This window comes from Benincasa hispida, chromosome 7 (genome assembly GCF_027475165.1).
Source record: "Benincasa hispida cultivar pf3 chromosome 7, pf3_genome.v1.1, whole genome shotgun sequence".
NCBI lineage: Eukaryota > Viridiplantae > Streptophyta > Magnoliopsida > Cucurbitales > Cucurbitaceae > Benincasa > Benincasa hispida.
The window spans coordinates 58,077,079-58,221,257 of record NC_143484.1 but is presented as its reverse complement, the minus strand read 5'-3'; the positions used below and the strand labels follow the sequence as shown (position 1 = coordinate 58,221,257).

The window sequence follows — 144,179 nt, the reverse complement described above, 5'->3', positions numbered from 1 at the left end:
TCTTGGAAAATTGTTAAACAAACACTTATGGCTTATTCTACTATGACTGTGGAGTTTATGGCATGTTATGAGACATCCAATCATGGAATATGGTTGCGAAATTCTGTCACTGGTCTGCGGATAGTGGTTGGCATAGAAAGACCACTAAAATTATTTTGTGACAATAAGTCGGCAGTGATGTATTCCAACAACAACAGAAGCAATACGAAATCAAAGCATATAGACGTGAAGTTTCTGGTGAGTTCAGAATGGTCAAATTTTGATAGAACACATAGAAACAAACTCTATGGTGGCAGATCCATTGACTAAAGGTTTATCACCTAAAGTTTTTCATGAGCATGTTGCTCACATGGGTATTAGTCACTTTTCTGATTCCATGGTTTAGTGGGAGTTTGTTATTGAGGATGTTCTTTGACCTTATTTTGTTTATTTTCTATATAGAATAAAGTTGATGGTTTATGTTTTATTATCTGAACTCGTTTATCATGCATATAGTTTAGCATAAAGTTTTTGAGAATGATCTCATTAAGAAATTTGGACCAGTTGGAAACAGGCATGATCTAGATCACTTTGCATGTAGTTTCCATACTATCCATCCATACTTAATCTATGTCATTGAATGTATTAGAATTTGTGATCAAGGAAGGTTTAGTTACAAGGGTAGTGACGAAAGCCGCTTGATTCCGTGCTAATACAGGAGATGGACCGGATTGAACTAAAGGGGAATTCCATTATTGAAATAACCTATTTATTTGCGCTTAAGGTTTATGTGATTTAATTATATCAGGTACACAGACATCGCCCAAGTGTGAGATTGTTAGACATATTTAAATAATAATATGTTTAATTAAAGTATAGTATGAGCTATGTATATGGATTAATAATTTGTCACATTGGGTTATTTTATTAGATTAGGCCTTATTATATGATCTAATTAATTAAGGCTCTAGATTCCTAATTGAGTATGGACTTAATGGGTAAAACCCATTCTTAGTTAATTAGGGTTTAATGGGAACCCTAATTGAACTAGTATATAAAGAGACTTTAGAGCTATGGTCCCCAATATACCAAAACAATAAGTACTCGGTCTTTCTTGAATCCCATCTATAGAGATATCCCATTAAGGGCATTCAAAGTTTTGGTTGAGGAAGACCATAGTCATCTATGGTCATCTTGAAGTTATCATTAGTTTCTCAATGGAATCCGATATGTTATTATTCTTGACAATTTGGCATGAATGATCCTAGGGTTTATTTATTCAATATAGATTTAAAGTATTTATGCTAACACAATTTTCTTCTCATTTTTACCTTTAGAAAAAGGTCACTTTGTTGATATATTTTCCTTTTCAAATTCAATATGCATTGTAATTTTTGTGATACCTTCCATCTATACTTTTGGGATATTTATGTATCTACTATCAAAATGAACCAATATAAACATTACTATATTTCACAGTTGCCTTCGCGACAAAAATTGTTCAATTTTACTATTGGTTTCACAAACCAAAAAAATATCTCCACATAATAACCATTAAGGGTGTATTTGATGCGTGATAAAAGTAGAGAGTTGAGTTGAGTTGTAATTATTATCTGGAGAGTTAAATTATTTGGGGAGTTAAATTGTTTGTGTTTGTTTGCAGAGTTGAGTTGAGTTGGTAATTATTGTTTGTATTTGTTGTGCAGAGTTGGGTTGAGTTGAGTTGGGGATCTAATGCAGTTTTTTTTTTAATGAGATTAGTTCTATTTTTTTCTGTTTGTTTTTTTATTTCATTCTTTTATTTTTTATTTTTATGTTTTGCTATTGTTGATTAATTTTCAAATATACACGTATTTTCTCAAATCATTTATGACATAAACTGGACAATCTCAATTTATTTCTCTATTTGTAGAACATGATAGATTATTTTTCACATATTCTTTTCAAAAACTGTAATAATTCTAATTCTCTTCAATCTGTAAAACATACCAACAAAATACATTTCATATTACTACTCAATTAATTGGTATATTGTTTGTTATATGTATATATATTGGATGTATGTATATATATTGAAGGTAATTATCCCAATTACTAATGAATTGGTATATTATATGTATCAATATGAAATCTTGCTAACTTAACATTATTATTTCACATATCATACAGTTTATTTTTATATGATATGGATAGTATATTTGGAATTGAAATTGTACATAAGATAATTACCTTTCATTTGATTATGATGGTGAGAATGTGATGTAGTATAGTAACATTTTTCATAAGATCACAAAAATAATATGAATCGACTGAACATGTGGCCATTTCCAAAAAAATTCACAAAATATATGTTCTTTTCGATAATTATAATATCCATGTCATAATAAAAACATGTCATGACGTATGAAAAAGTTATCATTCTTTTCGACATGACAGTCCATTGTCCATTTGTTGTTATCCAAAAGAACTATAGATAAAATACAGAGGTACTGGTTCAAATATCAGTGGTCAGTTTACATGTTTCTTCCTAGTAGACGGAGGCAGTACCTCTTCCATGCGTATTCTGGTACTGCAAGGAAGCAATCTGTCTTCTGAATGTCTGTGACAATGAGGTCAATAAGGGTGACCTGATCATCCTCATCCAGGCCATCAATGTTGTATATGGCATTTACTACTTCCTTCTAACGCCCGAACTCCAGCTCATACTTCTCCTTCTACCATGATGCAAGTCTACCCATGTGTATGTTATGCATTTCAACAGTCGATCTCATGATTCGATCATTTCAGCTTGGAATGGTGGCCTTTTTCTCTTGCTGCCTCGAGATGACCCGACAGGTACACTCGCTTTACCTGTAGATTTCTCTGCTGGCTTTTCATCTATTCCATCTTGATTTAATGGTGATTCTATCTGGTGAACCTCAGGTGTGTGGCAAAGGTGGCAGGTGTACAGTATTCACAATGGCCTCTACCCCCTTAGTTACCTTTGTCATTATGAGGTGGGTTTTGCACATTTGCCCAATTCTTTTGAATCCCGGCCCCACTAACCAATTAATTACGTTACAACCACTGAACAAACTTGGTTGGCTAACATGGTTCTTCAAACTCTCTGAATGCATTCGTTGCCATCACGATGGGTCCTCACTTGATTGTCTTACTATTTTGTCTTTCCCAAATACAGTGGAGAGGTCATCGTAATGTGGGAATGGCTTGTTCCACATCCCTTTCGCATTAGGATGACTTTGCATTGATACACATACACATTATTAATATTTATATTATAACACTTACCCGTACATTTTTTTTTTCTAGAATCTTACCCGAACCCAAAGATAAAAAATCTTCTTCTCGACCTGGACACATTTGAACTTCTTGTTCCAGCCGAAGATTGACTTAACATCTCTGATACTACATTGTATTGTTTCTTCAGACTCCTCACCTTGCACTTAATGGTGTTCTGATTCAGTATGCACCCGGGCACTTTCTCATGTAGAATTCGCTCCAAGTGTTATAGGTATCCTGGTCGAAACGTCCCATTGTCGGACCTCCAACCAGTCTCCACCAAATATAATAGGGCTTCCACCAACTTAGCATCCTCCACCTTCGACCATACGTGTTTACACCTCTTACCATTACCTGCCATTATGCTGCATGCATACGTTTGTTGAATGAAAAGATGCTATAAATTAAACACATGCACAAACGAAGGATAAACTGTTGAAATTATATGTTTCAATTTAACTTGTTCACACAGAGTCTTGGCATAAAAAATTTTCACAACATACTTGGAATGTTCCATATCAGTAGTAAAAGAAAAGTAAGCAATGAACATTGAATAATCCGGCTCTCTGCCATTGAGTAAACAATTCGACCACCAAGTCATCCCTGAACTTGGTTCATTCCTCCGATGATTCAACAAATCCAATATGATCCCCATCAAGACCAATTGATGCAGAATTCTCCTCATCGGGCACGTCAAGCATTACACCGATTCCCATCTCTCTTGTGATCAAGTTGTGAATAAGGCAACATGTAGTTATTGTTCGATATTAGATTTGTATTTAGTAGAATGATTTTCCCCTAAGAATAGCCCACCTTCCCTTTAGCAATTCAAACACTCGCTTGATAACGTTCCTTGCTGAAGAATGTTTCATGTTGAAAAATTCTCTTGCAGTTTTCGGTGCGATTCCTGCTCCACACCAATCGAAGAGATGGTATCGTTCCTCTCTGTATAACGCCAAGAATCCTTCAGCATTGAGGTATCCAGCATCACATAGGTAATAGTATCCTGTACACGTTTCGAAATGTCATTCCACATGTGTTGTGGCATGTACGCATGTTTAAATAATGTATACAGTTATTATAATACCGTTTGGAACCTTCGATCCGTACGTTGCGAAATCGCATCCCTAAGAACCCTTAAATTGACTGTAGACCCTTCCCACCCTAGCAAAATGAAGACGAACTTCCCATTTTGATCACACACCACAAGAACGTTTGTGGCAACCTCTCCCTTTCTCATCCTATATCGAGGTCGATCGACGACACTAACATTCACTTTAATGTATGTACCGTCTAACGCACCTAGACAATTCTGTTTCTCTCAAGTGATCAGAATGAATTAAAAAAATCTATGTTGCATGCATATTTATGACGTATTCATATATAAAAAATACTGAGTACTTTTTGTACTTGAAACCATTTCCATCTTCCATCGGTGCATGTATTTGTGATCGGTTCTGGTTTTCTCAACAAAACAGTGTGAAATTGTAAGACTTCCCTAAGAAATGTGTTGAAATATCTCGAAACCGTCTCACCGGACCTCGAAAAGTTTTTTGTGTACCATTCGATTCTTGACATCGTGTGCAAGAATGTGTAGGAATATCACAACCATCTCTTCGATGTCCACACATCTTGTTGGTTCCAAACAACCAGTCGACCGTAGCATATTACATAGAATCATAAAGGTACATCTATCCATTCGGGTACTTTCACGACATGCCAAGTCACTCTCATAAATGAGGCAAAAGAAGGTTAACTCCCTAATGCAGTGCCTAGCATATGCCGGTTATCTCTCTACCCTTCAGTAGTTGTTCAATAATGTGGTTAGTGTTATGAACAACTGTATTTGAGAGTGCGAAATAATTCTCATGATCAAAAAAGAGGTCCTCAACAGTATCCATCTTTATAGGGAAAGGGATACACAAGTTGTTCTTGAAAGGGTAAGGTATTTGGCGGATTATGTTTCATGATTAAGAAGGAATAGCAAACGATATCAAGCGTTGGTACTGGGCATATTGGGTTATAATTTAGTTTTATGGTGTTATTTCCCAATGTGCCTATAATAATCTAAAAATACATGTTTTCAAGGGTTTAGTGGGTTTTTTTCCCCTAAGGATAGGATTAAGGGTATTTTAGTTAAGTCTTTTTAAGGGCTTAGTGGGTTCATTATTATTTTTTCTCTTTCTTATTCTTCTTATTTTTTCCCCCTAGATTGGCTTATGAACAATTTGTATCAACTTCTAAAAACATTGTTTTCATACTCCTAGTTCCTAGGACAACAAATATTCACCGAAAGATGTGTTAAAATGATGTATATAGAACAAAATCTGCATTTTCCCATACTTTCAAAACTTGGTGAACCGATTGTATGCATATTGATGTGTAGTTTTTTTTTTAATTCTTATGTCATTGATTAGAAACTATATTTTTCAAAAATACATTGGTTATAATATTAATAACATCGTTTCATTACAATTACATAATTTAAAAAAGAACGTTAATTTTCAATTTTGATTGTGAAACGATAGTAAGACGTACTAAAATTAATCCTGAAACCAGCTTGATAATAACACACAAAAATGTATAGAATAGGTTCTTATTGAAGCTAGAAAAATAAATTGAAATGAACGTATTAGTAGATAAAAAAAATTATATAACAGTACTATTTCACCAATAATTCACCAAAAATTTGAGAAGTATCAGATTAAAAAATATAATGTTGCCAACAATTAATAAAAAAATATTTGAACTAGTATTCCCAAAAAAATGTGACCAACAATTAATAAATAATATATTTCCATAAAAAAAAAAAAGTCCCCAACTTTAGTAAAGAATGGAGATACTCCGAATGTCAAAATAACAAACCTCAAACTAATTAGGAATGATTTGTGCAATTAGTTTGGGCCCTACAAAATAATGATAGTTAGATTAGAAATAAAATAAAATAAATTGAACTAAGGAGTAACGAACAAAACACCAACATACTATATTAGAGAAGACGGTGGAGAAATATGAAAAGTGTGAGAGGGGAAGTCATCTGTAAATAAAAGAGGGAGAAAGAGAGTGGTTGTGGGAGGGAGTTGGGTGTATTTAAGTGCATCTAACCTCATTAATTAAAAAGTGAAATTAATTAAAATGAATGTCAACTCAAGTTTAAATAAAGTAAAGTAGACTATAGTTAGGTGATTTAGTCAGAGTAAATACAAATATGACAAATATGACAGTAGAATGAATTTTCATATAAAATAGTGAGGGTCTCAGATAGAATATAACATAAGATAGATCGGTCCTTGAAAGAAATCTAACAAAAATAATGAACCAAATCATCATATCAAATTTTTATAAAACTAAAAGGTAACCTGAAAACAATTTTAAATGAAATAGTAAAAATTATTTGTGTAATATAACACAAAAAATCTATTAAATTAGCTACCAAATTTGAAATGAAAATCAGATTAGGATGTATAAAGAAAAAATAGATGTAAACAAAGGACAAGATAAATATGAAAACATGAGGGAAGAAATCGAAAAATAGAACAAAAATCCGGAAAAAAAACAGTAGCAAAAAGAAAATGGAAGAAGAAAGAGGGACGACGAAATAAGAGATAAGATGAGGGAAGAAACCAAACCGTAGGAGAAGAGAGAAGATGATGGAAAAAACCGAACAGCGGGGTGTCAGAAGAAGAGAGAAGGAAAAATGGCGTAAAAAAACACCAGAGATTCCTGGAGGATTCCGCGTTGGATGAAAGGAACTGAGAAATTGTTAGCAATAGCAGCCACCACGGGGAAACTTTGGAAAGTGACGTTCCAAAGGTTTGACGATAAAAAAAAAAAAAAAAAAAATCAGATCTGGGGGAGAATTCAAACGGTGAAGAGACAAAGAAATGAAAATATTACTGGTTTTTAGGGTTAGTTTTGAGTGGGTAAAAAAAGTGGTTTTAATAACTCACAGTTCTTCTTTATGGGCTTAACAAACATGGGTAATAAATACCCACCCAACCCAATAACCTATACCCATTTATCAAACACCCCCTAAATATATATCGAGTGTTTATTTAACCCGTAAATATAAATAACTAAAAAACTCAATCCTTTAACAACATTCGCACTATTCAATTTCCCTTTGAAAGCAGTGTTATTCATATCTCTTTAACGCGTTTAATAATCGTAAAAATTCAAAATATACATTTTTGTTGTAAACAGCTGAACTCTCAGTCGACGATCAGGATAACTGCAAACGGTCAGGAAACGACAGTCAGACAAAGAATGGAACTTGCAAAATAAAAGCTCGTTATAGGTTGAGTCGCGGAGCTCGTAGGGTGACACATACAAACACTTTCCGAACGGAGGTCACTCTCAGGATGACACGAAACATCATATGAATCTCACGGTGTGAACTATGTGGAGACGTGGCAGTTGAAATATATTTATCATATATTTGATTTATATTCAAATGACTTCCTCTTATTCACCGGAATCAAGATTTATGCAAATACTTTTCGAATGGAGGTCACTCCAAGGGTAACACGAAGTATCGCTTAAATTTCGATTGTGAACTCTTAGGGACGTGAGAGCTAAAAATAACATATCGTATATGTTATTAATCCTCCACTAAAGTGTTCTAATAACTTTATCATATAAGTTATTAAACTTCCACTGAAGTGTTCTATTATTTGGGTAAATGTATACTTAGGTTCATTTCGGCTAAATAAACTACCCTAAGTCTATGTGGTTTATCCAAGTATAACGCTTCTAAATGGATTTTAAACCTATGATATCTAGGTGATAAACTGATTTATTACCTCACAACGCTCACTATACTTATAAAACCGGATAACAATGCTCAATTATTTGGCCATAATCTCCAGATAGGAGGTGTTCCGTAGACCATCAACTTAAGTACCTCCAGCCTTAGACAAGATTATATACCGGTTGAGTTTGTAACTGTGTTTTACAAGATGCCGACCTATTTTAACTTATTAAAATGGGTGATTAACTTACGTGAGCATGCAACTTATCTTTGTTATGAATTTCAATGTATAATCCAATTTCACAACTTATAAAAATTAGACATGCTCTTACATCCACAACACGCATCAAAGGCATTCAAATTTAATATAACAGTTATATTAAATAACAGAAACCCTAAACATGCATTCTATACATTATAACAGATTATAACATATACATAATGCATGTAACATGCTTCCTAAGGTGGGGTTTTAAATCTAAATGGCATAAAATATGCACAAACATATTTAAATTTAAATACAACATACATCATATGCATAATTGTTTTAAAAAAGTACTGATATGGTTCAACTTTGGCATCCTAAGCAAGCACAATAACTAAATTATTACAAAACTAGTCCAAAACAAGCTTCAAATGGTGTAGAATAGCTCGAACCGGCCCAAACCAGATCCGAACCGCTCGAACAGGACCTCCAAAACATCAAAATGGGTGGAACTTGTCCAAAGATAGTTAAACCAGACCAGATTGAGGCTGAACCAGACCAAAACTGAAGAAAACAAATCGAACCGGCCCTCCTCGCTCAGTCAAACCGGTTCCAAAGACTTGCTCTTCACTCGAAATATTGTTAGAAAACTTGAAATGTCGCTGGAAGCTTGAAAACTCAATTTTCGATGGAAATATCGCTCGAAATTCCATCAAAATCTTGCTCGAACTAGAAATCTCGCTTAAACTCGATTCAAAATCTCGCTCGAAATTCCATCAGAATCTCGTTCAAACTTGAAATCTCGCTTGGACTTTGATCAACATCTCGCTCAAAACAAAATCTCGCTACCTCGATCAAAATCTCACTTGAAATCGCGTTTGAATTATGAGCAGCGTTGCAACGCTCAAGGGCAGCGTTGCAATGTTGCCTGGACAGAAGCTCTCGATCTAGAAATCTGCAGCTCGGTCTTCTTCACTTCTTTCTTCAATTACAACTTAATTTCAACTCTAATGACTCAAAATAAATTATAGATTCTTGAGCACACATATAAGCTCATCAAACAAGAGCCAATTACAAATTTAACTTGGAAATCAAAGAGAAATCTAATGCCAAAGCTGAATTACATCCATATCAGTCCATAAACATGCGATATAAAAAATTCACCCACCAAAACTCAAATAAACGTTATTTGAGTGCTTAAATCACGCTCTGATACCAATTGATGGAATACCAAGCATACAACGAAAGCAAACAAAATCAATAAGTTCTCTAATTATATTTAATTTGAGTTCTAAAGCATGTTATTTTATAAATTCAAAAAAGGGTTTCAAGAATAACATACCTTTGATGATTCCTCCCAAATCCAAGTTGCTCTTCACTCCAAATCAGCTCCAAATCGATAGTGAACCAGAGATCTTTTCTACTATTCTTAGCCTTGAATTTGAGTGGTGGAACTCGAATTTGAGTAAATTTGTGAAGTGAAATTCTGGGTTTTGAGAGGAAGAAGAAGATAAACTAAAAACCGATTTTCCAGCTCCAATCTATCTCTCCTCCTTCGAAATTTAGTGCTTTTAATAACGGAATACATGCAAGCAACATCTCTTCAGCCCAATAGCTAGCAGCTGCTTGAAGATTTAATGAGATTTGTGTGTGATTGTAGGAAGAACACCTCCTACTTGAGGTATTTGTGGGCAAAACCCACATAATCCAACTTTTCCATTTTTTTTAAAAAAAATAAATTAATTCAAAAATTGATTTAATTAATTCATAATTAATCAAATATCAAAATTCTATTTCTTAAATTGAATTTAAAATTAGAAATTAATTAAACATATTTATTTAATTAATTAATTTAATATCAAATATCAAATTAATCACACATTAAATTTCAAACATGAATCTCATTCATGTAATTAATATTTATATCAATATTTAAATATTATAAGCTCTCCAATTTCGTTTAATTTCAATAAATTAAACGTTAAATGATTATATCAAATATAATTTATATAAACCCTAATTTGAATTTGAACTTATCCAAATTCAAACCCTAATTGTAATTTAAACACTTCAAATTGATATCATTCCAAATTCACTCAATTTAATAATTCAAGGTATTCATGTTTTACGAGCGGGTAGAGGGACCTTATGGACCTACAGATCATGAGCTCCAACGATTAAGATTAATTGGCTAAAATTCTTTAGACCAAATTAATTAGTATTCGTTAACTATCAAGCCACGCCACTATAGCTCGATAGTTGCGCTCTCCTCATTGTAGATATATTTGTGTCCACATGATTTAACCATAACTAGTAAGTCGACCCTTCACAGGTTGTTCGTAATAACGGTTGGTTAATATGTTGTTTTACCCCTGATATTACATCTTGTTTCTTAAGTTCCTACTGATCCTCTAATGAACAATTGGTTTATGATCTAATCACTAAACCGGATCCTTTTTAGGGCAGTGAGAGGGTGAGGCCCTTTGTTCAAGACCTGGATTCCGTACTTAAGAGAACAATCTTTCTCCTATCCCCAAATCGGATAGGCGTGAATTCCATCTTGCACCCTATGTCCCCAACTATCTACTTGGTCTTACCCCTGAAATGGGAGGCTTATTGAGCTGGCGTCGAGGATAATCCCAAATAGACACGAGTTCATAGTTAGCTCAAGATTAAGATTCAGTTACCTAGGTCATCTAAGTGAAATAGTCAGTCTTAAAAAGTAAACAACGTTTATACAGTAAGAATGACTTATTTCTTGGTCCGATCTTATGCAAACTCATTACATAAGACACCCTCACTCCTCATGTCAATACATGAATGAATTTGGATAACTTCATTTGTAGTATCTTTACAACAACTTGTAACAACTATAGAGTAGACCGCATCCAATAGTGCTACCAGAATAAGGTACCCAACCTTAATCATGTACTATAGACCATTTTAGCTATTTACTCGAACTTGATTCATCTCTATGTCTCTACATAAAATTCATGTATTCATATAATAACCATGGATCTTAGTTTATTGGATTTAGACTTTTATTAATGCAATTAATAGATTCAATACCTTTATTGAAGAAATGTTGAATAACATCTTTTTTGATAATAGATTATGTTTAGTTTTACAAACTGCAAGTTTTAGGACATAAAACCCAACATGCAAGGAATACTACCACGTTGTTCCCAGGATAAAACAACCCAAAAAAGAAAACCCGATCGGAAATGCACCGTTACCAAACTGGAACACACACCCTTCTGACTGAATGCTCAGAAAATGGAAGTGGGCAAAGAAAAAATAAGCAGAGGAGAGCGAATGGAATAGAAGAAGTGTTGTTCGACAAGACAATGGCAACACGTCCATCAAACCCACATTGGTGGGTCTCTTCACTCCCTCCAAAACATGGGTACCCCTTGAGGACTAAACCCATAATCCAAGATTGAAATACAAAAGGGAGACTTATTTTTCAAAATTTTTCAATGTATGATTATCCAACCAAAGATTGGTTTCCTTTTTGACTTTTTGAAAACAAATAAATTTTCAGCCTAACAATTTTTTATCTCCGATCACTAAAGTATGCATGTTCCTCACTAATCGTTAAGTATAAATCCAAAATATTTATCTCTGGACATTCAATAATAAAAATTTATTTACAAGGCGGCAGTCCCACCAAATAATTTCTCATTGACGCGCTTGCTTCAAGTTTGTGTGTATATATGTGGACTCAGAAAACAAATAAAATGTATTGAAGAAATGGCAGAAAAACAAAAGGGCACAAGAACCACTCATTTCAAATGGTGGAAACAACCCAACAGACCTCACTCAACAACCAAGAGAAAGGTCATTTTAATTTGAAGACGATCAAAGATGCAAAATCAAGCTCTCAATCACAATGGGACCCTTTTTTTCCTTTTCATTTCTCCTCCACTAAAATCCATTCTCAAAATTCCATCTGGATAATTCTTCCCTTAAGTCTCTGTAATACAACAACATCTCCTTCCCCCAAAAGCACTTCTCAATCAAATTTCTCTTCTTCAACCATGTCTCTCGCCCATTGCCTCTTTTCAACTTCCAGAAAAATCACCAAATCTGAATCTTCTTCTTCTTCTTCTTCTTCCTCAAATCCCCACTCTCAAATTCTCAAAAATCGCCCAAATTTATTCTTCCTCCAAAATCATATTCTCAATAAACATTCTTACCTAACTTATAAGCCTCACCAATTCTCTTCTATCTCAAAATTCAAACACCCTTTTGCTGGGATTTCATCTTTTGCTGAAGCAGGGGGAGAGGGGAAGCAAGAAATCATTCAATTTAGTCAAAATCATGAGCAACAGAAAGCTAATGAGGAAGAGGAATTGCCAGGGATAGCTCAGACTTTTCATATATCTTCAAGAACTGCCACTGCTATTATAACTTGTATAGCATTTTCAGCTCTTAGTTTTCCACTTTTTATGAAGTCTTTAGGGCAGGGATTTGCTTTGAAGACAAAGATACTGTCATATGTAACTCTGTTGTTTGGGTTTTATATGGCTTGGAACATTGGAGCCAATGATGTGGCTAATGCTATGGGGACTTCCGTCGGCTCCGGTGCATTGACGCTCCGGCAGGCGGTGGTTATGGCGGCGGTTTTGGAATTCTCAGGGGCTTTACTTATGGGAACTCACGTGACTAGCACAATGCAAAATGGGATTCTTGTTGCGGGTGTGTTCCAAGGAAAGGATATGCTTCACTTTGCTGGATTGCTTTCTTCTTTGGCTGCAGCTGGTTCTTGGTTGCAGGTACTAACATTTTGTAGGCTGTTCCTCCTCTCTCAATGTAATCAAGGGTTAGGAGATGAGAATGAAATCTGATTATCCATAGTTAAATCACTTAAGTTATTCAAAATCACTCTTAAACACGTCTTTAATCATTTAAAATCAATTTAATATTTAATTTTACATTTTTAAATGTAATTCTAATATCATCAAAATTGATTTAGAATGATTAAAAATATGTTTAGAATGATTTTAAAAATAACAAAAGTATTTTAAACTATTTGAAAATCACTCCCAAATATGTCCTAAATTAGCTAATAAAAGCTTTTGAAAAAAAATAACAATTCAAACTCCCTAAACTTTGTGGTTATGAATTTAAATATTAACTTTTGAAAAGGTATCAATTTACATTTTCTATCTCATTCCGTTTGGATAAAAATCGTGTGAGACTTGACCTTACTTTCTCATAAGTGAATCAATTTAGATTTCTTTTGAAAATTGTTCAAGCATCAATTCTAAGAGGCTATTTTATTAAACCGATGTTTGAAGAAGTCAAACACGTGTAAGAATGGAATGCATGGACAATTTTCGCATGTAATATTTATAAAAAATCTAAATTGATTAACTTATAATAGTTTAGAAGTTTAACTTGAAACAATTACATGTTTTACTCTATGTTTTTCAAAGTAAGTTTGAATAAAGGTGCTAATTAACACTCTTACGAAAATTCATGGTTTGAATTGCCAAGAGTGTAAATTGGAATTTCTCAAGTTTTTTTTTCCCAAATATAGTACAATGAGAAATTCAAATCATAGATCTTTGAGCTGCTAATACACACTACATGTCAATTGAGTTAAACTGGATTTGACTATATAAAAGATTTCTTTTTTGGAAATAATATATATAAAAATTTCTTACAGTATACTGAGGGGTTATTTAGAATTGAATTAATGAGTTTTAATGTGTTTGGTATGGCTTTTAAAAAGCATTTTTAATGCTTATTATATAAACATCTTTGGAAGAAAATTAGTTAAGTATTTCCTCCAAAAAAAAAAAAAAAAAAAAAAAAAACCACCAAGTATTTTTTTTATATATGTTTTGATTATGATTTTTTTTTCCCCCTTTGTTTACTTTAAATTAGCCACGAACACTTCTCACGGCTCTTTTTAATTTTATAACCAAATACGGTCACTATTGAAATAAGCACTTTTGTAGCTTTATAATAAGAAATCCAATAATGTAGTTTTCATTCAAGTTAGCCAACATTGTGTTCTAAAGGTAAGTTTTGCATGAATGTGCAATATTGAAAATATTGTTAGCACATCCTACATTTTATGATGTTTGATTATAATAATTTACTTCAAAAAGTATTTTTCTAGGAAGGAACCTTTAAAATTAGTTTCTTCAAAAGCACTCTTGATCATAAAAATTAATTGACTGCATGATGTCAATATGCATAACTATAGGTAGGCAATTATTATGGCTCTATAATTTCTTTTCGTTCAGACATTGTTGGCCAATAGTTCTTGAACTATTTCAATAAAAATAGAGGCATTTGACATTATATCAACATATCTTTGAGAATCAAATTGATTGCGAATATAAAGGTCTCCCTTACAATTCCTATTGACAGTTTTAGGATCTCTTAGATCCCATTTAGTAACCATTTTATTTTTTATTTTTTATTTTTGAAAATTAAGCCTACAAATACCTCTACTACCTCTGAACTTCTTCCTTTCTTGTCTACTTTATCCATGTTTTCAAAACCAAGCCAAAATTTAAAAACTAAAAAAATGTGATTTTTTAAAAAACCTGTTTTTGTTTTTGAAATTTAGCTAAAAATTCATCTATCGTACTTTTTGTGAGAAAATGTGAGAAAATAGGTTTAATTTTCAAAAATAAAAAAGAAAAAACGCAATGATCATGAGGGGGCTTAGTAATACCCCTAATCTTTATCTTAATGAGAGAATTGTTATTCTAAAAGAGAACAATAAAAGAATTAACCAAAAAAATTCTAACTTTACTCGTTCATCATCAATGTTGTAAGATTGCATCATACTATGGCTGGCCCGTCTCGACGACGCATTGTATAGTTGGATCAATGGTTGGATTTGGTCTTGTCTATGGAGGAGCTGGTGCTGTCTTTTGGGGCTCACTGGCAAGAGTTGCTTCTTCATGGGTGATTTCTCCATTAATTGGAGCTCTGGTTTCATTCCTCGTCTACAAGTGCATTCGTAGGGTATGTTCCAGCTCACTGGCATTATGAGTCAGGCAAGCTTCTTGCCTTGATTTTACATTAGATAACCTGCAAGCGTTATTAAAAACTCAAATCCTAAAAAGCACAATTAATTGTAAGCACTTTTCAGTTTGTGTACAGTGCAAAGAACCCAGGACAGGCTGCTGCTGCAGCTGCACCAATACTCGTATTCCTCGGCGTAACTGGAATATCATTTGTATCATTTCCATTAAGTAAGAATCTTAAATGGGCTGCAGTGCAGGCCGTTGCCTTTGGAACAGTAGGTGCATTTCTTGTCGACAAATTAATTCAGGGACAACTTGGCCATCTACTCAACAAAGCTGCTTCGTCATCGAAAAAGACCGATGAAAGTATGATTGAGGGTAAAAACATTGGGTTCCTTGATGATATTGCAGGTCCAAAGGGAACTCAGTTGGAGATAGTTTATGGGGTATTTGGATATATGCAGGTCCTTTCTGCTTGCTTCATGTCATTTGCCCATGGTGGAAATGATGTATCCAATGCAATCGGTCCGTTGGCAGCTGCATTATCCATACTTCATGGCAGCGTCGGTGGGGCAGAGATTGTCATTCCAATTGATGTTCTAGCTTGGGGAGGATTTGGAATCGTAGCCGGGTTGATGATATGGGGCTACAGAGTGATAGCAACCATAGGAAAGAAGATTACAGAACTCACACCAACAAGAGGATTTGCAGCAGAATTTGCTGCTGCTTCTGTGGTTCTAATTGCATCAAAACTTGGTTTGCCAATCTCAGCAACCCATACATTGGTTGGTGCAGTCATGGGTGTAGGCTTTGCAAGAGGACTTAACAGTGTTAGAGCAGAAACTGTAAGAGAGATAGTTCTTTCTTGGGCTGTGACAATTCCTGTTGGTGCTTTCCTTTCAGTTCTCTATACATGGATCTTGACCAAGCTTATGTCATATATTTTATGAGGCATGTATATGAACAACTTCAGATATGCCTCTTGGAACAATTTGTTTACTTGGTTCATTCAACATATCTTCTTCCTTTTCCAAATGGGAATGGCTGTTTATAAATCATCAAGCAAGCGAGTAACTGGTGTGTTGCTTGTTTTTCCTTCGTGATATTTGGGATCCTTGCAGAAAATTTCTGTACTTCTGTAGATTGAACTAAGAGAAATGAATTTTGTGTTATTCTGGCAGTGTAATCATTTTTTCAATATATCAAATAGCTATACTAACACTTAATAGTATTTTTCTGCTGTCAAACAGTAAGAGCATTTGATCAAACTCTTAAAATTTATCTGAAGAAATTGTTTCATGCACCTATAATCTGGGGACAAGCCCAAAGTTTACCTTCCAATAGTATCTCTATTCCAAATTCATGCATGTGGGAGTTCATCCTTCCAAAATTTCAAAATCCACCTTGACGATCCTTTACTTTGAAAGCATCTAGGGTTCCTCGAACAATGACATCTCACACCAGGTAAATCCTTAATCCTTCCCCATCTTACTAAGACTATAAAATGTTATTGTAAATTATGGCCAATACCATGTAAATGAGCAGTGATTTCAAATCTTGAGGTTAAGCATATCTTGGCAACTTTACGTAAGGCAGAGTTTGGTTTTTGGGGGTAATAGTGAAGAAATTGATAGATAAGTCACCCTTACTACCACATAACAGAACCATACGTGAGATTTTCACCTCATACGGCTCCTCATTCAGTTTATTGTCCAACCGTACAGGTTTAGCCTTGGAAGCTCCTCCACTTGCAGAAGGAATTCACAACATTTGACCTTGCAAGTTATGTTTGCACATCCTTGTGCTCATGTCATACTCCCAAAGGCCTGAAAACATCTGACGTTCCAGTTTCTTTAGTCTTCCATTAATCCAGTTGTTGTGGAGAACAAAACAGCCCTTCTTCCTGCAGACTGTTTTGATATTTTTCTTTTTCCAAAGTTCTTGGTATGCACCATTAGGGAAGAGATTTCTATCCAGAAAATGAACGGTTAAATCTGTTTCAGGTTCCAAGCATTCATTACTACCCACACGATTAATACCTCCCTCCCCACAAAGGGTATCATAGAAGCTTGGCTGCTCTGATTGTCCTGAAGTTGCTGCATGTTTCACCACCTTCTCCATGGCAGCTATTGTTGATTCATCCGAACGAGCAAAATAAAAACCAGAGTTTAAGCGTCTAGGTAAGTTAATTGGTCCTGCATAAACAAATCAAACCAGAAAGTGAGGAAAATAATTGGATAACTTACTTAGAACAAATACTAGTTTTTAATATTCTTTGTGTACTTCATCAATAGTAGAAAAGAGCATCTAGGATAGAAATGAAAACCTGTTTTCTTGTATTCATCAGATTGTGCTACAAGAACACCAGAACCAAAACTGTAAAGAAAGGGAAGAGGATTCATAAACCAATATACATCAACGTCGCTAAGAAGTACGTTGTAACCCAGCTTTAATATCCTTAAAACCATTCTGGACTTCACTTTTGTCACTCTTTGAAAGCACTCTGTTCCAAAGTGACAGTCATTGAAACTGATATTGGTTGGAGGCAATGGATCTCTGTACACAGGCAAGCCCTAGCATAAACATTGAACTATTGAATGTCCAAAAGTAAAATAAATCTAATAAAAACCATAAGAGAGAAGCCTAAAGAACACAAAGAACAAAGAGGCAAAAGAACCTGCAAGACTGAGAATTCATAGGTATCTGAGTCAAGAGCACAAACTAAATAATTGGGGATCTGTAGGTGGCGCAATCTGCAAACCCAACTCATTAACATGTCCTTGTAACTATAACCTGCAATTGCCAGCACAATTGTCTTATTCTTGTCTGCAATTAGGGGAAGGAGAAGCTCTAAGGAAAATGGAAGCTCTAAAGTTGTCGAAGACGATATCCCATTTGTCACTGAGCAATCATGTGGTTTCTCCAGTGATTGAAAACCATGGTCACAAGTTATAGGTTTCTTCTTCCTCCCAAAATGCAATGGTTGATTCAGTGTGTTTTCAGTCGTGTTGATCAGAATATATTGCCCATTACACTTGACAAGTTTCATTAGATTAGAATGTTTAGCTTGGGGATGAAATGAAGATCCATATAGTGAACCAAGAAGGTAATTTCCAAAATATTCCCAACTTCTTGTCGAGTTTGAATGTTCATTTCTTCCATTGGATGATTGGTCAGGATCTTGGAGATAGAAACTACTGATGGTCCAACTGGCATCAAACACAAACCTGAATTCAGATGCCATAGCTTCATTGATGACCCAATGGTTATGGATCCCTCTTCCATATAAGAAGGGTGGAAGAACTCCACTGTGCAACGGACTGTCCCAGTTGTTCCACGCTAATAGTTCTTTCCCTCCACAGTGACTCCATTGCCAATGTTCATTGAGCAACTCCTGAAACCAAAAGAAAACCAGAATGTAAGGGTGGCTGCTCATTATATATTATCAACTTTTAATGCACTATTGTCTCGATCCAAAAAATCTGTTAGAAAAATGCTACTTATGACATGTTTGGGAGTGATTTTGAAATGCTTAAAATCACTTTTGTCATTTTTAAAAGCACTCGAAAAATATTTTTAATCATTCACAATCACTTAATAGCATGAAAAGTGCTACATTCAAACGAGTAAAATAAACATTGAATTGATTTTGGGTGGGTGTGTTCCGAAGTGATTTTAAATATGATAAAAGTGATTTAAACTATTTCAAAATCACGGTCGAAGCAAGCATAGCTCAACTGACATGCGAGTGTGTTAGTTACCACCAGGTCTATGGTTAGACCCCTACTGCGAATTGTATCGAGAAAAAAAAAATTAAATCACTTCCAAACATGTACTTTAGTACCTTCAGCATTCTTGTCAATTGTTGATCCTCCATTGAGAAATAACTGTTGGACTCATTGAAGTAGAATGGTATGTACGAAATGTTTCGCGATGAAGCAACCAGCAGCCAATCACGGTCAAGTTTGTAAGCGTAATTCAAAGTGGAAATAAAATCAGGAAGAAGAATAGTTTCAGGATCAATAAAGGCAAAGATGTCTGATGCAAATGACTGAGATCTCACCATCATTGAATGGAAATATGGGGTTCCAAGAAATCTAGACAAATAAAACAAGTAGAAAAATGAACATAAGCAAACTTCCAAATACATCTGAAATTTTCAGTACCTAGTTACTACTATGTTCAAAATAACAATTTCACTTACGTAAAATCAATGTCGCTATCAATATAAACCCTCGAACTAAAAGAACTTGCAGAAGAAACAATGGAAGGGTCTTGGCTAAACAGAATAACTTTAATTTGAGGGGACAGAGCAAGCCATGAACGAATAGCTAAGCTCTGCCGAACTCCAATATTACCAGTAAAAGCGCGAGGCGCAGAGAAAATTGAAACTGAAGGATTGAATGAATCGCCAAAGGCTCTGGACCGAAGCGTGGGCTTCACGAAACGATCCTTGAAGGAAGGCAAACATTGAGTAGCATATAACGAGAGAGCAATCAATAGCAATCCGGAAAGCCAGATTGAGCAAAGTCCTGCTTCAATTGCCTGTTGAGAAACAGAAACGAAACATCAAGAGAGAAAGAAAACAAAATTGAACGGAACAAAATGGAATCGGAAAGGCGAAGAACCTTCATGATGAGCTGCTATGTTGGTGTATGAAGGTCAGCCATGGATACAGAGAGGTAAAAGATTTTGCTTATCCATTGCCGGTGAGACTTTAACTGAAAGAATGGAGTGCAAAAGTAACAAACGCACCACACTTCCATTTGCGGCGGCGTCAGCAACGGTGCACGCCACCGCACCGGCCATGTGAAGGTTGTCGTTATCTGAACGCAATAATAGTTTAATGTCCACTGAGAAGGCTTCGTTCTTTCCTATGAATGTGAATTTGATATCGAAATTCAATAGAACCATTTTCAGCATTCTGCGTTTTTCAGTCCCGTAATTAATGAAGCTATGAGCTATTTAACGTAAAAACAGAAAAAGAAGAGAGAGAATCATTCTAACTTCAATCATTTATAAATCTTTTTCTCTCAATTACAACAACGTCCGATTTAAAGTCGTAATAATTCTCCTTCCTTACTAATTTCTCCGATAGATATTTGTTGTTACAGTTACACCTAGTAATCTTACACTAATCTCAACAACTATTTCAGCGAAAGAAAAATGATCATAAAAATTGAAAAAGAAGCTGAAATAATTAACTAAACAAACAAACAAATTTTGGTTAATGATTGGAAGATTGTTGTTCAACTCCTCCACTTTTATTGTACTAAAAAACAAACACCAATTTTACTTATGTTTTTCAGATTTTTACATAAGTAATAGACAAGTCAGTATATTTAATACTTGAATGCTCAATATATACTTCGTAATGTTAAGATGTATCGTTAAGATATCCCTCTTGTTCGAACTCACATTTATGATAGTGTACTCTAAATTTTCTTTTTTTAAAAAAAATGCAAATTAAAATAAAAAAACCTAAATCACTGAGCTATTCAGTCCACCTTGATTTATCGAGTTAAGGTCGAGTACGCACTAAATAAAATACATGTTAAGTTGATTGTTTGAACAATCTCTAAAATTTGATATATCAGAATAACGAAAGTTAATATTAAAATGAGTTCATTTCTTTTACCTTTATCTATATATATATTAAACAAAAACAACTCAAACCAACAAAGTTCATAATTTAAAACTTTACTAAATGCTAATGCCACTGAAAATTAGACACCAGATTGAGGAGAAGCAGCAGACTATATCCATTGAAGTCCATCCTATGCCCATGGAAAAGTTTCGATTTGGGGTATGTGAATCTAGGATGGGCGACACCCATCGTTTTGAACCAACATAGCCTTCTTATGAACGATGAGCATCGTCCATCGTTTTGCTCTTCTTTGGGTAAAGCAACTCAGAAGATGTAAAACACAGGCAGATGGTGGGAGATGTAAAACACATGCAGGTGGTGGGGGCTATTGGGATTTAAGAACTCAAATACATACACAAAAATTTCAAACCTTGAGTTAAATTTCTTTTTCCCATCATACACTTTTGGCAGCCCATTCCTAACTAAGGTCAAACCATTAAAAAAAATCAAAACACCTTCTGAGGTTTTCCCTTCAAATCCACGATCGTCATACACCGAAGGAAACGTACCTATGAGTAACCAATATCTCTATATTAAAGCAGCAGCAGCTCCTAGATCAGTATGTAGTATTGCCAGTTCGAAGTTCAAACAGACTGCATCAATCCTTCACGTGCATGGCCCTCAAGAGTATCACAACCACCTAGTGAAGCCATTGAAACAGACTTTCATTGAATTCGACCTCTTCCAATTCCGATAAAATCTGCAGCTTATGAATCTTGTTCGAGTGGCTCGGATTCAGGTATTGAAATCAAGATTGAGACTCCAAACCAATATAATTAGTTAGGATTCTCTTAGCCATTTGACAATCATCTGCGCCGTCTTGCAGGAGACCTAGATCTTGACCTCCTTGCCCTGAATGATATGTATAGTTAGACATAAAGAAGTGGTAACAAAGAATCTGAAGCATCCATTGGAGCAGCTTACTGTTATGAGGATGAGTGTGCATATGTCCTTTAGATCACATACACAAACTTAATCTATGAGACATTGCGGCATACCTGGTGGTTTCAAGAGAAGAGAAGGGAGAATGCCTGCGCTGAGAGTGCTTGCTATGTGGTGACCGCGATACTTGTCTAGAAATGAAAGCATCCATTATACTGATTTGGTGAGTTAAACATGCAAAAGCTTAGAAGATAGATGCTCAGCCTTGTGCAGTGTGAAACTTAACAAGAAACTATTTGTTAGCATAGACCACAAAAGATAACCTCAATCTTTATGTGAAGAGACGAGCATGAATTGTATAATCCCAAGAAAAGAAACCGAGTACTAATTCACAGAATTCCTTTCAACTCCTGCAGTAAATGATAAACTTGAAAACAGGGCAGCGATGATGCCCATATCTTCCAATTTCCAAGAGATGTATTTGATTAACTGCTTATAGGGCCGTGAACATCTTCACTTTTGATCATAATGACCAAATAACCAAGCATACGGAATTAATATTCGTTTTTGTACTCCAATAGAAAGAACAGAAAATAACAGTCAAACCTCCCTGGAATGTCAAAGATGCAAAAGTGAATTTGAGATTTAGGATTACAATACCTTCTCTTAGACCTGATTGGAGATGGGGATTTGTCACGTTTTCTTGAACTCACCTTCCTGCCGAAAGGAACAACGAATGAAATTCCATATAACCTTTTCAAAAGGGGAAAGGAATAGAAACATCTATAAGAAATACCTTTTAGAAACATCTGAGTCATCACTTGAATTATGATCAACTACCTTGTCTTTATTTCGGTCTCTACTGCTCTTGTGCCTACTTGAGTCATTTGAAATTTTCTGTCTCGTTCTGCCTTCCTCATCCTTTGCATGGTCCCTTTTTCTGTCAGTGCCATCTTTAGTGCTAGACCTGAGAAGCTTGTCTTCTCTCCTTTCCTCCTTTGAGTTGTGATGCGTAGACCTGTGTCTAGAGTCAAAATCCTTACCTTTCTCGCCAGACTTAACACCTCGGTCCTTCAATTTTTCCTTTTGGGTATTCTGATCTTCTATCTCTTCCTTCCTCAGGTGCCTATGATCTTGCTTCCGACGAATCTCATCTGCTTTTTCATTTGTTCTAGTTTTTACCTCCCCTTCATCCTTAACACCGTCTTTCAATGAAGAACCCCTCATACTCTCCTGCTTACCACTTTTATGAGGTTTTATTTTAGTTTCCCCATCTGGAGAATCTTTAGATCCTTTTTTACCACTCACATTCTTCCCATGCTGGTCAGTTACCATGCCTAAAATATCCTTTGTCCCAGAGGCAGTTCCATCACCAAATTTTTTTTCATTATCTTTACCTTTGTAGCTTGGATTCAATGAATGTTCTTGACCCATTTCTTTATCCACCCAATTACCATTCAACTTATTTGAGCATGTGCTTTTACTCGTTTCATTAACTGAGCTGGTTGAACCATCATTGGTTTCACTTATTGCATGATTTCCACCGTGCTCTATAACATTTCCTTGAGTGCTAGCATTCCTAATTGCATCCTGCATCTCTCTTAAATTTCTTTTGGGACTTGATGGCTCCATATTGACCTTTATATTGGAACCTTGCACATTTAAACTCTGACTTTCACCATCTCTATCATCATTTTTTTCATCATCAGAGGCATAATTTCCAAGCCCAAGTACATCTCCAGGTGAGCTGGAATTTGACTTTTCACTAGTATCATCATCATCAGGTTCCTGAATTTTGACTGGAATCAAAATCTTGGCAGAAGCTTTGGGTGTTGAGACTGGCAAGGTAGATGAAGAGACATTCTGATTTGGCTTGGCTGAATGGAAAAAGGAGGGAAGAAAAAAAAAAGCAACGTGAGAGAGATAGAGGAGAAAAGCAGAAATTCGAAGGCACTCTTCTTTTTTTTTTTTTTTTTTTTTTGGGGGGGGGGGGGGGGTGGAGGGGGGGGAGGAGGTAGCACCTTCTACAGCAAGATCGTTTTCATCCAGAACTTTCGTAGCAATCTCATCAAACAGTTCGTCAGTAACCTGTGTAGAAATCATACAAACATGCATACGTATAAACATATTACGTCCGAGAAATTTTTTATAGCAATTTCTTAAGTCAACTAAGCTGCAGAATAAGTTTCAATGCAGACATATATACTCACACACATTTGGTAAGAGCAATTAATTAAACGAAGGTACGGCAGACACAGAATCCTCTCATCAAATAGTAATATGAAACAAATCACAACTGAAGCAAAAGAGATGCCCAAAGTTCTAAATTTCCCGTGCTTAAACCAACAATTCCCCCCCCCCCCCCCCTCCCAAAAAAAAAAAAAAAAAAAAAAAGACAAAACAAAACAAAAAAAAAAACCAACTTAGCTATGGGATGACAACCAAATGAAAAAATCAACGTACATCAACTCCAGAAAGTAATCTTAGCTTCCTTGCAAATCCACAAAATAGAAGCATGACTTCAAAATCCATACAACAAAGAGAGCATCTAGATAGAGATGGACACATGTGGATACTCCGATCCCCATGGCAAATGTCATAACCCAAAACCAAATTCCAAAGAAATTGGTCGGCAGAAGGGAGTTTAATATCACAAAGTCCCTTCTACAACCAGACTCTGTGATTACATGAAATGGTAATATGTGGGGAAAAGAAATTTGATAATGGTTATTGATTTTTCGAAAACATGTAGGTCAGATTTAGCAACAAAACCTTCAAAAGAACTTCAGTCAGCACACGCTTAATTTCTTGATTTATTGCTGCCGTTCTTGCTCCTTCCACAAAATCCTGCATAGCACAAAAGAAGAACTCCACAATCAAAAGAGAATACAGAGGAAGTCTCATCTGGATAAAATAAAGTGCTCATTCTAAGCCACAAAATAGTGCATCGTGGAGCTAATATTGTTCCAAAAACAAAATATTATATAGAACCTCATCATCTTCTTCTTCAGTTGACCTAGATGAATCGATACTTTTACTATCAGTTTGATCACCCTTCGCAAAAGACTTGTCAACGCCTTGATCCTCCATGAGTTCAGCATCCTCCTTAGGATGGTCAACAGAACTTGTGATCACTGCTTTCTTGATTTCCTCTCTAAGCCAATTTGGCACGGAAGCCTAAATTTACAGGATCAGTTAACGAGCAGTTTATCATATTTCCAATATCAGGTCATGTGGCTGTTTACCTTTTTTGGACGTTCAGACATATTGGACATGCCATATGCATCACCAGATAAGACTGTGGGAGGAAGTGCAGCTCCAGGAAATGGAGAAGCAGCAGGAGGAACTGCAGGGGTCATGCCAGAACCAGCAAACCTTCCAAATGGGGGCGGTGTGTGCCCAGGAACAGAAGAAGGAACAGCTACTGAAGGATCAAGCTGCATATTTATAACAATTTTCAGGAATTTATCTTGATGACTTAAAACAAATATATATATATATATATATATATATATAACAAACCAAGACCTGTGTTCCTGAAGCCAAAGTAGGAGGAATTGGTGGATAAACCATGCCAGGAGCAATAGAAGACCATGAATTTAAGGAAGGCATAGGGACACCAGAATCAAATCCTCTAGTGGATCCACCTGAATCATTGCGAGCAAAGCCAGCGTGCGCTCTTAGACCATGGTCATGACTGAACCTAGGAGCAAAATCTAAAGGCTGATCTGCAAGATTCGTTACAGGACCAACTGGCCCTGGCTCATTGCCATATGCATAGGGCGGAGGATTAGGTGGTTGGAAATGCTGCGGTCCATCATGAACTGATGAATTTTGCAGAGGTAGTGATTTGAAAGACTGTACATTTTGATCTATAGTATCTTCTTTCCCTGCCATTAGGTATTTGAGATAAAATTAAACAATTGAGAGGAAACAACAGTAGCACCAAGCAATAAAGAGAGGTAAGTCAAAATGAATAGTAGGACTCCTAGGATTTAAAACGTGGGAACAAATCTCTGCTTCAAATAAGCTTTTGCCCAGGAGATTCAAAAGTTCGTGTAAGGGTACAATTGGCGACTTAACTCTCAACATGATTATGATTCTGAAAAAGTTAATCACATTCTTGATGGTAGCAAAAAGCTGAATATAAAACACAATTTTCACCTAAGATTATTTGTCAAACACTTATCAGAGAACCCTAATGATAAGCCTCAGTACTTCATTCAAAGACCAGTTGTTCTAAGTCTTAGAATCTAGACTGGACACTGATTAAACTAGAACAAAGTATCGACAAAGATGATCGTTCTACCATTTTTTTCCTTTTTGTGAGCGCATGCAGAGTGAGGAATGGGGGATGGGGCAGGGAGGGTTATTTCATCCTATTTTCCCAAGTTGGATCTTATTAGCCTGTAGAGAATAGAGATTATAACTTCCATTACTTAGAAAAAGATAGATTAAACTATAAGAAAGGCCGCCTTGGAGTAATTAGCAGAACATAACAACAGCAATCCAGCTCCCTATAAGCGCTAAAGCGCCCATTGCCCAGAGAGCTCCCCACCCAACCTTATGCAGAAAATTATATTGACAAGCCAGTATGCAATTATTATTATAACACCAACGATAATAACATAAGAACAACAACAATACAATGATAAAAGTAATACAATTCATAGTGATAGATGCCCACAGAGAATCAATGATAGCAAACAATTACTATTAAAAGCACCCAAAAGAATCTCCATTCTGCAAGAATAGTCACCCATCAAAGAGTTTTTTCTTTTCCCTAAAAGGAAAGAGAGTTGTTGGGGGGCAGAGCACAATATTAATGATACTGATACAAAAAAGATTTCTGTTTCATTACTAAATGGGTTTGAAAGCAGGATTCTTCAGGAATAACTACACTCATACACAAGTGAATCATTACCTGTAACAGAATAATTACTAGAAGGTACCTCCTGCTGATGAACCGATGGACTTGAAGATAACTTTCCTTGACGATGTAAAGCAGCGCTCATGTTGCCTCCATAACTAACATCACCAACAGCGTATGTTGGACGCCCATCTGAAGGATAAGAAGATTGTTCCCTGCTAACAGTAACAGGTGTGGAGTCCAAGTGATGAGTTGCTGGTGGCCGGGCAACAGATGTGGCTGAAGCTGGAAACTGGTCATAGATTGTAGGTGGAAGAGGTTGATGAGACATATCTGGATGATTTGAATTAATTGGCTGTGAATACTGATCATGATAATAGTTCTGTTCTTCAAGTCTTCCTGTAGGTGCAAACTGAGATTGCTGACTCTCCATTGCAGTCTTCGCATCTGCCCATGCCCTAGCTCTGGCGGCCCAATCTTCTTCATTGCTTTGGGCTGTTATTAAAATTTTTAAAAGAAAGTGCACAGAAGCCAGTAAACTGAAGGAACACTACGATTTCAAAGGAACAAAATGAAATCCTAAAATTTGGAGCATAATAATAATAATAAATTCATAAAAGAATGAGACTCAACAACACAATAACACAACTATAATATGAAAGTGGAGAAACTGTTTCTCGTAATGATGCAGATAGTATAAATTACGAGCCTTGACTATCTTTCATGCTATACAGATAAATCAAGATCATAAAATATAAGCTATTCTTTTTATAAGCATTTGAAGAACATCCAGAATAGCATCTATACTTCGTTAGGTGGCAGGTAAATTCTTGCAAACTGAAGCTACTCCAGGTAGAATCTGACAGGAGAAATTAATAAAGATATCAAGTAACAAACCTCGATATTCCCAGCCTTGGTGCGGAGCCCAATTCGGATTGTTCCATTCCTACAATAATCAATAGATTGTAAAGAAATGACTTGCATGGTCAAATATAACCTACAGAAAGTACATTGATGCGGCTCAAACAATCACTCATTTCCTCCACCAACTTACGCCATTACATTCTCACAAGTCAAGAAAACAGTCAGGGAAGTCAGAAATTTCAGAGTTAGCAATCATTTAATTAACGAAATTCGCCAGAATCACCTGCGAATAAGGCTGCGGAACCTGAGAATGAGGAGGAAGGTGCTGATACATAAGAGGGCGAGGAGGCGGGAAGGGGTTGTGGTGCATAGGTTGCGAAGCATAAGGATGAGGAGGTGGAGGATAAGCACCAGGAGGAGGAGGAGGAGGAGGCGGAGCATGGTCGGAGTGAGGCGGCGGCGGTCCCCACTGCGACGGAGGCGGAGGAGGAGTCGGGGATGCAGAGTATTGAAATTGGTTGGGGAACCATGGACCCTGGGGAGGAACTGGAGGCCTCAAGGGTGGTTGGTGGTGGTAGGGATCGGCGGTGGCAGAGGAGGAGGAGGAGGAGGGTGGCGGCGGAGGAGGTGGAGGAGGCCCGGGGAAATGGTGAGTCTGATGATAAGAATCCATCGGTGTAGATAATTGAGGGGTTGTTCTTGGAATAGGGAGAAGGGCTGAGGGTTGAAGCTCGGAGTTACAACATCATTACTACGCCCAGCGAGGAAAGGGGAATTTTCTGAGGAAAGGGAAGGGACAGCCCGAGAAGTCCAGTGTGAATTGCATCGAGTTGTCACCGTTACGTCGCCGTTAGAATTGGGATTCCCTGCCGTCGGTGGTGGGGGCTAAAAGGACAACAACGACTTCGACTTTCTTTCTTCTACAAACTGGGCCTAACCTTCTAAAGCCCACATTAATATTTACGAGCGTTTTTCTTTGTATGTATGTTTCAATAATAACAGTGCATATCAGTTGAGATTCATTTGACTTAAATCTATAGCTTTGAACATATACTTTTTGTTCTTTGTTTTTTTTTTTTTTTAATTTTTTAGGGATTAGTCAGGCCTGTGTTGAGTTCTAAAATATTGAGTTAATATATATGTGGAGTTAAAAAAGTATATGTTTGATGTGTATACTTTTTATGTTTGAAGTTAGAAAATTATGTTTAAAGTGCAGAGTTGAATTATTAATTAAAGGTATTTTATCTGATTTTTTGTAATATAAAAAAGTATGATTTTCTAATGGTTATTTTTGTTTGTTTAACTTTTCAATTGCAAGTATGTTTTCTCATTTTTTTCAATACTCAATTGAGATGTCAACTTAAAACTTTTACGTATATTTTACAATTTTTTACATATAACCATTGTACTTGAGGTAGACACTATTGTTTCATACAAACAATAAAATTAGTACAATATACTTTCACATTAATGGGATGTATGAATGTAATATGTACAAAAAAATAGGTCAAAAAAGGTTTAAGACTTTTTATGGCATCTTATGTCAAATTGTAGGTTAGGAGTGATCGTCGAAGCATTTTGTTCACAGTGAATCGACTACTATCGCCGATGGTGGTTTGTTGCGGAGTTGGCATCGGAGATAGTTGCCATAGTTGGGCCATCAAAGGTGGTTGTTGGAGCATATCATCATCCACGATGATTACCGCCAAAGTTGGTCATTAAGAGAGGCTAGCAAGTGGAGTTATTGGAAATATTGGAAGGATGAAGAGAGAAAAGGGAAAATATAGAATTTTTCGATAAATGTGTAAACTTTAATAATGAATATTTAAGATGTTGGTGAAACTGAGTTATTTAACACCGACTTATGAAGTTGACGGGCTAAACATTAAGTTTAACTCAACTCAACCCAATTCAAATCAACATCCCAAACACCCCCTAAAGTTTTAGGAAATCTTAGCAATCTAAGAGGAAAAAAATTATAGTAAAAATGTGGTGATCTTTTGTCATATTTGGTAAAGGTTCAAACCGCTAAACCTTTTGAACAAAAACATATGTATTAACTGATTAAATCAATTTCAAAGGAAAAAAACTAGTTATGTAAATTAGAACTCTAAAGATTTAGACGATAATATATGTATTGACCAATTAAGTTCGTAACCTGGCAACTCATCAAGTTTGTTAAAGATTAAACTATCCAAAAAGTTATAATGCTTTAGACATTCACCATTCTCAAATCGAAATAATTGTTTGGAAAGAATCAATCAACCCAATAGGCAAAACAACCCACAACCTATCTCTCAAAAGTTTCTATCCTGTCAACAATATATGTGGGGAGGGAAGCGCGTGGTTAAAGAAAAACTAGCCATTATATGACCACCTAGAATTATATTTTTAATAGTTAACAAAAAACCTAAATAGAATTTAAGTAAGAATTTATAGCATCAATCAATTGGACAGCAATAATTACGAAAACACTGTACAAAAAAACGATACACGCATACAAATATTGAGATTCTGTCTTAAAACATTGAATATTTCATACAAATCGAGTGTATCATGGGCTTTTGAATTGCTATAATTGCTATTGTGATAGGTATACTACGCTTCTTTCCCTTTTACAAATCTAGTGTCTAAGAATGTTGAGTGGGTCAGCGGTTGAAAATATGCTTCACCCATGCACACTGAATATAGCTAAATTGGAAATTAATGGGCAGTCTCATGCAACTGCATCAGCCTGTTTTCTAGTCAATCTTGCATACAAACCATCCTTTAGGAGAAGCTCCTTGTGAGTGCCCATCTGTGATATAATAATAATCAATAAGACAATTTTGTCCACAGCTTAAAGATTTTAAGCTCAATGTCAATATGTTGGAGCAACAGGCGTATTCAGATAAAAGAGAAATATTGGGCCATAATGAGTTAAGCTAAATTCCAAAAACAAAAACAAAATTTTAAATATATATGTATATATATGTACGTATGTATACAATTTTCACAATATAACTTTGAATTTTGAAAATAGTATTAACAAACTCATAGGTGGAAATAGTGTTTATAAGTTTAACGTTCAAAAATCGCCTACAAAATAAGCGTGCTAAAATGTTCAAAAAGTTGGATGAATATTATAAAAAAAAATTAAACAAAATAGAGAGCAGAACAACCTCAACTATGTGACCCCCATCCATAACCACTATCCGGTCAGCCGCTTGAATAGTTGAAAGTCTGTTAAAGTAATGAAAATTCGAACTTTCAGTTGAAGTATTGATAAAATTAAATTTACCTTAACCTATCAACTTAAGCTTTTAGGTTAATCTGTCATTTAACGCTCTCAGCCTGCAAGAAACATGTGCAATAGAGGACATAGTAGAGGGCTTACCTGTGCGCAATAATTAAGACAGTTCTTTTCATCTTCGAGTCATTTCTCACAGCACGAACGACACCCTGAATAATGTTAAAAGCAACATGTAAGCAATCCCTCATGTTTCTCTTTTCCCATATGCACGTCTCTAAAAGTTATAAGAGAAGGCAGAAAAATTGCAAGAACATTCTCGAAAGGTGAAGAAAGGTGATAAACTCCACAATAGCTATCAGGTGACAGCTGCAGTGAATTGAGCAAGCAACAGAAGGAAGAAAGGCACATGTAGGCAGAGGAAAGAAAAAAAGAATAACCAACAAACTAAAGGGAAATAATACAATGAATAGCATGTCTTCAAACAGAGTAGAGATCTTTTTTTCCCGAAGCAACAGAAATATAGAATCCTGTTAAATATTCTCTACCCATTATCGTCTTTATTTTACAAGTACGGTTGCACAATCCTTCCCTTTTTTGTGTGCTTGTAAGTTGTAACACAATTGTTTGAACTCCATGAGTATATGGTAATATAGCCAAGCTGTAACCTATATATAAAGCTTTTCAACCTCAATTTGATTATTTAAGGTTCCATCTGATAACGATTTTGTTTTAATTTTCTGTTTTTGAAATTTATGTTTGTTTCCTCCCTATTTTTCAATTATGGATTTCACATTTGTTGAATTGAATTCTTAGTCGAATTCTAGAAACAAAAACAAGTTTTTGAAAATTAAAACATTAGTAGAAAGTAGATAACATAACATAGAAGTATGTAGTGCTTATAAGCTTAATTTTCAAAACTCTAAAACAAAAAATCAAATAGTTCTCAAATGAAGCCCAAGTCTTCTTAGTCTATTTCTTTCCTCTCACACATATCACGTTCTTTATCTCTGTTCCCTTTTTCCCACTTCTCTGGGAGAGGGCATCAAGAGCTTTGTGTAAGTAGTTACCTTCACATTGTGTTCACTCTCTGCGTCCAGTGCGCTAGTGGCCTCATCAAGAATCAAAAGAGTTGGATCCCTAAGAATAGCTCGTGCAATGGCTATCCTCTGCTTTTGTCCCCCACTAAGCAAATCATCATCAACAAGCGTTTTATAACCATTGGGCAGCGATAGGATAAAGTCATGAGCATAAGCTTGCTTGGCTGCCCATTCAACATCCTCTTGTCCTACGTCTCTGCTACATCCATACTTAATGTTTGAACTGACATCCATGCGGAAAAGTTTAGGTTCCTGTCCAAAACTATCACGTCAAAGGAGAAATATTAAACAACACTGAACTTCAGACTAATTGGGAAGTAATTAACGTACCTGCCCTACATATCCGATTTTTTCTCTCCACCATACAATGTCCAACTCTTTAAGAGGGTAACCGTCAATTAAAATCTGCAAATACGAAAAACTACACAAAAATGAGAAAAGTCATAAGGGCATGGGCATGCAAAAGATATTTATGCATAAGTTTTGTGGATTCCAATCTAATAATATGACAAATAATGAGAGGGAAGCAGGAGGATCATGGAACCCTTTGCCAATCCTCTTTTGAACAACTAATAGCAATTACTCTTGTGGGTGATATAACTCTTAGCTATTGGAAAAGAACTTTTTTTTTTCTTTGATACGTTAACTAAAATCTTTTATTCTAAACCAACACAAATTGCAGCAAGAAAAAACAAATTATAGTTGCATTTATATCACTACAAGGGGGTGTAAAAGCTAAACACATTACCTGCCCATTTGTTGGCTCATAAAGTCGGAGTAAAAGATTTACCAAAGTGCTTTTGCCACTGCCACTAAGACCAACCTTAAAAAAGGAGGTAATAAATAGCATCAACTTATTAGTCAACAGAGAACCCATTATCAGTCGGTAAAAGAGAGGGAAAATACTTACTATTGCTACGACTTCATTTGGATGCACTGAGAGGCTTACATGTTGCAGTACAGAGACCTATTGAAGTGTTTGTATCAACAATCGTCTTGAGAGTAGGCAAGAAAAGCATCCAAAGTTCGAATGATGATGATGATAAAATTAATAATGTGATACAGCCAGCTTCAGCAAAATAAATTAATAAGAAATCATCATGATATGTGGAAGCTAATCATCTGAATTTTACCTAGCAGAAAGTTTTAAGCATGCAGATCGATGTTGGAATGCAGAGTAACTCACAATAAGTCTGTTGCGGAAAGGAGAGAAGAAAGTAAAGTAGCTGATATAAATTATAATGCTGCTTATAGGCCAACTTAATCAAGTAATATCTTCCAGTATAGGCTACACCTATATTGGCATGCTCCTCCTACTGCTAGAAATGTCATCTTGGAAACTGGAAGGCATAGTCAAGTCCAGGTATAATATATATTAAGGTAATATTGAACCTTATAGGTTTAAGCATTATAACACAAGTCACAAGAAACACTTCTAAGGATCAAACACTCTTAACAAAAGAATCTTCATGAGCAACTAGATGACACTATGAATTATTGTTGATATTACCCTTAAATTAGTAAATTACTGATGAAGACAAGCTATATTTGATCTCAGCCAAAAGGCTGAGAAATGTACATATTGCTTATTCTTTCACAAGAGGAATAAAAGTGAGACCAGATTTTTCAGTCAATATAAGGTGTATCATGATACATAAGAAATAAGAAATATAATACCAAGCTATTATATTTTTAAGAATCCGGAAAATGAGCAAAAACATTGTATTCTGTTGTAGAGCGCTGTAGATTACAACAAAAAATCAGTGTGTTGAAAGAAATGGTTGATAGATGTTACAACTAAAAAGAAATTTACCATTGGCCTTGAAGGATAACTGAAAGAAACATTAAAAAACTCAATGCGTCCTGACAGTTTCTGCAACTTTGTTCCTGTCAGTGTCAATAATACAAATTCCACATAAGATTTCAAGTAACCAAGTTCTTTATGCTTTCTTTATAAATGAATAGCTCAAAAAACCTTCAGTGATTTACGCCATGAAGATAATTAGTTCAAGTTAATAAATGACTCCTCACTTTGGAGTGCTTTATATGTTGAAATCATAGAAGGAAAAGAAAAAAAAGCAGGGAAAAGGAAAAAACCCAAAGCAAGGGCATAAGCAGCATTGCCATAGCCATAAAATAATATTTTGTAAAACTAATTTTAAAAATCTGAAGAAGCAACTGCATCATGAAATATTTTGCACAAACAAATGGAAGTAATTTGAGGCAGAACAATATTTTGAACATTGGTGTGAAAGAATATTTATGGTGCCTCGGTCAATCAAAAGTTGCTCGAGGGGTTTTCCATCTTGAACTAACTTAAGTCCAAAACTAAGACTTCAAAACAGAAAAAGATCTAGTCAAAACACATTTGTAGTGCCTGTCCTATACTGATCAAATGGTCTCATCGTGAAACTTTTCCCACATCTAGTCAACTAAACTCATATGTGCCTAGGTGTATATATGTATTAGCCTCGCATCTAAGTTCGAAAAGTTATAACAACATTATGATTTCGCATGCTTTAGAGGTTTTTGCATGTGCCAGACCCATCTGATGCACATGTCAGGGGAGAAAACAGTCATGAAACAGATTAACTTCATCAAATGAATATTGATGACCTTAACATCTCCATCACAGTTCAGTAAGTAGCTTGCCTTGTGATACAAATTGGTCGCTAGGCAAGAGATCCATCAACTGAAAAACCTTTTCACTTGCCCCAACAGATTGCATCAAGGAGGATAAATTGTCCCCCACCCACCATGTTGAATAAATTAACCATTCGCTATACAATATAAACTTTGTAAGTTGTTCAGCTGTTATACGACCAGATAGAATAAATGTTCCTCCTAATAGCACAGCAATGACCTAGAAACAGAAAATATGCAATGTAAAAAAACAAGCAAACAAATAATAATAATAATGTGTGTGTGTGAGTGGGTGGGGGTGGGGGATGTTGGGGCAGGTTTACACCATCTCCTATTGAGTATTAATAAGCAAAAACATTATATCTAGATTTCAAGTTCACTATAAGTGCTATTAATAGTCCAAACATGTTTTTTTTTCTCTTTTCTCACTTTGTATTAATTTTAAGAAAAATTGGATGCACAGAAAGGTATAGTTTGGGAATACATAGATCCTTCAACCATTGCGTTGGGTTTTGAAAAATGCAATATTATATATATATAGGATAATTATTTTAAATGGTAAAACTGCTAAACATATTTTCAAGTATAGCAAAATGTCACTGTCTATCAATGGTAGAACGTGATAGACATCTAATAGTGGCCGATAGACCACGATAAACATCTATCAAATACAGGTAGATGTCTATCATAGTCTATCACTGATAGACAGTGACATTTTGCTATATTTATAAATAAGTTGGTTCATTTTCTTTTATTTGAAAATAGCCCATGCCATAGCATTGGTATTAAGAATCCCACGTTGGAAACTTAGGGAGACCTTACAATCACTATAAGATACATGTGTTACTTCTCTCATTAACAATTGGTTTTGAGATGACTTCCATATTTATCTAATATGGTATCAAAACTCATAAAGCCCAATTGAGTATTCAAAATAAAAATAATAATAAAAAAATCTAACTCAAGAATGGTGAACCTGAGACACCATCTTGAGAGGGCGATGGGGAGATCTCACAATTTTTATTAAGATATATGGGTTAAATCTTTCATTGTCAATTGGTTTTGAGATGGAACCCATATTAATCTGATAATGGGAGCTCATTACTTAGTGGCTGTAATTCTTGTTAGTATGCTGTCTTGTCATTTTAACACCATGTTTCTATGTTCATTCTAATGGGGCTATTTTATAATAAAAGATTCTGATAAGAACAGAACCAAAATGTTAACCATATTGAAATAAGAAAGAAACTGCAAAATGAGAAAGAAATCCAAGAGCCTTCCCTTACTCTCCAAGTTCCGTGTATATACCTTTGGTATATTTACCAAATCCTTCCCTACCTCCCAAATCTCCTAACCTCCTTACCCTAACAAACTCGAGGGGAACATTTCACCCAAATTATTTGAGGCTAGATTGTGCAGTTCCTATGCCTTGACAATTACACAAGACAGCCTTATTAGCATCAGATTTCACACAAACCACTCGAAAATTGCAAAAGCCACATGAGTCAGAACTGCCTTGCAGAAATTCATCAAGCCCAAGTCATATAGAGAACCATCAACCAGACATGTTCCCGTTCCTACCACCAGTGGCTATCGAACCATCACTAATAACCAGCCACCATTCAGCGCAATTCATACCTTTTCATACATTTGTATGGGTTTGGACATTTTTAACCCGGCCCTTCCAACTTGGGTTTTTCAACATTTGGTTTTACATATCTCCCTCCAACCAGCTTCAATTTGACACCATCAACTCAAGGAAACATCCCCGCACTTCACCTCCAATGCTTGCTCCGCTACCAAAACACTCTTCATTGCCACCAACGAATGACACATTTCCAATTTATAGTTTATACCAACCCCCAAATCTGTGCTCGAGAACAAGTGCTCTAATACCCATTTTATGGGAACCAAGTTGATATTTATACTACAATGGGGGGGGAGGGGGGGGGGGGGGGCAACAAACTGGAAAAATGTAAGCTCCTTCCTAATCTCCAAATTCCAAGTTATCTGGAATCTTTATCCAGTACTTATAACATACTTCTGACTGAAACATATACATAACTATATATACAAATTATTACGTAGTCCAATGTTTATTAGAAAAGAAATTGAACATGAACGAATTGTAATGTAGCTAACTGAAAAGACATAAAAAAGTTGGAAATTAAAGGAAAAAGAAAAGGGAATATTCATTTTGCAATTGTACAAAGAAAAACAACACAAGAGCAGAACCTGAGTTGTGTGGTAAAGAAAATTGAAGCTAAAATTCCAAAGGCCATATCCTGCACTCTGTCTTAAGCTCACATCAGCTAATCTTTCCAACCACATCTCATACCTAGGCATTAAGAAATAGGCATTTATCAGTTTGAAAAACTAAACACTATTTGATTTATTATGATTAATACATATTTAAAAAGAACCTATATTTACTGAAACGTTGATAAATCAAAATAAGATGGGACTTGTAACACTAGTCTACCTTCCAAGTTCCTCCTTCTCGGTCCCATAAACACGAACTGTTCTGATCAAAGACAATGTTTCTTGTGCAACCTATGTGAAAATTAGAATCTCTTTCAAAATTCGGAACAAAACATCACCAAATATGTAAAAGAAAAATCTACCGTACATCATTGGAAGAAGCAGTGACATCTTGGACAATCTTTGCTGCCTTCTTCTGATATCTATGATGACGGACATGGATCGTAATGTTACTTATAACAAATTGCTAACAAAATCACTCAAACATAAGCATAACCGAATGAAGACAAGAAGGTTAACAAACATGAATGTCAATCTATAACATCTCCGATACAAAAAGTGTCTATTGCAGTAAAATGGTACTTTTTTGGTTATTTCACCAGTCTGCCTATTACTCTGATTAATTGATAGGGTTCTCTATGCTAAAAAAAGGATGTAGAATAAGATCATGAAACAAGCCAGACTCCAGATTGAATGATATTGCCTGACAATATTCTAACTTTGAGTAAACTTAATTTACTTAGAAAAATGAAAAATAAAAAAAGTAAACTTAATTTACATAGCTAAAACATTGTGGTATGCTTAAAATTCAGAACAAAAGGGATGTTTTGACGGGGAAGGACAAATGATTAGGGTGTCTGGACATCATTCTTACCGGCCATACACTAGCATAATTGCTCCTAAAGTGGAGCATATGATCAGTGTGCATAAACCAAGAGGCTTTGACAAAAGAAGCAAATAGATCAAAGCACCACCCCCCTAGGAAAAAGAGAAAAGTATCAGATTAAGAATCGATCATCTTGCAAGGCATCAGTTATCGTTACACAAAAGAAAACCTGAAGAATGTTGCGTAATATCAAATTAAGATCATTTCCAATGACTCTCGACACTTGCTGGCAATCAGCACCAAGCCTACTTGTGAGATCACCAACAGTTTCATTGTCAAAAAATGATATGTCCTACAAGAAAAAGTAACACCAAATAAATTACATTGAGAGAGAGAGAGAGAGAGAGATTTGAAGCAACTTGATGAATTCCACCAGTTGGAAAAGAAAGTTATAGGAGTTGGCTTCTCAATTATTCAGAACCTGTAGAAGAAGAGCAGAATAAAGTGTTTCTCTTGTTCTTTTGACCTGCAGTTTATGAGAGACATCCAGTCATTGTGAAAGTCACACCATATATATTCAACAAGAGGTATAGAAAAATAATAAATTTTTACCCGCCTGGCATCTGAACGTTCGCTTTGGGTCTAAAGCAAATAATAAGTAATTCACATATCATGAGGTCTGTTTTATAGCATGTCATCCTATGGAAGAATCCTTAGAAGGTATAACAGGATATCTTGATAATGTATAAAATGAAAGTGGAACCATCATCCTTTTTTTTCTTTTATTGGAAACAACCACTTTCATCGAGAAAAAAAATGAAAGAATACCATGGTATACAAAAACACAAGCCCACAAAAAGAAGTCCAAACTAAAGAAAGAGGCTTCAACTATAAAAGATAGTGTTTATCAATAGCTACAAAAGGCCTTCGAAATCGAAGCCCAAAAGGAAGCATGGAATCTAAAGAGGGACTATACATCAAAAGGGTCCCTCTCCACACCTTCAAACGCTCTATTGTTATGCTCACCCCAAAAATTTGACAAAATAGCACACACCCCAAAACTCTCATCCATTAAGAAATGTTCTATGCTGTAGAGACACTGACAGGTTTAAACATAGTTCTTTGCCTGGAAAATTATGAGATGAAACTCACCAGGATCATGTTGGCAACTCCAAAACAGTAACCTCGAACACCACTGAAATTCAAAAGGATAAAGAATTAGGTCAATGCATGAGCATTTCTGTTGCAGTATTCCCTAAAAATTGTCACCTTGCAACAAATGGGGAAAAAATTGAAGCTTAAAATAAAATTTTTAATTTGCCAATGACCAACAATGAGAATAAATTACACATTAGGGAAGTTTAGTTCCAAAATTATTAGCATAGAGTTAGCTTTAAAGCTAGAGAAGGGATCTTTGGCCATACAAGATTTTGACCTGCATATTCCTGAAGTGACACACAATAACATCAAGAGTTGCACATTCCTGCGAAATACTGAAATTTTGCCACTCTCAGCAGAAAATATCGTTGCTGTTAAGAAGTGCGGTATGGATATCTCTGAAAGCTGAAAGATAAATTTTCAAGAGTCAGAAAACATTACAAAAGCAACTAGAGAGTAAATCACGTCGATTCCCTAAAATTCCATTACAGTACCTTTCATTCCACCTACATAACTATAAGCGTTTAAACATTTCAACCACAAAGTAATTTATCATCAGTTTAAACCATTTCAAAACTCATGATCAGATGCTAAAACTCGGACTCTCAACTAATGCCACGAAACACAACATACAAAGTTCAACTGGAGAGAGAGAGAGAGAGGAAGGGAGAGAGATAGAGAGAGAGGGAGGGAGATACCGCCGCAATAACCAAAACAGAAAATGCGGAGTAGATGATCCAACGGTCTCTAGCAACGAGGTCCCACATCCTTCCAAGAGCCCGCGTCACAGTCACTGGCTGAACCGAAATTCTGACTTCAGCTTCATCGGATAAGCTCCACCAGCTTCCACCAGGCAAAATCGAACGTAGATGGCCAAGCAATGCCCGAAGCTTATCTACAATATCAAACTCAGCTTCGCCATGGCCTTCTTCTCGCTCTTCCGAAGAACTCGGGACCGAGATTCCATATCCATTAATGGCCGACTTCGGAGGAGGTAAGAGGAATCTACAATTGATTGAGAAATGATTCCACCGCAGAACCTTATTGTTGGTGAAAGGAAATCCTCGAGAGCGAATTTTATCTACATGTAGCTGGCGAGAAAGCAAAAGATTGGGACGAGGAACTTGTGTATTGCAAATGAACGAAGACATGAATGGAAAATCAATGGCTCTGGATTCAATCAATTAGGAGCTCAGAATTGTTATCTGAAGATTCATGAAGGACAAGAAGAAGAAGAAAAAAGCCGCTGCCCTGTTACAGCAGAAAGACCAAAAAGCTCACTCCTCGCCGAGCCAGTAGAATTTTGCTCGAGCAAAGAAATTTTATGACATTTAAAAAGGGGAAAAGAAACGATATTCATAATCCGAGACGACGTGTCGTCTACAATCATCAATCTTTCTCCATCTTGTGTTGTTGCGATAGTCGGGACTTCCGCGTGGCGCCAAATTCCGTCAAAAAGACGAAAATACCCTCAAAAAATGCAAATATCTATAGTTGGGATTTGGAATCGTGGTGGACTTGTGGATGGTATTTAAGTCTTTTAGAAACTGTCAACAATGGAAAAATATCTTGCCCTGAATCGACTGCAAGAAGCCGATATCTCAGTTGTAATTGTTCCTCCTCACAGCGAGCTTCTTCTTCGATTATGGCTGTGGTTCTTGGAAATTGGGCTTTGTTGCTGGACGTAACGTCCCCTCGGATTGTATTGGCAGATCGAAAGGCTCGTCCATTGGCTCTTGACGTTGTTTTGAGCCTACACAAGAGGGACCTTAACGCCTATTATGCTGCGGTTGTTGGCAAAAGCTTCGAACCAGATGGTGAACCTAGGAGCCAAAGAATCGTGGCTCGTGGAAAATCGAATTCGAAGAAGAACGGTGGCGTCGAGTTTGAGAGCGATGAAGAGGAAAATTGGGACAGTAATGGTTTGGACGAAGAGGAGAAGTTCGATTGGGAGAAAGAAATGCGGAAAAGAGTGAAGGAGATAGAGGAGAGGAGGGAATTGGAGAAGAAAGCGGAAGAATTACAGAGTAAAATAGAGGAAGAAGGAAGCGAGGGCATAGACGAAACCGAGGAAGAAAAGAGGATGAGAGTGAGAAAAGAGCTTGAAAAGGTTAGTAATCTAGTTAATTCGTTTGCAGTTTTAGTCGATTGTTAACTATCAATAGGACATTAATTTACTATTCTTCCATCTCATTGCATTCTTTGTCCAATCATATTCAACTTCTCTCTTGCTTTCATCCTGAAAATCTATATTGTTTGCTTGATAAACGTTCGTGTTTTTGGGAGATGTGAAAATTGATTGCGATTAGATGCACTTTTGTTTTCTGTTTGCGGCTGATTAGGTAGCTAAAGAACAGGCGGAACGAAGAGCGACGGCTCAGTTGATGTTTGAATTGGGTCAGAAGGCATACGGCAGAGGCATGTACAGTCGAGCCATTGAGTTTTTAGAAGGCGCCCTCACAATCATTCCCAGGCCTACTTTATTCGGTGGTGAGGTCAGTTTACTGCTCCAATGGAGTTTCAATTAACATTTTCCTTTCGAGCTATGATCCTTACAGTTTACAGTTTCATTATTGTTGGCTGAAACCCAAATTTCCCTTCTGGTTTTCAGATCCAAATATGGCTTGCTATGGCTTATGAGGCAAATAACCGCCATGGAGATTGCATTGCTTTGTACCAGCAATTGGAGAAGACGCATCCCAGTGTCAGCATCAGGCGCCAAGCGGCCGATCTTCGCTATATTTTGCAAGCACCAAAAATCAAGATATCTCAGGAGGAAATGGTGACAATACCTCTAATTGGTTCTAGTTACGACAGGTGATTAACTGATTTCTCTTCTCTGATCACTGCTTCGACTAATTTTCAGTACCTTGGAGCCTCATTCTTCTTTAATTTTAGCATTAGCACGACTTTGAATTTACCTTTATGCATAATGTTATCATCACATATCCTAGAGCTTTAATTAAGCATTTGGGCTGCTAAGATATGTCTGTCTGCAATTTCACTATGGATTTCCTCATCATTTTCCAACATTCTTGTTAGAGAAATTTCATTACTGACATCTGGACGTCCCTAAGTAAAAACCTTCTCCTTTAGAAGAAAATGCAATTGGGAAAAGGGGGAAACATAACTTGTCTGTTTATCTGAAGTTTCTTGTTTTGGTTTGATAACCTGTTTTTCATTTGGTTGAAAACTTAAAATATACTCCTTTGGTACTTGTTTTAACTCTTATAGCATTGAGAAATTTTTACAGATAAAAAAAATGTCAAACTATTTATAGAAATAGTAAAAAAAAAATACTGATAGACACTAATAGATTTCTATTAGCGTCTATCAGTGACAAACTTCTATCAGTTCCTATCATGATAGACACTGACAAACTTCTGTCAGTCTCTATTAAAAAAGATTAAATTTTTGCTATTATGTGTAAATAGTTTTCCTTATATTTCTATTTTTGAAAATCTCCCTATAACATTTTATATTTTATAACGGGGAGTCTGAACTTTGTTTCCTATATCCGAACCTCTGAACCCACCCCAAGGCCCGGATTGGGGGAGACATCAAGGGAAATCTTATAACATTTTGCCCCTACATTTAAAGCCTGTTCGGTAATCATTAAGTTTTTTATTTTTTAAAACTTGTGCTTGTTTCACACAATTTCTTGATTATGGTTTTCATATTTTCTATGTACACAGATGAATTCTTAGCCAAATTACAAAAACAAAAAACGAGTTTCTAAAAACTTTTTTTTTGTTTTTTCAAATTTTGGCTTGGATTTTGAAGACACTCCTAAAATGTAAACAACAACAAAACACATAAATCAATATATGAAAATGGTGATTATAGGCTTAATTGTGAAAAATTGAAAATAAAAACAAAATGGTTACCAAGAAGATTTAAAGTGTTTCAAAAAAAAAAAAAATTCATGAAACAACATACCTAACATGGACGATCAAGTGAACTGAATAGACCGCATATGATCTGCTTCCGTTATCTGACCATTATTCATATATATCTCAAATGCAAATACAACAAGATTTTGAATGTCAATAACTCATATAAAGGCCAAATCAACTAATTTAAAAAAGTGTTTTGGCCTTTTCTTTTTTATATCCATTCTTGTTTCAACCATTTGAAGAAAATCCGGTTCTATACGTAATATGTTAACCCTGAGTCTAGTCTTTGTTCACAACTTCACATGAAGCAAAAATTGTGTATTGAATTTGCTTTCATGACCTTACTTGTTTATGATCTGTTCTATAGATTGTACGATTGTGTCTTTAAATTTTAACATCTTGTGGCTAGAGCGTGATTAATGGTTAAATGAACCTTGGTTCCGCGACTATAGAGGATCGTTCTTGGCAAGCTTGTCCTGCTGGGATGGTTGCGTATTGAATTTGCTTTTTGAATAAGAAAATGTTCAAAATGCACTTAACTCTTGAATGTCGCTATTCAGAAACATAGCTTCACATGGTTTCTAACAAGAGTCGTGATTGATGCAGCTACGCAGCAACGTGGAGCGACAAGAACAAAGACAAAGATCAGAAAGGAAGCTGGTCAACCACGAATCAGCTTCCGTCGTCTAGGGACTATTTGGGGGACTTTCTTGTTTGGCGACCTCCGATTGGCTTGGGAAAAAGCCAAGCCTTCTGGCTTGGACTAACCTTGTGGCTCGGTTTGGTTGGTGCTGCCCTTTTACTTCAAAAGTAACACTCTTTTAAATGTAAATATTACTGTCAATGCCTGATGTATAATTATTCATTCGAGTGTGCCGGTGGGTTTTGCTGTATTTTTACGATATCATCATAATATAATATAAGGTCTTTAAACATTAAAAATGAATTTGTTTAGTGCTAATCAAAAACTATTTTCTTTTTACTTTCTTTTTTTTATCTTCCGACCCTTATTCTTGTCCTGTTATCTCGAGTTTGCCAGTTGCTTCCAAGTTTTGAGAAAAGAATTGTCAAATATCAAAATTTGTATTTACGAGGAGGCTAATATTTGACTTTATGTATTTGTATTGTTACCCACATCAAAAAAAAAATAATTAAAATATTTCAAATAAGAAATAAGAAGGATTCGTCACATGACAAATTATGATCGAACAATTTAATGGGATGTACGAAGACAAGTACTTTTTTAGATGCATTTAAGTTTTTTTTTTTATGAGGACCAGTATTTTTTTATTTGGACCAAAATCAGGAGATGATTGAATTCATTTATTTTCACTTGGATATTAAACAAAGCTTTGAGTTTTAGTCCTGAATTGTCATCTTTATTCTTTGGTATGAACCAAAGTTTAAACAATTAATAAGCATTTAGGTTGTGATGATGTATTATCCATTGCAATATTCATTTTGTTAAACTAGGAAAGCATCTATTGCCAACTCACCTTATTGTCATAGTTGACAACAAATGTAATAAACCCTTATGTGACAACAAATGTAACACGTGATAATAAGTAAACAATAAAAGGTAAATATAGCACAAAGATTAACTTGCATAAACTAGCAATTACTATGATTATTGTGATTATCGCATTTATGGTTAGAATTATGTCCATCTAAACACGCATCATCGATTAGTTAAAGCATTATAAACTCAATCAAAATATCCACTCCTTCATTAGACTAAAAGAAAACTATGGTTAGAACTATAGTCCATCAAAATCAAAATAAACTATGCAACTTAAATATTACCTTGTGAATTGTAAAATGTATGATTGTCATTATAAAAGCCAATGACAATAAGTGGATAGCCAATATGAGAATAGTTCATCTAACATGAAATTGTACTATTAACTTCGAGGTCTAAGATTTAATCTCCTTGTTGTACATACTAAAAAAAAAAAAGGAAAAAGCCGACAGAGAATATGAAAATAATAAAAAAAAATTCTTATATTTATGTCAACGCAAGCACATTTAAGTAGATTCCCAACTCATGCATGCTTTATATGACATGATATCTAATACCATCCTAACCATTGATGCTAGATTCCCAACTTTTCAATTGTCTGACTTTAATTTTTTTTTTAAAGAAAAAAATGCTATATTTAAACTTATAAGTTTAAATATTACTTGGGCCCTTGCATTGTTGTACTTTGAAGTATGTATGTTTTATTTTCATATGTGTTTTAGTTATTTTACTCTCATTAAATTATAGCATTATAACTTTGAGATCTATTAAAAGGACATGGAATAAAATTAGACATTTGAAAGTATATAGATAAAAATTGAAGGAGCGTAAATCACAAAAATCAAAATTATATCAACGAAACCGCATTTCATTTTAATCTTACAAAAAACAATATTTGTATATATTTTAGAAAGCGAAGCTTCATATTCAATTTTAAAATTCAAAAAGAATGGGAAAAAAACAATGGTTAGAAATATAGTCTATTACTATTAGAATAAATTATGTAGATCAACCATGATAATATGAATTATAAAGGGTAAATATTTAATTTTGAAAATAAGTCATTTTAAGAAAAAATTGAAGCATTTGACAACCATTCAAAATAGCTTTTAAAACATTTTCAATTTGTATTTTAAACAAATTAAATAAAAATGATCTTTTTTTAAAAAAAGCCATTGACAATTGTGAATTGTAATTTTGTTCACTGTATTTATGTAAATATTATGTGCATAGATAAGAATAAACGTGCTTTTTACATGTCACATTTAATTACCACCAAAGAGCCATTGATTAGATTTTCAACTTTAGTGCTTTGACTTTGAACATGAAACTGTTGGAAATTTTTTATGGACCCACATGTTGAATGGATATTTTTTTGCTATCTAAATTAATCAATGAGAGTTAGATACTTGTAACTTACAAAATAATATGAACTATAAACATATAGGTATTAATAACCACGTTAATTCTAATTTAACAAGGGGATGAACTAAAATTAAATTGTTCGTATTAATGATCTCTAACGTCAGATAGAAATTACGTTGTTTTCTCTTATCCCGTCAGAAAGAATTCTTTCTCTACCTATAAAAGAAGCAGAACTGAATAGATCAAACACATGAAGAAAACGTGATCTATCTAGATTTGGAAGATCATTATCTATTTCAGTTTTGCAATGGATTTGGCTATACTTTAAATTTGGCTATGCTTTTGCTTTTAAAGTTTAATTCTCTTGAATTCAATATAAAAAATAAATTAGTGGATTTAAATTTATTAATTTAGAATTTCTTAATACTTCATTAAATGGTATTAGAGTCCAATCATCATTGATTTTTGAGAATTTTTTTTCTCAATAACTTTTATTATATGTATGTATGCATTTGGATTTTATTTGAGGTCATTCTATGCATATTGGGATAATAATATATAAATAAAATATCATCCAATAATTTCGTAGTGAAAACTGCATTAATTAAAGCATTGTTCGATAAATTGTGATCACTGCACTTTATTTTCACTTACTTTTTTCACTTCAAATAAGTTGTTGTTTTTTCTTAATTACATATTGACGATAATTTGTAATGTGAATTTGCAATAATGACATGTAGTGGCACTTAATTGTTATTGCATTTATATCTTATTAAATGTCTTTAAAAAAAATTAAATTTACGTTTTGTCTTTAATTATTTTGACCTTTAATGGCAAGAAATCATTATCGTTTCTAATTCATGTTGTTTAACACTTCTTTTTCTTGATTTTTGTAATAAATCTAAGGAAGATAAAAAATTCATGTTTTGTTATCTTTAATTTTATGGTTAATGTCATGTTAAACAATAGAATCAATAATTGAAATTTGATGTTGGTAAAGTAACCTCTCTTGTGGAGATTATTCATGAGATCGTTTAAATGTTGAGTTTTATATGTTTATGCAAATATTGATCAACCTATGTGAATTTCAAACATACTCAAGAGTGATAATATGTGGCAACTATAAGGATTTCTTGTGTCTAAATAATAAATCGATATAAAGACAATTTTATTATTTAATAGGGATGTTCAAAAAATTCGATGACCCGAAAAAATTGATCAATCCAACCCAACCTAAAATAAAATTTGATCAAAAAACTCGGTTGGGTTGGGTTCAAATAAACAAAAATTTTATAGGTTGGGTTGGTTCATGGATTCACCAAATATAACCCAAACCAACCCAAACTAACCCGAATTTATTATTAACTTTAAAATGTTTTATTTTGTTGCTCATAACACGATTATTTATACATATATTGATTTTAATTTTATTTAATTCCAATATTTTAAGAATAATTTATTATTCATCGACTCTTAAATGTAGTTTTTTTTTTTTTTTTTTTTTTGCACTTTAGAAAGAAATAAATTAATTAGATTTTTACATATTTACGTTTTGCTTCTTTTTAGAACAAAATTTTAAATAAATGATCCAATTAATCCGAACCAACCCAACCCAAATATTTCGTGATTGGGTTGGGTTGGATTCATTTTTTAATAAAGATTATTTGGGTTGAAGAAATTTACAACCCGAACAATTGGGTTGGGTCAAAAAAGTCTTTCAACCCAATCCAACCCATGAACACCCCTATTATTTAACCTGCATTTATTGTCAATATTTGATTATTTCACCAATACTACTGCTTATGATCAATTATGATCAATATTATTGTCCAAATACTTAATGTTAATGTTGTATTAAATATCTTGGAATGTGACTAACTATTTTTTATGAATTAGGGACATTGTTTTGATATCGATCACTATGAATGTAGACATTCTTGTACATTCAAATTTGTTTCTTAACAACTAACGTTGCGACATTTGCTAACCTCAACAGTATTTCTATTCTTAATGGTTCAACTTTAAAGATTGGAAGGAAAATATTTTTATAATCTTATGATGTATAGATCTAGATCTTGCACTGAGGATTGAGTAACCTTTTCCCTTTCAAATGAAAGTTCTCCTAATAAGAGGAATTTTTTTTAGAAACGGAACCGCTCAAATTGCATGTGTCTAATGATCATAAAATATGGCATCCAGAGGCATTTAGGGGTGTGATATCTAAAAGGATAACCAATGCCAAAGATTTTCTTATCAAAATTTAAAAAAAAAAAAAAAAAATGTTTTGCTAAAAACAATAAAGCTGAAACAAGCATGTTGTTACAACGTTTGATTTCAATATATAAAGGAAAATGAATATTAGGGAATACATTATGAAAATGTCTCACTGACATCAAACCTGAAAGCACTTAAACTTGACATATATGATGGTTTACTTGCGCATTTAATATTGATCTCTCTTCCTACACAATTTAACTAATTTAAAATTAGTTATAACCATCAAAAGGATGAATAGACTCTCTATGAGCTCATCTCTTACTGTGTACAAGAGGAAAAAAGATTAAATCAAGATAAAATTGAAAGTGTTCTTCTGGCCAACACCTCTAAGGAAGGGGCAAAAGAAAGAAGGAATTTAAAGCTATTAATCCAGCTCATAAGAAACAATAAGTATCAAAAAATAGAGGTTGTTTCTTTTGTAAAAAAATTTGGACATGCAAAGAAGGAATGTATCAAATACCAATCTTATTGTAAAAAGAAAGGGTTGCATGAATTACCGAAAGCCTATTGATACTGAAAGAAACATCTTTATGGGTGATGGCTAATCGATTGCAGTATAGGCAATTGGACATTTTAGATTATTGATATTTTGTTATTTTTATTTGGATTTAAAAGACCCTTTTGTTGTACCACCATTTAGAGGGAGTTTGATTTCAATTTCCTTGTTGGACAAATCTGGTTTTAGTTGTTCTTTTGGAAACAATATATTTACTTTGTCTTTGAATTCAAGTAATGTTGGAACTGGTGATTTTTTGTTGGGATGTATTGCCGAATGTGGAAGAGACTGCGGCCTTTAGCGGGACTGTTGTCAACGGCTCTTCCCTCTGTTGTCACAAAGATTTTTGACTCAGCTCATTCTGACTGAAACAAGGGGTGGGTCTTTACCAACTTTCAAATAATAGGTTGGAAGGCCTGGATGCCTAATCTATGCTGAGTAGGCGCTCTATTTAGCAATACGGGATGATGTTTTTCCATACTTTCCGCATTCAGTTCTAGCTATTTCCGCGAAGCGCTTACCAAGCGCGAAGGAAAGGGCCTTCGCCACTTGAGCTCCTAAAACCTCGTAGTTATATGTTATTTAAAATAATTATTGATTATTTTATATTAGGAACAATCTATTAACGAAAGATTCAAGGTTATTTTATGTAACTTAAATATATATGTGGTTGACATATAGGTGTATCATGTTCAAGTGATAACCTAAATGGTCTGTAATATATGGATTGAAGGAACCATGAGGTCCACTGCAAAAGTGGGATCGTTCCCAATCCCAATTTTCACATAATAAAATTTACAGAACAACAAAATTATGCGATAATTTACAACATGCTAAGGAGAGAAAGGGAAAAGGGTTAGAAAATACTTACCCTTAAAGAACAAGATCTTCACGAAATTCCTCCTCGATTTGTCACGAACACCCAATGAGGACACCACTAAGGGAGCCTTCTATATTCTCTTTTAGGTAGAGAATTGGCCAAAGGTGTGGGCTCTGCTTCATTTGGAAAAGGGGGAGAAGAAATTAAGAGGAAAAGTTTCTCAGGGATGAATTTCTGTAAAACTTGCATAAACATTTGTTATCACTTGGGAAGAAGAAGACGACAAATGATTCGTCAAAACCAGCCCCCTTCTCCACACATTTTGAGAGAATTAAGAGGAGAAAAGTTATTTTCCTCCCTTTAATTTTAAATTTTAAAATGAAACTAAGATTAAATAATTTAAATTATATATATATATATAATAACTACTCATTATATGTATATATAACTATATGTTATGTCATATATAACACATAACTTATAGTTTTTATATTGTATCAAATACAATATAACCTATATTTTTTATTTCTCTCAATTACATTTATACTAAATTTAATTATATGAATCAAATCCATATAAATAATATTTGAATCATATTCAAATATTTAATTCTTCTTAAAATAAACTTCATATTATAATGTATCAAATACAATATATTAATTATATCATATATAATTAATTTAAATTAATTGTTTCATATATAATTAATTCCCTTAATTAATTTGAACAACTCAAATTAATCCAAAATTAATTCTCAATAATCCCAGTTGAGCAACAAATGAGCCCTTATGGACCTGTAGATTGAAATTTCAATAGTACTTGAATAATTAATTAAACTCCTTTAATTAAATTACTCAACATTCATTAATTGTCAATCACTCTACTAAAGAACGACAGTTGCACTCTTTGCACTACAAATATATTTATGTGTCCATTGGATATAACCAATCCATAGTACGATGACCCTTCACAAATTGTTCGTAAAACGATAATTTGACCCAACTTTATTTACGAGCAATTCGTGAAGGGTCGACTTATTGTTGATTGGTTATATCCATAAATATATAAATATACCTACAATGCGAATAATGCAGTTATGAGTCTTTAACAGGGTGACCCACAGTTAATGAATATTGATTAATTTAATTAAAGAATTTAGTTAATTAATCTAATCATGGAAGTTTATAATCTGTAGGTCCATTAGGTTCCCTTGCTAATTCACTAAGGGTACAAATAAGAATAAATTGATTTTGGATTAATTTGAATTGTTCAAATTAAATAAGGAAATTAATTGTATAAGATACAATCAATATAATGTGTGTATATATATATATATAGTTAATTATAAATATGATTTATAGTTAATACTATATATGAGAGAAATAAATATTTGATTACGATTCAAATATTATTTATATGAATGATATTCATATAAAACTATAAGTTAAAATTAATATGAATATGATTCGTATTAAAACTATAGGTTATATGAAAGAATAAGATATTTAAATAAGATTCAAGTATTAAATAATATGAATGAAATTCATATTATAACTATAGGTTAAATTTAATATGAATGAGATTCATATTAAAACTATAGGTTAAATTTAATGTAAATGAGATTCATATTAAAACTATAGTATATGAGAGGAAATACATTTAAAAATGATTCAAATGTGACATTAATTAAATATATGATATTTAATTAATTGATATTAATTAATTGGATTAATGAATATATATTTTATTTTATTAAATAAAATTTAATTTAATTTAATATTAAATTAAATATAAACGCCCCTACAGTTAGCAAGGGAGTTAACGTAAGATTAAGGGGAGTTATCTACCCTCCCCTCTCTCCTGTAATTCATAGAATATGGTTTTCTATGATTTTATGGAAGAATGAGAACTAAAAAAGTTCTTGAAATTTTCTCTCAAGCAATCCCTATCTAAAAAAGTCTTCCCTTACAAAAATCCAAGAACCCACAACTGTGGAGAATAGTAGGAAGGCCCGGTGGTGGTGTTTCTATACGTTCAATTCAAGGGAATTGCTCATGGAACAAGGTGTTCGTGACAGGGTAAGGAAAACACTGCAGATTGTCTTCAAGAGCTAGTCCTCTTCTTCTTTTCACCCTGTATAAGCATGCTTATATATGTTCTATGTTAATCTTGTTTATTGTAGTTTTTTTTTTGTTTTTCCTATTTTTCATGTTTTTCCAAAATGAATTTCGAAAGCACACGCATTCACGCGCTTCCACTGAGGAATTCGATTCTTCCAATTGGTATCAGAGCCAACTTGTTTTTCATTTTTGTTTTAGAATGAAAAATAGAGAAGATGTGGATAGCTTTATGATATGCAATGTATAGGTTTACAAAAATGGATAATTTCAAGTTTTGGCACTTAGATTTACTACTTTAACGTGCTTAAAGTTGTAAAGACCCGTTATTTTGGACATTTTATTTATGTAATCGAGTCTGTAAGTCCGTGTTGATCGAGGAACTAGAGTTACTGTGAAGATTGATGGAAAACTGATAAAAAAAATGGACAAATAATGCTCCACAAAAATGCATTATGTACTCAAGAGTAAAGTGGGAGCATCGCAGCGCCAGGCTTTACACTACAGTACAAAAACCCAGCATCGCGACGCTGAAGCCAACGTAATGGCAAAAGCACCGCGGCGCTCCGAGACTGACACATGCACAATCCAGATGGTTGGAGGTCGTGGGTTCAAACCTCATAACGATTTTTTGGCTACTATTTTTTTTAATTATTATGTAATTTATTTGTATTTAATTAATTAAATTGATACAAATCTTATATTGGTTTGATTAATTTTAGGGGTACCAAAATTTGGTCTATTTTCACATTTAATGTATAATTAAATTAATGTTTATTGTATATTACATAATGTATGCCATATAGTTTAAAATCACACCATAGGTAAATATTTTCATGCATCATATTTAATATAAATGTTATATTATATGATTGCATGATATAATATGCATGCACATGCATCATATTTAATATAAATGTTGTATTATATGGTTGCATGTTGTAATAAGCATGTCATGCATTTTTATTTAATATAAATGTTATATTATATCTAGCATGCTTATTATTTTCATTAGTATTAATATAAGAGTTACATTAGTTAATGAAAAAGGCATAATCATGCATGATATTTATATATAATTGTTTTATTTAAAGTTTATGTTAATTCCTAAAGTATGTACATGCATGATTATAATATAAGTGCTATATTTTGTGTTTTAATGTTTGATTAAAAGCAGGTTTAATTATATAGTAATTCATAAATATTAATATAAAAGTTATATTGTGTATGTTGATGAATGTCATATGTTTGAGATATGGTTTTATTAAATAGTTTATAATTGTTATATTTAATTAATAATACCGCGAGACGCATACTATTCGATTGCATGCTAGCCTAATGTGATTAGGATAAGGTTAATTAATTTGTTTTAAACGATTTAAAAATATTTTAATTAATCTTCAAAATTATTTCCAATAAGATTAGATTTAAAATAAATCTTTTTTTTTTCTTTTATGGGATTAAAATGAAAAAATAAAAGATTAAATTTATAAAATATTTGCCTACAGGACCTTTGTCTAAGGAACATTATGGCTAAAGAATGGGGTATTTAAACTGATGAAAACGGAATACCACTATCTGGAAACCGACTGGAAGGTGAATTAGTCAAATATTTTATAAGCATGCAATAGATTATTTGAATTTATTAAAGCGTTTAATAAATGATAATCATACATTGTTAAACCATACAATATAAAAGTTATATTTGAAGGGGATCCAATTCCTATTGAAGCGTGTGATCGCCTTACAATTTTGAAAAACGATTTTATGAGAAACTAAAATCTGTGAACTCATGAAAATATTCAAAGGATAAACATACAAAAGGACCTAAGTATGCTTCTAGAACGGGAGAAATGAACCACTTGTACGTCTACCACATATTGTTCGAGTGACATCACATAACCTAGAATCTTAGTTTATTGGATTAAATTAATGCAGTCGGAATGTCAAATAAAATACCTCTTATTTCATTAAATAAATAATTTGTTCTTTCAAAATACAAACTATAAGATATACGAGATTTAGGACACTAAATCCAATAATATCCCACTTTTCCCAAAGCAGGTGGGATTTATAGTATCAAATACAATTCAATAAACTAGGGCATACAATATACCCAATAAAAACTTCCACTTGCCATAGATTAGATAACTTATATCCCGTAGACCCAGACTTTCCAAGTGACCCTAGAAAACTTTAACCATGAGAGCCTTTGTAAATGGATCGACAATATTGTGCTTCAAAGTGATCTTTGTGATGATCACATCTCCTCGTTGCACAATTTTCCTAACTGGATGATATTTGTACTCAATATGTTTTCCTTGTTTGTGACTTCAAGTCTCTTTGAAATTTGCCATAAACACCATTATTGTCACAATAGAGGATAATGGGCAAGGTCATGTTTGGAACGACTTCTAAATCAGTCATAAATTTTCTGAGCTAGATAACTTTTTTAACAACTTCACAAGCAGTTACATATTCTGCCTCCATAGTGGAATTCGTAATACATCCTTACTCAATGTTACGTCATACTACAGCCCTTCCATTTAAAATGAACACTGATCCTAATGTGGATTCCCTAAAATTCTTACTAGTCTAAAAATTAGAGTTAATGTATCGTGTAAGGGTCAAATCTTTAGCGCCACACGCAAGCATATAGTTTCTCGTTCTCCTAAATACTAGAGAATAGTTTTAATTGTTGTCTAGTGATCAGATCCTAGATTGGATTGATATCTTCTGACCACTCCTACTACATGGCATATGTCGGGCCTAATACACAGCATGACATACATAAGGCTACGTACGGCAAATGCATAGGAAATCCGTCTCATTTCCTCAATTTCTTGAGATGTCTTAGGACATTGTTTCTCAGACAAAATAATTCCATGCCTAAAAGGTTATAAATTTTTCTTGGAATTTTGCATCGAATACTTGACAAGCATTTTATCAATATACGATGCTTGAGACAAGGCTAGTGAATTGTTCTTACGATCTCTAATGATTTAGATCCCTATAACAAACTGTACTTCACCTAAATCTTTCACTTGGAACTGAGCAGCTAGCCATTCCTTAATTTTAGTAAAAAAAACCTACATCATTCCCGTTGAGTAGGATATCATCCATATACAACACTAAGAAAGCTATTGAACTGTTAGTGATCTTCTTGTAAACACAAGGTTCATCAACATTTTGATCAAAGCCATAAGATTTGACAGCAACATCAAACCTCATATTCCAAGATCGAGACAATCCATAAATGGACTGATTTAGTTTGCAAACCTTTTGCTCTTTTCCTTGTTCAATGAATCTTTTTGGCTGAGACATACAGATTATCTCATCAAGATTACCATTCAAAAAGGCAGTCTTGACATTCATTTGCCATATTTCATAGTCATAATATGTGACAATGGACAAGAGAGTCCAGATAGATTTTAGCATGGCAACAAGTGGGAAAGTTTCCTTATAGTCCATTCCCTCAACCTAGGTATAACCCTTTGTTACTAATCTCGCCTTAAAAGTTTGCATCTTTTCATCTACACCTATTTTTCATTTGTAGATCCACTTATAGCTTATAGGTTTAACTCCGTTAAGTTTATTTATAAGTTTCCAGACAAAATTGAAGTACATCGACTCCATTTCTAGATTCATGGCTTGAATCGACTCATCCTTGTCCACATCATCCATTACCTGCTTGTAAGTCAATGGATCCTTAATGTCATCATCTAGTATTACATCTTAAATTGAAGTACATCGACTCCATTTCTAGATTCATGGCTTGAATCGACTCATCCTTGTCCACATCATCCATTACCTGCTTGTAAGTCAATGGATCCTTAATGTCATCATCTAGTATTACATCTTGAGTTTCTATTAAACCCAAATAGCGATTAGGTTGAGTTACAATCCTCTCACCACGTCGAGGTTGTAGGGATGAAAGTCATAACGCAGCGCAACAGAAATCACAAAACCAAAATCGTTATTAATTTGGGATTTCTAAAATACCCATATACTGGGCAATTCAGAAATAATACAGAGACCAAAAAGAAAAAAATTTAGCCTACTGTAAAATTAGAACCTAGGTTAAGCATACAAAAAGTTAATTTTACAGAGAAAGGGAGAGAAAATCTTTATCTTTGTAGAACTAGACAACAACAAAAATCTCCCATTGATGTCACGAAATCAACACCACCACAAGCGTTACCTCCTTATCCTCTGAAAATTCTTTGAGGACTTTGATTTGTGGGAACCAACTGAATGGGAAGAAAAGGAGAATATTTTTCTAGAGAGAAATTTCTTTATAGAACTTTTTTTTATTCTTAAAAAAAAAAAAAAAAAAAAAACATTCACATGCAAAACTTACATTCTGCAGGTCGCTTAACCAATAGGAGAGAGAGAGTGAACTTGGGAAAACCCACGATTCAGATAATTCTCCTACATGAGAGTTATCCTTTTTTTATATAATTAATTTAATTAATCAGATTAAGTAAAATTCATAATTAATTAAATTTTATTTGATTAATGATTTCATTTAAATCATATTTAAGTGAAACCTATTCTTTACCAATCTTTCAATCCTATCGAGATTTATGTAACCTAATCTCTGATAGGATACACTAGCATGCAACGGAAGCAAACAGAATCAACATGCACTCTAATTACATTTAATTTGAGTTCTAAAGCATGCATTTTCAAAAAACCATAAGTGAGTTTCATGTTACATACCTCTTGATAAATTCTTTAATTCCAAGCTACTCTTCACTCTAATTCAACTCTAAATCAACCATGAACCACCAATAGATCTTATCTACTATTCTCAGCCTTGAATTTGAGTGGTGGACCTCATATTTGAGTGAATTTGTGAGGTAAAGTTTTGAGTTTTTTTAGAGGAAGAAGATGATGAAGTCCAGAAACTTTTTCCAGCTCTCAATCTCACTTTTCTTCTTTAAGTTAGGAGATTAAATTGAATCCCACCATGCAAGCACTTCAGGGATTACATCATCAGCAGCTACTTCAAAATCAAAGTGGCAAATTGGTGGGATTCTTGTGCATTTGAGGGAAGAACACCTCATGCTTGGCTTTTGTGGGAAAAAACCCACTAAAACCCAAATTTTTCCAATTTTGATATTTTAATACTAATTTTAATTAATTAAAAAATTAGTCAAAATTGATTTAATTAATTCATAATTAATTAAATCTTAAATATCAAAAATCCAATTTCTTTAAATCGAATAAAATTGGAAATTAATTAATTAATTTAGTATCAAATATTAAATTAATCATACATCTAATTTTAACACGAATCCTACTCATGTAATTGATATTTAAATCAATGTTTAAATATTATAAACTCTCCAATTTCGTTTAATTTCAACAAATTAAACATTAATTATATCATATATAATTAAACAAACACTAATTTAATTTTGAACTAATTCAAACTCAAAACTCTAATTTCAATTTGAAAAATTCAAATTGATATCATTCCAAATTCACTTAATTTGATAATTCAAGGTGTTCATATTTTACGAGCTAGTAGAGGGACCTTATGGATCTACAGATCATGAGCTCCAACCATTAAGATTAATTGGCCAAAACTCTTTAGACCGAATTTATCAGTACTCGTTAACTAACGAGTCACACCACTATAGCTCGATAGTTGCACTATTCTCACTATAGATATATTTGTGTCCACATGATTTCACCATAACTAGTAAGTCGACACTTCACAGGTTGTTCATAAGAACGACTGGGTCAATTGTTGTTTTACCCTCGATATTATGTCTTGTTCCTTAAGTTCCAACTGATCCTCTAATGAACAATTGATTTATGATCCAATCATTAAACCGAATCCCTCTCGAGCCAAAGAGAAGGTGAGGCCCCTTATTCAAGACCTGGATTCAGTACTTAAGAAAACAACCTTTCTTCTATCCCTAAATTGGGTAGGCGTGAATTCCGTCTTGCACCCTGTGTTCCCAACTATCTATCCGGGCTTACCCCTAAAATGGGAGGCTTATTGAGCTGGCGCTATTGAGCCAACCCTCACCTATGCAAATCTAAGGATAATCCTAAATAAATAGAAGTTCATAGTTAGCTCATAATTAAGATCAAGTTACCTAGGTCATTTAAGTGAAATAGTCAGTCTTAAACAGTAAACAACGTTAAAAGGTAAGAGTGACTTATTTCTTGGTCAAATCTTATGCAACTCATTGCATATGATGCCCCCCACTCCTTATGTCAATACATGAACGAATTTGGATCACTTTGTTTGTAGTATCTTTACAACAACTTGTAACAGCAACAGAGTAGGCCGCATCCAATAGTGTTACCAGAATAAGGTACCCAACCTTAATCATGTATTATAGACCGTTTTGGCTATTTACTCGAATTTGATCCATCTTTATGTCTCTACATAAAGTTAAAGTATTCATGTAATAGTCATAGATCTTAGTTTATTGGATTTAGACTCTATGAATGTAATTAATAGATTCAATACCCTTATTGAAGAAATATTGAATAACATCTTTTATTGATAATAGAATATGTTTAACTTTTACAAACTGCGAGCTTTAGGACATAAAACCCAACAATACTTCCAAGACTAAAACTCCAGTGGATCAATATATACAAATATATACAATGTTGAGTTATACCAAGAGAACAAAATATATATATATAAATATAATAAACTAGGGCATTAAATACCCATATATTCTCCTACTTGCCCTAGTAATAAATACCTCGTAGCCCTAGTTCTACTAGGTGACCCTTAAACACTTTAGCCGAGAGGGCCTTCGTAAATGGATTATCTAAGTTGTCTTGTAAGACTATCTGTGTGACAATCACATCTCCTCTGTATATAATCTCCCTGATAAGATGGTATTTTTCGCCTATGTGTTTTCCTCGTTTATGGCTTCAAGGTTCCTTTGAATTTGTAACTGCTCAACTATTATCACAATACAGGGTGACAGATAGGTGCATATTAGGTACTATTTCTAGGTCAGTCAAGAACTTTCTGAGTCATGCTGCTTCACTTGCAGCTATGTATTCAACTTCCATTGTGGAGTCTGCAATACAACTTTGCTTGATGCTTCTCCACACAACAGCTTTTCTATTTAGAGTGAACACTAACTCCGAAGTCGATTTCCTAGAATCAATATCGGTTTGGAAGTCAGAATCAATGTATCCGGTAAGGATCAGATCCTTAGTACCATACACGAGCATGTAATTTCTCGTTCTCTAAAGATATTTGAGAATGTTCTTAATGACAGTCCAATGATCATATCCTAGATTGGACTGAAACCTGTTGACTATTCCAACGGCATAGCATATATCAGGACGAGTACATAATATTGTATACATTAAACTCCCTACTGCTGATGCATATGGAATTTGTTTCATATCCTCAACCTCTTGAGGTGTCTTAGGACTTTTTCTTTAGACAGATGAATTTTGTCTGAAAGGCAATGTTCCTTTCTTGGAATTTTGCATTTTATATCTAGACAACATCTTGTCTATATAAGATGCTTGAGATAATGCTAATGTTCTATTCTTGCGATTTTGAACTATTTGGATCCCAAAAACATATTGCGCTTCTCCTAAATATTTCATTTGGAATTGCTTAGCCAGCCATATCTTAAAGTCAGCTAGAAATTCTACTTCATTCCTAATGAATAGAATATCATAAACATACAACACCAGAAAAGCGACAGTTTTGTTAATGATTTTCTTATAAATACAATGTTCGTCAACGTTTTGTTCAAAGCCATAAGATTTGATCGCAGTGTTAAATCTTATATTCTAGGATCTAGATGCTTGTTTCAACCCATAAACGGATTGATAAGTTTGCAAACCTTTTGCTCTTGACCCTATTCAATAAACTTTTATGGTTTAGACATATAGATACTCTCTTCAAGATAACCATTTAGAAAGGTTGTCTTGACATCCATTTACCATATTTCATAATCAATGTAGTCATGGATAAGAATATTCTAATTGACTTTATCATGGCAATCGGAGAGAAAGTTTCTTCATAGTCTACCCTCTCTCTTTGGGTAAACCTTTTTGCCACAAGTCTAGCTTTGTAGGTCTGTATCTTACCAACTTGGTCTCGTTTTCTCTTGTAGATCCATTTGCAATCGATGGGTTTTACCCCTTCAGATTGATCTACAAGATCCTAAACAGAATTGAAATACATAGATTCTATTTCAAGGTCCATGGCTTTAATCCATTGGTTTTTATCCACATCATTCATTGCTTGTTTGAAAGTGAATGGATCCTCTAAGCCATCATCTGATATGATGACTTGAGTTTCAGTTAAACCCATATAGTAGGGGTGTACATGGTCCAGGTTGGGCCGGGTTGGAAGAATTTTGTGGACCAACCCAAAATTTTGGGTTGGCTAATAATGAACCATATTAGTTCATTTTTGGAGGGTCAACCCAACCCAACCCAAAATTTTCGGATTGGGCCAGGTTGGGTCACCAGTTTTTTTTTTTTTTTTTTTTTTTTTTTTGTGGATGAACCCAAGACGAAACTTCGAGCAAAGATTCGTCGAGGGGAGCGGCGGCCGGCGAGGGCGAGGCAAGGCAACTGGCGACTGACGGTGAGGGTTTCTTCGAGTTTGGCTTCAGAAGACGAAGCATCATTTCGGACTTCAATTTTCAATTTTTGTTATATATATATTAAAAAAAACAAAATTTGGCGTGCAACTGCACGGGTGGGGGGGTGCTCAACCGCTCACGCTCTTTCATTTTCTTCTTTATTTTATATATATTCGGGTCGGGTCGACCCTGAAATAGAGTGACGCGAGACTCGACCCAGATTTAATATTGTTGAGAATTTTTAAGCCAACCCAACCCTTACAGCTTGGGTTGGGTAGTCCGGGTTAGTCGAGTTATTGATTTTTTTGAACACTTCTACCATATACCAGTCAGGCTGTTGCATGGATCCTCTAAGCCATCATCTGGTATGATGACTTGAGTTTCAATTAAACCCATATACCGATCAGACTGTTGAGGCATTGTCAACTCTTGAGAATGATGTAAAATACCAGTATCATCAACAACTCTTGTTGATAGACCTGCTCTGTCAACAACTCTTGTTGATGTATTTGTCGTTTCTCTAGACATTTATTATATTACTAGCTTACTGCGAGGTTGATGATTCTTCATGTGGTCTTCCTCCAGGAAGGTTGCATTTGTCGATACAAATACCTTGTCTTCCTGAGGATCTTAAAAGAAACCACCTTTCGTTTCTTTTGGGTAGCCTACAATTAGACATACTTTTGAACGACGTTCCAACTTTTTAGGATTTTGCACCAACACATGTGCCGGACAACCCCAAAAAGAACTTGGTAACTGAGCATAACTCATCGTGGAACAAATCATGTCCAACAAAGTTTTGTTAATCCTTTCTACCACACCGTTTTGCTGAGGTGTGTCAGGGGCTGTGAGTTGAGACTAAACTCCATGTTCTATCAAATAGTTTTGGAATTCCAAGTTCACATACTCACCACCTCGATTTGATCAAAGTGTTTTAAGCTTTTTACCTAATTGATTTTCAACCTCAGTCTTATATTCTTTGAACTTTTCAAATGTTTCAAACTTTTGGTGCATTAGGTAAATATGCACATACCTTGAATAGTCATCAATGAAGCTGATGAAATATTCATACCCTCCTCTAGCTTTAACATTCATTGAATCACAAAGGTCAGAATGTACGAGCTCTAAAGTTTCTTTGGCTCTAAGACCTTTTCCAGAAAAAGATCTTTTAGTCATTTTACCCTCAAGACAGGATTCACAAGGCGATAATGAACTGTCTTTTAACTTATTTAGATGACTGTGCTTAACCAGTCTCTCAATCCTATTGAGATTTATGTGACCCAGTCTCAGGTGCCAAAGATAGGCATTTGGAGAAACTTTCCTTTTCTTATTGTGAGTTTCAACTATTTCAAACATCTCTATGTTCAAAACGGTCTTTACCTCAGTCGGTTTTAACAAATACAAATTATTTTCTAATTTCGCAAAACAAATTTTATATTCTTCGAAGTAATAAACACCTAATCATTTTTTAAAGAAACTTTATAATTTTTTTTCCAACAAACAAGAGACAGATATTAGATTCCTTTTCATAGAATGAATGTAATAAACATTTTTAAGCAAAATGTATTTGTCTCCTGTAAAGAACTTCATATTTCCCACTGCTTTAGCTGAAACAACCTCCCCGGTTCCTATCTTAAAGATTGTTTCACCTTTTGTCAACTGTCTCCAAGAACTTGTTTTCTGTGAGAAAGTGCAGACATGATTAGTGACATCTGAATCAATTATCCAGGTTTTATCATTTTCCACTAAACATGCTTCGATAACAAGTAAATCATATTCATCTTGTTTTTTGAATTTTGCATTCTTATCTATATAGTTCAAAACTTTAGATGTTTTGGGAGATTGAGGACAATCCTCTGTTAAAACCCTTATAGAATCATTAACCGCTAGTAATTTGTATGTCGATTCGATTTTACTGTTAACTAATTCGGAAAAGAGTATTCTAGAAGATTTCAACATGCTGAAAATTTTAAACAAATTCTAATTAGTAAATTACAACTAAATAGAAAATCAAGTCTTAGCAAAACAAGTAATAATGTACCCATAACCATTATTTATTTGCAACGATACTATAGTAAGTCAGAATATGTGCTACCGAGGGGTAGTCAGATACTCTTTCACTAAAGTAAAACAATTTTGACCAAACACTATCTTCAAAATAACTCTTATTTCTATAGTCGTTTAGTTACTATTTTCGGTATGAAATTATTAATACTTTAGTAATTCTGTAAGTGTAACCCTCCGTTTTCAGACATTAGAGGTCGACCCCAACTATACTACCGAAAAGGTGAGTCAAGGTTAGGAATGGACCTAAGAAATCCTATCCATTTCTAGAGTTTGAGTTGTTATGAATCTTATGTTACAACCCTCCAAGGGGATAGCTGTCGTTAAATGACTAGCAATGGCTGCCTAAAGCAAACCAGTAGGCGCAACATAGGAATCTCACGGCCCAAACTAATGGAAGAGACCGTAAGATATGTTTACGCATATCCTTCAACCACTTATTATGAATTACTTCCCCCATTCACCTTGCTCTTAACCCATACAAACACTTTTCGAATGGAGCAGTCAACGTATAATCGACAGGAAGCGTTGTATGGATCTCATGGTGTGAATTTTGTAGGGACGTGAAAATTGAAATCAAATGTATCATATACTTGATTCTTATATTTGAACGACTTCCCTTTATTCACCGGAATCCAGATTTATGTAAATACTTTCCGAATGGAGCAGTCGAGGTATAATCGACACGAAGTACCGCTTAAATCTTGATTGTAAATTCTTAGGGACACGAGAGCTAAAAATAACGTATCATATATGTTATTAATCTCCCACTAAAGTGTTCTTATAACTTTATCATATAAGTTATTAAACTCCCACTGAAGTGTTATGTTATTTGGGTAAAATTATACTTAGGCTCTTTTCGGCTAATTAAAACAACCCTAAGTCTAAGTGGTTTATCTAGTATAACACTTATAATTGGATTTAAACCTATGATGTCTAGGTGGTAAACCGTTTTATTACCTCACACCGCTCATGTATGCTTATAAAACTGGTTAAGAACACTCAATTATTCGATTATAGTCCCCAGGTAGGAGGTGTTCTGTAGACCATCTACTTAAGTACTTATATTATATAAACTTATGCAAAATTTCGTTTTAATCCAATCAGTTTAGCAAAAGAAATAATGAACTCCAACATCATTTTATTTTGCAATGATACTTTAGTGATTTAGAATAAATGCCACATCGGGGCGAATAGTCCTTCACTAAACTGAGACATTCTCAATCAAATATTATACCAGAATAACTCCTATTCCTATAATATTTAATTACCATTGATTTGGTCTAGAAATCATTAACTACCTCAATGTTTTCTTGCAAGTGTAACCCTTTATGTTCAACCCTAATCTTTCCCTAACCAGTCTGCCTCAGGGTAGAACGTAATTGTTGCAATTAATTATAGCGATCTTATCCATTTCTGGAGTTTGTTATGTCCCTTTCCCATGCAAACACCTTTCTAAGAGGGACGCTCCCAGGGTGTCACGAGGCTGAGCATGGAAAAAAATATTTCAAACCTATGGAGGAGACCGCAAGATGTCTTGAAACACGTCCTTCTCCCACTTACTATAAACACTTCTCCATTCACCTTTATATTGACTCATGCAAACACCTTTCTAAAGGAAAGTGCACTCAGGCACCATGAGGTTGAGCATGAATCCCACCTTGTAAACTTTTAGGGAAAACGTGACTAGAAAAATAACATATCATATACTTCTTTTTCCTTCCACTAAGTGTTTTAAAAAAACAAGTTTATTATCGCAGAAAAATTCGGCTAAATAATTTAACTGAGTCCTTGTTAATTTACTCAATATAATGTTTATATTGAATATTTTAACAATATGTAATTTTATTTATTAAACTCTTTAATAAATGAAAACATTTATTGCATGCTTATAAAATATTTGACTAATTCACCTCCCAGATTGGTTCCCAGGTAGGGATGTTTCGTTTCTGCCAGCTTATCCAGTCTAGATAGAACGTTCTTTGGACAAAGGTCTTTTAATAGGCAATTATTTTATAAATTACTTTTTTACGAAATTAATTTTAATCTTATTAAAACAAATTAAAAGATTAACCTATTTCTAATGATATTAGAAATACCTTTAACATAAGTCTAGGTGAATTAATTTTAAACCATTTAAAATTAATTTGGACCTATGCTTGCATGCAACTCATGATTATAGATTTTAATCTAGTTCATTAAACTTATAACCATTATAAAATAATGAAATTATTAAAACTAATAATTTGCATCTAATGACATTGATCAAATATACCAATTATATTTATGTAAGTAATATCATTCTCAATGTAAAGTTTATTTTCATCCAATAATAATAACACTTATAATTATCATCCATGAAAATAAACTTACATATTCATTTACATTAAACAATACAACAATTATATTATTACTAATGAAAATAATTCACATACTACCATATTATTTAACAATTATATTCTAGTATGATGCATAAGCATGCTAATTAATCATGCAACCATACAATATAACATTTATATTGAAAAAGACTCATGAAACATGTTTATTCTAAAGTGGGATTTTAAACTATATGACATGCATTATGCATATTACTAATTTACTCATATATCACATATAAAATTAAATTAAATAACGAAATAGACCGGATTTGGAACCTCTAAAAATACTAATTAAATTAATATAACTAATTTATATTAATCTAATTAATTAAAATAAACTAAAAAACAAGGGAATTCATTGCCAAAGCCTGGAGGAAAACTCGAACTTGCAATTGCTTGGACGGACTGTCATGTGCGCGCCTTACCTCGGAGCATCATAGCGTTGTACCTTAGTGTTGCGACACTACGGAAAATTCTCGCATTCCGCTTCGTGTTGAAATGTCGCGATGCTAGGGTACAACGTTGTGACATTGTATCACATAATGCAACAATTTGCTTTGAAATTGCACCGAAATCCTCTATTTTTCATCTCGATCATCAACAACATTTGCAAAACTTGTGACTCGGACTTATTGACTTGGTTACCGAATTAAATGCCCAAAAACAATGGGCCCTTACATGATTGAATCAAGTAAAAACAGTAATCTAAAATGCCAAATTCGAAAATGTCTATTTGTAAACATTCATAATGCAGAGAAAACAACCCACCTTTTTTCTCGAATTTTTCTTCTAAAAATTGAAACAAAATTACAAGAATTGGATTCTGATACCAATTGAAGGGAATCTGATTCCCGCAGAAGCGTGTGATCGCCTTACAATTTTGAAAAACGATTTTGTGAAAAATTAAAATCAGTGAACTCATGAAAATATTCAAAGGATAAACATACAAAAGGACCTAAGTATGCTTCTAATAAAGAAGGGAAGAAATGAACTCACCCTTGTAGATTCTTTTCCTTCTTAACGTTTTCCCTCCAAAAGTTATGAACAATCTTGAGCTGCTCAACGAACAAGAACACCACCTCTAAGGCTACCTTGTTATTCTCTTAGAATAAAAAAAAGGATTGGAAGTGTAGGCTCCAAGATCTTTTGATGGTAGAATTTTTAGAGTGAAATTCTTTTTGGAGAAAATAGATTAGAGAGAAATGGTGGAGAATAGGTCATTTTTTACAAAAACAAACCTTTAGCCTAAAAAGGCTTATAATAATATATTTATAAGGAGAAAGCATAACCCCTTCTCTAAGCTTTTCCACTTTCCTCCTTTTAGCTAATTAATTAATTACCATATAAATTAAATAACTATATACTAAATCAAATTTAATATAAAGTTAATTAATTAATTAACATACAAAAATATCACATATTTATATGCATATATCTCTTTATGAATCCAATTCATATAAATCTAATATTTGAATCTCATTCAAATACATCTATCTTATAATATAGTTTAGATTATAGATCATATCTACTAGAATTCACTATAGTTTATATTAATCATATTAATATAAAATTCATTGAATTAATTTGAACAATTCAAATTATTCCTTTTTTCTATCCTTAGCGAGCTAACAAATGGACCTTATGGGCCTACAGAATTAAAGCTCCAATGATATGAGATTAATTTAATTAAACTTTTTAATTAAATCAACCAATATTCATTAACTACCGGCCACTCCGTTAAAGATCGATAGTTGCGCTCTTCGCACTTAGATATTTTTCTATGTCTATAGATATAACCAATCAACAGCGAGTCCACCTTTCACAAATTGCTCATAACTACAGCTGGGTCAAAATATCGTTTTACCCCTATAGTTATATCTAACTTCTTAAGCACCATTGATTCCTCTAATGAAAAAGCAGTTTATGGTCCAACTATAAACTAACACCTCTCGGGCCAATGAGAAGTTGAGGCCTTATTGTTCAAGACCCAGAATCAGTTGTTAAGAGAGTAATTTATCTACTTTTCCTATGATCGGGAATGAGTGAATTCTTTCTTGTGTAGGTGTGTTCCCAGCTTCCTACTCGGACAAATCCCCAAAATGGTAGGGTTGAGTCGGCTAACACAACCACTCTCATCCATACAGATCAAAGGATTGCCCTCATAAACAGGAGTTCACACCTCACTCAGGATTAAGGTCAAATCATCAATGGTCATCCTGGTGAAATATTGGTTTCTTCAAGTAACGGTATTATAAAGAGAAACCAATCACTTCATGGTCCGATTTTGTATAAACTCTTTATACATAATACCCCCACTCACATGTCTCCACATGAACAACATGACTTCTGTAACATTTACAACTCATTTAACAATTAAAAAGTGGGTCGTAGATGCAGTGTTACCAAGATAAGACACCTAACTTTATTCATTTACTGCATACCTTTTAGGTTATAACTTGGATATGAACCGCTTATATGTCTACCACATACTATTCAAGTGACATCACATAACCTTGGATCTTAGTTGAGTTGTAGTCTGAATGTCAAATAAAATACCTCTTATTTTATTAAATAAATAATTTGTTATTTCAAAATACAAACCAAGATACCCTTACCAAAATCGAAGAGCCCATAACTCTCTCAATTCTTATTCCAGAGAATAGCAAGGAAGGCCCAGTGGTGGTGTTCTTGTACGTTAAACTCGAGGGAATTGCTCGTGGAACAAGGTGTTCGTGACAGAGAGGAAAGCATTAAAGATTGCCTTTGAGGGTTAATCATCTTGTCATCTTCTCTTTTTTTTTTCCACCCTGTATAAGCATGCCTATATAAGTTCTATGTTTCTTCTGTTTATTTTAATTTTCTTTGTTTTTCATGTTTTTCCAAAACGAATTTCGAAGCACACACATTCACGCGCTTCGACTGAGGAATTTGATTCCTTCAATCTTAATGCCCTTGACAATTTATATATGTTTGATACAATTGTTTCCTATAATGACTCACTATATTTAGAATCTTGTAGTTCAAAATATAAAAGAAGTTAGGAATATTCAGCTTTTTATGGCACAAACGCTTGGGTCACATCTCTAAATCGAGAATTGAACGTCTTGTATCACTACAAGAAATTTGGTCTTTGAACACAAAATAAAACGTCGGTAAATCTTAAGAAAAGCGTGGGCGAAGCCTCTGCTGGCGTCTTTTTTTAATGGACAGTTAACATGGCCGGAAGCCTGTCGATAGAGCTTCTGCCCACTCATTTTTACGTTGTATTGGTAGAAATACCCACACAAGTGAACATGTGGGCCAATTTACCTTTTCTGCACACGCAGCTGACATCAGTAGAAAAGACTTTTTGCCCACACTTTATGCGTAGGCATAAAGTCTTTCTACGAATGCAACAACTTGCATCGACACAACTTAATTTCTTTCCATGCATAATCTGTCGATAGAAATGAAGATTTGCCCATGTTAGCCTTATTGGACTGAAATTTCATTTCTGCCCACACATGATACGTTGACATATAGTGTTTGTTTCATTTTCGTCCATGCAGAAAACTTAGCTAGAGCTTTTTAACTACCAACATATATGATACGTGGCCATCATGTATTTCTAGAACACAAAAAAAAAAAAAAAAAAAAAAAACGTTGGCAGAAACTAATTTAATTTATTCCATATTTATTATATATTATTATATGCTTTAGGATCAATATTAAAATAAAAAAAATCAATTTCATGTAACAAAATAATTTAACATCGCAACAACAAATTTAGAAAAGGAAATGAATTCAACTATTATTTCTTTAATCAAAATGTATCATCCGAACACGAATTCTTTAGCACTATTAGATTTGTTACATGAGTTATTAGATTCCATTTATGTATACCAAATTAAACAAAAGAATATTAAATGCACAAAAAATGCTTAGCTCGATTAGTTGGTCTTTACAAAACAGGTCATTTTTAGCGTCTTCAAAATCTATAGACCTGAAAAAGATATATTGAAGTCATAAGCACAACATGCTCGATCTTATTTGTTGGAAATGAATCATGTATCAAAATTAATAAAGTGAATTCATTTGCATGAGCTTCAGGTCCCATATGCTATATTATACTCACTCGAAACCTATCAAAAGTGTCCAAAACATGCACCTAATTCCATGATTTTCAAGCCTCATATGCTATAAACAACCTAAAACCTATAAAAATATCATAAATGTGCATGTTAAAGTGCAAATCCTCCAAAAAAATCAAGGTTCAAACAACCTAAAATTGCTCCAGTGCAACTTTCACTCTCGAACAAAACCTAAAAGCTACCTAAAAAGTATCTAAGTGACACTTTCACTCTCAAACCTAACCTAAAAAGTATCTACAAAGTTTCAAAGAGACAATTTGACTCCCAAAACAACAAAAGATATCCATAAAAGTCATTTTGATTATAAAAATGAATGGCAAAGTTTCCAAAAAAAATGTTTAAGTCAACCTTTAATTCTTACAAAAAAAATGTCAAAGTGTCTAAAAACCAACATAAACATTTTTTAAAGTGTCTAAGTGTCCAAGTATGTAAGTGACTCCAAAAACAACTAAAAACATTCATAAATGCAACTTTAGTCTATACTCAGCACAAACCTATAAAAAAGGTACCATATGCATGAATAGGATACTGTAATTGCAGGATAGCCACAATGCATTACAACTCAAGCACATAATAAAGCCAATATATGCATGAGTTGCTATCACAACTATAGGATAGCCACACATAATATACATGTGTGCATGAAAAGATTTTTAACTTTAATTTCAAGAAATACCCAAGTATTTGAAGGTGCAAAAGGCACTTTATTAGCTTATGGCGCTCAAACTCAAAAGACATGAGCCAAAAATGCCTAAGTGTGATTCTCAAACTCAACACCAACCTAAAAATTACCTAAAAAGTGTCTAAGTGACACTTTAACTCTCGAAATAACTTTAAAATGCCTAGATGTGACTCTGAAACTCAAACCGAACCTAAAAATTTCTAAAAAGTGTCTAATTGACACTTTAACTCTCAGAAGAATTTAAAAATGCCTAAGTATGAATTTGAAACTCAAACCCGACCTCAAAATTCTTAAAAAGTGTCTAAGTGACACTTTAACTCTCAAAAGAACTTAAAATGGCCTAAGTTTGACTTTCAAACTCAAAACCAACCTAAAAAAAATACCATAATTTGACTTTCATATATTTGTGTTTTTGTTTTGTTTTCTTCTTTTGTGAGCCAAAGAATGTTTAGAGGCAAACGGTACAGTAATTTCACAAACTAATCAAGCTAATCAATTTTAGAGCCAAACTAATGGTAGCGATTTTGTGAGCCAAAGAATGTTTTGTGAGCCAAAGAATGTTTAGAGCCAAACTAATCAAGCTTTCAATTTTATGCCTTTCTATATTATAATTTACAAATTGTCTTTAATTTCGGCAAGAATCAAGAGGGGGAAAAAACCTTTGTCTAAGAAGACCCAAGGAGAAAGGTAGGATACTAAACTACATATAAAAAATATTGTATTGGTACCAAATCAAGATTGAGATTTACAAATAAATAAATATATATATGTACAAATAATGATTTAAAGGGATAAGGGAAGGGGGAAAAGACAGTTTTTTTTTACCAATGTGTATGTTTTTTAGCTTAGAATTTTAACAATATGAACAAATATGAAATAATATGAAAAAAAGAAGGAACAACTTACCTCGATGGTGAGAAGCTGATGGTTGCGATTTAACGGGCGTGCTAACAGTGCCTGTGAGTGGACGGGAATGCGAGAAGCTAATGGTTGCGATTGAACGGATAGGCGTGCGATGGTGTGGCATTGATTGAACGGGCATGGGTCTTGATGTCTTGTGGGGAAGTTGAGGGTCATGGGTTTGAGTGTGTAGGTGGTTGTGTGAGAAAAAAAAAGGAGAGAAAATAGAGGAGAGTGAGAAGAGGGAAATGAAAAAAAAGGGTGGGGTGAGGGGGAGGAGGTGGAGCGGCAAAAAGTATGGGGAAAAATAAAAGTGGGGTAAGGTTTTAAGAAAGTATAGGAAAAAAATATGAGATTTAAAAGGTTTTTTGCCACACACATTGCATGGTGAGAAACTAAAAAGTTATGACCATGCTCCTTGCGTCGGTAGAAACCCAACTTAGTGAAACCACATAATTTTTTGCCCACACATATATTTTAGTCATCAGAAATGATCATTATGCTCATGCGTCAAAAACTCGTCGACAAAAATTAGATCTATCGATGTTTTTTATTGCGTTGGCAAAGAAAACTATTAGCTGAGACAAAATTTCTTGTAGTGTGTCTGATGGAAGATTGTGTTCGCTTGACTTCATGGACTTTGAAATTCCCATTGATTCCATAAAAGAAAAACAAACCAAAATAAAGAATATAAGTGCAAATAAAGCCATGGACGTCTTCGAATTGATTCATACAGATATCTGTGGGCCATTCTCTACAGTTTTTTGGAATGGACAACAATATTTCATATCATTCATAGACGATTACTCTAGATAAGACTACATATACTTTATTTATGAAAAATCACAATCTTGGATGCATTCAAAATGTTTAAGAATGAAGTTAAAAAAAATTAATAAATTCATAAAGAACGTTAGATTTGACCGTGGTGGTGAATATGTGGTAGATATGACGGTTCAGGTGAACAACATCCAAGACCATTTGCTAAATATTTGGAGGAATATGGAATTGTTCCACAGTACAACCTTCCAAGTTCTCCTAATATGAATGGTATGGCAGAAAGACGAAACGTACTCTTAAGAATATGGTAAGGAGTATGTTAGTCATTCTACTTTACTAGAGTCACTATGGGGAAAAGCAGTTAAAACAACAACTTACATTCTTAATAGAGTACCAACTAAAGTAGTTGCAAAGATATCTTATGAGCTTTGGATGGGAAAGAAACCTAGTATGAGCTTTGGATGGGAAAGAAACCTAGTTTAAGGCACACTTTCATGTTTGAGGATGTCCAGCTAAGGTTAAGCCGTATAGACAACATGAAAAAAAGTTGGAGTCCAAAACAGTTAGCAGTTTACTTTATTGGTTATGTTGAGCAATCCAAGGAGTATAAGTTTTATGATCCCACACTTGAAAAGATTTTTGAAACGGGAATTGCAACATTTTTTTGGGATGTTGAGGTTGGGGAGAGAAATAAATTAAAAAGATATTGCTTTTGATGAGGAAGAATTGGTTGTCGTTCCGACTATTGCATTTGACAATGTACAAATTCATATACATGTCATTGAAGAAGAAGCATATCAGGATCCTCAACCATATAATGCTGAACAATCCCTTGTTCAAACTGAGACAATCATTTCTCAAGAGCAAACTTAACAACCTCCATAATCAATACCTTTAAGAAGATCCATTAGAGAAAGAAAAAGAGTCATTCTAGATGATTTCATCATTTTTCTCCAAGAACATGAAAATAATCTTGGCATGATAGAAGATGATCTAATCAACTTTCATCAAGCCATATAAGGTCCAAATTCTCAAAGGTGGATTGAAGCCATGAATGAGGAGTATAAATTTATACAAGACAGTGAAGTTTGGGAACTTGTCCCATTACCAGAAGGTAGCAAACCTATTGGTTGTAAATGAATTTTGAAAACCAAAAAGACGCAAAAGATAATGTGGAAAGGTATAAAGCACATATTGTAGCTAAAGGTTTTACTCAAAGGGAAGGAATTAATTATAAAGAGACTTTCTCGCCAGTTTCATCGAAAGACTCTTTTAGAACTATTATGGCACTTGTTGCACATTTTGATCTTGAGTTTCATCAAATATATGTTAAAACAACATTTCTTGATGGTAACATTGATGAGACATTTTATATGGTACAACCTGAAATTTTTGTATCAGGAGACCCAAAAAGGATGGTATGCAAATTAAAATAAATCCATTCATGGGCTTAAACAAGCTTCTCGTCAGTGGTACTACAAGTTTCACAAGTGATTGTCTCATTTGGTTTTGAAATGAATGTTGTAGATGATTGTGTGTATCACAAATTCAATGGGAGTAAGTATATATTTTTGGTTTTGTATGTCGATGACATACTATTTGCCACAAATAGTACAAATTTATTGCATGATAGTAAGGGATTTCTATCTAAGAATTTTTAGATGAAAGATCTTAGTGATCTTTTTTTTTGTTTGTATTATGAATTCAAATAAATCGATATCGTTATCAAGGTGTTCTTGGATTATCAAAAAGGAGCTATATCAATAAGGTACTTAAGAGATTCGGGATGCAGGATTGTAAACCTAGTGACACCCTTGTCGCTAAAGGAAATAAATTCAGTCTTAACCAATGCCCCAAAAACAATCTAGAAGTTAAAGAAATAGAAAAGATTCCTTATTCATTTGCAATAGGAGTCTGATGTATGTTAGTATGTACGCGTACAGATATTATATACATTTTTTGGGATGTTAGGTCGATACTTAAGTAACCCTGGTATGGAACATTGGAAAGTAGCTAATGGATTATGAGGTATTTGCAAAGGATAAAATGTTATATGCTCATATAAAATATCGGACCAATTAGAGATCATTGGTACTCTAACTCTTATTATGCTTGATGCCAAGACAAAAGAAGATCCACTTTAGGAAATATTTATATGTTGGCTAATCAAGCCATATCTTGGAGAAGTGCTAAACAAACACTCATGACTTCTTCCACAATGATAGAAAATTTGGAGAAGTGCTAAACAAACACTCATGACTTCTTCCACAATGATAGAAAATTTTGTAGCGTTTTATGAGGCATCAAATCATGGAATATGATACAAAATTTTATTACAGGATTGCATATTTTAAAGGGTGTCGAAAGACCACGCAAAATTTATTGTACTAACAATAATAAAAGCTCAACTAAGGCAAAACATATAGACATTAAATTTCTAGTTATAAAGGAAAGAGTCTAGAGTGGACACATATCCATAGAGCACATTGGTACAAACTCAATGCTAACAGATCCACTAATAAAAGGATTACCACCTTAGGTCTTCATGATCATACTGCTCATATGGGGGTTGTTTTACATGAGGATATCATGTTTTGGTGGGAGTTTGTACTACTTCATTTTGATTTGGACATATTTATTATGTAATTTTGAATAATTATTATGATCATAAATTAAGTTCCTTTTAATATGTCCTATTATGTTGAAATTTTGATCTTACTCAAGTAAGGAAGGACCAATTGGAAATAGGCATGTACGTATTACATTACATGTAGTTTCCATGCTATACATTCATGGTTCTATTGGGATTGGTGTCCTAATTTTCCCAGAGTCTCATAGTTTGTAAACATTGTACACATTGTTAGTAATGAAATGAGAGTAATTTTATTTGCATTTACTTATATCCAATAAACAAAGATTTGTGGTTATTGTATGTAAACTTAAGCATGTATATGAGATATATAAGTGGATAATGCCTTAAGTAATAACCTAAAAGGTCTGTAGTATAAGGATGAATGAGGGATACCTTATCCTGGTGACACTACGAATACGACTCGCTTTGTAGAGGTTTACAAGTGTTGTGAACTACTACAGATGGTCCAATTTTGACCATTCATGTGGAGACATGCGAGCGGGGGTGTCCTATACAAAGAGTTTGTATAAGATCGAACCACAAGATGATTCGCCTCTTTATATAACGCCATTGATAATTGAGACTTATATTACACTATAACGACCATATGTGACATGACCTTAATCCTGAGTATTTTGGGAACTCCTGCCTACGAGGGTGGTCCTTTGATTAGTATGGGTAAGAGTGGCCAGATTGCCAACTCAACAAGCCTACCTTTTGGGGATTTTTCTGATTTGGGAACTGGACACTCAGTTACACAAGACGGAATTCACTCCTTCTCCGAAGTAGGGGTAAGTAGATAAATTGCTTCCTTAAGGGCTGATTTTGGGTCTTGAACTATTTCATTTTGATTTGGACATATTTATTATGTAATTTTGAATAATTATTATGATCATAAATTAAGTTCCTTTTAATATGCCCTATTATGTTGAAATTTTGATCTAACTCAAGTAAGGAAGGACCAGTTGGAAATAGGCATGTACGTATTATATTACATGTAGTTTCTATGCTATACATTCATGGTTCTGTTGGGATTGGTGTCCTAATTTTTCCAGAGTCTCGTAGTTTGTAAACATTGTACACATTGTTATTAATGAAATAAGAGTTATTTTATTTTCATTTATTTATATCCAATAAACAAAGATCTGTGGTTATTGTATGTAAACTTAAGCATGTATATGAGATATACAAGTGGATAATGCCTTAAGTAATAACCTAAAAGGTTTGTAGTATAAGGATAAATGAGGGATACCTTATCCTGGTGACACTACGAATACGACTCACTTTGTAGAGGTTTACAAGTATTGTGAACTACTACAGATGGTCCAATATTAACCATTCATGTGGAGACATGCGAGCAGGGGTGTCCTATACAAAGAGTTTGTAGAAGACCGAACCACGAGATGATCCGCGTCTTTATATAACGCCGTTGATAATTGAGACTTATATCACACTATAACGACCATAAATGACATGACCTTAATCTTGAGTATTTTGGAAACTCTTGCCTATGAGGGTGGTCCTTTGATTAGTATGGGTGAAAGTGGTCAGATTGTCAACTCAACAAGCCTACCTTTTGGGGATTTTTCTGATTGGGAAGCTGGACACTCAGTTACACAAGACGAAATTCACTTCTTCCCCGAAGCAGAAGTAAGTAGATAGATTTCTCCCTTAAGGGCTGATTTTAGGTCTTAAACATAGTGGCCACATCCTCTCTTTGGAAGAGAGGACTCAATCATAGTAGGACTATGACTTATTGTTCATTAGAGGAATCAGTGATACTTAAAGAGTTAGATGTAACTACAGGGACAAAATGGAAAATTGGTCCAGCTGTACTTACGAACGATTTGTAAAGGGTTATTGCACTGTTGATTGGTTGATATGGACACAGAAATATATATGTAATGTGAAAAGTGTAGCTGTCGGCCTTTAGTGGAGTGCCCGACAGTTAACGGATGGTGGATCCTGTGACTAAAGAGTTTAGTCAGTTATTCATGTACCGTTGGAGCTTCAAGCTACAGGTCCATAAGGTCCCCTTAGTAGCTTAATAGATTCAAATTGAGAATCAGTTCTTGGGGTTAGTTTGAAGTGTTCAAAATAACAAGAGAAAATTCAATTATATATGATATAATTGGTGTGATGTATGAGATACATCAAGTGGAGAAATTAAGGTAAATATGATTTACATTAAGTGCCATAGAATAGAAAAAACTATGGTTTGTATATTTCTTGCGATGAAATACTAAAACTATAGGTTATAAATATAATATGGTAAGTTGGTTATCATAATTATTTATAATATATTAATTATATGATAATTAATTTCTTTTTCTTTAATAACCGATTGAGTGGGAGGTTATTGGTGGTTTTATGGCAACCGTGAGATAAAAGGAAAAAAGTTTTCCTAAAATGAAGAGTTGCATCATCCGGAAAGAACTCACAGATAAGCTATCAAGTGCAAGTTTTTCACTAAGCGATATCTTTGAGAGACTACACGATCAGCTAAGCGATCGCTTACCTTTGACTATACGACAGTTGTTCAGCTGATCGTATCTAAATGATCGTTTAAGAGTTATCAATACGATCGTTGATCTTTTGATCGATGCTAAAAGATCGAGTGATAAGTCTATGCGATAGGTTTTCGTTTACTTAATGATTGAGCACATCGTCTATACGATAGACAGTGTATTATCTCCTACTTGCTCAATCGTCTACTCGATCGTAGTCCTCTAGTCTCTTCCTCAAGCCAAGATCATACAAAGTCCACGACTCCTGGATTCTCACACCGATAATACCAAGGTAACCATTATGATGGTGTCCTCACTCAGTTCGTGGATCGAGTTAGACTCAATTGGTTCGTGGAGTCTGCGTTCGTTGTGTTCGTACTGTTGGTAGCAGTCTGGTCGTTGCTGTTCTTGGACGCTTGTAGATTGATCGAGGGATTCGTGAAGAATGTTTCTTCAAATGTATGCATCCTCTATCCCTTGTATCATCTTTGAGCATGCTATAATTTCTTGTTGTGCATGATCTATTAGATACCTGTCATTATATTGTAATTGTTTATGTTCAATCAGATTGAAATTTGGAACGATCCCTTTCGCTGCTCATGGAAATCCTTGTGTTTGATTTCCTTCAGGTTCGATCTATTCATTTAGAATATTGGTATTGTGCCTACTAAATGGTTTAGTTATTTTTAATATTAAGAAATCCTCTTTGATCCTTACTAATATAGCTGATGGACCAGATTGTTTAAGTTAACTCCCTTTTGGGTTAGCAATTTTTGAGCTTATAAGGTCAAACACATTATTAATTGACATATGTGGCCCAGTGAGAGGTTGTTGGAAATTTATTATGGGCCCACATGTTCGTTAATGAATTAATTTTTATTTTTGCTATCTAAATTAATAAATGGGAGTTAAATAATTATACATTTCAAAAGAATATGAACTATAAAGGTATATGTATTAATTGTTGAATTTTATGGTTTGTAAACAATAAACTTATTCTGGAATTCAATAAAGTTGTTATTGAATTTATGAATTGCTTATTTCATTTTAAAAATAAATCCAATAAATTAAAAGATCCATGACTATTCCATGAGTACTTGAACTTTATGTGGAGACATAATATTGGATCAGATTCGAGTAAATAGTCAAAATGATCTATAGTATACGAATAAGGTTGGATGTTTTATTCTGGTAACACTATCGGATGTGGCCCACTCTGTAGTTGTTACAAGGAATTGTAAAGTGCTACAAACGAGGTGATCCTGATTCGTTCATGTAGTGATATGAGAAGTGGAGGTATCATGTGCAATGAGTTTGCTCAAAATCGGACCAAGAAATAAGTCACTCTTACTTTATAATGTTGTTTACTGTGACTATTTCGAAACGATGACCTAGGTAACTTAACCTTAATCTATGAACTCCTGTTTACTCGGGATTATCCTTAGATTTGCAAAAGGTAAAGGTTGGCTCAACAGCGCTAGCTCATAAGCCTTCGACCATTTTAGGGGTAAGATTGGGTAGATAGTTGGAGACATAGGGTGCGAGATAGAATTCACTCCTACCTGCTTTATAGAGAGATTGTTCTCTTAAGTACTAACTCCAGGTTTTTAACAAGGGGCCACACCCTCTCATTGGCTCGAGAGGAACTCGATTAAATGATCATATCACAAATCAATTGTTCATTAGAGGATTAGTGTGACTTAAGAAACAAGAGGTAATCTCGGGGGTAAAACAACCTTTTGACCCAATTGTTGTTACGAACAACCTGTGAAAGGTTACTTACTAATCATGGTTATATCGAGTGGACACAATATATCTACAGTGAGAGGAGTGCAACTACTGGACTTTAGTGGAGTGACTCGGTAGTTAATGAATGAGGGTTAATTCGGTATAAAGAGTTTAGCAATTAATCTTGGATTGTTGAAGCCCATGATCTGTAGGTCCATTAGGTCTCCTACTAGCTCACAAACGGAATAAGTCTTACAATAGCGTGGTAAGTTGATTTGAAAAGTTCAAATTCGAATTAAGAGAATTAGTAATTATGTATGATATAATTACACGTTTAATTTTAGAATTAAACGAAATTGGAGAATCGATTAATATTTAAATATGATTTAAATATTAATTTCATGAATAAGGGTTCATGGTAATTGATGGTTAAATTAAAACTAATAGAATTAATTAAATTGTTTAATTAATTTTATTACAAAAATTGATTATTGAATTAATTTTTGTAAACTTAAAATTTTCAATTTTAATTGAGAAAAGTTTTGTTTTGAAAAATCAATTTAAAAAACAAAAGGAAAATTGACAATTAAGAAAAATCCCAATGTGGGATTTTCCCACTTTCAAGTAAAGAGGTTAATCACTTTCCACTTCCATTTTATAGCTCAAAAATGAAGGTGGAGGTGGAATTATTTTATGCATTCAGATTGCATGAAGCTCCTCCATTAATACACTCTTGATTGAGTGGAATAGATCATATTGCTAAAGGTCTTGAGGTTGAAGAAGTGTTCTTCACCAAGTTGAAAAATCAGCCACCTTGTCCACAAAATTCCCTAAATTATTGTTTGTTTTCAATCGTACAACTCAATCTAAGGTTTTTAGAGAATAGTAGGGAAGCTCTAGTGGTGATCCACAACAAAAATTCAAGGAGATTACAGCTGAATTTCGTGTTTGAAGAGAATCTTCAAAGGTATGTGTTGAAACCCTCTTAATACCTTATGAACATGCTTAATTTGAAGTCAAATTTGAGGAATTAGAATGCTTAATGATTCTATTTTCTTCCGTTGCGTGTTTCTTCAAACCTACATTAATAACCATACTAATTCTAATTTAATGAGGGAATGCACTAGAATTAAATTGATCGTATTAATGGTCCCCAACGTCATGTAGCAATTACGTCGTTTTCTTTCATCATATTAGAGAAAATTCTTTCTCTACCTATAAAATGAGGAGAAACTAAGGAGATCAGCTATAAGAAGAAAACGCGATCTATCTAGATTTGGAAGATCATTTACCCACTATTTCAACTTTGCAATAGATCAAGTACGCTTCCCCTTTTAAAGTTTAGTTCTCTTGAATTCATCATGGAAAATAAATAAGTGGATTTAAGTTTATCAATTTGGAATTCTTTAATACTTCCATAAAAAAAAAGTATATATTAAAGTATGGGTATTTGAAAATTTGTTAGCAAACGAACTTTCAAATTCTTTTTTAAAGTCGAAATGAATATAACTCAATTGCCAACTGCCATAGTTCGATTCTCTCATCCTACAAATTATTCTTAAAGTTATTATCACTAATAGACAGTGATATATAGAAGACAATGATAGCTTTATATCACTGATAGATAGTGATAAAAAGATATACTTTTATCACTAATAGTCAGTGATAAAAAATAATATACTTATACTTCTATCATTGATAGACTTTTACCATTGTCTATTAGTGATAGTAAGTGATATACTTTTATCATCGATAATTAAAGATAATTATTCTATCAATGTCTACTAGTGATAGAATATGCCTGAAAATTGTATATCTTGTAAACTTCTATAAATAATTCTACTACTGATAATCATTAATAGTTTTTTTATCACTGATTTTAGATTCTATCAATAATGTAAAAGTACACAACTATCAAATTATTATGTTAAAGTCAATTTTTTGTCACTTGTTTTATTTTACTTTTAAATATCAAATTTTAGGTACTACATTTTCAATAAAATTATAAATTTATAAGTTTAAAATCTATTGAAAGTCTATAGACTAAATTAGACATGTGAAAGCAAAAATACAACAACCATAATAGTAATTCCACCAAAAAAAAATTATATCAACAGAACCACATTTAGTTTTAATCTTTTAAAGATCGATATTTGAAATTTTTTTTTAGAAATTGTTAAAAAAAAATTAGAAAGAGAAAATTTCAGATTCAATTTTAAAATTAAAAAAGAAAAAAAACACACACGTGTTTGGGCCGGATCGAATAATTGGGCCTTCCCGAACATATTGGGCTCAACCCAATAGAAGGCGTCATGAAGCCCATCCCTTCCTCTCAGGATCTCGAGGCTGAAGTCCATTACAGAATAACACACTCTTCTCCCAACTCATATAATACCCCAAACCCTACTGTCATTCCATCTCCTACGAGCAGCCGAAACCCTAGAGAGTGTGTGAGAGAGGGAGAGAGAGATCCGCCATGACGACTCGTTTCAAGAAGAACAGGAAGAAGAGAGGACACGTTAGCGCTGGCCATGGTAGAATCGGCAAACACCGAAAGCATCCTGGTGGTCGGGGAAACGCCGGAGGTATGCACCACCACCGGATTCTCTTCGATAAGTATCACCCTGGTTATTTTGGTAAAGTCGGTATGCGTTATTTCCACAAGCTTCGCAACAAGTTCTATTGCCCGATTGTCAACGTTGACAAGATCTGGTCCTTGATCCCTCAAGAAGTGAAGGATAAGGCCTCCAAAGACAACGTTCCATTGGTCGATGTCACGCAATTTGGTTATTTCAAGGTGTTGGGCAAGGGTGTCTTGCCGGAGAATCAGCCTATCGTGGTGAAGGCCAAGCTTGTATCCAAGATCGCCGAGAAGAAGATTAAGGAGGCTGGTGGCGCGGTCGTTCTTACAGCTTAGGTTTGAGTTTCTCTTCGTTATAGGGATTTTTGTTCTTGGTGAATTTTCATTTTTGTCTCTTTGAACTTATTGGAGATCTTTTTTTTCCATATAATTTAAGCGTTTATGGGTTGATATACTATTATCTGATGCTATGTTCAAGCTTTTTTCTTACTCAATTAGTGTCTGATTTTTAGACTATGCGAGAGGAATATATGGTTGATTGAACTATTAAGCGTAGTGCAATAAGAATGCTTATAACCACCAATTTATCATATTTCGATTGCTAGCATTCGAGATTTCCTTGAACATTGATTTGATGGAGTCTAGTGCAGGTTAGGGAGTGATTTTAAAGATAAAATCACTTTTGTCATTTTCAAAATCACACCTTTTAAATCATTCAAAACCAAACTGGATGACATGAAAATTGCATTTAAAAGTCTAAAGGAGTGATCTGTTTTAACAATTCTAAAATCACTTCCAAATATACAGAATTGATCTCGGACTTTTTTTAAAGAGTCATATTGATTCAAACTTATCCCTTATACAGGGAGATCTGAACTTATCCCTTATACAGGAGAAAAACAAAAACTGATGTATGATATTAGTAACCAAATTGGGACTTAATTGTTTGGAAGTAGTTTTGACCATGTAATATGAATTACCATAAGTTGATGTTCTTCTGGGCTGTACAATACTTTCCTCTTGATTTGGCAAGTGGAATTCCTAAGGCATTGTGACAGATAATGGTGGACAGCCAGGTAAAGCTGGTTATTTCCTATATATACTTGAAAGGTTAAAGATTTATAATACATTCTGAAGAGGGAAATATATTCAAGTAAAATGAATTTTGGTGATTGTAGTGTATTTTTTTTTAGTGATTTTAAAATTGTTAAAACCACTTTTATCGTGTTGAAAATAACTCCGAAATGTGCCTTTAACCATTCAAATACAATTTGATGTTTAATTTTAGACTTTTAAATATAATTTTTATGTAATTAAAATTGAATTTTAATGATTAAAATTATGTTATAGAGTGATTTTGAAAATGATAGAAGTGATTTTAATTAAAAACACTTCCAAATATGTTGGTAGTATGTGGATTTTTATTTGCTTTAGTAGTTTCAAAATTTGTAATTTTGATTCGTTATTTTAATTTTCTACATTCATCCTGTCTTTCTTTTGACAGAGGTTGAAATAGTTAAAATATAGACATATATATAAATGTTTTAATCTCAAATGTTTGGGTATTCTTTTTCTTCATTTTAGTTCATGTTGTTTAATAAGTTTCAGTTAAAGTTTCTATTAGTGGTTGATGTGTAAATTGGATGATGGTGGTAGGAATGCAAAAAACCGAAAGGACAAATTGAACCAATCCAAACTGATCTATTGGTTTGGTTTGGTTTTTAATGTAAAATTGTACATAATGGTTTGTATTTGAAGAAAACTAAAAGTTAATTTGATCTCTTCAGTTTTTAATTGAAAAATCAAACAAAAACAAATTGAATTAATCATATATACACACTTAATTTTGATGGATAATATACTATTAGCATTTCATTTCATCGGATGAACGATGTTGTTACTTTTACTTTCAATAGGGTGTTTTTATTTAGGTTAATTTATTATTATCTGAAAAAAAAAGAAAGAAAAATACCTAATTTCAATGAAAAAAATTATTATTAGATTTTTAATTTGAGATGAACAAAAATTGAAATAAAAGGAAAAAAAAGAATAAGAAAAATGACCAAGTCCAAAATTGAAAACCAAAAAAAAAACATAATTGGTTTTGCACTTTTGACCAAAATCCAATCTAATCAAAATTGGAGCCATTGGGTTTGTTCTTTGTATATTTTGGAATTGATTATTCCACCATGTGTATCGGGTATAATTCTGGAACTTGTCAATTTTTTTTAACAGGAAAATAAACCAGCGCATGCTTGAGTTTCTTCGAATATATATATACGTACGAAGAGACTACCATCCTATGGCTAAGGCTTTAGTGCCTAAATCAAGGTGGAATATCGAGCAGAAATCATAATAACAAATGAATAAGGAATTGGTTATTATAGTAATAAGTTATTATAGTTTGTGTTTGAGGTGTAAATTATTTTAGTTTGGGTTATAACAGTATGTGTTTGAGGTGTAAATTATTTTAGTTTGAAAATGAAATAATAAACACTATAACAAGGAATAAAAAATGATGAATATAAAATAGTAAAAACTGTAGCAAATAGTAAAAGTTGTAGTAAATAGAGATTTAGGAATAATGTTGATTGAAGATTTTGAAATAGTATTTATTGTAGTAAGGGGTGGTTATTATAATTTTATGACAGTTCTTGTTCCAAACATTCCCTTGATTGAATAGTCAAAATGAGTACAATTTAACTAACATCAAATAGGAACTATGATCTCGATAACTTTGAGATTAGAGGTTCAATTCTATTGCACATAGATTTTTTTTTTTTTTTAAATAAAAAAAAGTCTTTGAATAGATAGGTTGCACATTTGATTTGAGGATACCTGGAAGGATGGAAATCATTTTGCACCCACTGACACATGTTTTCTCATCTTTCATATTTTTTTTACTAGAGAAGAACATTTGAATTTTTAGTAGAAAGTTGATAACAAATCCAAGGGGTTTATGGATAAAATTGTTATACATTAAAATCTAAGAAACATCATGATTTGGATTTTTATTAACAATTAGCCTTGGCTGGACAAGATTTCTTCAGAGACTAATTGGGTGAGATGATGATAAAATGAGCATGACTCAATTTGTATAATGTTTGTACTATTAATTTTGAAGTTAGAGGTTATCCAACATATTATATAAACAAAAAAAAAGATGAAAAAAAAAAGGTGAAATGACTGCTCATACTTTGTGCAACGATGGTGGATGCTAATGAAGCAAATAGAATTTTGACAACCAATTATTGTAGAAAAAAATCTCTGATAATAAAAAAGTAGTTGGAAAATTTCCAACATCTGAATGAATTTGTCTAATAACCATTGACTTAGAGATTACATTAAAAGAAAAAAATAGCTAATTAAGGTCTTGATGATGATTTGGTTTTTTGTTTTTAATTTTTAAAAATTATGCTTGTTTCCTCACTTTTTTTTTTTATATTGATTTAGAAATATTTGAATTCTTATTTAAACTTCAGAAACAAAAGCTAATTTTTTAACATAGTTTTTGTTTTAGAAATTTAACTAAGAATTCAATTATTTCTTTTTTTTTTTTTTAAAAAAAAAAACTATACTAGTAAAGAGTAAAACAAGCATAAATTTCAAAAAGAGAAAACAAAAAACGAAACTATTATGAAATAAGACCTAATTAATTTGAATAGCATGATCACATCATAGACAACAACGCCAATATTGGTCGGTTAAATTTGGGTTGCCTTTAGAACTTAGAAGTTGTTCTAAGAGGAAACAGAAGGTCCTCCCCATTTCCTTATTCTATCCTCAGCAACAGATGCCTGCATTTTCATCATTTCAATTTTGGTTATTGTTCTAAACCAAAACTCCATAAATAAATACACAAACTCACTATTCTCAAAGAAACAGAAACAGAAACAAAAACAAAAACAAAAAAACTTACCTCTTCATTCCAGTTGGTTTTGTAAACCATCCATGTCAAAATGCAAGTCTGTATTATGGTTCCCCCAATCATCCCAGACCATATTCCCTGCAAATATCATAAGTGTCAAAACTAATGATGATGAAATTTTTTACCAAGCAATTTTTGTTTTTCATTTTCTAGGGAACCAATCAAGTATTTTCGTCACGTTTCGTCGTTTTAAAAATCAAAAGAATGGAGTCAATAAAAGAAATTATTCGAGAGCCCATTACCATGTGTGGCTGACAGTCAGTTTTGTATGATTAAATATAGAAGAGAAAATTTGTAAGACTACCTCAAATTTATATACTATGTTAACTAAAAAGCATGCAAATTCGTTCCATTTATTATTATAAGATAGATGAATTGTGACCGATTCAATGAATAATATTTTTAATGGATAGTAGGGATGTTCATGGATTGGGTTGAGTTTGGATTAGGTTTAAAGGCTTTTTAGATCCAACCAAATTGTTCGGATTATAAATTTTTTCGACTCAAATAACCCTTATTAAAAAATGAACACAACCCAACCATCAAATATTTGAGTTGGGTTGGTTCTGATTAATCGGGTCATTTATTTAAAATTTTGTTATAAAAAGAAGTAAAACGTAAATATGTAAAAATCTAATTTAATTGTTTTCATATATTGAATTAAGATTAACAACTCAATTTCAATTTATATAGTAAAATTTTTCTTCCTAAAGTGTAGAGAAACTAAGTCATTGAAGAATAAATTATTAAAAAAATATTGGAATTGAATAAAATTAAAATCAATATATGTATAAATAATTGTATTATAAGTAATAAAAAATATATTTTAAAGTTAATAATAAATTCAGATTGGTTCGGGTTAGTTTTGGTTATATTAGGTGAACCCATGAACCAACCCAGCCCATAAAATTTTCATTTATTTGAACTCAATTCAACCCAAATGAGTTGATAACCCAACCCAAACCGCACAGATTGGGTTGGATTGATCGATTTTTTTGGGTCATCGGGTTTTTTGAACACCTCTAATGGGTAGCATTTTTAGGATTAACAATTAGGTGTACAACAATCTTTTTAAAGAAAATTGCAAATATAACAAAATCTGAGCGATAGAGTCTATCGCTGATCGACTCCTATGGGGATATAGTCTATCATTGATAGACTTCGAGAACTGGATTGAAATTTTTCTATATTTACAAATTCTTTTGTATTATGCTATATTTGTTTACCTTTTAATTTTTAAATTTGGTTGTTATATTTGAATCTACCCCTGTTTCGATAAATTAAAGAGGCTTACCGTAACGCCCCAGTGAAGCGTGAAACCCATAAGCAGGCCCAAAGGAACCCCAAACAAATAGTAACAACCAACATTCACATAAGCCACAACAGCTTGCCATCCAGCTCCAACGGCCACTCCTGCAGTTTAAGTTAATTTCCATCACAAGCACATACTAATTCAAATGAATTACTTAAGAAATGAAGACACATCGATAGTTTGGAACGACTTTTTAAGTGTTTAAAAGCATATTTTTCACATAAAAATATTTTCTTTTTGAACATTTAGAAAGTCATTCCAAACCAGACTTAAAATTAAGAGAAAAATAGAAGCAAAACCGGATAGAACTGGCTGCACGTTGTTGACGAGAATGCAGAAACCAAGCAAAGGAGTTAGGTTCATGACAACTTGTCTCACGGCTGAATCACTCGAAAATAAGAAAGGATAATCATTCTTTGTGATAATGAGAATAGCCGCCAGAATGAGACCCAGAACAAAAGATGATATTACAGCTACTACTAATGAAAATCTTGCTGTTCTTGGATGAGCTGCACCCAATTCATTTGATACTCGAACGCTACACACATTTTCAACTCTTAGTCATTAATTTATTTCTAATTCTAAAAGGATTAAATTACTTTCAAAATGCTTTTAATCATACAAAATCAATTTTAAAATAGTAAAATTGCATTAAAAAGTATAAATGGAAGATTGAATTATTTTTTACTGATTAAAGGTATGTTCCAAAGTGATTATAACCATTTCAAAATCATGTATTAAAATAAAACTATTCGATTTTTATTTCAACCAATAAGATTGATTAGTATTTTATATTTAAAACATATTCCGATGTGATTTTGAAATTGTTAAAATTATTTATTTTCATATTTATAAAATCACTCTCAAATATGTTACTAGTAATTTAAAATCAATTTTAATTTTTAATTTTACCTTCTTAAAAATGGTTTTTTATATAATTAACATTGATTTTGAATTATTAAAATCACGTTTGAGAGGGATTTAAATATGAAATATGTTATAAACTAATTTTTACTGTTTCGAAAACTTTACTAGACATGCTGTTATATGTTTTATGAAGATTAATAATGTGAATTGTTAATTTTTTTTTTTCCATTATTCATTTTACCTTATGGCTGCATTTATTCCAAAAGCGACCATTACTGTCCACCCCAAGATGTTCGTGCTGCACCATATTAAACACACAAAATTAATTTAACAAAGTAAAATGCATAATCAACCAATTTCTAATATATTATCTAATCATTCAACATCAATTGAATATTTATTTTTAAAATTTTAAATGTGATTTTAATACCATAACAAATAATTAGAAATGATTTCAAACGTATTTCACAATGGTTTTGAATTTAACGAAAGTGGTTTGAACAATTTTAAAATTGTTCTCAAACATATCATTCTCCAAAATGGTTAAACTTTTTTGTTAAGACTATTAGTGTCGGCTAGTAGATGTTTCTAAAAATTTGGTTCAACTAAATCGAATCATTTCAACATAATTGAAGTATTCAACTAATCAAACGCATCCATAATTTCATCTAGAAGTCTTAAATTTAAACTAACAAAACAAATAATCACAATAGCATCTATGGCAGCCAACTTTGTCTTTTTCAAAAAAATTGTTGACTAACTACAGTTATTGCTTTAGAATGGGATAATTGGTTAGAAATAACCCAAAAATAAATAAATAAAAATAGTGCTTTTATTGGCCAATTGTTTTAATAACTTTTGAAATGGACACTTTAAACCATCAATTTTGTATTTGGTGAAAATCTCAACCAATATTAGAACCCTGGGTAGGACTAAGATGAGACGAAGATAAGAAGTGTGAAATAGAAGTTTTTAAGATTTTATTGTTTTGATTCTCTAAATGAAATTGGAAAGTTTTTTATACTCTTTTTTGACAAAAGTGTTGATGTGGGAAATTCTTTTCAAATTTTAAAATAAGAAAATTTAGTGTGAACGACTAGAAATCAAATTGTGGATGATAAACATCTCTCTTTCTCGAAAGAAAATCGACCTTATACTTCTACTCTCCAATTTTTTTCAATCTCGATCTAGCTGAGATTTTATCAATTTTTTTTTTTTTTTTTAAAAAAAAAACTAAAAATTGGTCGAACTATTAAAACAACTTACCAAAAAGACTACTATATTTATGACAATGACTATAATTACTTCACCCGACTCAATAATTGCCTTTGATGAACGACCAAAAAGAATAAAGGCAAGGAAGCGGAAAATTATTCAAAGTAGGTGGGTCTCGCAAGATTTAGAAAAATTTGTGTCCAAGATTTAGCCCCGTGACAATGGATACCTGTCATTTTACCATTTAATACCTAACCCCATTGTATTTACTTTCTTGCAAGTCAATAAAATATTTTCAACGACAATTCTTTTTTAATAAATGTAATTTCTCTTGATAGTATTCTTCTCTAAGTTATAAGAACATTTTGTTTTTTTTTTTTCTTTATTATAATAGATGAGGTGGGAGAATTAAACCACTAATATCAGTATTATAAATTTTATGTAGGACAACTATATTCATGTAAGGTAAAAATCATTTTGTATGTTTTAGGTCTAGTTTTCATTTAATCTCTAGATTTCAAGATGGTTATCTTTAATTTTGAATTTAATTTCTGTTTGATTCTTAAATATCAAAATGTTATATTTTTACTCAATGAATTTTGTAATTAGTATCAATTTGTCCAATTGACTATTTTTACTATATTATATTAAAAAAAAAATGTTGTCCCTGATAATGTTATAATCTATAAATCGACAGCTTTTTTGGAAAAATCTAAATAATTATTTAGAAAAGAAAATTTAGCCAGGTGTCCCTATACCAAAAATTAGAGTTTTTTTAACAAATAATTATTATATTTTAGTATAATAGATTTTTTTTTTTTTTAATCATTGACACATATGAATCCACTCTATTTCAATTCAAAAGAAAAAAAATTTAAATATCAATTGAAATATAGACAGATGAGTAGAGGTGTATTTGTCATATTATCTTATGTCGGATCTATAAAGTTTTGGATATAGGGACAAAAAGTAATCAGTGGTAGATATAATTTCTTTTACCTTTTTCATGCGATAAGTTTGATTAATTAAAAACTCCATTTTAAAGCAATAATTAACCAATAATACATACCATATAGACAAGCCATCAATGGAGACTTCAGCGTTCTTTAGATATCCCGCAAACAGTATCAGAGCCATAAAATACCATATCTCCAAACTGCACAATAATAAACACATTGTTTTATATTAGTAATTATTATTATTATTATTTGGTACAACAACTACGTTCAACTTCTATAGAAGCGAAGGTCATCATAATTATTATTTGAAACAAGTTTAGCTTGACAATCGGTAATTAAACAATTGAGTTATATAATAATAATATTACCATTGTAATTTATTTATATCAGATAAAAATTAAGTTTCAACTTAAAATTAGTTGATACTTAGACGAAGTAATTCATTTGTCTTAATTACTATAAACATTGTGAGGTATCTTCAATTTTCTTATATGGAGTCTCTATAATCTCCTTCAAGTAGATGATGTCTCTTAATTTGGGTTCAACATTATTTAGTTTGGATTTAAATATTTTTTTGATATCATATTAAATAAAAATATGTTCCACCTCAAAATCAAATCTCCATCTTTCTAATGTTAGATCCTCAACATGTGTAGTTAGTAACTTTTTGAGTTTACTAGTAAAGACACACGTAATGCACATGAAAAATTTTGGATTTATGTTTTAATGAAAAATTTTAGAATAATTTTTTAGCATGTAACAAATAAATAATATATATATATATACATTTTTTTTAAAATTTTAATGATTACAACATTTAAAACTTAGATAATGTAATAATCTTAATTACTTATGAATAGATCATCACGTTATGGTAATAAAATTTAGTTTTTTGTATACTCTTTACATCATTTTAGAGAAGCAATCCAAAGTTTTTCCTCTTGTTAATCATAATTGCAATTTCATTATTCACAAACTTGCTGCACAAGTCCGCGGTCATCAATGATATCAATTTGTCTTGGAGATCACCCGCTATAGGTGGATTTTCTTTTAAAAATTGATTATTGTTTTTCCTAACTTTTTTATATGTTTTTGTCAAAAAAAATGATAATAATAATATAAGAATTTTGATTTCAATGTTTTCATATTTTCATTACTTTCACAAAAATTCTTCTAACTTATATAATTAAGTTAAAATAAATATGTTAACAATTTGATATTTTAATATACAAATTACAACTACTTTTATTTCAATGTTGTTACATATATGTCGTTATAGTCACTCTCATACACAAAATGAACACATATCGTCACATATATATGTGTATGAAATCTTATATAATTTTAATTCAAAGTAATTAAAGAGTTAGTTTTTGTTTTAAGATTACTTTGTCATAGATACATATAGTTTAAATGTTGCTTTCATAGAAAATATCATGGGTTATATTTAAATTGTTAGAAAAAAAATTCATTATAACTCCTTTTTTCCCATAGATTAAGAAATCCTAATTTTAAAGCCTAATTCATAACTTTTTTTCCATAGATTAAAGCCTTTTAATGTCAGTTTTAAACCGATATTAAAGTCTAAAATTCTTATATTGTTTATGTAAATGTGATAATTAAAAATTGAGGTGGTTTATTTTTTGGTTTCAAAGATTTTGTTGGTTTTATAAATTATGAAAAAAAATCATTTTTAAAAAGGAGTACAATCTTGTTATTAAACAGTTTATAACAATTTTGTATATTTAAAATATTAAACTTTTTTTTTTTGCCACCAATCTCAAATTTCTAATTTTAATATTTATGTCAATATTTTATAATTCGAAAAAAAATAGTTTTTAAAATAATTGGAGTAGTTAATTTTTTTTATTTCAAATATTTTGTTTGTTGTATAAAATTATATAATTTTTTTTTTTTTTAAAAAAAGAACTTGTTATTATTATATATATATTACCAACAATTTCATCTTAATGTTATATTTAAAATAGTAAAATAAATACTTATTTATAAATAAAATATTAAACATTTTTTTTGCCACAAATTTAAGAATTTCAATTTAATATTTATGTCAATATTTTATGGTCATGAAAAAGTTTATATTTTATCACTATTATTTTAAAACGAAGCTTCTTATTTTCAACATAATAGTTTATTTTATTTCATTAATTTAAGGGAGATTTACAAAGAGTTTTAACTTACCTTATATTAGTTGTAGTTATAAATTTATGATGTCATAAAAATATACAAGGAAAATTAAAATTAAAAAAATAAATAAAAAATACGAATCACAATGCGATTTAAAGATATAGTTTTTAAAATTGAGATAAAACTAAAATTAGGAAGTCAAATTTTACCTAGTATCTCACTAGTATTCTTCCCATATCTTTTCCCTAATTTTCTCAAATTGATCCTCCTTTCCCCAATTTCTTCAACATTCATAAAATAAAATACTCTTATGTGGATTTAGAAAAAAAAATAAAGTATGACTAAAGAAGTACATACATTCTTTTTAGAATATTCTCAACTTTTCCTTCATATCTTCTTATTCCCTAATATTTTCAAATTTGGTTTTCCCTTCGACTTCCTCATTAATCTCATTTAGAAAAAAATATTCAGAATATTCTCAAGTACTCCTCTTATATTTTCCTCTTTTCTAAATTTTTCAAATTAATCTCATCTCTCATATTTTCTCATATTCTCCATCAAAATAAAACTTATGTTATGTAAATACTTAAATAAATAGGAGAGATAAAAATGATATTTTGAACTAATTAATGCATCAAACATGTATAATAGAATACATTAAAAATAAGCAAAGCATTCATTCATGTTCTATAAATATTTAATTCGCAACTCACGCTATGAATTAATATTGGAGTAATTAATGTTCTCTTAAACAAAATATTGAAATAATTAATGCTCGTAACATGTACAATAAAATCAATTAAGCATACTTAATAAAGAATTAAATTGAATCACCAACTTCATAATCTAATTAATATTTTATTAAACTTCACAATCTATGAGATAGCTTGAAATTATTTTTAAAACACAATGGCTTACTAGTGGGATTTGCCAAATCTTTTTAATTATCTATAATTTCTATATAAAAAAATACTTAGTCAAATGTGACGTCTTGACTAAATAATAAATATCAAATTCAAATTTCTTATAAATGATAAAGAAAAATATTTGGATGTATTTCAAACTACTCTCATCTTTTACCATCACAAATTAAAAAATTACTAAAATTATATTTTTAAAAAGAAAAGTTGTGATGGGACGTTTGAGTAGATTGCACATAGACAACTGAGTAGATACACCAATTATAACAAACTTATTTTAATAAAAGTAAAATAAAAAGTGTAAAGTAAAAATTTGTTAATACCGTAAAGAAAAAAATTGGGTGCAACCTGAGCTGATGCACGCTAATAAAAATTTGTCATATAGTTACATTTTTTTTAAATTAGATTTTTTAAAATATTTTTTTATTATATAAAGAAAATAATATGCATGAGATTAGATGCAACCTAATCAATAGTCTAAGAAAAAAAAACTGACCAAAGCATGATTGCAGATGCAAGAGAGAGTCTGACGAAGCCCCAAAGACTCTGAAACGCTCTCCATGAGAAACCAGACCAGGCTCGACCGCAACTCCCACTTATTATATAAATAATTTGAGCCACTACAATCACCCACCATGAAGCGTTTAGCACTATGGCACCACCCGCCAACCCCAAACCCAACTTTAGCATCAGCAACCAAGTAAAGAATGTGTGCAGTGCCTGTTCGAGTGTTCAAAATATCAATAAAATAAAACTAATAATGAAAAGGGTAAATGACCATTTTGGTTCCTATAGTTTGGATTTTTTCAATTTTATTATGTATTTTCAAATATTCCATTTTTATTTTTATTACTTTTAATAAATCTCAAATTAATTTTTTAGATTAATTTCTTTATTTAAATTAATAAAATAGTAATAATGGTTTCAATAAAAAAAAAATACACTAGGTGAATATCTTTCCAAAATTTTTAATAGAGATGATCATAGATTTAAAAAAAGAAATAGAAAAGATATAGATAACAAGAATTATATACTATATTTAAGAATTAAAGAATAAATACTAAAATTTAACATTTGAAACTACATTCAGGGAAAGTATACAAGTCTCAAAGTCCAAGATAAAATATTACATTTTCTTATTTTTATTTTTAAAAATTGTGCATCATTTCTTTATAATTACCTTCATTTTTATTTTTATCTTTAAGACAACATTTGATTTTTTTTGTTGCTAAATTTAAAAAAATAAAAAAGATCAATAAAATAATGTGCCCATTTTCTCATTATTCTTTTATTATCTTTTATAAAAAGACCATTAGCCAAATTTAATAAAATATTTCTGTAGTTTTTAAATTTTGAAATAGATTTCGAAAACATTATTAGAAATTAAATAACAAAAGATAGAAAATTATTATTTATATTTAAACTTGATTTTCAAAAACCAAAAATTTAAAACTAATAGCCTACATTCATTAAGAGACCAAATATATTTTTTATTCCTAGATTTTTTATATAGTTTCTATTTGGTTATTAGGTTTTCAAATATTACACATTTGGTCTTTTAAGTTTTTAGTTTGTTTTCAACTTAGTCTATAAGTTTCAAATGTTATACTTTTATCATTGAGATTTTGATTTCATTTCAATTTGGTATTTAGATTTCAAAATTTTACATTTTAACCTTAATTTTTGTTTACTTCCAATCATTTACATCAATTTCTATTAATCAATTAAAAATAATTATGAAGTGAAATTTTGTATTGATAAAAAATATTGAAATTTAATTAATTATAATTTTTTCTTATGATTTTTAATTTTATTAACATAAATTAATATTAGAGATTAAAAAATGAATAGTGCATAATCAAATTTAGGGAATTGAAACTAAATCCAAAACCGATTAAATGTTTAATCTTTTAAAATTTAAGAACTAAATAGAAACTATACCCAAAACTTTAAAAAGATATTTTTATCCTTTCTTTAATTTTCTAAATTTGACATGAATTTTAAAAAAGAAAATCATTAAATAAGTAAACAAAAAGATTTATGAATAAAATAATATAATTAAGCATACCAAAGCCACAGCGGATATGACGGACATGGCCATCATCTTGCTTTGCGCCTGCAAGAATTTGGAGATGGGAAAGTTGAGGGCATACGCATAAAGCTGAGGAATCATCCATATCGACATCACTCCCGCCGCCTCCGAAATCTCCGCCGTCTGTCCGATTAGCTTCAATAGCGGCGTCGCAAATATGTAAATCGGAGTTAGAATTACCGCCGATGAAAGCAGGATCACCCACGATCTTTGCATGTACACTCCCATCATATCCAGCTGCCCGGCCCCATACGCCTGCCCGCACAACGTCTCCAGTGCGCTTCCCATTCCAAGCTGCATTTCGTCATTTTTCAATTTTTAGTTAACATATTTTCTTCTATCTTTTTTCTTGTATATGCTGCCCAAAATCGATCAAATGCTTTAGAACATGCGGCATAATGTGGATGTTCTTTTTGATTTCTTCTAGATTTAGTTGGTTTGTCAAATCAAATCTTACCATAAAAAGTAAAGCAATGAAAGAAAGTAGAGAACTTTGTAAATGTAACTTTCTTTGCCCTAATTTCATTTTAGTTTTGATACTTTCTAATAAACGGTCAATTTTTCAAAGATCCAAGTAGATACTTTGAGATATTGAGAAAATGACAACCTAATTTATGTTCCTCTTTTTATTTACATACTAAAAAATTGTCTGTCATTGGATACTATTTGGATTACACCCAAATTTTTTACTTGAGATAATAAATATAAAAATAGACAAGAACAAGATAAACGATGGATTATGCATATAAACAAACAAAAAAAACAAAAAACAAAAAACAAAAAAAACAAAAAAACAAAAAAAAAAATATACAAAATTAGATTTGGAAACTATTAGATAAATACAAATTTCTATCATTATCCTGAACTATTCAAAAAGAATTTTCAATTCAAAACCAATTGAAAAAAAAATATAAATAGATAAGAAGATACCAAATGGGATTTGGAAATAGATTAACAAAATATCTACTTTGACTTGTATATCACCTTAGATAAACATAACTTTTCATCTCAAAATCAATTAACGAAGAGAGAGCTACTAAATAGCGAGGTTTCATTTTAAAACTAATGGATAATAAAAGAAGTAATTCATGAATTTTATAAACATTGTGAAGTCTTTTCATTTAAAAATATGGGATCTTCAACATCCACATTATCTAACATAAGGTTTCATCTCTTAGCGAATTGATTTTGACGTAAAATCCTATGTACTAGCTAATATTATTTCAGTGCTCATCAAGCTCAAATAGGTATTCGGGAAAAAAAAATGAGATCAGATCCAAAAATGATAATCCAAATAGGCACCATCTTAAAAGGACATATTAAGAATCCCATATTGGAAAAGTTAAGGAATCTCACTATCTTAAAAAGATAAATGAATTACTTTTCCCATTGTCAATTGATTTTGAGATGAAATACATTATCAAATGTAGTAACAATAATTATATTTTTGAAGAGTGCATTTAATGAGAAGGAAAGAAAAATTTTGCATATAATAAAATTTTACTGTCATGTCTATTATAGTCTATCATAATGATATTTTGTTATACTCAGAAAATATTTTACCCACAAATTTTAGGTTAGAAAGACTAGTAATAAATAAATAAAGAGTTAGGTTAGAAAGATAGTTAATGAAAAATGAAAATTTTAATTTCGTAATGAATTGCAGAAAATAGGGAAGATTACGTGCCATGACGCCGAAGGAAAAGCCGGCAATAACGGAGTTCTCGATAGAGACGGCGGCGAGGGCAATGGTGCTGACTTGTCCGGCGAAAAGTTGAGTGATGGCGCCGAACGAATACTGGCAAACGGAAGTGAAAACCGCCGGAGCTGCAAGGTACCACAGCTTCTTTAATTCAACACAGAACTCTCTGTAGAAATCACGCGCGGTGTTGATCGGAGGGATGTCGTCGGCGTCGGGAGCAAAAACAACCTTGGTTCCTTTCCGGCCGGATTCCGGCTGGTGGATCTGTTTGTTTTCCTCTCTCTGGGAGAGAAGTGGCTGAGAAAAATCCGCCATGGGACAAAGAGATTAGCCGTATAGCGTCACTCTGCTTGGCGGACGACCTTTCAAAGTCTGTAACAAAACTTACGGAGTTTCTAACCCATGGGTTTTTATAATAATAATAATTAATTTAATTTGTGCAAAAATACGGAAGTAGCCTTCAATTCTGTCACACCAAAGTTTATTTCAAACATTATTGTTGTAAAAGAATATATATATATATATTTAATTTCTCTGTCCCTCTCCAACTACTCTTCTCTACTAAAACTGAAATAATGTAGCAAATAGGAAGCGAGTTAAAATTTAACTTACGTATAATAACTCTTCTCAACACGAAAAAGAAGTGGGAAAAAAAAAGAAAAGAAAAAATCACATTCACCACCTTAATTTACATGACTATTATCATATATATTTTTATTGGCATCATCAATCATCCATGTTAATACAAAAAGAAATTCTCAAAGATATCCGAGTTTATTTCAAATTTTAAATATTCAAACGAATTTTTTTAGAGTTTAGGGATATATAATTGAAAACAATACCGACAAGTTTAAAAGCATTTTTGAGTCATTTAACCTAATAATTCATACAGACACAAATCACAATAATTATTTCTTTTAAGAGAAACAAATCACAATAAACTAATAAACTTGAATATAACTCAACTGATTAAGATATATGTCTTAAAAAATCTTGCTCCAACAAATTCAAGAGTATTATGTATAATTTAACCTCAAAATCAATATGGACAAAAAAATCTAATAACGTGAGTATAATTTAATTGATTCAAATATATATCTTCGACCAAGAAATTATAGGTTTAAATTATTTCATTTCACTCCTTATTGAACTAAAAACATAGTAGTAGTTATCATTTTATTACTATTAAAAGGAGAAAAAAAAATTGATCCCTAGATTTTGAGTTTAATTTCTATTTGGTATTTAGGTGACAAAATATTACACTTTTAAGTGTTAAGTTTTGAGTTTAATTTGAATTTAGTCCCAGGTTACAATTTTACCTTTCAGATTTAGATTTTAGTTTTAGTTTGATATTTCAAGATTTACATTTTTAACTTCGACTTTTTACTAAATACTCACTCCCAATCTTAAATGTCAATGTCTAGTAATTAATCTAAAAGAATTATAATTAATTAAGTTTAATTCCGAAATCAAATTTCAAGAACAAATCTAAAAATTAAATTAAAATTAAATTCAAAATTTAAAAAATAAAAATACAATACTCTGGCCGGCTCATAACTTAAAAGGATAAAAAATGTCCTTTTTCTTTTTGTCCCCTTTAATAAATAAAAAAACAAAGGAAAAAAAAAAATAGCTGCACGGTGGTAGTAGATGAGTTGTGTGTTGGAAAATCTTTAGCGCGCGGCTTCCGCTTCGTGTAGCGCTAAGAAATTTATGGACAAAAACGGGGCTGCGTTGGTGTGGGCACTGGCACGTCTGTGTGAATTAAATGCCATCTTTGTTTTGTCTACCTTTAAGCTTTAACTGATGGCAGCAACGAGAAACTTGTCAGCCGACTAATCGCATCCCTGCCCTCAATGATTCTCTTTTAATCTCTAATTAGTCAACACGAAATAATTTAATACAACATTCAATGAGATTTGCTCTTTTTAGCTTATTTTTATTACAAACCAAACTTCAAAACTACACATCTAATCTAGTAGCCAGTAGGTATGGTTTCACGCCAGTATATTTTATTAGGTGTGGTCTTACACACTGCCAAGAATTACATTTATTGATTTATGGATATAAATATTAAGGTCACCATTTTGTTTTTTGATTTGAAAGTTGGGCGTATTTTCTCTCAATTTTTATAATATTTTACATCTTTCTTTAGTATAATGATTAAATACTTATATTTAACTAAATTTTAAAAACAAAACAAGTTTTTAAGGCTAATTTGGTAACTATTTCGTTTATTGTTTTTGAAAATTATGTATATTTCTTCCTCATTTCTTACAATGATTTGTATCTTTACCAAATACAATGATTGAGTTCTTAGTCAAATTCTAAAAATAAAAACAACTTTCTAAAAGCTACTTTTTCTAGTTTTCAAATTTTTGCTTGTTTTTTAAACCACTGGTAAAACGTAGATAATTAAGGAAAAAATTTAGAGGTGGAAGTAATGTCTATAGGCTTAATTTTCAAAAACAAAAATAAAAAATAAAATCGTTACCGAACAATGCCTAAATATATAAGGTTATAAGATAATTAGAGTCTATTTGGTAGATAATTCGAAAATAGACATTTAAAAATAAGGTTTCAATAAGAATATAATTGTATTTTATGTATTTTAGATATGTCTTTGATAGCATATTCAAAAATTAGATTCAAATTTAAATAATTATTTTAAAATTGTTTGATACTTTGTTTATATACCATAAAACTATTTGAAATTACCTACATAATATTAGGTTGATTATAAACTATTATTAATTTATTTATGAACATGCTTTATGTTAAAGAATTTTGTATTGTTATTATTTTGTAATCTATATTTTATAATTTATAATACATCGCATAATACATATTTTAAATTTAAAAATATAAATTCAGTTTATAACAAGACATATTGTACTCTATAATATATATATTTAATTCTATTTAATGTAATTATGCAATTTAAAATTTAGACACACTAGAATACACAAACTTATGTTGCTTTCAGAATTTTCACTATTTGAATCACAAAATCAAAAATAGTTTTCAGAAATAATAATCTATATTGTCTACCAAACATATATTTATTGAGTTGAGTGAATTAAAAACATAAAATAGAATTCGGATTGTCAACCAAACGAACTCTTGCCATCTTTGTTTCGATATGCAAAATTGTTCATACATGAGTTAAATGTCTGTGTTTTTTTTAATCAATTTTTTGTACATGAAAATAAAAAATTAAGGCCCTGTCTAGTAATCATTTGATTTTTTGTTTTTGTTTCTGAAAATCAAGTCAATTTCATTCACATTTCTTATAATGATTTGCATATTTCTTAAATACAATGGTTGAATTCTTAACCAAATTCCAAAAATAAAAATAACATTTTAAAAGCTACTTTTTTTAGTTCTCGAGATTTAGCTTAGTTTTTTTAAATAATTGGTGAAAAATACACAACAAAAAAAGAAATTTTAAGGTAGAAATAGTGTCCATATGCTTCATTTAAAAAAAAAAAAAAAAGTTACCAAACGAGGCCTAAATAATTACATATAAAGTATCAAAATGGTAATAGTATTTTTTAATACTTTTAACTAATTTAAAATTATATTATACTAAGTATATTTTAACCATAATAAAAATATGCATCCATCACAATGAATATTATTGTGAAATTGAGGAGCACAACAGAGTACAATGGAAACACAGATATAGATAAAATATAACATAATAATATACAAATATAATAATAAATAAATAAGATAAAACATGATAATAAAATAAAATAACTAAACTTATGAAAATTGGATAATATGAAAAATTAAGTAGAATTTTGAAGTGGATTTCTCACCAATGTGTGTTCTTTCAAGATCCACCAAATGTCACTATTTATAAGGAAAGTGGCAAATAGGATGTGGTACAATTGGACACTATGCATAGGTGGTTGAATGACACATGGTAACATATGTGGTAATGAAAAAAAATGACATTTGGCATTGGACACTAAGTATGGGCATCTAACACCTATTTATAATATTTATAATACTTTTCCTTAGATGCTCATTATATATATATATATATATATATATATATATATATATGCAATATGTCTCGTTAAAACCTTACTAGGAAAAAAACAAAATGGGAAAACAAATCCTAAACATTCTAATGTTGTGCACAAATTTCTTTAAGGTTGTGGTGAGTAATAACTTTGTAAATAAGTCTGCCAGGTTAAACTTTGTAAATAAGTCTACCAGGTTATTCTTCGAACAAATTTGTTGTACCGTGATGTCACCATCTTCTTCAAGACCATGAGTGTAGAAAAGTTTTGGTGAAATATGTTTTGTTCTATCTCCTTTAATATACCCTCCTTTGATTTAGGATATGCATACTGTGTTGTCTTCGTATAATGTTGTTAGAAGATTTTTATTAGAAGACAAGCCACATGTTTCACGAATGTGTTGAGTCATTGATCTAAACTATACACATTCTCGACTAGTCTCATGAATTGCAATAATTTCAGCAGGATTTGAGGAAGTGACCATTATGGCCTGTTTCATTAATCGCCATAATATAACAGTTCCTCCACATGTAAATACATAACCTATTTTAGATCTAGGTTTGTGTGGATCAGAAAAATATTCAGAATCTGTATAAACAACTAGATCAAAATTTGATTTATTCAAATAAAACAAACCCATGTTGATCATTCCTTGGAGATAAAGGTGTATATGCCTAATTCCATTCCAACGTCTTTTTTTAGAAGAACTATATCTTGCTAATAAATTTACTGAAAATTCAATATCTGGTATTGTATTATTAGCAAAATACATAAATGCACCAATTGCACTAAGATATGAAGAAACTTTCATATCTTAGTGCAATTATACCAAGGTTAAGAGAGTGGACTATGAAGAAACTTTCTCACTTGTTGCTATGATTAAGTCTATCCGGATTCTCTTATCTATTGCCATATATTATGACTATGTGATATGACAAATGGATGTCAAGACTGCCTTTTTGAATGATAATCTTGACGAAACCATCTACATGAGCCAATCAGAGGGATTCATTGAACAAGGTCATGAGCAAAAGATTTGCAAGCTTAATTGGTCAATCTATGGATTGAAATAAGCATCTCGATCTTGGAATAGAAGATTTGATGCTGTAGTCAAATCTTATGGCTTTGATCAAAATGTTGACGAGTCTTGTGTTTACAAGAAGATCAACAGTTCAGTAACTTTTCTTGTATTGTATATAGATGATATCCTACTCATTGGGAATGATGTAGGTTACCTGACTACTATTAAAGAATAACTAGCTGCTCAATTCCAAATGAAAGATTTGGGTGAAATACAATTTATTTTAGGAATCCAAATCATAAGGGATCGAAAGAACAAATCACTAGCCTTGTCTTAGACATCCTATATTGACAAAGTGTTTGTCAGATATTCGATGCAAAATTCCAAGAAGGATTTGCTACCTTTCAGGCATGGAATTATCTTGTCTAAGGAACAACGTCCTAAGACACCTCAAGAGGTTGAGGAGATAAGACAGATTCTCTATGCATCTATAGTGGATAGCTTTATGTATGTCATGTTGTGTACTTGACCCCACATCTGCCATGCAGTGGGAGTAGTCAATAGATATCAATTCAATCTAGGATTTGATCATTGGACAACAGTTAAAGCTATTCTCAAGTATCTTAGGAGAACGAAAAACTATATGCTTGTGAAACCCGGATTTCCATTTTCCCTGCTTAAGCAGAAAATAAAAGGGATTAACTAAGTATAAGTTAAATTCTATGTTAAAGAGTAGGAAAATTCTAAGTGTTTAAATAGATTTGTTAAGTAGCTTTGAAATAAGCTTTAACTGGTGAAAATTTAGTTAAGTATAACCATGTGTTGGAAGCCAAGAAAAAATGGTTAAGTATTTGATAATGCGTTGGCCATTAGAATTTGAGAGGTTATTTGGGTATTAAAAGAGGCTGAAGTATGGCCGAGAGGAAAGGCTATGCGGGGATAAGCATGGGGCAACTTATGTTTGAGAGGTTAGTAGAGCATGCGGTAACCTCAAGTTGTGTGGACATAGGCGCAAGACGCTGGAGATGCGTGCGTGGGTTAATCGTGTAGTAAATAAGCAATGCTAGTGATGGTATGCGGCGATGCTAGACGATGGTATGCGACGATGCTAGAAGATGGTATGCGGCAATGCTACACGATGGTATGTGGCAATGCTACACGATGGTATGCGGCGATTCTACACGATGGTATGCGGTAATGCTACGCAATGATATGCGACAATGGTACCAGATGGTGTGCGGCAATGCTTCCCGATGGTGTGCGGCAATGCTATGCGATGGTGTGCAACAATGCTACCCGATGGTGTGCAACAATGCTACGCGATGGTGTGCGGCAATGCTATGCGATGGTGTACGGCAATGCTACATGATGGTATGCAGCAATGCTACGCGATGGTGTCATGTGACAACGCTACGCGATGGTGCTATAAGACAACGCTATGTGATGGTGTTATGCGGCAGCCTTGCTAAACGATGAGCTAGGCGATGAGACAAACCATGGTGAACGCATGGTGAATTATCTTTGCATTGCTAAGGTTTTCGGTAATAAGGTTTATAAGGTTGGTTGTGTTGGTCTTGAGCAAGAGACTAATAACGTTGACAAGCAACTAAGACATACATGTGATGGTCATGAGGGATGCGTTAGCAAGAGGTTAGGCAATGGTAAGTTATACCATGAGGCGTTGAGTTGAGACTTAGCTTGACTCAAGGGTTGACATGCGTTGGAGATGTGCTATATGCATTAGACATCCGAGGCATGTGGACGCATAGGACAAGGCTTGAGTAAATAGTATGCGGTAGAAGAAGATTGGTCATAATCCTAGTTGAGCGCATAAGGCAAAGGTAAGCCATGCGGTAGAGGGCATGCAACCAAGGGGGAGCCTTGCGAGCATCTAGCATATGCAACCAAGTTGCGTCAATAGGATGCATAAGGTAAGGTAGCGTTAATTGGAAATGGCACAATCGAAGTGAGTAGGTCGTATATGGGGAAAGATGCTAGGCGGTAATGGCTTGAAGGGTGTTATGTTAAGATAGGGTACAAGGTAGAGTTGGATGAATGCATATGAAGATGGATGGACGTATATGACGTTGGATGAGCGCATATGAGAGGATGGATGCATTCAAGGTTGTCATCCAGACATGTGGCTTGTTAAGAAGAAATCTTAGGTCTTAAGCAAATGAGGCGGATGCACAAGAAGACATGCAAATTTGAGGGCTATGTGTTGGTAAAAAGGGAACAAGACACCTTGAATTGCGATGATGTGAAGATTGCGTTAATAGTATAAGGAAAGGACACTTAGACATGCGGCCAAGTAGGAGGTGTCGGCCTTGGAGAGATTTTGGACACCTATAAATAGGGCTAAGGTCTTCTCTTCGGATCATAACTCGAATTCTCTTCAAAGGACATTAGGAAGAGCGTACGCAGGTCGAGTGGGAGGAACTATGCATTGATGGAAGAATGCATGCGTTGGTAGAAATACCATGCGTCGGTCATGAAGTTCCAAGAGAAGGAGATGCTGTCAGACAAAAAGGTCTGGAAGTAGCATCAATTTGGGACGAAGAGTTCTCCCAGAATAATCGTGCGTTTGGAGTGATTCTAAAGCCACCTGAAAGCTCTGAGAGTCTAGTTTCCATAGTGGGACTGCTGGAGAAGAAGCTCTAAGTAATCGGGCTGTAGAATGAAGAAAAGACATAAGGGTCGAGCTGTTGGGTAAGCTTGAGCCAGCCTTGATGTTTTGGTGATTCCGGCAAACCACGAGAAGGTCTGAGTTAGGATTTTAGGGTAAGCTTCCTGAGACATTTTAGAACATGTTTTCAGAAGGAAGTATCTTAAAATAACTCTAGAACTATAATCTAAGCTAATAATTGAATCTGAAATTTAGGGTTCAAATGGGAAACCAAGGAAACCTAAGGAACTTCGGAAAGGAAAGTTCCTAACCAACCAAGGTGAGTGGTTATTTCATTGTTTGAATGGTTGAGTTCTATATATCTATATATGTGTGTGTGTGTGTGTATGGTTATATATATAGGTTATATTTATAATATTGGCATAACTGGAGAATGTGTTTTGCCTGGATTTGATTGTTGTTGTATTGTTGTCACGATGTATGTATATTTGCATTAGGAAATGGGATTCATACCCGGAGATATTGTTAGCGTGCTTGGTGAGACGCTTGGCTGGAATTGTCAGCGTACCCAAACATGGCTAACAGGGGAATGTCGACATGTGCACAGTCGACAGGTTATAGGGTAGTGAGCTTGTGTCCACGTTGGTAATCATGCCAGGATTGTCCAGCTGACAGGCTGGGGAGATTACATTTTTCTATGTGATTATTGTTGATTGTGGAATCATTTTTTCCAAAGATGAGTTTCTAAAATCAAACTTATGTTTGTTTAAAGCTGCCACTCACTAAGCTTTGTAGCTCATGTTTTTCATGTTTTATGTCTTCCCCCCCTCAGGTAGCGGAAGATGAGGAGTTCCAGGGTATTGCTAAGGTCAAGATCTGCCACAAGCCACAGTTACACTTCTGGAAGGTTTTAAAGAATGGTTATTGTAAACTTTGTGATTAAGTCTTGGAGTTGTATGAACATTACATTGTGTAATATAAAATGGGCCTACTTAATTAGTTGTTGTTATCTCCTTGACTTTAAGTTTATTAAGTGTTGTGAAGTGGTTCAGTTGGACGGTAGGTATCACAAAAGGGTGGTATCTGTGGTCTTTCACGCCTCTCCTCGAGCTCAGGAGTGCGGGCTCGGGGCGGGGTGTGACAATGCTTGTGTATGCGACTAAGGATTTGATCCTTACATGATACACCGACTGTGATTTTCAGATTAATAAGGATTCAAGGAAATTCATATCAAGATCAGTGTTCACTCTGGTTGGAGGAGCTATAATATGGCGCAACATTAAGCAAGGTTGTATTACGGATTCCACCATGAAGGCTGAGTATATAGCTGCCTATGAAATTGCTAAAGAAGTTGTTCGACTCAGAAAATTTCTCAAAGATTTGGAAGTTGTTCCAAATATGTTATTGCCTGTCACACTTTATTGTGATAACAATGGTGCTGTGGTAAACTCCAAGGAGCCTTGTAGCCATAAACATGGAAATCATATAGAGTGCAAGTATCATCTTATTAGAGAGATTGTGCAACGAGAAGATGTGATTGTCACAAAGATTGCCTCGGAGCACAATATTGCTGTTCCATTTACAAAGGCTCTCATGGCTAAAGTTTTTTAAGGTCATTTGGAGGTCTAGGTCTACGAGATATGAGTCACCTAAGCTAGGGAAAGTGGACGATTTTATTGGGTATATTGTATGCCTTAGTTATTGTATTGTATATTGATACTTTACATCGTATATTGATATTTTACTTGCCCACTTGTTTTATACTCACAATTCTAAATGTTGTTAACATATTTTATTTATCAATAAAAATATTGTTGAGTTTTTTATTCAATAAATCACTATTGATATTGCATCCTTCTATGAAAATCCAATAAAAATGTTGTTGAGTTTTTTATTTAATAAATTATGTTTGAATTGTGTTTTTGTTTTCTAATTCTAAACAATAATAATGATAATAAAACTTTGGATGACTTTTATAATTTCGTTTTTTTATAATAAGACAATAATTTTGCTTTGGTAAGAGTAAATTATAGGAAAATAAGATGACTTAAAATATCGATGTTATTTACCACAAGAGTTAGGGTTCAACACCAAGATGTAGACCAACATCAAAACCACTGGACAACTCTGGTCTTTTTAGTTCACTAGAGAATCCATGTTAATCAAATAAACAAATGGAAATTTTTAAAAAAGAAATCTCGTTTTTAAAAACGTTTTTTTTAATATAAATTTCTTAACATTGTAAAAAATGTTTGTAAATTTGAAAAAAAAAAAAAAACATAAAACTCAATTGGTTAATAAATATACTTATTTTTTTTAAAAAAAAACTAAGAAAACAAAATTAATTGGTTATCAGTGACCACTTCTTTTCTTAATTAGTGGAGTCAACAATTGGAGAGATGACTTAGGAAAGTGACTTCATGCATTGAAGTAATAAACTCGACTAGTTAACAAACTACTTTTATAATTGGTTCATAAGTTAAAAAGATACTATTATTATTAACTTCCTCTCTTGAACTTAGTTAATTCTTTTGCTTAGAAATAAAATCTAACATATATGTATGATTTGTAAAGACACACAAGACATTACAAATCTTCTGTTAATTTTTTAGTTACATTATTAAAATCTCATCAATATCAAATTTCCTAATTTGATTGAACAATTTAAATAATTCCTCATTACTATCCTTTAGTGAGCTAACAAGGGGACCTATGGACCTACATTTTAGAAGCTCTAATGATATGAGATCTCTAATCCAATTAATCAATATTCATTAACTACCGATCACTCCACTAAAGATTGATAGGTGCACTCTTCGCACCGTAGATATATTTCTGTGTCCATGGATATAACCAATCAACAGAGCAATAACTCTTCACAAATACTCATAACTGCATCTGGGTCAAAATACCGTTTCCCTCTACAATTATATCTAACTCCTTAAGTACCACTGATTCCTCTAATGAACAAACGGTTTATAATCCAATTATAAACCAACACCTCTCAGGCAAGCCAGTGAGAGGTTGAGGTCTCATTATTCAAGACTCAGAACCAGCTATTAAGGGAGCAATTTATCTACTTTCCCAAGAAATGGAAAGGAGTGAACTCCATCTTGTATAGTTGTATTCTATTTATCAATAAAAACATGGAAAGCATATAAAACACAAGTATTATCTTATTAGAGAGATTATGCAATGAGGAGATGTGATCGCCACAAAGATTGCCTCGGAGCACAATATTGTTGATCCATTTACAAAGGTTCTCATGGCTAAAGTTTTTAAGGGTCACTTGGAGGTCTAGGTCTACAAGATATGAATCACCTAAGCTAGGACAAGTAGAAGATTTTATTGGATACATTGTATGCCCTAGTTATTGTATTGTATATGAATACTTTACTTTACATTGTATATTGATACTTTACATTTCCACTCGTCTTTTATTGTATTTTGATACATTTAACTAACTTTGGAAAAGTGGAAGATTGTTGTGATTGATGTTCCAAATCTAGTGTATCATGTGGTTTTTAGTTTTGTTAACACAAATTATTTATCTAATAAAATCAGAGGTATTTTATTTGACATTTAGACAGCATTAATTCAATCCAATAAACTAAGATCTAAGGTTATATGATGTCACTTGAACAATCTGTGGTTAACATATAGGTGATTTTTGTTCAAGTAATAACCTAAAAGGTCTGCAGTGGATGAAGGTTGGGTGCCTTATCCTGGTAACACTGCAGATACGACCCACTTTGTAATTGTTACATGAGATATAAGTATTACAAACAATATGAACCATATTGTTCATGTAAAGACATGTGAGTGGGGGTATCCTATATAAAAGAGTTTATACATAGACCGGACCACAAAATAATTAGTTTTTCTTTATAACATAGTTACTTGGAGAAACTAATATTTCACTAAGATGACCAGGGGAGACTTGACCTTAATCTTGAGTGAGTTGGGAACTTCTGTTTATGAAAACAGTCCTTTGATCTGTATGGGTGAGAGTGACCATGATAGCTGACTCAATAGTCCTACCATTTTGAGGATTTGTCTGATTAGGGAATTGAGAATACAACTACATAAGATGAAATTCACTCCTTCCCATTTCTTGGAAAAGTAGATAAATTGCTCCCTTAATAGCTGATTCTGGGTCTTGAATAACGAGACCTCAACCTCTCACTGGCTTGAGAGGTGTTGGTTTATAGTTCGACTATAAACTGTTTGTTCATTAGAGGAATCAATGGTACTTAAGAAGTTAGAAGTAACTGTAGGGGTAAAACAACATTTTGACTCAGCTGTAGTTATGAGCATTTGTGAAGGGTCATTGCTCTATTGATTGGTTATATCCATGGACACAGAAATATATCTACAGTACGAAGAGTACACATATTAGTTTTTAATGGAGTGATTGGTAGTTAATGAATATTGATTAATTGGATTAAAGGAGTTTAATCAATTAATCTCATACCATTGGAGCTTTTAATCTGTAGGTCCATAAGGTCCCTTTGTTAGTTTACTAAAGGATAGTAATGAGGAATGATTTAAATTGTTCAAATCAAATGAGGGAATTTGATATTAATGAGATTAATATACAATGGTTAATTATGTTGGGATTGGTGTCCTAATTCTCTCGGAGTCTCGTTGTTTTGTAAAGATAGACATTGTTCAATGAATAAAATAAGTGTTATTTAATTCTGAAATTTACTCATATCCAATAAACAAAGCTCTTTCGTTATCTTATGTGAACTTAAGCATGTATATGTGATATACAAGTGGATCATGCCTTAAGTGATAACCTAAATCAGTCTGTAGTATAAAGATTAAGGTGGAATACCTAATCCTGGTGTCACTACGGATACGACCCACTTTGTAGTGGTTTGCAAGTATTGTAAACTACTACAGATGGTAGATCCTGATCATTCGTGTGGAGACATGGAGCATGGGTGTCCTATACAAAAAGTTTGTATAAGACATGAACCACGAGATGACTAGACTCTGTATATAACACCGTTGATACTAGAGACTTGCATCTCATCTAAATGACCATAGGTGACACAACCTCAATCCTGAGTGTTTTGTGAACTCCTGCCTTTGAGGGCGGTCCTTTGATTAGTATGGATGAGCGTGGCCAGATTGCCAACTCAACATGCCTATCTTTTTGGGGACTTGTCTGATTTGGGAGCTGGGAACTCAATTCACAATATGGAATTCACTCCTTTTCCGAAGCAGGAATAAGTAGAGAGATTGCTCCCTTAAGGGATGATTCTGGGGATTGAATATAGTGGCCACAACTTCTCTTTGGAAGAGAAGCCTCAATCATAGTAGGACTATGATTTATGTTCGTTAGAGGGATCAGTAGTACTTAAGAAGACAGATGTAACTACAGGGGCATAACGGTTATTGGTCCAGCTGTACTTATGAGTGATCTGTGAAGGGTTGTCGCACTGCTGATTGGTTAAGATGGACACATAATATATCTGTAGTGAGGAGAGTTCAGCTGTCGTTCTTTAGTGGAGTCCCTGATAGTTAACGGATGGTAGATTCCGTGACTAAAGTGTTTAGTCAGTTATTCACGTACCATTGGAGCTTCAGATCTACAGGTCCATGAGGTCCCCTTGGTAGCTTGAATTCTGTTGAGGATCAGTTTTTGGTGTTGATTTGAAATGTTCAAATTGACAAGAGGTATTTTGATTATATATGATATAATCAGTATGATGTATGAGATACATTTAGTGGAGGATTGATGTAAATGAGATTTACATTAAATACCATGGAATAGAAAAGGAACTATGGTTTATATGTTTCATGAGATGAAATATTAAAACTATAGGTTATAAATATAGTATGATAAGTTGGTTATTATTTATGTTTATAATAATATTAATTAAATTAATTAATACTTTTTCTTTTAAATAACCAAAGTAGTGGATGGTTATTGGATCATGGTAACCGTGAGTTTAAAAAGAAAATGGTTTCCTATTTTGAAAAGAGGTTTTTACAAACATTTGAAAAGGTTTTGAGTTTTCTGTCAGTGAAAAAGAAACTCATGTAAGTCGTCAAGTAAATACAGATTTACTAAACGACGACTGAGCGAGCTAAACAATCGTGCAGATGCGAGTTAAACGATCGTATAGTGTTTACTAAACGATCGCATAGCTTTGCTAGACGATCGCTAGCCCAAGGTAAATGATCGTGTAGAGTCTGTAGGCGACAGACCGAGCTAAACGATTGCATAACTTTTGCTAGACGATCGCATAGCTTTATCTAAACAATTGGGCATCGACCTATACGATAGGTCTCAGCCATCTCCCACCCTCCCAGTCGTATATGCGATCGTTGTTTCCTCCGTTCGTCTGCCTCACACCAAGTCCGAATAGAGCCCATCCTCTGGATTCTCATACCGTGAATACCAAGGTCGCCTTGTTGGTGGTGTCAGACTCAACTCGACACTGTCGAGGTTTTCTGGAGGCCATTCGTGATGCTGTGGAGGCCGTTCGCTGTTGCGAAGGAGATCGTGACCAAGGAGATCGTTGAGGACGAGCGCGAAGTGTTTGTGCTATGTTTGTGCGGTGTTTTAGTCGTGTAGATGGAGTGTTTGTGGTTGTTGTTGTTCGATCAGAGCGCACATCGGAGCGTGAAGACGCTTCTGCCTATGTGCGTGGAGTTTGTCTTTCTTTACATTTGAGTTTGTTCATGTTGTAATTTCTCTGTATAATTGTATAACCGTTTGTTGAAGTCGACTGTAAATGATATGTTAATTAATATTGTAATTTGGAATAGTCTTGTTCCACTGCTCACGGAAATCTCGAATTCGATTTCTTTCAAATTATAGATATGATCTATAATCCAAATTATGTAATAGAGATATATTTGGATAAGATTCAAATATTAAATTTATATGAACTGGATTCATAAAGAGATGAATACATAAAAATATGTGATATTTATATGTTAATTAACTCCATATTAAATATGATTTAATATGTTATTTAATTGATTAATTAATGGTTAATTAATTGATGAAGAAATAACAGAGAATAGAGGTTAGTATAAATATATGATATTTATGATAATTAATTAAATGTATATTAAATATGATTTAATATATGGTTATTTAATTAATGTGCTAGCTAATTAAATAAGGGTTGTTTAATTAATTAGCATTAAGGGTATAAAGGGAAATTCTTGGAGAAGGGCCATATAAATATATCTTTATAGCCCATTTAGGAAAAGGAGTTTTTTTTACACAAGCCTATGTTTTCTCTCTAAATCCTATCTAGAAATCCCTAACCATTTTCCTCCTTAACAGTTCTTGAAGACCACCCTTCCACGTTCTTTGGAATCCTAGAGAATAGCAAGGTAACTTTGTTGGTGGTACCCTTCTTCTTGGAGAAGTTTGAGATTGTTGATACCGGTGGAAGAGGAAAGCTAGAGGAATCAACAAAGGCGAGTTTTGACTTCTTCTCTTCTTCCTCTTTTCAAGCATGCTTATATTTTTTGTTTGCATGTTTATCCTACAAATACATGTTTTATTTTATTGTTTTTGTTTCCATAATAACCGAATGTCTAAATGTAAGACGTTCACACGCTTCCGTCGGAATTTGATTTCTTCATACCACACTTCTTCGTATTCTAGATTCATTAATGACAACTTGTAGTGTTAGGATATCAATTTTTTATTGAACATTTGCAGCTAGTATATGTGACTCAATTACTTTCTTTGCATCTATAAATGCATATGGTAACTGATTTGTTATATTTTGCAAATGAGTTTTCTTCTAAATTTCAAGTTCACATTGATCTGTGCGGGATCTAAATGAGACAATAACAATGCATTCCATGCAATTTCTTTTTCTAACTTCTTAACTCCCCCCTCTAATTTTGGAAAAGTTGTCTCATTGAAATGACAATCAACAAATCTAGCAGTAAACACATCACTCATCAGGGGTTCAAGATATTTAATAATTGATGGGGAATCATATCCAACATATATTTCTAACCTCTTTTGAGGACCCATCTTAATACGTTGTGATGGAGCAATTGGAACATATATTGCATATCAAAAAATTCTCAGATGGAAAATATTTGGTCTAATGCGTACAAGTGACGTTGCATGAAAAATAGCATGTCCTTATACAAATGTAGGAAGCTTAATTTTCATAAATAATAGTCTTACAATTAATTGCAATCGTTTTATAAATGATTATGCTAAACTATTTTGTGTAAGAACATGAGCTACAAGATGTTCAACATTTATCCCAACTGACATACAATAATTATCAAAAGCTTGGGATGTAAATTCACTAGCATTATCAAGACGAATGGTCTTAGTGGCATAATTAGAAAATTGTGCTCTTAACTTAATTATTTGAGCAAGTAATCTTGTAAATGTAAGATTTTGACTTGATAGCAAGCATACATATGACCATCTTCTGGATGCGTTTATTAATACCATAAAATATCTGCATGGTCCACTTGGTGGGTTAATAGATCCACATATATCACCATGAATTCATTCTAAAAAAGCAGATGATTCAGTTCCCACTTTAACTGGTAATGGTCTAATAATTAATTTGCCTTGAGAGCAAGCATCACATGATAATTCATTAGATTGAAGAATCTTCTGGCTTTTCAATGGGTATCTATTTGAATTCTCAATAATTTGTCTCATCATAAAAATCCCTATATGATCTAGTCTATCATGCCAAATTGTAAATATGTCTAGATTCATGAACTTTAGGTTCATTGTTGCATATGTTTCAATGACTTGTATAAGAATATAATATAATCCAGAAGATAAAGCAGATAGTTTTTCTAGTATACGTTTTTCATATGAGACAGTAGATATGATATAAAGATACTCTATATTATTTTTTCTATCAGTCTCAATATGATAACCATTACAACGTATATTTTTAAGACTTAGAAGATTTCTCTTTGATTGACTATAGAACAAGATATTGTCAATTGTATATTTTATTCCTTTAGGCAAAATAATAGTTGCTTTTCCAAACTCTTGAATTAGGTTTGCAAAACCTAATATTGTATTGACTTTTACTTCCAGCATTGTGAGTTTGGAAAAATATTTTTTACTTGAAGTATTGTATGTGTAGTTGTACTGTCGGCTAGACATAGATCTTCTTTAATCATTTTTGAGTCACCCAACATATGAAAATGATCCAAGTTTCTTCATTAAAAGAAAATAATTATAAAAAGAAAAACAACACTTGGAACATACAAAAGTTAATATTTACTAAAAAATCATGATGATAGATAAAAGAAAATAACAACCTTAAGTCTAGAAATTCTTAATGTCAAAAGAAACACTTGATGTTTCATTAACTGTATCAATCTTCTCTTCAGGAGATTCAAAGAAGTCCGCCACATCCAAATTTGTCATATGAGATGGGTCAAATATGTCATTATCTTGGTATGCAAAATTTGCTTCCACATTTTCCCCCTTTTTCCTTCAGGAGGTTTGATAGAGATCAAGTAAGTGTTTTGATGTATGATAGATACGTGACCAATGTCTAGTCATTCTGAATCAGAAGAATTTATTTTCAACACTCTTTGAACTCTTATATTGTGAAGTTTTTCCTTTGTGATCATTATTTGTGTGATTCTTTTGAAATTTGAATGATTAGAATGACCACCACGAAAATCATAATTATTTCTTCCTCTGCCACGGTCATGACCTCGACCACAACCACGACCTCAACCACGATTATTATTAAAATTCATAGCATTCACTTCAAGGAATGGTGTCGTTTCGGTTGATCGATATTCATGATTTTTCATTAATAACTTGTTATTTTGTTTTTCACGAGAAGACATGAAATTAGTTTAGAATATTGTTTAAAACATTTCTCATTGCTGCTGCAAGAGTATATTTGAGACATGAAATGTAGAAAATATCTTCTCTAACATATCATCATCAATAATTTTCTCTCCATATAACAACAATTTTAAACTTATTTTAAATAATGCGAAATTGTAATCACTTATTGATTTCAAATCCTGTAGCCTTAAATCCATCCATTCATAACCAGCTTTAGGAAGAATAACTGTTTTTTGAGACCATACATTTCTTTCATATTTTTCCACAAGATATATAGATCTTTTATTGCAAGATACTCCATTTTTAATCTCTCGTGGAGATGATGGTGAAGGAAAATCATAGCTTTTGCTTTGTTCTAACTGGATGTCGTATTTCCTTCTTTAATTGTTTCTTCCAAGTTTATAACGTTCAGGTGGATTTTGGCATCAAACATCCATGAAAAATAATGATTGCCATTAATGTCAGGGGCTGCGTATTTTAATTTTGTAAGGTTTGTAATGACAACACTTTAGAACCTATCTTCAACGAGGGAAGGACATGAGGTCGTGCTGATAACGTGTTGTGAAATTGAAGAGTACAATGGAGTATAACAGAACACGGATATGGAGAAAATATAATATAATAACAAATAAATAAATGCAATACAATAAAATAATAAAATAAAATAACTAAAACTATAAAATAACTAAAATTATGAAAATTGGATAATATGAAAATTTGAGTGGAATTTTGAGGTGAATTTCTCACCAATGTGTGTTCTTTCAAGATCCATCAAATTTTACTATTTATAGGTAAAGTGGCAAGTAAGATGTGGTACACTTGGACGCCATGCATAGGTGGTTGAATGACATATAGACAACATATATGGTAATAGAAAAATGACATTTGATATTGGACACTAAACATGAGCATCTAACACCTATTTATAATATTTATAATAAATATAAGTTTTTTTTTGTTATTTTTTAATATATATTTGTCTATTTTGTCGTACAAGATGAAACTCCTGTAAAGAGAAAAAGAATTCATTGTATTTTTGTGAGTGATTACACAGATGTACAAAAGACTCGTAAGAAAAAAACAAGCAAAGAGTATACCAAACTAATATTAGAACAAAAAGATATTTGTGGTTCAAAAAGGAAAAAAAAAAAAAAAGATAGTTGACTAAATCTTAGTAGTAATTTAAAACATAATAATTGATGTTTAGTACAAAAGTGGAAGGTGGGATGCGATGGAAAATAAAAATATTTTAGGGATCCCCAATCCCGTGTCTCCATTTATCAACTATAGTTGAGAAAGTTCTAAAGGAGAAAAATCAAAGCACGAATCACGTGCCTTGCACACATGTCATGGTTTTTTCCCCTTTTAAAAAAAAAATTATAGAAAATAATTTGTTTAAAGAATATCACAAATTTTCAAAGTTTAAAAAATAACCTAACTTTCTCCCTCTCTCCATACTCTTCGAAAATTCAATGATGTATTTTTGGATCCAGTTAGATATGGTGGAAGGATATGCAACTGGGTCGCCATGACAATCAGTCCAAATTGTCCAACATCTAATTGCAATTATTCTAACATCCTCTCGAGAGCAAACATTCACAATTTGAATCTATCGGTCCAGAAAGTAAATAAGGTATGATGTCTAAACCTTTCTTCTGTAAGGCAAGTCTTATAGGTAGAATATTATGTTTGGAAATGACTTTCGGACTTAGGCCCATAGGAAAAGTTAAGAATAGTAGGAAGTTTTGTCCCACATGGATAGATTTAGAATTGTCTAGAGGGTATAAATACCAATACATTCTAATTAAGAATCGAAAGTGTGTTGAAGGTAGAAGTATAACCCTTTCATCACATATGTGTTGCTATCGTTGTTGTTTGTTTAGGCTTTATTTTTTTAATAATATTATTAAATCTATTTTTATTATTTTGTTGGCTGTTCATTTTTTATTGTTAACGGACCGTTGGGTTTGTGATCGTTTGGTTTTATGTTTGTTAATGGATCTTTCAGATTCTGACTGTTCGTTTCTATCCGTTGGTGTCCTCCTCTCTTCTGCTATTTAACCCAGATCAAACCTGAGAGTGAAGACACAAAAAATCAATTTCTATCTTCTATTTCACTAAATTCTTCTTCTGTTCTAAGCAATCTTCTCATTGGTTCATTTTCCGAAGAGTGCACATTTGAATTTGGAGGTTGCGTTAATCTTGGGGAATAACTGGCATAAGTGATTAGCATCGAGGTTGCGCCGTAATTGCTTTCAGGACAGTGGTTTCTCTACGGCACAACAATACTTCGTGACATCTGTTATAGACATTTGTTTTAACAATCTGTAAGTAGTTATCCAAATGTTGATAAGAAATGGTAAGGTTCTCCCCGATTTGTCTAAACTCGAACCATTTGATGGAGAAAATTATCGCTGCTGGTCTCAAAAGTTATTGATCTTCTTCAAACAGCTGATTACATCCTCACCACAAAAGTGCCTACTAATACCGAGAAGTTGACCACTGTCTCTGATCCAGAATCTTTCAAACAACATCTTGATGTTTCTCATCAATCAAAGTAGTCTCCCATGATTAACCCTGATAAGTACGAGAAAGACAACAAAATAGTCTCATTTGCTTAATCATATGACATATTCGATATTCGGTTTGTTCGTGGTCCAAAAGTCAGCAAAGGTAATTTGGAGTACGTTGGATTCTTGATATAGAGGAAATGATGCTGGTTACAAAAAATACGTTGTTGGTAAATGGCTATAACTCCAGACGATGGACGAGAAACTAGTAGTAGAGTAGAAACATGAATATGAAAATTTTATGGTCAACGTTCTGGCCGAAGGCATGAAAAGTGTAAGATTCTCTAAGAAAATTGATGCTTGAGAAATTTCCCCCATTCTGGAGCGACTACAGAAATCATCTGAAATACAAAAAGAAGGATCTGACACTTTAAGAGTTGATTAGTCGCAGGTGCACAGAAAAAGCCAACAGATAAAAACATAAGCTAATTTTTGGAAATCTAAATTCAATTAATGCTAACTTGGTTAAATCTTCTGCTGTTAACAAAAACATGTCTAAAAATCATAAGAAGCAATTTGGAAAGAATAATTCTTCTAAGAAGAATAGACGTCATAGAACTACTGGTAGGAAGATTGAAAAGGAAAATTTTATTTGTTATGTCTGCAGGAAACCTGGGCACAAATCCTACCAATGTAGTCAAAGGAAAGGAAGACCAAATCAGCAACCCACACCACAAGCTAATCTTGTAGAACAGTATGACATAATCACTGTTGTTGTGGAAGAAAACTTGGTGGAAAACAAAATTGACTAGATACTTAACACCAGAGCTTCGAGACATTTCTGTTCAAACTGAGAGCTATTCCATGTCTACGAGGATACATCTAATGGAGAATGTTTATTCATGGGTAACTTGATCACAGCATGAGTGCTTGAAAAAGGAAAGGTTCTTTTAAAATTAACCTATGGAAAAACTTTATCCTTAAGTAATGTTTTGTATGTACGTTCATTTTATAGGAACTTGGTATCTGGGAATCTGTTGAATCGGGCTAGGCTTAAGGTTGCCCTAGAAGCTGACAAGGTTGTCCTCACAAAAAATGGAGACTTTGTTGGAAAGGGATATCTTGCTAATGGTCTTTTTATACTGAATATTGTCCCTGTTACAAATATGATGAATACAAGTGCTTCTAATTTTGCTTACATAAGTGAGTCTCTTAATATGAGGCATGGTAGATTAGGTCATGTGAATATTACATCAGTTAAGAAATTTAAGGATTTAAAATTGATTAATGCATCTGAAACACATGAAACTAGTAAATGTCCTGTTTGTGTAGAAATAAAGTTTATCAAGAAACATTTTAAACAAAATTACTATAACTGAATCACTCTGATTTAGCTAATTTAAAAAATACCACAAATAAAGGTGGAAAAAATTACTACATTTCCTTTGTTGATACTTTTTATAGATATACTAAAATCTATCTTTCAAAGACAAAAGATAAAGCTGGTAGTTTGTTTTTGAAATATAAAGCAGAAGTAGAGAATCAATTAGATAAGAAGATTAAAAGGTTAAGATCAGATAGAGGTGGTGAATACACTGATAATATGCTTAAAGAATTTTGTGAATCAAATGGTATTATTCATGAATTTACTGCACCTTATTCACCACAACAAAATGGTATAGCAGAACGTAAAAATAGAACTCTTAAGGAAATGATAAATGCTATGTTGTTAAGTTCTGATTTGTCTAATAACATGTAGTGGGAAGCTGTGCTTTCTGCCTATTTTATTCTTAACAGAGTACCACACAAGAAACTGGATAAGACACCTTACAAACTCTAGAATGGATATGCACCTAATCTCTCTTATCTAAAGGTGTGGGGATGTTTGAATAAGGTACCATATCCTACACTGAAGAAACCTATGGTAGGATCTACAACTTTTGATGGTGTGTTTATTGGTTATGCACAAGATAGTGTTGCATACAGATTTATGTGCTAATGATGATAGTGTTGCATATAGATTTATGTACTCATGATGGATCTGTATGTGAATATAAGGATGCAAAATTTTTTTAGCATATTTTTCATTGAAAAAGGAAAACATTGAATCACTTAGAACGACTAATTGTGAGAATAATTCTGTTTCCATGCCTTCCTTGTCTAATAGAATGCATGATATAGAACCTAGAAGAAGTAAGAGACAAAAAAATGAGAAAAATTTTGGTTTTGATTTTTTAACTACTTTTTTAGTTGAGAGGTCAAATGATATATCTGTTTGCATACATGTATCTAATAGATGAGGATCCTAAAACTTACCAAGATCCTTAAATTATGTAGACTCTTTTATTGAAGGAAGCTATTAAGAGTGAATTGGATTCTCTATTCATGAATCAAACTTGGAACTTAGTAGATCTTCCAAAAGGAAGTAAACCTATTAAGTGCAAGTGAATTTTTGAAAGAACAATGAGGCCAGATGGTTCAATTGAAAGATGCAAAGCTAGATTGGTAGTAACATGGTATACACAAAAACAAGGTATTGACTACTTTGACACATATTCCCTTATAACAAAAATAGCTACTATTAGAGTCTTGATTGCATAGCTGCTATCTACGGACTTCTAATTCACCAAATGGATGTAAGAACAACATTTCTCAATGGTGATCTAGAAGAAGAAATCTATATGATACAACCTGAAGGTTTTACGGTTGTCGATCAGGAAAAGAAAGTATGTAAACTAAAAAAAAATCTCCCTATAGTCTTAAACAAGCTCCCAAACAATGGTATGAAAAATTCAATAATACTTTGATAAACAATAGGTTTAAGGTAAACTCCTCAGTCATGTGTGTTTATTCAAAGTTGTTTGGAGCTGAGTGTGTGATTATATATTTATATGTTGATGATATGCTCATCTTTGGAGCAAACATAGAGACGATACGTAATACCAAATTGTTATTATGTTTTCATTTCGAAATGAAAGATTTAGGGGAAGCTGATGTAATACTTGGTGTTAAGATAAGAAAAACTAAAAATGGTTTTTCTCTGTGTCAAGCACACTAAATTGAAAAATTACTAAAGAAGTTTGATTGTTTTGATGATCCTCCTGTAAGAACTATTTATGATGCTAGTATAAGTCTTAAGAAAAATAAAGGTGATTGTGTATCTTAGTCTGAATATGCAAAGAATATAAGTAGTGTTATGTTTTTTTATGAACTATACTAGTTCTGATATGGATGAATTATTGGAGTGTTCTTCGTCGTATGTTAAGATATCTTAAGGGAACCATGAACTATTGTTTGGATTTTAATAAATTTCCTATTTTTAGAAGGTTATTGTGATGTAAACTGGGTATCTAATAATGACGAGGTCAGTTCTGCAAGTGGATATGTATTCTTACTCAGAGAAGGAGCAATGTAATGGAAGTCTACAGAACAGACTTCCATAGCTAGATCCATTATAGAATCTAAATTTATTGCTCTAAAACTAGCAGGATAGGAGGCTAAATGGCTTAGAAGTCTACTAGGGTATGTACCATTGTGAGGGCATCAGTACTAGTCTTTGTGCACTGTGATTCACAATCTGCCATAGGTATTGTCAAGAATAGTGTATATAATGGCAAAAGAGAACATACACATCTTAGATATAGAGTTGCGAAACAGTTGTTAAAAGGAGGAATTATTTTCTTGGAATTTGTGAGGTCTAAGAAAAATTTGGCCGATCCTTTGATCAAAGGCCTAACAAGAAAAATAATTTTAGAATCATCAGTAAACATGAGACTTAAAACCTTATAGGATTCTATAGCTCTTTGTCTTAGTGGTCTATTGTGATAGGCTGGATGGTTTATAGCCCTTTATATGGGTGGTATGTTGTGATAGACTTGATGGTCCGTAGTCCATTATGTTGGAGGTCCTAGGCTGGACTTGACGGATAATGTTAAAATCTTTTAATGATTCATAGCTCCTTTTTTAGGTGGTCCTAATGTGGACTTGATGGATAATGATGAAATCTTCATAGCTTAGTATTTGAGTGGTTTGTCTTTGAGAGGCTTGATGAAGATGGTACTGACATAGACTAATTGTCTAAGTCTTCATGGCTCAGTTTGAGTGGTTTGTTTCTAACGAACTTGATGAAGCATCTAACATGCTAGTGAAGGTATGCCCGCCTTCATTGAAAGAGTTTAAAGGTCTCTTTTTAGAGCTTTCATGGTGACCCAAGGTATACGTGTATGACCATAATAAGCACACTTTATATCACAAAATTGAGAGAAGGTAATGTGTTGTGGGAATCTCAAACAGTTTTATTGAAAGTTTAAGAGGAAACTCACTTTCTCAAACAAGGTTGCTGCTTACTTCATTGTGCATCAATTGAAATAATTAGATATTGATGTTTAAGTATGTTCTCCTTTATTTTCTCAGAACCGTTTTTTTTAAATAATCTTTTATATTGTTTACTTGTTAACTTTTCTGTAATAGTCATTTGTGGGAGATTGTTGAAAATGACTTTTGGGCTTAGGCCCATTAGAAAAGTTAAGAAGAGTGAGAAGTTTTGTCCCACATGGAAAGATTTAGAATTGCCTAGAGGGTATAAATACCAAGGTATTTTGATTGAGAATCCAAAGTACGTTGATTGTGGAAGTATAACCTTTTCACCACAAACACGCGTGATAGTCGATTGAACGGACGGGTTTGGGTAACTGTGCTTGCTAAAAAAAGAACTAAATTTTTATTACTAATCTTTTTCATTTTCTTCATTTTTACCGTTAACAGGAAATTTAGTTTGTGACTGTTGGGTTTGTGACCATTGGTTTATGTCCGTTTTTTTTCAATTCGTTAACGAATCATTCAGATTCTGACCGTTTTTTCTGTCTGTTGGTGTCCTTCTCTCCTCTGCTATTTAATTCAGATCATACCTGAGAGAAGGGACACAATAAACTCGATTTCCATTTTTTATTTCCCTAAATTCTTCTTCTATTCTAAGTAATCTTCTCATCGGTTCTAGTCAATTTTTTCACGAGTTCATGTCTGAATTTGGAGGCTGCGTTAACCTTCTGGAGCAATCGGCATAAGCAATTAGCACCGAGGTCGCACCATAATTGCTTTCAGGGTAGTGGTTTTTCAACGGCACAGCAACACTTTGTGACATCTGTTCTAACATGGCTCTCCATAGAAAGTGTTTAATCTTTGCATGGACTTCTAATTTCCATAACTTCTTCCATATATGAGCCAAAGTATTACAACTGGGTCCTTCCTCTTCAACTATTTGTTTAATTATCAACTAATATCCAAATAATTCCAGACAAAGAAAAACTAGTCTTCGATCAATTCAGTCTGGAGAAGCCCCTGTACGAGATTAATCAAAATCAATGTAGATGCTGCATGGAGACAAAATCCATTTGTTCTTGGTCTGGGAATTTTTTGTCATGACTCCTTAAAATCGATAAAGGTCCTGCTCTTGAATGTTTAGACGTTGTCTTTGATGCCCCGTTATATGAATTAAAAGCAATAGTTGAATGAACGCATATGGGTTGAATTTGTTCTAGATGGGTCGAATTTTAAACCCTCGACCTTCTCCTTTCCCTTTACATTTGCACGTCGAACTTTCTCTCGACCTTGCCCTAACATTATTATTGAGTCTATTTAATTATTATTCCGGAGACCTTCCTCATAATTATTTGATGTTAAGAGAACGAAATATCTTCCTCATTCCGGAGATCTTCTTCATTCCAGAGATCTTCCTCATAACACTCATAATTATTTGATGTGTTAAAAATAATTTTGTATTAAGAGAGAATGAAAGAGGGAAGAGTAAGAGAGAGAGCGAGATTTTGAAAGAGCGAGAGTTTGAGAGCGAGATATCCGTACAAATTTTTCTTTTTTTTTTTTCTTTTTTTAATTATTACACATTCTACCTTCTTCTTCCTTACTTTCTTTCTTTCTTTCATTTTTTTTAATTTTTTATTTTATAAAAAAAATTTCTAAAAATTTTTTATTATAATTTATCATTTAAAAAAAAAAAGAAAAAAAACTCTATGAAAATCTTGGTACCAAATGTACAAAAGGAATCCAAGATCATTATTGTAAAATCTTTTAAACTATTGACCTCAATACTGTGATTAAAATTTCTCTTATTTATATCAATAATACAGTCTTATTTATAGACTTGCATGTGAAGGTTTTGAGTGTTGATTTGATTTATTATGTCCTCAAATTATTATCTAAAATATGTAAATTTGAATATTGAAGTTTTTTTTACCTAACTTTTTAGATTTAGACTATGTGATGTTATTATTTATGTTAGTGACATTTAAAAACTTCTATATCAAAATAATTACTATTCATAATATATAAAAAGAATAAATAAAAATAATAATATCTCATAAAAATAAAAAATGTAAATTAAATATCTCATTTATATAAAAACAATTACAAAAATCAACGTGTCCCATAAGGCGGACGTCGTCGATTTCGAGCTGGTTGTCGTCGTCGACTTCGAACTTGAGGTTGCTCGGGTTCTTCTTGATGTTGCTCTGGTACCTCTGCAGGCGCTTCATAATATAAATATTCATTATGCTCTCCATGCCCCGACCATATCTATGCACGTATGAAGATGAAAAACCAGCATTTGAGTCATAATGTCTTGAACCAAATACTGGCATCATCATCATCGGACTAACATAATCAGTTTAACTCTGCGTCTGCATCATAGGGGGCTCTTCCACATTATGTGCAACCTCATCAAACTCATCCTCTTCCTAAACATGTCCTCTACGTCTAGGAGCTGATGGAGGAACAATAGGTATATCGTACATATAATGAATTTCCTTCAAATAGCTTTGGTTGTCACTACCTATAGCAAGAACCTGGTTCGGATCATTCGCCACCTCACGGAGTCTACAGTTGTTCGATCTCTGTGAATTATAAAATAATTAGACAATATTTAAAATAAATTTAAATTAAAAATAATTAGATAATATTCATTTACCAGATGACCCACAGTTGCTCCCGGACGACTGACGTAGCGCCTGTGATATTATTATACCAATGAATATATTTTGGAGTGACATCTGTGTCAAACTGTTCAAGAGAAACCCCTACTGCAATAAACCTTGCATGATAGTGCCATTGCGCTACCAAATGTGCAACTTTTTCAAACCAATCTCCAGTCCTTAGGTCAATATCATGCAGTATGGGTTCAGTATTACAAGGCGATGGGACATTCTGCTGAAAATCGAATTGTCTCATCACCCTGTCAGGAAGATGCCATTCACAAATGTGAAAACATATGAGAGGACTCATCGTCTGCCATATGTTTTGACCATTCGTACAAAAATTAGGCAAAGTATGCATAATAATTTTGTACGGCATAATCAATTAGGTTTAATGTAATGTACCTGTTCAGGTTGAAGCAGATCAAACATGTATCTATACTGGCTGACTACATGTGTGGCTGTCCTAGTCACACAAATTTTGTCTCTCCACCTAAATTTTTAAATTGATAATTTAGAATTTAAATTAACTAGATTAGTGATATAAAAATTAAATTGAATTACAACAACATACCGAGAACCGTAGGCTCGTCCAACTAAATGAGCATCATTAACATGTTGTAGTTGTGGAACCATTGTTGGAAATCACTCCCAAGCCCATAGTTGCAAAAGTATGAGAGGCCCAACTATCTCTCGAACCTTAGGTCTTGTTGCTTTGTATAGTTGTCTATACAACCATGCCAAGTATGCTCCACCCCATGAATTCCGCCCCGTATCATGAAGGTTAGCTAACAGTGGCAGGAACATCAAGTGAACAAAATGACTTGATTTATCTGAAAACAAACTTCCATCATCTGTGAGCTCATGAAATTGTGTTCTAACCATATTAAACTTAACTTCGATCCTTTAATCTTGTCGGCAGGTGGGGTCGCACCGAGGTACAATTGACAAATTTCTAACCAGTCATCGTACATCACACCGGTGACCGGCTCACCGTTAGTAACTCCAACAACACTTCTATTTCTTGTAGAGTGATAGTGCACTCTCCAACAAACATATGAAATGTATGCGTCTTGGGCCTCCATCTCTATGTCTTGTAGAATGATAGTGCATTCTCCAATAGACATATGGAATATATGCATCTTGGGCCTCCATCTCTTGACCAAAGCTGTGATCAGATGCCAATCCAACTGAATAAATCCTAATCTGGCAACCCCATAGAATCCAGATGTGCGCAGTAGCAGTAGTATTCGAGGGTGGAGCGAGATAGTGCGCTAGAGAACTGCCTCTCGATGGCTGCAAGATATTTCTCCAGTAGTACGGTCTCGCCATACAACAGATGATCGATGAATGGAATGGTCGTACAAAGCATCGGGATCAACAGGTCCTGGGTTTAAAGTCATGATCTGAAAAAAAAAATATTTATTTCTCAATTAAAAAAATATTTGTTTCTCAATTAGAAGAATAATGTACAACTTAATTAGAAAAATAATGTACAACTTAATTAAAAGAATAATGTACAACTTAATTAAAAGAATAATGTACAAGTTAATTAGAAGAATAATGTACAACTTAATTAAAAGAATAATGTACAAGTTAATTAGAAGAATAATGTACAACTTAATTAAAAGAATAATGTACAACTTTATAATAAAAAAATTGAATATACAATAAATTTATTTACTTTCTATAGAAATATATATATATATATATGGACAATGAGAAAAAAAACTAGTAATCATTAATGAAAAAATAACAATAATAACAGAATTTTGAATTATAAGAAAGAGCGAGATTGAGAGCGAGATTGTGAGAGAGAGCGAGATTGTAGAAGAGAGAGAGATTGTGTGAGAGAGCGAGATTGTAGGAGAGAGTAAGATGCATACATTTCATAGACGTTGGAGATTGTCTCATCCTACAATCTCGCTCTCAATCTCGCTCTCTCCTACAATCTCACTTGCAATCTCGCTCTCTCCTACAATCTCGCTTTCAATCTCACAATCTCGCTCTCAATCTCACTCTCTCTTACAATCTCGCTCTCTCTTCCTTGTCGAGGGTTGAAGTTTCGACTTATGTAAAACTAGCAAGATTTTCTTTTCCTTGTCGAGGGTTGAAGTTTCGACTTATGTATGTCGAAACTTTAACCCTCGACAACCCTTGTTTCCAAGTTTTTCTTTGTTTGTCGAGTTCTCAACGTTTGACCTCTACATTAGACGAATCCTCTCTCGACTTCTAGCCTCGAACTCCCAAAACAACAATATTTCTCTAATAAGTTTCAAAACAACAATATTTCTCTAATACGTTTTGAAAACAACAATATTAATATAGATTCCTTAAATTTTTGGATAAAAATGGATACCATTCGTTTTGGATGATTTTTTTTTACTCTGTGTTAAAATATCTTTAAAGTTTTAAAAGTTTCAATAGAAATCTTAAACTTTCAAAAATAAATACTCTTGCCGTTCATTTTGGATATGGAAACTTTTAGTACCTCTTTAAAAAATACTCATAAAATTTCAAAAGTTGCATTAATGCCCTTTAACTTTTTTTTTAAAAAAAGTTTTAAAATGTTCCAACACTTTTTTTTGAAGTTATTTTGAGTGAAGAAAGAACCAATTTAAAAACAACTCAAATCGATATATTTTTATTTTTTTCATGTATATATATATGTATCATGTATGTATATATATGTGTGTGGATATATATATGTATGTATGTATAGATATTTGTACATATGCACATATAGATATATATACACAATATTTTGCTAGTTTGTCTAATTCCTACACTAATTTGAAACAAAAACTTCTAAGTTAAAAGTATAAAATCCAACCAAACTCCAAAATAAAAATTTCTTTCAAAACTCAACAAAACAATGGCCCACATAAGGGTTACCGCTATTGTGCTTGAAGGCGCTCCCTAGATTTTCAACCTAACTTGATTTAGAGTTTACATAATTTGTTCAATAATTTCTTTACAATATGTTATCAAGAAAACATTTTAAACCCTAAATTAAAATTTAAAAACAAAAACAAGGTTTAAATATTATCTTTTTGTTTAAAAAAATTTGCTTAAATTTTAAAAACAAGAGTTTATTTTCTTATTTACTTATTCTTGAGAAAAAAAATTACCATATGAGTTTTAATTTTTGATAATATGGGAAACTAGGGTTATAATTGGTAGCGTAAAATATGGAGCAAGAATGTGAAACAAAAGTTTTTTTTTCTTTTTAAACAATAATTCCTCTTTTCCATTTTTTTTATACAATTTTTATCAATAGTTTAATGGGACCTATTAAAAATCTTGAAATTTTTGCTCATAAATGAACAAAAACCTGTAAGTACTCATCTAGTTGGTGTTTCATTATTATTATTTTTCTGTTCAACCATTTTAGAGGTGAGATTGGTGACTACTGAAATATGCTCTCAAAATAAATTGGTGTGGCCGTATTTTGTCGGTTGGAATAAATCCAGTGAATTAAATCATGACACACTAGTCAATATTATCATATAATGACAAAAGCATATTAGTCATCCAAAAAGGATGAGTACTCGTGAACAACAACCATTACTTATCATTGAATTAGTTTTTCAAGTATTTAATTAAAAAAAAAAAAGTCATTTAAGAAAAGATTGGATATTTGACAACCACTCAAAATAGCTTTTGAAGTATATTTTAAATATTTTTTTAATAAAAAATATTTAAATAAAAATGAGTTTTTAAAAAACATTTTTTTAAGTCAATCCAAGTGGGCCCTTAATCTATTTGCAAACACTATTGAGAATTTGATGGAAGTTTCTTATCTATTTTTTTAGTTCAATAATATGAGGTGAAAGATTCAAGTCTCTTGACCTTTTAATCGATTGTAGGGACGATCTACTCAAATGAAAAAAATCGACCAAACTAATCGAACTGATTTCAACCAATCTATTTTATGCACTATATAACCCGTAGTTGGTTGGTGAGCTCAAAAAATAGCTTAAGCGGCCAATAAAAAACCATAAATATGTTGAAATTTATGTCCTAAATCTCGTAGTCTGTAAATTTGTAAACAAATGATTGAATAAATAAATTATTATTTATTTTCTAATAAATAAAATGTTATTTGTTATTTGTATAACTCAAATCTAATAAACTAAGATCAAAGGTTATTTAATGTAACTTGAACAGTATGCGGTTGACATACAAGTGAATTATGTTCAAGTAGTAACCTAAAAATTATATAGTATATGGATAATGTTGGGTGTCTTATCCTGGTAATACTATGAATACGACCTACTTTGTAAATGTTACAAACGATTTGGTCTAAATCATTCATGTGCATACATGTAAGGGGAGGTATCCTATACAATGAAATTGTATTAGACAGTACCACAAAATATATAATCTCTCTTTGTAACACCATTAATTGAAGAGATTAATATTTCAAATGATAACCATGTAACTCAATTTGAATCCTGAGTGAGTTATGGACTCCTGCTCATGAGGATCGTTCTTTGATTTGTATAGGTGAGAGTGACCCTAGTTGCCGACTTAATATGCCTACTATTTTGGAGACGATATCGAGTGAGGAGCTGGGAACATAGTTTCGTAAGATGAAATTCCCTCATTTCCACCTTTAGGGTAAGTAGATAAGTTATTTCGATAAGTGCGGACTTCGAAACTTAAACAATGAGGCTTTACCTTCTTGTTGGCTCGAGAGGGACTTTGTTTATGGTAGGACCATCAACAAATTGTTCATTTGAGGATTAGTGGTACTAAATTTGACTCAACTATAGTTACAAACAACTTATGAAGGATTGACTTTATGTGAAATGGTTAAATCAATGGACACATAAATGTTCTACAGTGTGAAGAGTGTAGTTATGAATTTTTAGTGGAGTGACCCACAGTTATTGAAAGTTGATTAATGTAATTAAAGTGTTCAATTAATTAATCTTAGATCATTAATTAATCCCCTTGCTAGCTCACTAAGGGTAATACAAGGATCATATTATTTTGGAAGAATTTGAATTATTCAAATGAAGTTAAGGAATGTAATTTAATTGTATAAGATACAATTAACATAATGCATATATCTATATTATATATATAAAGTTAATTTGGAATAGGATTCAAAATTAATCCATATAATATGAGAGATAATTTATTTGAGTAAGATTCGAATAATAAATTGATATGAATGAGATTTATATTAAAACTATAGATTATGAGAGATATATGAATTTGAAATATGATTCAAATAAAGTTTTATTTAAATATGAGATATTTAAATTTAATTAATTAATTAATTAAGTTATTTAATTAAATTAAGTTAGATTTTATTTTGTTTTATTTTAATTAAAAATCTTGTCAACTTCCAATAGTAGGAAGTAGAGGAGGGATGGAGTGAGGAGTTATAGTAACTCCTCTCTCTCTTTCACGTTTAAGTTGTTTTTATTTGTTAAAACATAAGTACTTTTTGTTGGAAGTTCTCTCTGCAAAAGATCTCTCTCAACAATACTCTTTGACAACCTATAGAAAAAAGGTTTTCTCTGTATTTTTCCTTCCCTCTTCCAAAAAAAAAAAAAAAAAATCTCACAAACTTGCATTCTTGCTTGAGACATAGCGGGAGGACACTTTTGGTGGTGCTCAAGCTATTAAGTAGTAGTGCGTAGAAAGTCTTGGAAAAAATCAAAGAATAGTTCTTCAAAGGTTAACTTCTTTTTCTGTTTTTTTTTTTTTTTTTTTTTTTTTTTTTCAATTTTCACAGTTTGCTTAACCTAGATTTTCTTTTAATTCTGGAAAAAAAAATCTTTTCTCTCAAATTCAAAGACAAAAAGGATAAAATTCTTCCGCATTAGGACTGAATCCCTTCAATTAGTATCATAGTTAATTTTTTTAAAAAATTTTTTGGTTTAGATTGAAAATCAGAATTAAAATGATGGGTTCAATTTTTTTGTACATATGTGATATACAATTTTAAAATTTGGGTTTGCATAGATGTTTATGGATTTTGAAATTTAGATTTATAATTTACTTTGATTTGATTAATGTAAGGATCCATTGTTTTGGGCAAATTGTTTGTAAATTGAGTAAGTAAGTCCTTGTCGTTCGTGGTTTTTTATTGTTGTGATAAAGGCTAGAAATAGAGATGAAAAAAATGATATTCAGAGTGCAGACCCAAGAAGTCTTTGTGCCCGTGTTGTCTGATCATCATCTTTTGTGGGTCTTGAAAAGCTTCTGACTGTCTGATTACGTTGTTTATTTGTCATAGATTCTCCTGGATAGTGCAGTTTTTTTGGGCATGATTGATATGGAAGTTGGCCAAAAATTAAGTTTTTTGAGCCATAATTTGAGATCTTGGAAAAATATTTACCACGGAGATAGAAAATTTAAAATTATTGTAATTATTCTAGGAATGCCAAAATTTACTTTTTTGTATGTTGCATATAGTATGTCTTGTAGGTTTTTGTATGTTGCATATAGTATGTCGTGTAGATTAAAATTTCAACATAGGTTAAGTATATCATATCTAAATGTAATTGTTATATTTAAAATTTATGTTTTTTCTATAAAGTATATACATGATGTATATTATATAATATGCCTAATTATAATATTAGTGTTATGTTACATAGTTTAATGTATGATTAAAGCATGTATACTATATAGTTTTATTTTCATTAATATTTATACAAGTGTTATATTATGGTTGTTAATGCAAACAAATGATACATGAAGCATAATATTACATAGTTTAAATATAATTGTTATATTAGTAATGTCATTAGATGCATGTTATAAACTTTAATTTCTTTGATATAAAAGTTATATGACATGGAAATTAAAAGCTATAATAAAGAGTTATATGCAAACATAGAGTTTTAATTAATGTTTTTAAAAGGTTTAAATATTGGAAATTAAAATTTTATGTTATAATATTTCTAATAAGATTATAAATAAAATAATCTCTTACTTATTCTGATAGGATTAAAATAAGATAATAAAAGATTAAATTTATAAAATATTGACTATAAAGGATCTTTGACTAGGAACGTTCTGTCTGGAATTGGGGTATTTAAGCTGACCATAAGGGAATACTCCTACTTGGAAACCGATCTGGAAGGTGAATTAGTCAAAATTTTATAAGCATGCAATGATGCATTAATTCATTAAAGTGTTTAGTGAATTAAAACATTATGTTAAACTATCCAATATAAGTGTTATATTTGGCGAATTAACATAACTTAGATAAATGACTTAGCCTAAGTTTACCTTAGTAATTAACCCTAATTTATAAAGGGCTAGTTGGATAAATGGAATTCAAGCCCAAAATAATAGAATATGTAGTAAGGATAAAATAATTGCATATATAAAACAAAAAATGGTAAAAGACTAAAAAAACCCACGCCTAGTCACCATTTTACTCGCTTCTTCCCGATTTTCTCAAATTGAAAGCTATCACTGATAGCAATTATCAGTGGTAGCCACTAGTAGCAACTATTAGCTGCTGCTACAGATAGCTGCTATTAGTGATAGCTTTCAATTTGAGAAATATTAATGCAATCTTGAAATATTAGCTTTAGTTTGCTTTTAGTTATCAATGGCTATCATTGATACACTTTCATCAATTGGAATCAACCTTGAAGTATTAACAGTTAAGGCTACCAGTGCCTATCAATGATAGACTTTTATAAGTAGTTATCAACATTGAAAGAAAACTAACAACTTTGAAAGATTGAGCTATACCAGTGATGGAAAATTATTAGTGGTTATCACTGATAGACTGTAATAAATTAGTATCAACTTTGAAAGATTAACACAGTGGCTATCACTAATAACCTTCTATCGTGATTATCACTGATAGCAGCTATCAGTTGTTATCACTCTTTAGATCTTTTGACGCTAACCCAGTCGCGCGTGCTTTCGTCTTCAGCCCAATCGCAAGGCAGCGTTGCAATGCTGCGATTAGTTGTATAAAAGTCTCTCTTCGATTTAGCTCAAAAGGGATGTTGTATTTTATGGAGGCCGAGGAGAGGTCTGTTCTTCTTTTTCCTCCCTATTCTTTCAGCACCATTAGGTGGGCTTTATTGCTTTTATTTTGAATTGTAATCATGGATTGGATGGTATCTCATGGGTTTGTCTATGAATCAATGAGATAACTTTTTATCTAGTTCTTGGATTGAGAATTCTTTATAATCTCTTGAGTTTTCTGGTTTAATTAATGATTGTATTCTGATTTTATAATTTCTTTGGGTCCGACTTAATTTTTTAAAGCATGATTTTGAGGTTGACTTTTCACGCATAATCTTGCATAGCTAATAGATTTTAGTTATGTCACGTTCTTACTTGAATGTATAGCTAAAATAAACTAAGTATTTTTATTTAATTGTGCATTTGATGGCTATTCCTAGGATTCATGAATGCTAGGTTCAAAGATAAAATCGATTGATTGAATATAGTTATCTTGTCAATTAATCGACATAGTTGAATCCCAAATCGTCATGCATGTGTTTTTAGTTGGCTGCTATCAAACCCTATAGAATTTAGAAGCATGTAGATTAATTAGGGTATTGGTTTTCCAACCTTAATTAATAGTTAGGACACTTTCTTGGCTTGGTACTTGCTAGCTATCCACCACTATAGAGGCTAGTTAGATCGAATCAAGCGAGTAGTTGCGTATGCACATATCAATTGCATAATTAATTGCCAAAAAACGATGATAGAAATTTCAATAAATGTCTATCTTGATTTGAGAACTAGATAAACCAATCCCTGTTTACATTTATCCTCTGCACTTTAATTTCAATTATGTTTTCAAATTTATCCAAAACCAAAAACCCAGTTTTTTTATTGCTTTTACATAGTCAAATTTAGCTATAGAGATATTTAATTCTTAGCAGCTATAGAGATATTTAATTCTTAGCACCTATGTGGTTTGACTCCGTTCTTGCCACTATTGTTATGTCTTTGTAGTGATACAAGTAGTTCGGTGATCTTTTTATAAATATATTTTTTTCTCAGGTTTGAGGTTTATTAACGACGTAATATCAAAATGGCGTCACTGTCGGGGAGCAAGCCAATTAATCTCTCTTAGTTGAATTTGATTTGTAACTTTAAAACCCCCCAATTTTTCTTTTCTTTTCTTGTGTCTACTTGTTTTTCTCATGGTAGATGATATGAATATCTATTATGCGTTTGGTATGAAGTACAAAGTTCAACGAAGAAAACAAGAGGTAAGTGAATTTAATGATCTTAAAAGTCAAATATCTGAACTAACCTCTCTTGTTCAAGTATTTCTGCCAATTTAAAATTGAATTTAATGAGCTTAAAAGTCAAATATCTGAACTAACCTCTCTTGTTCAAGTATTTCTGCCAATTTAAAATTGAATTTAATGAGCTTAAAAGTCAAATATCTGAACTAACCTCTCTTGTTCAAGAATTTAATGAGCTTAAAAGTCAAACATCGATGCACTCTTCTTCTTCTGCCAATTTAAGTATTTCTTTAGAAGATTTGGTTAGGAAACTTTCTAACAGCTCTGGTGAATTTGTGCAGGAACCTCCCTTTAGCCATCAGAAACCATTGAGTTTCCAGTAGGATAGCTTCCATTATGAGAGTACTGAGTTGATCTGTGGAGTGACTCACATCGATGATTCCGTTGAGCAGCTGGTTCCTCAAATTTTCGGTCAAGGTAAGACTTTCAATTTTAAAATGTATGAACTTGTTGATGGTTCCTTTTAGTGTGCACAGGAATCCATTGAGTCTCACCTGGAGATCCAAGCCCCCATGCTTACATTGGAAAGTCATCTTCAGCCTTCCACTGCCCATACCACTAAGGCCAAATTTGTGGAGGAACTTAGGACTTGCAAAGACGATGTTTATCCTTTGCCATGTCCAGGACAAGTTAGTAAGGTTAAGTATGAGTCTAAGCTTTACTTTGAGGAGTCTCAGATAAAAAAGTTAGAGGTTTCCGAGCCTTGTTCAGATCTTTCTCCTGGTATTTCTTACATTTTTTAATATTGTTCATCTTTTCCTTGCAAGTCAGAAAGTCAGAGTCTTTATTTTCTAAAGAGTCAGTTCTTGAGTCTTTTATTTTATTTCCTTTGTCGTTTATAAAAAAATAAAAATACAAAATTCGATCTATCTAGTTCTTTTCAAACGATGGGAACCCTCATATGGCCTTACCAGGCTATATAGACTCATCTAAGAAAGGACTAGCGAAATACGAGAATTTCTTTGTGCCTTGACAGAAGATAGGTCGTGTCGAGCGACATTAAAAATTTGCGTTTTTTGGAGACAACCAGGTGAATTTTTTTATTTTAAATTTCTTTCTAGTGTTTTAATTCTAGGTTAGTTATTTTTAAAAATTAGTTTTAAATTTTAGTTTAGGCTTTTAATTTTTAAATATAATTAGGAAAGGTTTAGTTTTTAAAAAAAATTTAAAAAAAAGGGGCAACAACTTTTGGGCTAAGTTTTCTTCATCTTTCTCTTTTCGATTTCTCTCAATTTCTGCACACTCCTCCACCGATTTTTCACCCAAAACTCGAATCCTTTGTTTTTCTTCCATAAATTCCATCAAACCTTCAAACTTCCTCACTTTTCACCTTGAATCTGTGGGTTTCCTATCCATTCCGATTTTTAAGGATTTTTCTCACACACTTTGGAATTCTCTTCAACCTAAGGTAAATTTTGATTTTCATGTTGATTTCTTATGTAGATTTACTTAATTAGGTTGAGACTCTTAATATTTTGTGATTTTTGGCTCAAATTGAAGTGTGTTGAAATTGATGGTTCGTAATTTGTTGAAGATTTCAATAAAATATTTGGGATTTTTCTGTGCAGGTGGATTTGGTGTGATTTTTTATATATTTTGAGTGGGGTTAGGTTGATTTTGCCAAGTTTGTCGATTTCCCCTAGGTTTAGAGCCCGATTTTGTGAGCTTTAAATTAGTCATTCGTTATGGGTCCTAGGAGAGAAAGAGGGAGAAACGTTTCTAGTTCTAGTCAAAGAGGTCGTGATCCTTAGCCAGAATTTGAGCACCCTAGGTTCAATTCTCAAGGGGCTTTGGATAGGTTTCATAGTTTCCTCTAGGAAGCTTGTTCTCGAAAGGGCGTTGTCCTTAAAGCAGGACTTCTATCCCCATGGCAGTGCTGAGATACAGCAGTGAGGTTGGGAATCCTTGTCCTGGAGAGGCGGTTGTTCCTATTATAGAAGCACCTGGTGAGCTCGAGGTAAAATGGGTTCGATCGAGGGGAGTTACAATTAGATTTAAGGGGACGGAGATGTCCGTCTCTTGTCAGATCTGGCTAGCTCCTTTTCATTTTTCATTTGGCCAAAGAGATCCACTATGTGAAAAATTGTTCACTATGTGAAAAATTGTTACGATCCCAATTACAATAGCAATCTCTCAAAGCTTTTGACTACTATTCTCTAAAGGAATTTAATTAGAGTTGATACACTAAGCTTAAAGTTCTAACTATGAAGACTTGAAACTAGAAACATAGGCTCCATTTATAGGTTTGGAGCTCATCCCCATTCCTCAATTTATCCGATGTGGGACAAACTGCATTTCTAATATTTTGCCAAAACCCAACACTAACAAGCAAGATTTTCTATCCATCAAAACTTTAAACAAATAAAAACCAACATACTAAATTTAAAGTAAATGAACTTACTTTATTTATCTTTTACAATTTTTACATACATGATTTCAACAAATTTCAAGTAAAAATTAACCAAAAAGCTAAATTTAAACTAAATAAATCTATCCTCCTCTATTTAGAAGTTTGACATAACATAGTTTAACAAATTTCAAGTAAAAAAAAATCATAAATGCTAAAATTAACCTTTTGGACTTCAATTTCAAATAAAAAGAAGTCTTTTTGTAATATATTAACCATTAATTAATCAAATAAAAAATCGATTTACTTTTATGTTTAATCTGAAAACATTTGGTTATATTTACTCCTCTTGGTAGCCCAAATAGAAACTTTATTAAACTAAACGAAGAGCCTAATGGGCATACATTACACAAAATCTGCACTAAGAAGTTAAGCCAATCATAATGGAGGATAATCTACCCAAATAAAAGATATAGAAGAAGCAAAGGCTTAGCTTGTAAAGTTGTGGGCCTCTTTATTGTAAATCTCCTCCGAAACAAAATACAGAAAAAGCAAATGCTTACCAGAATCGTGCAGCGATGGAAGTGTAGCAGCCCACCAGTCGTAGGCTCGATAGCAGCACCAGATGGCGGATGGCGTGGTGTCGTGGGTGTTGATGCGGGTGCAGGGCCATATGGCGTGGTGCAAAAAAAAAATTAAAAAAATAAAAAAAACAAGAGGGAGAAGAAAAGAGGGATGGTGTGGTGCAAAGGAGAAAAATGAGAAAAGAATAGGGACAAGAAAAGGGGGTTGGGCGGCTGATGAAAGAAGAAGAGGGAAAAGATATGTTTTTAATTCGCTTGTAAATGGCATCAGGCAAACTAGGTTCTCCTGATGGTAGTTTAAACTTTCGTCAGGAGATCCCTTAATTAAAATTTTTCCAAGTTTTTTTAATCTCGACACCTTGTCTATAGCGTAGGGATAAGTATGGTCCAAAGATTGCAATGTCGGAAGAAGTCATCAAACTCTTTTGCCAAAATTTTTTATGCCGACGGTCTAAAAACGATGTCGGGAGAGCATATTTTTCCGATGTTATTAAAATTATCGTCGGGATATCATCTTTTCATTATTTGAAAAAAAAGAAGTCAGAAAAATGGTTTTTCCCACATGTTTTTTTTTTTGCGTCGAAAAATTTTCCGTCGGAAAAAATCAAATTTCTTATTGTGAAAGAAGTAAGAAGAAGGAATGAGAAACGAGAGGAGGAATGAGATTGATGTTAGCCGAAAGCCACTTTTCATTTGATTTTTAAACTTGGGCCAAATTTTCGTTGGACCCCTAAAAGGATGCCATTTTTACAAATTTTCCTTAAAAAATGGACAATTATAAATATAGCAATCAAACCCAATGTACTAAGAAATATAACTCAATATATAAGTTTTTTTAGATAGAGTAAAGTTTATATTCAACTCTTGAAGTGTAGTATATTTGCTAATAGGACACTATCAATGATAGAGTCTATCTCATCTCTATTAGATTTTACTATATTTACAATTCATTTACAATATTACTATATACATGATTATTAACCCTAAAACTACTGTCCATTACAATTCTTCCATTCATAATGTTTTTCTTATTTGAAGTGACATGTAATTTAGCTACTCTATATTTGATTATTTGAATATTGTAAGTTGTTAGAGGTATTTCAGTCCTCCAATAAATCTTAACTAATCAATTAAAAAATTATTTGGTCATTTATCTAATTGAACAAATTTTTTCATAGTTAAATTTAGTTATTTATTCAAATAAAAATTTTAAGTTGGGTGTTTGTTTGACAACATTCGGCGATTCAATGTTGGAACTTTCTCCACTAATGGGGTGTTTGGCGTGCGATAAAAGCGGAGTTGAGTTGATAATTATTATATAGAGAATTAAACTTGAAGGAACTTGTTTTACAGAAAACCTATGAGCAGAAACGGATCATCCAAATTCCATTGTGAATGAACTCATACATTTACAGTTATACAGAACAGATTATGCACAAATGTTAAATTACAACATGCTTTCCGAATTAAATACAAAGGATAAGAGATTATACCTTTGAAGAACCTCTTCTTTAAGAATAATCCCTCGATCATTCACCAATATGTCGAACAACTCGGTCTCCCTCGTACAGCGAAAACCGGACACTACTATAAGATTACCTTGATATTCTCGATGTGAGAATCTAGGAGTGGTGGGCTATGGCTTATTTTGGTTTGAGGGAAGGTTTAATGTGAAGGAGGAAGACGATCGAGTCAATAACTGGACTATCGTGTAGAAGATGAAGTCTATTAATAGACTAGGTACTTGATCGTTTAGATATTGAAAATATCGTATAGTTTCTCGATTACTAAACTGGTCAGTTGTGTGTTTTTCGTAGAATAATTAGAAAACCAATTTTCATCTTTATTATACTTTGCCATAAAACCGTATAACTACTCACTAAGGGTAGTTATTGTGAAAGAGATATTTAATTATCAAACAATTAATAAATATAAATAAATATGATAACTAACTTATCATATTATATTTATAACCTATAATTTTAATATTGCATCATATACAATATATAAACCATAGTTCTTTTTCTTTATTTTATGACATTTAATATAAATCATATTGATATTAAATTTAATAATTATGAATCTTATTCATAGAAATTATATTTGAATCATATTCAAATATTAGCTCCTCCAATCAAACAATAATGTATCAAATACATTATTTCAATTATATCATATATAATAAAATTAATTTAATTATATCATATATAATAAAATTCTCTCTTTTTAATTTGAACATTTCAAATTAAACCAAAAATTGATTCTCAACTTAAATCCATTGAGCTACCAAGGGGACCTTATGAACCTATAGCTTGAAGCTCCAATGGTACATGAATAACTGATTAAACTCTTTAATCATATTGTCCACCATCAGTTAATTTTCGGGCACTCCACTAAAGACCGATAGTTGCACTCTTCGCACTACAAATATATTTCTGTGTCCATTGGATATAATCAATCAACAGTACGAAACAAATCGCTCATAAGTACAGGTGGGCCAAATTACCGTTTTTCCCCTGTAATTACATCTAACTCCTTAAGTATCATTGATCCCTCTAAAGAACAGTAGATCATAGTCCCACTATGACTGAACCCCTTTCGAGCCAAGAGAGGGTGTGGTGCCACATTGTTCAAGACCCGGAATAAGTCCTTAAGGGAGAAATTTATCTTACCCTTGTTTCGAGGAAGGAGTGAATTCCATCTTGTGTAGCTGAGTTCCCAACTCCCTAATCAGAAGAATCCCCAAAATGGTAGGCTTGTAGAGTCAGTGATTTGGTCACTCTCACCCATGCAAATCAAAGGACAACCCTCATAGGCAGGAACAACTCACTCAGGATTAAGGTCATGTTACTGATAGCGGGAAATTGGAAGTCAATTTTACTCGACAACCAAAATCCTGTGGACGCGGTATGCGATGCATATTCCTAAGATATGTGTTGATAGTCATGCGTCGATGCTCATACGTTGGACTGATAATGCTTTAATGAGTGTAAGCGCTGACCATGCGTCCTGCCACAAGTTTTCTTATGCTGGAACCAAGTATAATTCCAACACAAGTTTCTTGGGTAATCCCAGGTCGAACACAGGGACTTGTAGCTATATGTTTGCGGTGATGTGCATGCGGCGGTGTAAATAAAAGAATGGAGGAGATGTTGCTAAGTTAATCCTACTCTTATTCCTATCTAAACAGAATGAGAATATACATGAAAGGTAGAGATACGACAAACCTTGATATGAAATAAATGTGTGGGAAAATAGATAAAATGCTGAGATGTTCTCATTGCAACCCTTAAGAGTGACTGTGAAGGCAACCCTAGTCAACGCAAGCCAATGCGATCATGCTACACTCATGCACAACAAATCATTTTCCAATGCAAATGCGGTGCTCCTAAGTCTAGGACGCATGTGTTCAATGCAAAAGTGTTCATAGAGCTTATTCCTAAGTCTCTACTCTTTTCATATGCGATGATGCAAAAAGCACACAACACTGCGGTGACTGCACTCGATCGTATCCTATCTCTAGGATGCATGCGATGGGTTAATAGCAACCAATGCTTATCTCTAAGTCCCTATCTCTTGCTTATGCCGATCTAATCTCGCTCTCTCGAGTCTAGATTCCAACCTAGCTCTCTCGAGTCATTAGGTTCTTTCTTTATACTCTCTCTCGAATAGCTCTAAAGGGGTGTTGGGTACAACATAAAACAAGACAAACACATGAACTTGGTTGACGCAAGATTGTTACTATCCCTAGTGAACAATGCATACATTGCTTAATGCGTCCAACCACTTACCCTCCCGGGCAGTTGATTGTTGCTGACTTTACTCATAGACAAGCAGTGTGTTAGCCTATAGACAAGCATTGCAGCAGCTTCACACTAAGCAAATAAGATTACTCACACACTCGCGCAACGCACACCTCTCGATAGGTTGCTACATGCTTCATATTCCTAATCCACATGACTATGTATGCAATACCCAAACACTTCCACTAAGTGTTGCAATGAAAGTAAAGATGCTAAGTAAAGAAGATGGAGATGGAGTCGAAGGATCAGAGAAATGCATTGAAAAACAGATTGTATTAATTCCATAATTCCATAATATCATACAATACAATATGAGAAAAGAAAGGAAAAGGAAATGACCGGCTGAAAATAAAGATTTGCTCCCAACGGATGTGTGTTAAGGCTTCCGGTGGTGCCATGGATGGACGGAGGAGCTGACTCTCTCGAGATCTAGCTCCGGTCGAAGGCTCCGGTCATCACTCGGAATGGAGAAAGGAGATGAAGAACTCTCAGTCATCTTCTCACGCAGTTGTCTGGATCGCAAGGATTCGCCCTAGGCAAACCTCAAGCGAAAACCTTGGATTCAACCTTGGGCGAAAACCCTGGATCGCTTGAATTTTTTCTCATCGGCTTCTATTTATAGAGCCTGGGTTGCCGACAGTATTAATTGAGCTCTGAGTCTGACATTCGGCGCGTTAGTCCTTTTCTGAACCTCTGCCACTAACAGCGTGATAGGTGAAATGTTAACATTATCTTTTGGTTTTTCTTGAGGTAGATGCATTGATGCGTTCATTCCACCAACTTTGCGTTGATCCCATTAGAATGCGTTGTCGCGTAGCCGCAATCATTCAATGGCCGCATTCACTTAATACCACAACTCTACATGATGACCGCAATCGCTTGACGAGCGCAACTCTCATGCGATGGATGATATGGCTTATTACTGCAACATCCATGCATTGATCAATGCGTTTGCTTTTGCGATGGAGTGTTTCTTCGCATGCGGTCGTCTATGCGGTGGTCCGATTTCTGCGTTTGCATTCATTTTCTGCGTTAGCTACAAAAATAGAACATTGAACGCATAATAACGCAAAATAACGGGTTAGCAACATGCTGATCAACACAAACACTTTTTCTCGTGAATTCCTAACATGATTGACGCATATTCTGCCTAACAACCTTCATAATTCTAAGTAAGAGGCCTGAGATGACATGCATTTCTACATGTCATCAGTTACCTATGGTCATCCTAGTAAAATCACCAGGACAAGGTATCCAACCTTATTCATATACTACAAACCATTTAGGTTATCACTTAAAATACGATCCACTTATATGTCTCCATATACATGTTTAAATGACAACGATAACCATGGATCTTAGTTTATTGGTTTGTGGTTAATGCAACTAAAATATTATATATTTTATAGACATAAGTAAATAAAATATCATATATTACAAATCATAGATTGTTTGTTCATACAAGTGTTTACAAACTACAGGACCCTACAAGATTTAGGGCATCAATCCCAACAAAATTATCTTAAGAGTTAAATTGTTTGTGTTCGTTATGCAGAATTGAGTTAAGTTGGTAATTATTGTATGTGTTTGGTGTGCAGAAGTTGAGTTTTAGTTGAGTTGGAAAGTCTATGTTTGGATGCAGAGTTGAATTGAACTGAGTTGAGATATCTGATACAGTTTTTGTAAATGAGATTGGTTCCTTTTTTTTTTTTTTTTTTTTTTTTTTGATTTTTTGCTTTCCTTAGTTGATTAATTTTCAACTATGCACATATTTTCTCAACCCTTTTATGACATAAACTAGAAAAACTCTATATTTTTCAATTTGTAAAACATAACAGATTTTTTCAATGTATTCTTTTCAATAACTGTAAAAACTCTAATTCTTTTCAATTTGTAAAACATACCACCAAAATACATGTTATAGTGCAACTCAATTACTTATGAATTGGTATATTATATGTATGTATATTGAATCTTGCTAACTTAACATTATTATAAAAAATTTAATATATTGTAAACATAAATGTTGAATAAATGGATAGCATAACAGTCCCCAACGAGGTCACTATACAAGTGAAAAAATACAAAACCACAATACATTACAAATGTTCACCAAGTCAAGCAACAAACTATAGACTATAACAAAGATTACTCCGAACGTAAAAATTACGAACATCAAACTAGTTATGAAAGGTATGTTCGATTAGTTTGGGCCCTATACGGAAGAATGAGAAGTATAGTTAGACAAAATGGTAGGTCAATACGATTGAAGTAGAAAAAAAAATATACTAGAACATACCTTTTGATTATGTTCGGATGAATGGAGGTCGAGACAATCCACATGTAGGGGGACAGGAAAAAGATGTTTCCTACCAAAAACATGAAAACGTTAATTGCATATCTTACTTAGAATATAAGGAAGGAAGGAAGCATACCTTGTGTAGGGCAATCATTTATTTGTCAGCTACCTTATATGAATGGAATCAGGTTGAAGTCAGAGGTGAAAAAAGGAAACAAAATATATTACAACACCCAAACCACACATATGAAAATGTAAAACGGTTTAAAAAAAAGGTGAGAAAAAAAGTTAGAGTAGAGATGTACCAACATAATGTATCAGAGGAGGTAGTGGAGAAGTTTGAAAAAATAGAAGGAGGAATTCAGGTATAAATAGAAGATACAATAAGAATGGTAAGTGAGGAAAGTTAGGTGCACTTAAGTGCACATAACTTCAATAAGTTCAAATAATTACTTCATTAAACCTATAATAAAGAGAGTCAATTCAAATATAAATAAAGTAATGATCAGGCCAATATTAATTGAGTGGTTGACCATAAAATAAATCTGCTGAAAATGGACATAAATATAACATAATATCTCACACATAAATGAACATAAGAATAAAGATCAAAGGGTCTCAGAATTTGGTATAACTCTTTCAATGGAAAGAATCCACTCCAAACAAACAAAATAAACAGTTTCAAAACTTGTAAAATAAATTAAATGTAAAGAGTTTAATCTCAACGACCTTTTTTTTTCTTTAAACAGATTACAAAAACCATGTAACAGTCCATGGTCTATAAGTACATAGTTGTTTACATTTGTTACTTACACTCGAAATACAAAAAGAAAATTTGTAAAAGAAAAGAACTTATCTTCTTATAGCGCTAAATAAAAGAACTTGGCACCCTTCTCGTGGATGTAGGCTCTATTGGTCGAACCACGTACATTAGTATCTTCTTCTCCTTATACTATTTCTCTTTCATTACCTGTGTGTTTGAGATCATCGATTCTAACCTGAGAATCGATGTAGATCAAAAGGAGAGTTTTAGGAGAGTTAAGAGAAAAACTTTGTATCTCAGTCTAGAGAGAGAAATTTCTTTACCAAAATCATTTCCATATGCATATCTCATCTTCACATTAGAGAAGTGAAGAATTCTTCACCACGTGGTCGACGTTCAGCTCATAGACGCGGTAGTTTCTCAACCTTTCCTTTTACCAAACTTTCTTATTTCATGCTGGATCAGACCTCTTTATTCAACTTTTGGGCTTAAAATTAAAACAATACCCAACAAACTGGTATCACAGAATAAAGGCTATCAAGATTTCAGTTCTTGGAGAATCAATAATCAAGATTTAGTGAAGTCATGGCAGTAGTAAGGTTTGAAGTGGAGAAATTTGATGAAAATGGTGATTTTGGCTTGTGTAAAGTCAAAATCAGAGCCATCCTTGGCCAATGTAAGGCTCACAAGGCCCTTCTTGATCCATCTACTCTACCAAATGCAGTCACAGCTCAAGAAAAGGAAGATTAGAAGCTGACAGCTTTTGGTACTTTAGTTCTAAATTTGAGTTGAAGGAACTCTCAAACAAGATTATCTATGAGCGGGTTCGGATCTTTCCGATTTCATTGTGACCGAATTACCACGCACACATTCTAACAAAGAGATATGCATTGTAACACTAATTATAGGCATGCTATAATAATTTAAATACAAAAAGATTGAGTAAATGTACCAGTTGAAGACAATCTTCACTCGAACTCAGTCAGCGGAAGCGACTCCTCTATGCTTCTTATCGCCCAACAATCGGTCGCCTAAAAGCACCACGATCGTCTATACGAACGGCAGCGCACGAACAAGCAACAATCGGGGGCGACACCACCACTCGAAGCCCTCGGTATTCTCAGAGTGTGAATCCAAAGAGTGGACTTTGATGGAATAGGTAGAGGGAGGAGGAAAGGACGATCGTGCAGTACGAACAAGCAAGTGGGAGATAGTAGATGATTATCGTATAGTTGGGTGCTTGTCGTTTGGGAAAAGGTACACGATCGTGTAGGTTTTACTAAGCGATCGTCTAGCAAATGTTAAGTGATCGTTTATGTCTGCTCAGTGTGCTAAGCGATCATTTAGAAAAGGTAAGCAATCGTTTAGTGTGCGAGTGTGCGATCGTTTAGGATGATGGGTACTATCATATAGGCTCTCAACGCTAAGCATCGTGAAGTTTCACACCGTGAGCAAATTTTCAAATTTTTTACAAAATGAAAACAATTTTTATTTTTATTCTTCAGTTACAAGAACCTAATTTGATCTTCCCACTTTCACACGATTCCGGAGAAATCCTCAACCAATTATCACATAACTGCCTAATTAATTACTTAATGAATATAATCATATTATATTCTTAACCTATATTTTGATATCATATATCTATTATATTAATTTCTCCTCTACTTGATATAAATCATATTTATATCTAATTTCCTCCAAATAATGTATCTCATACATTTAGTCAATTATATCGTATATAATTAACCAGTTCAATTATATCATATATAATCAAACTCCCTCTTGTCAATTTGGACATTTCAAACTGACCCAAAAACTGATTCTCGACTTTATCCAAGCTACAAAGGGGACCTTATGGACTTGTGGCTCGAAGCTTCAATGGTATGTGAATAGTAACTAAACTCTTTAGCCACGAGATCCACCATCCGTTCACTGTCAGACATTCTACTAAAGTCCAACAACTGAACTCTTCTTACCACAAATATATTTCTATGTTCATCGGATATAACCAATCATGAGTACGATGATCCTTCATAGATGCTCGTAAGTACAGCTGGGCCCAATTTATCGTTTTGTCCCTGTAGTTACATCTCACTCCTTAAATACCACTGATTCCTCTAATGAACAATACAACATAGTCCAACTATGTGTGAACACCTCTCGTGTCAAGAGAATGTGTGTGGCGCCACATCGTTCAAGCCCTAGAATCAGCCCTTGTGGGAGCTATCTATCTACTTGCCCCTACTTCGAGGAATGAGTGAATTCCATCTTGTGTAGTTGAATTTCCAGCTCCCAAATCAAACGAATCCCCAAAGTGGTAAGTTTGAGTCGGCGAATTGGCCACTCACACCCATGCAAATCAAAGGACCACCCTCAATAGCAGAAGTTCCTAACTCACTCAGGATTAAGGTCATGTTACCTATAGTCGTCCTAGTGAAGTGAAGTTTTTTTCATGAACGGTGTTATATAACGAGACGTTAACACTTCGTGGTCAGGTTTTATACAAACTCTTTGTATAGGACACCCCTGCTCGCATGTCCCCAACACGAATGATCAGGATCAGACCATCTGTGACAAGTCACAATACTTGTGACCATTCCACAAAGTTGGCCGCATCCATAGCGTTACCAGGATAAGGTTTTCCGCCTATATCCACGTACTACAAACCATTTTGGTTATCACTCAATACATGATCCACTTGTATGTCACCACATACGTGCTTAAGTTACATATAGATAACCAGGGATTTTAGGTTTATTGGTTTGTGGTAAAGCAAATAAAACAAACAACTGAGTAAAATCAAG

The 144,179-nt window shown here is 32.9% G+C and overlaps 7 protein-coding genes, 1 long non-coding RNA gene and 1 pseudogene across 10 annotated transcripts; 5 read left to right on the top strand and 4 right to left on the bottom strand.

The window, feature by feature from the left end:
- Positions 1 to 48,257, top strand: part of LOC150035286 (uncharacterized) — a 51,720-nt pseudogene extending 3,463 nt beyond the window's left edge.
- Positions 12,022 to 16,439, top strand: PHT2;1 (phosphate transporter 2;1). The gene is made up of 3 exons (XM_039037203.2): positions 12,022 to 12,991; positions 15,015 to 15,206; positions 15,334 to 16,439. Exons 1-3 carry the CDS (start codon positions 12,254 to 12,256, stop codon positions 16,156 to 16,158), a joined length of 1,755 nt encoding a protein of 584 aa, XP_038893131.2. The 5' UTR covers positions 12,022 to 12,253; the 3' UTR covers positions 16,159 to 16,439.
- On the bottom strand, positions 14,886 to 20,143 carry LOC150035287 (Nucleotide-diphospho-sugar transferase family protein). The gene is made up of 6 exons (XM_090315617.1): positions 19,837 to 20,143; positions 19,413 to 19,753; positions 19,053 to 19,305; positions 17,886 to 18,602; positions 17,535 to 17,781; positions 14,886 to 17,403 (listed from the first exon to the last, which is right to left on the bottom strand). Exons 1-6 carry the CDS (start codon positions 19,840 to 19,842, stop codon positions 16,970 to 16,972), a joined length of 1,998 nt encoding a protein of 665 aa, XP_090171743.1. The 5' UTR covers positions 19,843 to 20,143; the 3' UTR covers positions 14,886 to 16,969.
- On the bottom strand, positions 21,190 to 28,355 carry LOC120081123 (cyclin-like protein). Its single transcript, XM_090315615.1, has 12 exons — positions 27,755 to 28,355; positions 27,505 to 27,553; positions 26,662 to 27,102; positions 25,266 to 25,627; positions 24,983 to 25,174; positions 24,729 to 24,914; positions 24,510 to 24,584; positions 23,759 to 23,825; positions 22,534 to 23,614; positions 22,398 to 22,454; positions 21,854 to 21,928; positions 21,190 to 21,707 (listed from the first exon to the last, which is right to left on the bottom strand). The coding sequence occupies exons 1-12, from the start codon at positions 28,142 to 28,144 to the stop codon at positions 21,662 to 21,664; spliced, it is 3,021 nt and encodes a 1,006-aa protein (XP_090171741.1). The 5' UTR covers positions 28,145 to 28,355; the 3' UTR covers positions 21,190 to 21,661.
- ABCB26 (transporter associated with antigen processing protein 1) lies at positions 29,904 to 39,840 on the bottom strand. Of its 2 annotated transcripts, none has more exons than XM_039037272.2 (18): positions 39,388 to 39,840; positions 38,967 to 39,094; positions 38,684 to 38,726; positions 38,013 to 38,057; positions 37,761 to 37,883; positions 37,580 to 37,683; positions 37,073 to 37,127; positions 36,926 to 36,996; positions 36,679 to 36,781; positions 34,453 to 34,663; positions 33,614 to 33,687; positions 32,711 to 32,767; positions 32,549 to 32,623; positions 32,131 to 32,205; positions 31,771 to 32,052; positions 30,848 to 30,912; positions 30,633 to 30,693; positions 29,904 to 30,268 (listed from the first exon to the last, which is right to left on the bottom strand). In XM_039037272.2, the coding sequence occupies exons 1-18, from the start codon at positions 39,838 to 39,840 to the stop codon at positions 30,188 to 30,190; spliced, it is 2,106 nt and encodes a 701-aa protein (XP_038893200.2). In that variant the 3' UTR covers positions 29,904 to 30,187. The 2 variants fall into 2 exon arrangements, with proteins under 2 accessions (XP_038893200.2, XP_090171742.1); XM_090315616.1 differs by having other exon boundaries at positions 38,956 to 39,094; positions 39,388 to 39,529.
- Positions 40,014 to 43,527, top strand: LOC120082054 (Tetratricopeptide repeat (TPR)-like superfamily protein). Its single transcript, XM_039037273.2, has 4 exons — positions 40,014 to 40,799; positions 41,032 to 41,184; positions 41,301 to 41,506; positions 43,192 to 43,527. Exons 1-4 carry the CDS (start codon positions 40,014 to 40,016, stop codon positions 43,397 to 43,399), a joined length of 1,353 nt encoding a protein of 450 aa, XP_038893201.2. The 3' UTR covers positions 43,400 to 43,527.
- Positions 48,258 to 79,919: 31,662 nt separating the features above from the next.
- Positions 79,920 to 80,618, top strand: LOC120081137 (Ribosomal protein L18e/L15 superfamily protein). The gene has a single exon (XM_039035812.2). It carries the CDS (start codon positions 80,057 to 80,059, stop codon positions 80,495 to 80,497), a length of 441 nt encoding a protein of 146 aa, XP_038891740.2. The 5' UTR covers positions 79,920 to 80,056; the 3' UTR covers positions 80,498 to 80,618.
- Positions 80,619 to 83,412: 2,794 nt separating this feature from the next.
- On the bottom strand, positions 83,413 to 95,795 carry LOC120082008 (MATE efflux family protein). Its single transcript, XM_039037217.2, has 9 exons — positions 95,287 to 95,795; positions 93,576 to 93,893; positions 92,004 to 92,227; positions 88,553 to 88,639; positions 86,510 to 86,566; positions 85,701 to 85,939; positions 85,384 to 85,502; positions 84,081 to 84,167; positions 83,413 to 83,958 (listed from the first exon to the last, which is right to left on the bottom strand). The coding sequence occupies exons 1-9, from the start codon at positions 95,614 to 95,616 to the stop codon at positions 83,902 to 83,904; spliced, it is 1,518 nt and encodes a 505-aa protein (XP_038893145.2). The 5' UTR covers positions 95,617 to 95,795; the 3' UTR covers positions 83,413 to 83,901.
- Positions 95,796 to 129,194: 33,399 nt separating this feature from the next.
- LOC120081207 (uncharacterized) lies at positions 129,195 to 133,728 on the top strand. 2 transcript variants are annotated; one of them, XR_016530550.1, is made up of 3 exons: positions 129,213 to 131,537; positions 131,858 to 132,984; positions 133,145 to 133,728. It is a non-coding gene; the product is annotated as an uncharacterized LOC120081207 (long non-coding RNA). The 2 variants fall into 2 exon arrangements; XR_016530549.1 differs by having other exon boundaries at positions 129,195 to 132,984.
- Positions 133,729 to 144,179: the final 10,451 nt, after the last annotated feature.

What these genes read in the sequence shown, in the direction of transcription:
- LOC150035287 (XM_090315617.1), bottom strand. An exon ending in GATAGCGACATTGATTTTAC is followed by an intron (nt 19,306 to 19,412) that starts GTAAGTGAAATT and finishes TTATTTGTCTAG; the next exon opens with ATTTCTTGGAACCCCATATT. An exon ending in AATTGACAAGAATGCTGAAG is followed by an intron (nt 18,603 to 19,052) that starts GTACTAAAGTAC and finishes TTTTGGTTTCAG; the next exon opens with GAGTTGCTCAATGAACATTG.
- LOC120081123 (XM_090315615.1), bottom strand. Translation starts at nt 28,144, where the DNA reads ATGGATTCTTATCATCAGACTCACCATTTCCCCGGGCCTCCTCCACCT. An exon ending in TGACTGAAGTTCTTTTGAAG is followed by an intron (nt 23,826 to 24,509) that starts GTTTTGTTGCTA and finishes ATTTCTACACAG; the next exon opens with GTTACTGACGAACTGTTTGA. An exon ending in CCAATCAGGTCTAAGAGAAG is followed by an intron (nt 21,929 to 22,397) that starts GTATTGTAATCC and finishes TTTCATTTCTAG; the next exon opens with ACAAGTATCGCGGTCACCAC.
- ABCB26 (XM_039037272.2), bottom strand. Translation starts at nt 39,840, where the DNA reads ATGTCTTCGTTCATTTGCAATACACAAGTTCCTCGTCCCAATCTTTTG. An exon ending in GAGTTGCCAACATGATCCTG is followed by an intron (nt 38,058 to 38,683) that starts GTGAGTTTCATC and finishes CATAAACTGCAG; the next exon opens with GTCAAAAGAACAAGAGAAAC. An exon ending in AAATCGGATATGTAGGGCAG is followed by an intron (nt 32,053 to 32,130) that starts GTACGTTAATTA and finishes AGTTTTGGACAG; the next exon opens with GAACCTAAACTTTTCCGCAT.
- LOC120082054 (XM_039037273.2), top strand. Translation starts at nt 40,014, where the DNA reads ATGACATTTAAAAAGGGGAAAAGAAACGATATTCATAATCCGAGACGA. An exon ending in TGAGAAAAGAGCTTGAAAAG is followed by an intron (nt 40,800 to 41,031) that starts GTTAGTAATCTA and finishes GCGGCTGATTAG; the next exon opens with GTAGCTAAAGAACAGGCGGA. An exon ending in CTACTTTATTCGGTGGTGAG is followed by an intron (nt 41,185 to 41,300) that starts GTCAGTTTACTG and finishes TCTGGTTTTCAG; the next exon opens with ATCCAAATATGGCTTGCTAT.
- LOC120081137 (XM_039035812.2), top strand. Translation starts at nt 80,057, where the DNA reads ATGACGACTCGTTTCAAGAAGAACAGGAAGAAGAGAGGACACGTTAGC.
- LOC120082008 (XM_039037217.2), bottom strand. Translation starts at nt 95,616, where the DNA reads ATGGCGGATTTTTCTCAGCCACTTCTCTCCCAGAGAGAGGAAAACAAA. An exon ending in GCTTTTCCTTCGGCGTCATG is followed by an intron (nt 93,894 to 95,286) that starts GCACGTAATCTT and finishes GACGAAATGCAG; the next exon opens with CTTGGAATGGGAAGCGCACT. An exon ending in GCATCTGCAATCATGCTTTG is followed by an intron (nt 88,640 to 92,003) that starts GTCAGTTTTTTT and finishes ATTATTGTGCAG; the next exon opens with TTTGGAGATATGGTATTTTA.